The sequence below is a fragment of the Myzus persicae genome, unplaced genomic scaffold (assembly GCF_001856785.1).
Source record: "Myzus persicae strain clone G006 unplaced genomic scaffold, MPER_G0061.0, whole genome shotgun sequence".
NCBI lineage: Eukaryota > Metazoa > Arthropoda > Insecta > Hemiptera > Aphididae > Myzus > Myzus persicae.
In genome coordinates, this window is record NW_019103963.1 from 54,817 (window position 1) to 198,995 (window position 144,179).

The 144,179-nt window shown below is 30.8% G+C and overlaps 9 protein-coding genes across 13 annotated transcripts in view; 5 read left to right on the forward strand and 4 right to left on the reverse strand.

The window, feature by feature from the left end:
• Window positions 1-35,746: 35,746 nt before the first annotated feature.
• LOC111036975 lies at window positions 35,747-36,637 on the reverse strand. Its single transcript, XM_022319311.1, has 2 exons — window positions 36,202-36,637; window positions 35,747-36,012 (listed from the first exon to the last, which is right to left on the reverse strand). Exons 1-2 carry the CDS (start codon window positions 36,635-36,637, stop codon window positions 35,747-35,749), a joined length of 702 nt encoding a protein of 233 aa, XP_022175003.1.
• A 14,779-nt stretch (window positions 36,638-51,416) lies between these two features.
• LOC111036969 (integrator complex subunit 7) lies at window positions 51,417-54,635 on the forward strand. The gene has a single exon (XM_022319300.1). It carries the CDS (start codon window positions 51,701-51,703, stop codon window positions 54,545-54,547), a length of 2,847 nt encoding a protein of 948 aa, XP_022174992.1. The 5' UTR covers window positions 51,417-51,700; the 3' UTR covers window positions 54,548-54,635.
• Window positions 54,561-59,524, reverse strand: LOC111036971 (tRNA (guanine(37)-N1)-methyltransferase-like). 3 transcript variants are annotated; one of them, XM_022319302.1, is made up of 7 exons: window positions 59,336-59,513; window positions 59,143-59,271; window positions 56,318-56,738; window positions 56,061-56,263; window positions 55,771-55,912; window positions 54,851-54,972; window positions 54,561-54,776 (listed from the first exon to the last, which is right to left on the reverse strand). In XM_022319302.1, exons 3-7 carry the CDS (start codon window positions 56,675-56,677, stop codon window positions 54,638-54,640), a joined length of 966 nt encoding a protein of 321 aa, XP_022174994.1. In that variant the 5' UTR covers window positions 56,678-56,738; window positions 59,143-59,271; window positions 59,336-59,513; the 3' UTR covers window positions 54,561-54,637. The 3 variants fall into 3 exon arrangements, with proteins under 3 accessions (XP_022174994.1, XP_022174995.1, XP_022174993.1); XM_022319303.1 differs by lacking the exon at window positions 59,336-59,513 and adding an exon at window positions 57,706-57,767 and having other exon boundaries at window positions 59,143-59,250; XM_022319301.1 differs by lacking the exons at window positions 54,561-54,776; window positions 54,851-54,972; window positions 55,771-55,912; window positions 56,061-56,263; window positions 56,318-56,738 and adding an exon at window positions 57,749-57,767 and having other exon boundaries at window positions 57,897-59,271; window positions 59,336-59,524.
• A 5,993-nt stretch (window positions 59,525-65,517) lies between these two features.
• On the forward strand, window positions 65,518-86,154 carry LOC111036967. The gene is made up of 6 exons (XM_022319298.1): window positions 65,518-66,063; window positions 79,474-79,641; window positions 83,263-83,475; window positions 83,966-84,156; window positions 84,483-85,087; window positions 85,770-86,154. Exons 1-6 carry the CDS (start codon window positions 65,950-65,952, stop codon window positions 85,838-85,840), a joined length of 1,362 nt encoding a protein of 453 aa, XP_022174990.1. The 5' UTR covers window positions 65,518-65,949; the 3' UTR covers window positions 85,841-86,154.
• Window positions 86,155-86,235: 81 nt separating this feature from the next.
• Window positions 86,236-96,449, reverse strand: LOC111036968. The gene is made up of 19 exons (XM_022319299.1): window positions 96,190-96,449; window positions 95,630-95,740; window positions 95,210-95,295; window positions 94,913-95,083; window positions 94,604-94,817; window positions 94,449-94,548; window positions 94,187-94,337; window positions 93,705-93,856; window positions 93,226-93,637; window positions 91,734-91,895; window positions 91,432-91,638; window positions 91,113-91,265; window positions 90,863-91,051; window positions 90,662-90,785; window positions 90,479-90,591; window positions 90,239-90,397; window positions 89,205-89,416; window positions 88,883-89,004; window positions 86,236-86,571 (listed from the first exon to the last, which is right to left on the reverse strand). The coding sequence occupies exons 2-18, from the start codon at window positions 95,712-95,714 to the stop codon at window positions 88,890-88,892; spliced, it is 2,805 nt and encodes a 934-aa protein (XP_022174991.1). The 5' UTR covers window positions 95,715-95,740; window positions 96,190-96,449; the 3' UTR covers window positions 86,236-86,571; window positions 88,883-88,889.
• On the forward strand, window positions 87,079-88,002 carry LOC111036976 (tigger transposable element-derived protein 4-like). The gene has a single exon (XM_022319312.1). It carries the CDS (start codon window positions 87,079-87,081, stop codon window positions 88,000-88,002), a length of 924 nt encoding a protein of 307 aa, XP_022175004.1.
• A 5,102-nt stretch (window positions 96,450-101,551) lies between the features above and the next one.
• On the forward strand, window positions 101,552-132,610 carry LOC111036974 (heparan sulfate 2-O-sulfotransferase pipe). Its single transcript, XM_022319310.1, has 9 exons — window positions 101,552-101,840; window positions 104,330-104,451; window positions 113,394-113,446; window positions 116,004-116,195; window positions 121,829-121,908; window positions 122,129-122,285; window positions 122,422-122,546; window positions 131,659-131,813; window positions 131,891-132,610. Exons 1-9 carry the CDS (start codon window positions 101,740-101,742, stop codon window positions 132,046-132,048), a joined length of 1,143 nt encoding a protein of 380 aa, XP_022175002.1. The 5' UTR covers window positions 101,552-101,739; the 3' UTR covers window positions 132,049-132,610.
• Window positions 132,611-135,603: 2,993 nt separating this feature from the next.
• On the reverse strand, window positions 135,604-141,669 carry LOC111036972 (zinc finger CCCH domain-containing protein 18). 3 transcript variants are annotated; one of them, XM_022319305.1, is made up of 14 exons: window positions 141,196-141,669; window positions 139,751-140,302; window positions 139,331-139,674; window positions 139,130-139,259; window positions 138,973-139,062; window positions 138,711-138,880; window positions 138,327-138,641; window positions 138,088-138,255; window positions 137,883-138,037; window positions 137,497-137,623; window positions 137,213-137,435; window positions 137,085-137,154; window positions 136,916-136,992; window positions 135,604-135,800 (listed from the first exon to the last, which is right to left on the reverse strand). In XM_022319305.1, exons 2-14 carry the CDS (start codon window positions 140,276-140,278, stop codon window positions 135,699-135,701), a joined length of 2,499 nt encoding a protein of 832 aa, XP_022174997.1. In that variant the 5' UTR covers window positions 140,279-140,302; window positions 141,196-141,669; the 3' UTR covers window positions 135,604-135,698. The 3 variants fall into 3 exon arrangements, with proteins under 3 accessions (XP_022174997.1, XP_022174998.1, XP_022174999.1); XM_022319306.1 differs by lacking the exon at window positions 141,196-141,669 and adding an exon at window positions 140,557-140,819; XM_022319307.1 differs by having other exon boundaries at window positions 135,605-135,800; window positions 137,883-138,025; window positions 141,196-141,668.
• Window positions 141,670-141,904: 235 nt separating this feature from the next.
• Window positions 141,905-144,179, forward strand: part of LOC111036973 (E3 SUMO-protein ligase PIAS2-like) — a 7,988-nt gene continuing 5,713 nt past the window's right edge. The window contains exon 1 of the mRNA XM_022319308.1: window positions 141,905-142,347. The gene's annotated coding sequence lies outside the window, so the exon portion shown is untranslated. The remainder of the gene's footprint in view (window positions 142,348-144,179) is intronic.

Sequence of the window (144,179 nt, forward strand, 5' to 3'; positions counted from 1 at the left end):
CAGACGTCAAATTCACTGCATCATTCGCTGTTTCGCAGTCCGATGAGTCACGGTTGACAAGAGGACTGGCCTGCAGTTACGAGCTCAGACACACATTAGTGAGAGAGGGGGGGAGTAAATCTAGAAATTATGAGTGATGTCTCTAAATTACCTACCAACCAAAAAATACCACGTCAAAATAATTTTGGCAGAGGGCTGGTATCACCAAATCCCCTTAAAATCAGTACACCACTATTATATATTATGTCCGCTGTCCGCTGTGTGGCTACAATCGACCGATACATACACGCATTGTTTTGAGTTTGAAAAATGAAGACTTTCTTAGAAAAAAAATTGTCGAAAATTGTCGAAGTATTATTCTCTTGTTGAAAAACCTTAAGAGGAAAATAGGAACACAAAAAGCGTTAGGTCGTCGTAACCTTATGTTGACTAATTATCAGTGTTAGTAGAGTCTCGAACGATTCGCATAAGAGATTGAAAGCGATGATTTCCTGTTCAACGCACACGCGACACGCAAAAAAAGTAATTTAGTTGTGTTTTATTTCTAACACATGGGTACCAGAGGCGATAATCATTTTGAAAACAATTTAATTTTGTCGTCAAGTCTATTCGAGATCGAAATACTCACATTTTCAATATCACTGTCCTAAAATCTAAATCCTATAAAAAAACTCGTATTAAAAAAGTAGATGAATCAAAAAGTCTGGGATATATCAATTTTTGGATAAAAAATAGAAAACATGGGAAAGTCGATATGTCAAGAATCAAGACAATTATTGATGTTTGAAACTTGAAACATCTGAATTGTTTTATTGAGCATAAGTTCAGTTAGACAAAGAAGGAAAATTTTCAACCGTTGCTACCCTTAACATCGATGAAAATGGATGCCGACCCCTAAATATTTTTTTGGAAAATTGCGCAACTCGTATCTGCAGCAGACAAAAAAGTCCTGAAATTTCGGTCGGTGCTGGCCCCCGGAATCGCGTAGATACGGATCATATAGTATAACTCGAAGGTGGCAGTCGACAGCTGCAACAGGGATCCTGCACCACGGCCAAAACGGTCGTTTCGGGTGGCGATTTTCTTGTTTCCTTCGACGTTCGCATAACAAATATACTATAATGATATACCTACACGTAACAAGTACGCTATACATAACACCAGTGGACAATATGATATTATTATTGTTGTTGTTGTCGATGGCTTTTTTTTCTTGTCCAGAACTTACGCAACACTCTCCGTTTCACAACGTGCCCCACGCCCCCTCTACAACATAGTATAGGTAAAGAGACGCTGCGGAATATGGCGAAATATTAACGTATATAGGTAGTCGTATTTTTTCGTTTGTCCGTTATAAGTTACAATATATAACACTATAGTATTATTATAATTTACGTGCTACACGGATGGATATTATTATTACGATCGGGCCTCTGCAGGGCGATTTCGGCAACTTGACGGCGGCGATATGTGAAGTGGTGTAGCGGCGGCAATACTGTACCTACTTATACGGCGCTCGAACCGGTAACGACGAGCATCATTCGTACAGTAACAACATGGTGCTCGAATTATAATAATTATGTTATCATCGTGGTTATACACACACACACACACACACACACACACGCACCCAAGCGCGTACAGTTTAATAATATGCTCGAGTTTATACGGGATGATCCTTTTTACTGATGGCTAAACTTATTTTTACTGTTATTACAAAAAAAAAACCGTTTTCGTATTATAGGTGAAGCATTTTTCTATAACATTTTTTTCTACCTTTTTTCTTTTTTTCTTTTTTTTTTTTTTTTTTTTAATTTGCGCATTCATTACCTATAGCTTTAGCTTGAATTAAAGAACAAAGAATTCAATTATAAACTCTTAACTATCATTTTTTTTGCATACTTTGATTGTTAGGTCTTTAGGTTTATTTTAACAATTTTGGCCGATTACCCTTTTTTACACACAAATTATGAATCTCTTTTTCACACCAGCTGTACTTACTACTGTATATTATTATACAAGTAACTGTGTTTTTTTGTAATTTTCAAACACTATAAAACACCTGCTTCAGATTATTTAAACCTTTGTTGTAATGATATATTTTGAAAACGTTAAATGCATATTCCAGAACATTTGTTGGAAATATTTGTACATTTCAAACGCATTTTTAAGGCTATACCTACTTTTATACCCAGTGCAATTAATTAACACCTCTATTTATAAACTCAAACACATTTTAAAATTTAAAAAAAAAGATCCTTAATATTTTTTACGTGGTCAGATTATTAGAAGTGTTACACAAAAAATATTTATACTTGGAAAAACAGTGTGGTGGACCATCCTGTACCTATATATTGTTACGTCTGTGTTACCGTATAGCGTGTACGCATGAAAACAAAACCAACCGATAGAGACACGCGATGGGTTTTTGGGGGCTGGCACACGAATTTGTGGACCGAAACTGGTAAATTCGCTGGTTTTGACCGATGGCGATATAAACCGCATGTACGTGGTAGTCGTGTAGTCGTGCAGTTGTTTTACGGAGCGAGTGTAAACGTGAGAGGAACAATATTATTATCTTCGCCTTTGTCAACGGGATATTTTCTTGTTATTGGCACGCACCGGGACTGCTGCTGCGAATTCCAATACCCTTGGGTCTTCGACATTCTACCTACCCTCATTAACTGTGAAATCCGCGAATTCCCACAATTTCAATATCGCACCAGGGATCGAAAATTGCAGACTTTATAATAGTGGAACATCTCGAGATAACTGAAAAATATTCGATCATATTTTATTCTTATTAATTATTTTTCCAAAAACATCGGGACATTTTATCAACATAACATGTTCTAATTCGTTATAATTTTATGCATGGCATAGATAATTATAACTCATAACGATTTCGGGAACACCATATTATGACGTTTTGCGATCTAGTGAATAAAATAATATTATACTCGTAAATGGAGCACGCTCGCTAACGGTAAGCTTCAGACGCCCGAAGTACTATTATGTTTTGGAGGCACTCCTGCTATTATGTATATCTTGAGCTAAGCATCTAAAAGATATCCAAATACTTGGTTTAATGTAGCGAATATCACCATATTGAATTTATAGCTTAAAAAAAAATATGACTCGTTTATACTGTATAGTCATCATAGGTACAAGTAGAGACGAAACGACTGATGGACAGATCTTATTAATTTCCTAGTACCTAATTGCCTCCGGAACCCGGAAATGGGTTGATATTAAATAATGAAAACAAATTGTAAATTTTTTTTTCTCAAATTAAGTTACGTAATAAAGTAATAACAAATGTTTTCTTTGATATCAAGTATACCTATCTATATACTATGTAGAAAATTGGTCGAGAAATAATTGAATCAAAATTATGTAATTTTTTTATACATTTTCTTCCGTATCACTCGCGAAAAATGAATTTTGCCTATTTTTTGTCCATACATATTTGCTACTTTAAAGAAATACAATTATTGAATGTTTCGCTTTATTATTTTACTATAACAAATCTTTGTTCGTGCAATACTCGTTGTACACTGCAGTTGTTACAAACAAAACATACATATTAGAAATATTATATAATTATTAAAGATTTTGCAATGTTTACAATAAAAGAAAGTCAACAGTTTAACTCACAAACACAAATATACTATAGTTCTACAAGCATTAAAAGAATCCGTGGGGGGGATAGAAATTAATGACACGTGGAACCATGATTTTGCCTTCCCATATTTATCAATTTAATCTTTAAATAACAACAATACCTCGCCCATAAAGCGTTTATATACGACACGAATTTATGTGAAAACAAAAAGGTTCCCATAAATAAACGAGTCCAACTGAATTTCATTCACAAGAACATTAAAAGTCCACGGTGACAGAGGCCAGTGATGCTAATTAGGATGTTGTAATACTGAGTACAATTTTAATTCAACAAAATTATGTTAATTAATAACGCCTTGTTAACAAAAAAAAAATTAAAATACTATTAAAAAGTTAATCTTTGAATGAAAATGTTTGAACAATAATAGACCACAGTAAAGTTTGGCAACAGTCCAATAATGTGTAAACCTACACTTGTCTTTATTGATTATATATCAACCAGCAAGCCAAAATGCTTTACCACCCAACTCGTTGTCAATATTCAATTTCCTATTATTATTATTTTCTGTTTCCCTTCAATAATATTATAAACAATTGCTCAAACTTATTTTTACTACAGAATGTAGTATTATAATGATGATCATGAATGACGATTATTTTTCTTTACATTTATTTAAAGTTTAGACAGTGCTAGTGGACATGATACATTATAATATAATAAATGTATTTACATTTTACATGATATTTAGGTAATTAAATTGTTTTTTATAATTACATTATTTAATATCCGTTGGTACACATAATTTTTAATTAACTTTACATGTTTTTAATATGTTCAAAAACTTGAAAATATTATTTTACTGGGCTTTAACATTTAATAATAGTATAAAAAGTTAAAATATTGTCCTTTATACCATAATAATTAATGACAATGAGTTGGCTATTACCGATCAATAACGATACTAATTGTGGTCAATATTTTGAATTACACAGTGTTTAGTTGATATTTATTGATTTTATACACAATAATCATTATAAGTTGTGGCTTCATTTAAAATCTGTTCTTCTAAAACGTTTTCGTAATATTATATAATATGATAGGACCGCGCCGCCGCCGTATAACAATATAACGCGTCCCATCTAAATACCTAATGATAACTTAAAACAAAAGAATATGAAACTTGTTATTGCATTTACGAGTTCGGAGATAGCGGTGCCAATTATTCAAGAGAGAAATTGTTAAAAAAAATTTTTTTCCAGAGCTATCGAAAAAGATACGGGACGGTTCGTTAAGCTTAGCCCCCGCAATGCTATTATAGATATGGCGGAGATAAGGAGAGTCTTTAGTAAAAAAGGGGTTTTTTTCGCGTCTGAGGCGATCGAATTTTTTTATATCCGACGCGTAAATCTGCCGGTCGCTAAGAATTCGAAAAATTACTAGTAAAAAGATTCAAAACAAAAAAAAAAGAAAGACAACCACACCGAATAACCGTCGGCCATACAGCCAATGGTACATTCGTTCGTCTTGGACACTTATTTTTTTTTCACCTCCACAATACCGCATTCCGGTAGCTGCAAATGGAATCGGACTGGTGCATTTTAGTGTCACCAGTCGTCATAGTTTTTTTTCGTCTACTCAGCCTTTTGATAGACACGCTATTCATATTATTATATTGCACATTAAACACTATAATAATATTATTAATAAATATTGCCATTGTACAAGCGTACCGTGGAAACTGAATAGCGCATAGAGTTGCTCTAAAAAATCTAATTTTTTTTTTGTTGCCCTTCACGAACGCCACGTATCCTGAAGTTTGCCCACAGATATTTTATGCGATTACAATATTATAATAATTTACGGCCATTTAACTTACGCGTTTGGTACGAGAACTACCCATTTCTAATCATCGTCATTATTATGTCGTTGCACGAGAATGAAAAAAGACAAAATCGTATCTCGCGATCGAAATTCAAATTTCGACGGTGGCAATAATAGTATTATTATTATTGTCTCCACCTACCGCGTTTCGATGGGTTTTGTATCTCCATCGTCTTTTCCAAAGTCGACAGCTGACGACACTAACGAATTTGATGCCATCCATCCGATCGACTTATGGAGAGGACGTGTACATCCAATTTCCTCCAAAATCCCAACGCCACGTGCCAGTTTACAATAGGAGATAAGGAACGATTCCTGTATTTTCCTCCGAATGGTTGTTGGTCCAATATAAACGTTCAATTATTATGAAGAAAAAAAATCTAATAAATAATGTGCCCGTAAGACGACGACGTACAAGTTTATCGGAGAAAATACCGAATTCGAATTAATATTTATTGAACGTGGTTTAGCCGCGGGAAACCAATGAATAACGTTGACGAGAACTGCAGAGCATATAATAATGATAATAATAATTTATCGTGATATAATTTTATTGCTAAACAATGTATTATTATTGTTATTATTATTATGACTGGCGACCAATATCGTAAATCGATTCCAACTCGTGTATATATTATTATTTCTATATAGTTTCCATGTCGTAATCGATCCTTATCGAAAATTAGGAGGTCCGATGTCTATTATAGTTTTATCGAATCTATTTGTTTTTCTTATTTTTTATTTTGCACCAATAATAATCATATTTTATAGAAGTTATACAGGTATCAATGATGTGGTCACATGGGCGCACTATACGACTACGGTGTGTATTTAAATCGTTATCGAACATATAGGTATGCTGGCGTGTGAGAATTTTTTTTCAGCGCCGATACCTATTATAATATTCTCCTCACATACCCGGTAAAAGGCAAACAACGCGTCTATAATTAATGTTCAGTAGTTTTTATTTAATTAAAAATACTTTTTTCGTCTTTGTCGAATTTTAAAACATTAGGTAATTACCTAACTTTTATACATATAAGTAGGTACCAAACCATACACGTGGTAAATATGATGTCGGTCAAACAATCTAATCACGATACGACTAAAAGTCGGGTAAGTGGTTAATGTCGTGTATAAAATACTTTTAAGTATATAAAACATCATATTTATGTTCAGAAAAAAGAGCTCCCCACATTGGACTTTCAAAATAGAATTAACTCCATTTGCTCGTGCTTAGTTTGTGTTGAGCTATGCTGAACCCCTTCTCAAGTTATCCAATTTTGAATTTTCAAAGTGGGGGGAGGAAATGGACCACCCCGGGAGGTTTTAAAATACAATAATGACCCAGTGTTATATGGTTCGATATTGGAACTTTCAAACTTTGCCGTTGCTCCGGATTTATAATAATTTGTGAAATAATTTATTATTATACGATAATATAAACTCAATTATACTAATATTGACAAATCGAATAACAACGTTGTTATATTTACTCTCTCGAAAATATACATTATTTATTATGTTCGGGACGGTGTAATAATATAATATTACAAATTATTAAACAATGTTTATAATATTATGGTATCTATACATTATAATGTATTATTATTGTGCGGAGGGTATTTATTATTTTAGACACCTATGAGCAGAGGAGGGTGGGTACCTACTATTTATTGAGCTGACGTAAAACCAGAAAACATGCGTTTAATTTTTTTTTATTGATTTTTCTTATAAATCAAATAGTACTTAATCAGACGTCACTGCAAACAACGTATGGTGTTTGTCATTATTTGTTATTCGTTAACAAATGTAAGTTGTAATCGATTCGAGGCTCATCGCAACTCAGTATCGTTTGTTATGAGCTAGAGGGGGAAACGGGAAATTACAATATATTTTACGCCCGTTATTGTACTATTTTTGTAGTTTGGCGTTTTTTTTCATCTTTTCTCGAATAATACAGAGGCAATAAATAAAACCAATTGTGCATTTGTGCTACTCGAATTATTATACGCGATTCGTGGAAACGTATAAGTAACCATATGTGGTTGCCGGATAATACCAATAACAACAATAATAATGGTAATAATAATAATAATAATAATAATAAAAAATGTTTTCCGTATTATATTGTACTACGAAAAATATTGTGCCATCCGGACACTCCCTCCGGACTTTGTTCGTTGGGTAACGTCAGCCGTCATTACGGCGACGGGTGCGATATAATATGTTCACCTTTTAACATTTGCATACGGCGTATAGCGTGTATGCCCCATCAATGCAGGCACGTAATGAATCAAAAATTATACTCAAAGACACACGCGCCGCCACAGCGCCTACCCGGTCATTTGATAATATTATACAAAGCACATTGAATGAAATCAACAACGTCACGACCCCAACACGATAATAATAATATATTACAATATTATAACACACTCGTGTGTCCGGGACGTCCGCGACCAAACTGCAGCTGAACGATGTTTGCGAAACGCTGGCACAGTATATAAATAATAAATTATAATATAATGGCACATATTTATTAAATTCGTCGTGCTCTAAACATAAACGTAATAACGAATCATTGATTACAATACTATGTTTATCCCGGAAAACGATTCTACGGACAAACCAAATAAAATAATATCATATAATTATTTTTTTGTTATTAATTTCTGACATTGAAACGTATAGTTATCAGGAATTGAATTTGTTTTTTTTTTAATAACAGTAAAATTGTATAATACCTATACAAAATAAAAAAATTAATTTTAAGATTTTTGTCAACGGGAAATTGAAACTGATATTAAAAATGTACTGTGTCAAAAGATTGCTCGAATAGCGATTAGTGTGACAGATATGATATGACAGAATACCTATATACATAATAATAATATTATGATATTAAATTTTAGACTTTGGTAAAATAAAAACTAATTTAATATTTTTAATATTTTTTCGGAAGTCTTATCGTTAAATAATAATTTTACTTACCATTTTATCTCGTTTGTATACACCAACCGATCTTTGGAGGCTTATAATTATTATGGCTGACGATTTTTTTTTCAATTAATATGTTTTAAAATTAAAATATTTAATTTGCTTTATGCATAATTTAAAAAAATGTACATAAATACCCCATCGGTATGTACGGACACGTGTACCTACTCAAAAATATTTAGAGGGTCCTGTTGCGAGACGCCAGAGCAAAGACGTTAAAGTGCCAAATATTGTGAAGGTATCGTCGACTGGTTGAACTCATTATAATATTATTATCATTATTAATAGACTGCTGTAGAATAATTTGTGTAAATTAATTAGCAAATAATTTAGACATCAAAACGCATAAGAATATTATGACAGACGAGGGGGCGTCTATACTGACTGCGTAATTTTTAATTGTTTGAATAAAATATTATTTCCTTATCAACTGTTATAACTTCGTAAAGCAACTCGTCTGCAAAAACGTGTGTTTAAAACAGTTCACATACTATTAATTGTTCAGATGGAATAAGATTATTATAATACAATTAAATAATATTTTTCGTGCTTTTAAGCGTCTCTATTTAATCGTATAATAATAATATTATACTTAATACGTATTATTATTTAAAACCTAAGTATATAATATTTAGTCCACCTCAATAGAACACATTAATAACGTTTATTTTAATAGTATTCGAGAACGATTGCGAATCGTATAGTAATAATATTAACATGCCGACAACGTATGCAAATTATATATTTACTCAAAAGGATTTCATTTAGAGGGGTTAAGTCGATTTACTACGGAGTTTAATCACAATAATAATAATTATGATTGTACAAATACCTGTGCGATCATACAAAACCGATTAAACCAAAGAACTTTGAGTATCATCATTCCAAAATAAATTAATATTCAATGGTATTTACGATTATGGTAAGCGATGGGTTCATGATAAAAGGATTTCATTCGACAATTTAATATTATTTTTCTTTATTTAACGTAATCTCGAAATTATACTACAGACTGCAGCAGTAAACGAATTTAATGAAATAATAATATGATATTAATAGTATCGATTTTGAGAATAAAAACAAAGATATTACTATTTCGGCATGAATGTATTATAACTTTGATGCAATGATGCATAAAACCTACTTATCATATCCTTAAAATAAATTGAAATCAATTATTTTTGCTGGAGACGCAGATAATATACATATAATTTCATAATATTATTACCAATACTTTTCACAATTTAATTTAACGTAATCGTTTGTTACGATAAAATCGTTTTTATTTTTTAATGGGTTGACAATTTTTTCAGCCCATACCCATTATAACTATTAAGTTTATGTTATTTAATTTGTATTTACTTCGGACATAATATAAACGCACAAAATAGGTACTTATATAGAGTCAAAAAAGCATAACCAGTACTATTACAAATTATAATACTTGAAGCTGATTTAAGTTTAAAAAAATAGTAATAATAATAATATTGCACGTATGACCAAATAGGAATATTTTAAATTTTAATTATATATTTTAAGTTCTTAAAAATTAAACTTGAATTAAAAGTAGCCGCATATTGTATAAGGCATTTTGTTTTAAATTAGTATTAACCAACACAACCATTGTAATAACAGAAAATAACATATTTAAATTTTGAAATTATGATAATATGTACCTATAATGTACGAACATGCAATGTTGTTGCCTAGTTGGATCTAAAATAATAATAAGCTGCTGAAAATGCAATTAATTTTGCGAACAAATTTAATGAAATAAATATAATACTTGTTTTTCATGTATAATTACGTGTGCACATTTTATGGTCACTATTTTGTTTTGCGCATAAAATAAAAAGAAATAAATAACATTATTTTTATCAAACATTTTGCAAAATAATTCAATTGTGTTGATTACGATTTGTTTAAAAACCACTCATATGCACGATAAATGTATATAAATTATACAATACAAGGTCTAATTACATAGTTGATAAGTGAACGTTAAATTTTTTTCAAAACTTTTTCTCCCATAATTACCTAGTTTGTAGAACTTAATAACATACCTGGTATACATATTTGTATTGATTTAATTATGTTGAACCATTCGTTTTTCTTAATCTTCGAATTGGCGATTGAGGCACAAACATTGATATTAGTGTCGCCGACAACTTACATACTTGAGATTCAATGTTTAATATGTGAAGGTAGATACGAGGTACAGGTACCTATATATTATTTTATACTTTCATTTAATTAGGTACGCTTAATACATTGATGCATACGATAATAGTTATTTCCAAGACCATTATTAATTAGAACTATAATTTTGAAGTGAAACTTCTTTCACAGATTAAATAATCTATGATTATTTAGTCTTTACGGAGGGAACAACGCCGAACATTTTGTAACGAAATAATATTATGCTTGAGGTCCATTGCTCGGCACACGAAATTTTCAGTTGTGCCAACCAAATGTAAAGAATAATTTTATTTTTCTCAAAATGGTCACTCTAAGATAATTCGATTTGATCGCTTTAAATCATAGACATATTATATAAACAATATTGTTAATGTCTATGCTTTTAATATGTATTATTATCAATTAATATATTTAATAATTATTATTGTGAAATAAGGAAGAGTGGAAGACAGAGGATCGTTCTAACACGTCATACCACGTCATACTGTAAGTTAATTCAATTTTATACACATACATGTAAAAGCCCTAAAAATACGGAAGAAGTTTCACTGTTTACATACTCGTTTTATTATGTATACATGTAACTATAAAAACACACAAGTAGCATAGTGTTTGTTTATTATACCTACCGGAAAACCAAGTTTTTAATACACATATTTCAAACCCAAGAATTTATTTTCCTTTGATTATTTTATCTTCAAACTAGACGAATGTGAAACAAAAATCATTATCAAGACATATTTATCAAAGATGACGATAATGAAATAAATAAATATTCCATCATAGTTTTCTGACAATATATCAACTGAACAATATTATAAAGCTCGTGTTTATAAAATATGGTAGGTGGACCTAAGTCTTTAAAACATTTCATATTATGGATGAAATTAAGTGTGAAAAAAAATTCTTTCCTAATCTAAGGAAAAAGTTGATATTATGTTTATGTAGTGTTTTAAAGTATATTTTTCGTTGTAGTTAGTTGTAGTGGAGTAATTGTATCGTTGTTGATATAATACACCTATCGAATCCACATCCCCCCTCTTGACAGGTAGGTGATCGGGCAGTTGTATAGTAGAATAGTAAAATGGCAATTAAAATTGTATTTTCAAATTTTATAAAATTTCAGATAATTTTAAAAACCGGCACCTGATCCAACTATATACATAATTATTTATAACGCAGTATACCTATTACCTACATATTTTTAAGTAAATAACATAAATGTAGGTAAGTACATTATACTAGTATTTTAGATATAAGGATATAACAATTATTATGTGTACCTAAAGTTGAATTCCTTTTTATTTTAATCCTTAATAAAATACATTTCGTTAAGCTTTATACGCCTATAAAAATGCGTAGTTGAAGAAGTTAGCCGTTTTTGAAATCCTATTACCAAGTATACCTACGACCACATCGTAGGTATACAATCAAATATAAATTATTACATTACGTAAGTATTATATTCGTGATTTATAAGACGACATTGGCGTTTATCGATGCGTAATAGTTGTCGTTGTTTATATTTTTATAACAGTATACTATTTCAATGCACGTACACAGTATTATAGTATTAATATACCTTATAACTAGGGCTCGGATTTATATGTAAATACATATTTTTACTGTGACTTGATAAATTAATTTAGGTAAATGATAAATTCGTTTCAAGGGATTTCCAATAAAATGAACTATATTTTATTTTACATATTTTTACATAATTTACCATAAGTACATGTTTTTACATATTTCTCAATAATTCCATTTTTCCTACATATTTCGACAATTTGTTCATTTACGATTTATTATTTATTAATACAGACTTGCCCATGTTTCCAAAAATACAAAATAATACCAATTTTTAAACTTAATCTAATCTACTGTCGATATATGTTTGATATTTATGACCTCATAAAGATAACTTCAGACATAGTCAACATGCAATATTGTCCTATAACATCAGTCGAAGTTGAGAGATCTTTCAGTCGATATAAATCAATTTTACGACATAATCGGCGATCTTTCGAATTCGAAAATTTAAAAATGCATGTCATTATTAATTGTAACCATAATAATTAGATAGTTAGATAAATATTTTTTTTATTACATTTCATTTTAATTAATAATAATATTATTTTTTTTTTTTTTTGATAATACATATTATAAATTTTTTAGCACATATTTTTGTTGTATAAATACATACTTTGGTTTAATAAATCCGAGCCCTACTTATAACACTAAGTATAAGGTGGATAGTAAGCTTTTTGATCTAGCGTTTAAGTCACTAATTCGTCAATGTTCTATCCTGCTGGCTCACGAGAGATCAATACACAATATACTGTTTCAATTATAATTAATTGTATTATACCGATCGATTGTCTAACCTTTTAAATAGTATAATGATGAACCAAAAAAAAAAAAAGATACTACGAGTAAAAGTGATTTTTGCATAATATTTCGTATAATAGTATTGTAATATTATGTATCGTCAGGTACATGAGAATTACCAAATATGTTAACATTAATTAATAAAACAGAGACTATTCTATCAGTATTTTATTTAATTTCAAAGTAGGCTATTAACCACGATCATCAAAGCCTTTACAGATAACAATAATAAACAAAATAAGAATATCGAATATTTTATGTTTTAAATTATATTAAACCATCTCGTTTTAGTTCAATTTCGAACAACCCCTTCATAATATTATTATCATTGATTTTAAATTGTTGTGTTCCGTTAAATAAGGAATGATGGTGTAAATACATATTATAACGTTATTTTTCGAAAAACTCTAAAACATGTACAAACAAATAAAATATAATATAATCAAATGACTCATCGTTGTTTACACCTATATTTATAATCAATCACTTTATACCCAATGATTACGGATTCTTCTTTTTATGGATTTAAAGAAGTTACAAATACACCTGTACCTATATATTATACGGCTGTACCATTCAGACGATTTTACCGAATTCATTCAACACTCCGTTTACAATAAACCATCTGTAGGTGTATATAATAACAATTTAACCCTATCCTGACAGTCGAGTATTTTTTAGGAACATGTAACATTTTTATCCAATTATATCATTTTCTTGCTCTTCAGTTCTATTTTATTTCCGTAATTCAAATTAATGGACAAAACACGTTTTTTAATGCTGGTTTTGTCTTGCTGTGTTTCAGAAATAATCATCAGGTACCTACCAGCTATTTGTTCACAATAATTTTGGTATATATAATGGCATAAATAATAGTTAATCTTCTATAATGTAAAATTCACATTTTACTCGTTCAAATATTCAAGTTATATAATTGCATACCTATGCGTAATAGATCATAGAAATTTATTCATCACGAGTTGTAAAACGATTTACATATTAATGAAAATACTCGTACTACCTTAAAGTTTGAAGAACAGTGGTAATGGGTTCATGGTATAAATAGATAATAGACTAAACAAATTAACTACTTGTTTGTTTTAAGAAAATGCGTAGACTTATATTGAAATCTCGTGAATATATGTACTAGGGACACATAACTTGTATTATTAAGTAACTTTTTCCTTGATTAATTTTTCACCCGGTTATTTTTTTTTGTTTTTCAGGATTTTATTTTTTATTATTAGGGGATTCATTTAAATATACCTATACATTGCGATTGAAAATAATACATTATTTTAATTTGTTGTCACAAACTTTGATTCGCCAAAGATCAATCAAAAATATTTCAATATAATATATTATCATGTTATCCCCCCGAATGTTGTTCAGTCGTTGACTTTTAATTATAATTAATTGACAACTTCTGCAGTCTACTATATTGAAATATCGATCAAATACCGGCTTCATCACATCAAATATTTAATCTGTTTTAAGTACTCGCGTTAAATATTGCTTCAATCAGAAGCGCGTGTAATTATTATAGTAAAACGTCGAGAAAATCGTTAAGCAATGCACAGAAGACGGCGGCGTGGTCCTTTATAAATTATGCGTGCCTGGCTAAGGAAACTACTGACGCGGAAACTCGAATTTGCATCGGACGTTGACAGACTATTATATTTTGTCGTTATAATGAATCTATAATATAATGTTGTATTAATAAAGTATGCGGATCGACGGTGCACAACGCAAGCCCAAGACGCTAGACGAAAGCGACTGGTAAGGCGCCACCAACCATTACGACGTCCGAACACGGGGATCCAGACAACACGTGGTGGTAGGGGAGGGTGAGGCGGGTGTCAGAATAATGTCTCCAGCGCCCCGAACTTAACAGTCCTGTAACTTATTATTATAGTATACAGCTTTTAGGCGCAAAGGACAAAGTTTTCCATACAAATCGGTCCGAATGTGTAGTTTAGGTACAACCGGTCGAATTTTTTACTCCACGAGGATATATGAGCTCTCAATTCCACGACGTCGCGTCATTCGTTCGTGATTTCAGAGACAGCTGACATATTTGACACATGCGGTTGAACAAGCGCGTTTTCCGGACGTCGAAACACCACATACATATAGGTGGGCTGCAGCCCGCTCGTGTTCGTGTGTGGGTCGTGGGTGGTTTATTATATTTTATTTCGATTTTTCGACAAAGAACGTGTACTCTATAGTTGTAGGTGAAATATCGTGTGTGTTTGCGAGCGCTTGTGTGTGCGTGTCTGTGTGCATACGAGTCGGAGCCAAGACAAACATGTTAACAAATTAAACAACTACCGGACGTCGTCGTAAAGAGCCGTCCTGAACAAATACAACATCGATTTATGCGTGTGTATGTTCTTTTTTTTTCCATATTTTTTCCCCCCTCTCGACGGCGACCGCGGTTATCCCTTTGTAGGTCGCCCGTACACGCCGAATATTCGGTTTCAAAGCAAATTGACGAAGAGCAAAAACAACAGAAATACACTGCACTGCCGACACACAATAGCCGGGACGACTACAACTATTATCGTACACAATGGGAAGGTGCCTGACACTGTAGCAGCAGAGCATCGCCAACGGAGCACTATGTATTTTATTCGATACATAATATAATAATATTGTGTGCGCAGCGCCGCAATTACAAATGGGTACAGGTACAATACGTCTTTTCTCGCCCACGCGCCCGAAAAAAAAAAATACATTCGTCGTCCGATCTGTCGAGGGCCCCTTTGGTTCAGTGTAAACAGACGTGACTCACGCGTTGTTCGTGTGTATTTTGTATTTTGATTTCGTCTCTCACTGCACCGACGACGAAGACGACCATACGACCTATACGACGGCGGCTGCCACGACGTACACAGATTCGGTGTACCCGTAAGTCATGCTGTTGTAACATTATTATTTAGGACGTGCATGCTTTTAAAATGGTAGGCACACACGTCGTGTATGGTTGTTGACTATAATAGGTACTTCGACCGACGTGGTTATAGAAGGCTGTGGGTATATAGCTCTGGTCGGGTGGCGCGAACGGTTTATTGGCGCAAACACAATAATATTACTGTGCCTGCGTCTATGCGTTATTATTGCGATTTTATATTTCACACCGATTTATGTGATATCGACGTAGTACTTGATAATCAGACATATAATATAGCTATACAGAACAATAATATTATTCATATTATATATCACGGCAGTTTTTCGATGCTCGATATCGACATCGGCCATGCGACCGCGGACTACAGTATTGTGTTTTTTTAGCCGGAAAATACGACGAAATTGCACATACGACGGGTTGTTGAGACGAATGCTATTCTGACACGGAAAATAAGCGCGTTTATGAATGGGAGATTGACAAAAAACTATGAACAGAGACGATCGTCGTAGTTGGTTGTGTATACAGAAAACGATGGTGTTGAGAAAAGAACGTTTTAAAAAAATATAATATACATGTCATTAGGTAATAAATTGTTGTTGTATTAATACATCTACATATACACTCTACAGTCCAGACTATACTGACTTGAGTTAAGTGTTTGTTGTCTATTTTAAAAAAATGTGTTTACCTATTTGCACTATAACCACGATGTATTGAACGTATCGTACTCATCTTGATTTTAAAATGTTTTCAAATGGTTAATTCAGTATTATTATTATTTCGATTATTGTTACACATAATATGTTTTATATTCTACTCATAAATATATAAATAACGTACAGTATTGATACAATTCCACATAATTTAATACAAAATGGTAGTTTATTTAACCCACCCTAAATATAATATCAGTTTCGACTTCCATATAAGTGCAGTAATACTTTGATGTTGTGAACGAAATAAACATAAACAATTATTTATAAATATTTGGTTTATCGGATAGTTTGTTGTATGCTTTTATCGTTTGAGAAAATATTTCAAAATAATATGATGCTCGAATTCAATAGACCGAATTTGGTAACTTCTTGCTCTGTGATCATTCCGCAGTCTCTGAACCCAACGAGACAAAGATAAATAAAAAGTCATATTCATTCTTTTTTGAAGAGACAAAAAAAACGAAGATTTATTATTATAATCATATTTGTGATGTGTTATTATAAACAAAATAATAATGATATGTTAATAAGTTTGCGTATGGGCAGCGTGTACATTTAATTGCCAATAGCTAACGCCTTGATACGATGACGGGTCTTCGTGTATAATGTGTTCGGGAAATTTAAACGTTTAGACAATTCTACGTGTTTTTACTTCGTTTGTTTAAAACCACTCGTCTGTGGTTGGTGAACTTCTTGGACGTAAATAATTCGTTAAACATTAAGTGAATAGTGTGTTGAAAGGTCACGTGGGATCCTAGTATAATATGTATATAATATTATACTGCATGGTATTTATCCAAAAATAATTTATTCCATTTTATTTGACGCTTGTTAAAAAAAAAACAATGTGAAATAATAATAATTGTGAGTACGAATTTGGACAGGGAAAATAATTGGTTTTGTGTAAATTACAGTTTTATACCAAAGTCGAATTTGAATATTATTACAAATGTGTGGATTTAGAAAACGATTCGAGATTATACGATTTTTTTTCTCCAATAAACGATACACGTCCTGTCTTTGGAACTATCGTCATGTCAAATAAATACTATGTATTATATTTCGCTGTCCGAACTCCGAACAATGATGATGTACAAGGCGATGAAAAAAAGTCTAATTAAAAAAAATATATATTATTAAATCTTCTGTCATTCGAACGGTGACATGATTGGCCGGATATGTGTGTATTTTTTTTTTTTATCATTATCATTACTCGTCTATCAACGAGACAGAGTTGACGGGTTCCGACGAAATCTCATGAGTCGTCCAAATATTTAATTATAATATAAGCGAAACGTATAATGTTTCGACACATGACTGGAATAAAGAATGGGGCCAAAAAGCAAGTCGTTTAAATTTTTCGTCGAATTTCATTTAAATTATTTCCAATGTCATATTGTTTACTGCTTAAAAGCGATCAAGAAAAAATACGAGTAAAATCCAGTTGTTATTTATTTGATGTGTTCTTGAAGATTCTAATCGTTATATAGGTATACGATTGCGATTACATATATTATTATAATACTTGCGTGGGCCAAATAGATTAATTTATTGATCGAAAAAAAAACGAATTTTAATTTCAACGTAACTATATTGACAAGAAAATATTTAAGCACCTCGTAAAACCAACGGATTTATTATGTCTCTTTTTTATTGAACTCACCTCGGCAACCTAAAATTGTCTAAAATACCGATAAAACCAATATCATAAATTGATAAACGGGTTAGGAATCGTATTTGTATGACATCTTATGTAAAACAGAAAAAACGATGAGACAAAAATCATACGATACTGTAAAGATGTTCAAGACAGACTAAAAAAATAAAAATAAAAATTTGTTGAACTGACCAATAAAACCCCTCATAGCAGCAGAACCATAGCAGACACTTATGAAGTACATCTGACAAATTTGTTGGTAGCTATTGTCGGACATTGTTGGATTACAACCCCAGACTTTGTCATGGAAATTTGATACATTTTCGCGCGCGTACCATATTATATATTACTGAGTTAAAAGTGTGCGACCGAATAATATAATACGTATACAGTCGTAAAATTTCGTAGGTATTCATAAAACACGTGTAGATGAATAATAACATAGATCATCGATTTCCGGATCCAATTAATCATTGTTACGTGTGTATAGAGTAACACTACGAAATGGTGTCTAAACACGAAAATATTTCGTGAAACCAGTTTCGTTATTTTAGAGTAATCTATGTAGACGGATTTTTCTTTATTTGTACGAATTATACCATACCGTACATAATAAAACATTCAAAACAATGTCCGACGGAACAACGTAAACCGTAGACCTATAATTCACCACCGAGTCTCGTGTAAAAAATCGTTAGGATAGAATTTATTAGGGAACATATAAAGCCAATGATTTAACGCTAATTTAAAAAAACAACAGTCGTAAATCATAATCATCGATTCGTAGTATAATTACTGCCGTTGAGAAAAACCTACCTGTAATTTATTCCGTCGGGATTTAATATATATATTATTCAAGTTTTCCATAAGTAAGCGATGACCTTTCGAGTTCTGCAGTAAGTCTGGATGAAAAAACGGGCACTATCTGTGCTTTTCGACTTGATTGTATAACTTGTAAGCTTGGGTTTTATCCTTACGTCGAAAGAGGAAATAAAAATAACATATTTCGCGTTATCATGTCCACATATATTTTTGACTATTTTTTTTTTGTCCGATCGACGGATGACTATTTCTCGCGCACACATATAATATACCAGCGGTGACGTTTTCCACGAAGCGACGGTTTTGGTGATTTAAAATTGTATTCGTTCGATTTATTTAACAGTCGTTCGCGAGACGAACATTTTTCATATATACGATGTGTGTGCACACACGATTTTAGGACCCTTGTCACAAAAATAATATTAAAAACGATCGTCTGAGAGCGACGTGAAACAAAAATATGGTCGAAAGTCTCTCGAGAAAACAAGGGATTTGGTTTACAGCTAGTCGTCTTTTTTCATATCGAACGCGCGTGTTATCATTAATAAAGTATAAGCCTACATATGAGTAGGCTACTCATCATGACAGTATTCGGCTGTCGATAGGACAATGGAAACTAATATTATTTCGTGGTTGGACTTTATCGATTTAGTACGGAACACAAAGTTTCAGTATAATTTACTACAATTATATAGAACTATGAAAGAACTTAGCCATACTGCTATGATTTTATCAAATATGAAGTAGGTGCTTATAAAAATAGAATGACTTTTATTCCATACGCACTATTATATCACATCTTGTTATGTATTAACTGTTAATACTAATTTGTTGCAGACATAATGGCAATCTGTATTTGATGTCTGTATAAAACTTACAGTACTTACATTATTTTGTATACAGGCGGGTATACTTACTTGTAGGTATAGGTATAGTGAAATGGTTTTAAAAAAACTATAAAATCGATTTCAGTTGTAATACACTGTTATGTTTTGTATTACTCATAATTTCCTGTAGAAGGGTTGGCCGAACGGAACTGTAATAATGGAACAGCCGGTAACCCTTTGGCACAGTGTGATAACTTTAAAAATAATATTGTTCAAAAAAATATACACACTAATGGTATGTATTATAGTAAAAAAATGAATTATTATAAATGAAGAAACTTAGCAACATATCATGCGTGAATATTTTAATATGGACACCAATTATTATTAAATAGGTAGTATAATATCCTGCAGTGGGTAGTGGAAAAACACGTGTTATTCTATGTATAATAGTTACCCGCTGAGAGGAACACACCATTGCTGACCGTAATCATTTATTTGTTAATTCTAGCTATATATTGCACGTCGCATCACCGCTAAGTCGAAGGGAGATATAAATTTGAAATTTGAAACGATATAAAATAGTGAAAACTGTACGTGTTTTGAGCGCAACATATCAACTCTGGATAACATCGATGAATAAATACACGATATAAAAGTAGGTAGGCATTACATTAATGATAATAATAATTAAAATTATTATAATATTTCGTTCGCTGATTTCGCGATTTATCGTACGAGATGGTACGATTTCGAGTACACTTTTATAATAATGGAAAATGGTTGTAATTTACTGCGAACCACGTGAACAAACAATGTTATAGCTATATTTGATTATGATTGAGGACTTACTTGTTTCGAATATTAGAGTACATTTTAATGTTTCGTTAACATCTTTTTTTTGTGTGTGTATTGTATTGTAGGTCGTTTGTTTTAAAATATAATAAAATTATATTGTTCTAAACTTAAAACTTTAATAATAAAGGCGGAAGTAAAATATGTACATATAGTATTCCCTTGCACAACATAAAACGTTGATCATTTATATTCGTTCGATCTAAAAAAAAAAAAAACTATGCACATCAGTTATCATTATATTAAAATATATTTTGTTTTCGTAACTACTGTAAAAAAAATCGTTGATATTAAACAGACAGACTCTAAAAGGACGCCACATTAAAAATTCTCATAACTCGTTTAAAAATTCAATTGTTGACCTTGGAGAAAACCAACTATACATACTATGCCTACTACCATTGAGTATAGATATTAATTAATATCGCTTTCATAACCATGCAGGTGCAAATAGCATTTGAGATTTTTTTTTTGGGGGGGGGGCTAAGCCCCCAAAACTCCTATCTTATTTACTTATATAGTATATACAGTTATATTTGCCCATAAACAGGGTAAGATGATCTCCAAATGCTACTTCTTAGGTTACAGAATAAAGATGGACATGCGAGTTGACCCGTTCAATACACAAAGTATAATTCTATACAATAACACGGTTATAAGTTATAACTTATTAATTGCAGTATTGACATAATAATATAATAACACGTGCACTATGGTGTTAGAAGGCGTTCATCAGAATAAGTGAGACTTCAAGACAATACGTTCAAAGTGGACTGCGGAGACGATAGACGCATAACCTACTATATTTACAGGTCTTAATGGATTTTTAGTAGACGACGAACCGTTTTTTTTATGAATATTTTAGTGCGCAGTGTAATGCAGTACGAACGTCTACCTAATATTCAAACGAATTTCGGCGACATTATTTTATTTTTTAAGCGGCTTGTGAAAAATTCGGTTTTTGATTGTTCGTTAATAACGCTCTCTCTCGCACACCCATAAACATAACATTATAAAGATTATAAAAAACGCCCACGTTGCAGTCGGCAGACGAAAAATAACGCATGTGGTCCCACAGTGGTACACCCGAGCGATTCGACCATAACACACACAATGTGACTGCAGAACAGTACCTACAACAATGTAATGTAATCGTTGCCAAGAAATGTTGTCGGCGGACAACACGCCTGCGATTAATAATTACCACAGTAGATTTATTAACATTAATAATAACATTTGGAATGTGCTAAGAAGTGACCAAAACGTTTCCTTTAACGTCGTGTTGCATATGTGTAATAATATATGTATAATAGTATGTGTTTCTGACCATATACCATACGAATAATAAATAATAATAGTAATAGTTACACATTGGTAAAAATCCATAAACTAAATTCTGAATTACTATAATATATCGTAAACGTAGTCCGTACACGTATTTATATAATACTCTTGTAGAACTGACTAGCATTTGATTAGTTATAATTTATAACAAACAATAAAATATGTAACTATTAATTACTATAGCTTAAAGCCAATATACGAAGAAAGATATAGACTTGACAAAGTTAAACGGAAGCTGATTAATATTTTTTAATCAGCACCCGAATCAAACGTCACACAGTGCAACTTTCAAATAATTTTTTTTTTTAAATATCCTAACCTTTTTTTTAAAAGCATCCCACTACTATTCCTTCTTACTGTATATTCACTGGCTTTCCTTAGTGGCTTAAGGAACTCCACTTGAGTGTCAACTAAATCATCGTTAAATCAAGGAATATTTATTTTTATATATTTTACTATTTTAAATCATTGTATAGACTATAGAGTCAAGTGATTAAACAAAAATAGTTAGTTAACTCATTGTTTTAACTACAGGTAGGTATTATGTATTAAGTATTATGTTCAAAATTCAAAATATTTTTTTAACGTATTTTATTCCTATAAAAAAAATACTTTTTATTTACAATAATATTTTTTGCCATTTTTTTAGAAGTGTTTACAATATTATACACATTTTAAATCAAGCAGGTATCAACAACTTAAATAATATTATGTTTAGATATATTAAATTATACAATATTATGTTGGCGCTAATTTCAAACTGTCCCGAAGAAAAGTACCATTCGTTTATAATATTTAAAGCAAAACTAAAAAGTATTTCAAATACTTTATTTGGAATACTATTTTTATGAATTATTCGAGTCTGCTTGTAAGCAAAATATAAAGAAGGCAGTAACGCCATTTTGTATAGTGTTTACGATTTTCTACAACGATAACGGTCGGTCGGTCGTATAATAATTGGAAGACAACCATAATTTCCTGAAGTATTAATTATTTTTGGTCACGTGTGCATTCCAAATTATCAAACTTTTTTCTCCTGGACTGTATAATTTAATAATATTAGATATTATATTTGATATCATGTAGGTATACCTGCGTATATTATATACACCAATACTTTAGTTGTTATTACGGTTGGTTATTATACTCCATTGTGCGTTTCGAACCACCTGTCTTACCCGGTTGGTCGGCTGTTAAGTTCCGGTCCCCGGGGTGCTGGCTTTGATATTGATGTGATGCGACGACGAGTCACAGCCGAAAACAGTTTCGTCGACCCTCGGCCTACAATAATTTTCTCGAATACTAACGAAAATTTATTGTTCAACCGATAAATTATGTTTTAAACAATCTCTCCAATTATGATTTATGAATGGCCCGTAAATTAATTTTTTTTAATTTCTACCGAAAATTGTTTATGTAAATAGTAGTTATCGGCGGCCGGACGTAATTTTGATACTCAATATAAACTGATCATCGGACAACCCATTTGAACACGCCTAGCCGAATGTTATTATCCTTTATCGTTTTTTTTAAATTAGATAATATTTTATACTTTGTTTTAATATTGTATCGATGAGTAAACGCTGCATTATACCTACATTATTTAGTAAAACCAACAAATATATTCACTTTTAGTTTTAGGATAAATAATATTATTTTAAAATAATATGTTGTACCGAAGTCGTGGTTAGGTTAGGTTAATTTAATGTTGGACACATATACTTATGTAAATTACATTTATTTCATATGTATAAAATAATAATAATCGACTATTACGTCACACGTTATTATTGTAATTGCGCATCTAAATTTGATTAAAATATTTATGTAAAGATGTATGTCAATTTGAATTTTTTAAATATATTTTTTTTTAATTAATGAATATTGTGATTTGATGCCACACTGTCACATCATAATTTTTATGATAAATTAGATTCACTGAAATATCATTATTCATTAAGTATGACAGAATTCTTCCAAAAAAGTTTTAATTATAAAACACTATTATTAATAGATTTCAACGCAACCGATAAATAATGTTATTTTATGTTATGTTTCAGACCACTGCTCCAACCAACCCATTCACATTGTGTTTAGAATTTTATCGGGCACGAAGACGATCGAGGCGTTTATATTATATTCAACATTTTTAATCATTTTAATACCTCGTTCGTACATGTAAGTGAAAATAAAATATGTAACTTTACTGCTAGCGGCGACTCGTCGATTCACTTCGCGTTTACTTTAAATGTAAAATATAAACGTATGAAAATAATTCTTCGTTTCCATTTATATGGCCCATAAAACTGTTTTGGGAAAGACAGTTATTTTTCCGTACGCCTGCCAGTTACTGCCTACTCTCTATAACGTATACCTACCAAATGTTCCAGGCAAATGTATTACAATGCACTTGTATTTAAATTTACTGCAAAGCATATCCGATATTTCGGAGACCGGAACTCTGAACTTCTGCTTGCCGCAGGAAACCCCACGTTCATCCGCGTCCTTCTTAACCACATCCTCCGTATATTCCCTAACCATAACTGCAGTGTATGTAATATCCTCTTACGCACACACACTCACACTCGGCACTCAATACTTCATTCGCATAGCAATATTGTTATCTAACCCTGCCTTAATCCTGCGATAGGTGGCATTTTATTTCATTTTTATACTAATACTACCGCCGTATACATAGGTGCGCAAGCGCAACTGACACTGTTTTATTTTATTCCGGATTGCGAATATTATATAATATTATAATATCACATGTAGGAACCCTGTACGCTGCACGCCACGGTGTCAGATGTCCAATTGAAGTTTAATTAAAGCGTATATAACACAAGGTCATATTATTATTATCCGAGGCATTGATTTATGTCGGGCTCGCGAAGGTTTATTAGCAGCTGGTAATAATTTAGTGTCACCGAGAAACTTTTAATTCGTTTTCAAGAGGCAAAAGTTGCCTTAATGAACGCAGTCTCGAATTCCCCCAAAGAAATTTAAAACTTTTTGATCGATCTTTGTTCGGTAAATTATTATTCTTCCTCCCCGTCGCTCCAACCTTTCCACCACCCCACATCTAACCACACTGTATCGCAATCGGCTGAGGTTTTTTTTTTTTTACCACGAAATGTGCATGCCGAAAAGTAAATGTCTTATCTTTTTTTGTTTCATTTTCAAAAAACGTCCCATAACTCTTTATCAGCAACCCTTTTTGTCTTCGGTAGGCATGCCGTTTCCCCTACGACAATATTTATAGCGTCCCCCTCACCGCCACACAATATATGTATATATACCTATTTCGCATCCGATCTTGTTCCATTTCCGAACTTTAATAATGAATCTACAGAATATAAATTCGTCTCCGCCGTGGTTAGATACTGTTTAAAGTTCAGAAAGTCAGCACATTGAAATCGAAAGTGCTGCAGAACTATAAAACAACATCAACCGTATCTGTAATAATAATATCGTTGAACGTTGAACGACTCGCAATACAAGAATAATATGATTTATATGATTTTCAACTTCAATTTGTTCTACCTATTGAATATACTTAATATTATTAAAAAAATATAGTAGAGTTGTAGTCAAAAGAGTTATATTATTTTTTGACGTTGTCAAAGTAGGTATAGGAACATTAGGAACAAGTTATATTAAAATGTATAGGTACATAGCCCACAATCCGCTTAAATAAAGTTTACGATGCTCATTTTCAGTTATTAATTTATTAAAAAATGTTTACAGTTATGAGTTATTTCATACTAATTGAAGAAAAAATACTTTTACTATTTTAAAAGAGTCCACTGAAAACCACTACAATAATATTAAATAAAATATTTATTGGTACCTAGTGAAATCAAAATTTTAAAAGATATTTGCTCTTACATGATAATAATATTAATATTATAATATTTTTTTTGTACCTACATATCATTTAGATTCCGAGATGATAATATTTTGAAATTCCTAATCTTTTAGATTTATCTACAAAGAAGACAAATTAATAATAACATCTGTAATATAATAGATGCCGTCCGTGGTTAATTCGATTCGAGCAGTAGATGAAATAAAAATTTGTTTCAGTAACATAATTATTAAACAATCTCCTGACTGTTGTGATTAATAAATACCTACACATTATAATATTATTATTAATTTGTGTGGTGTGCACGAGGAGCTGGAGAGAGGACTGTTTAGTTTATTTATTTTTTTGTGACTATCGCACACTGACACCCTACGGGGATGTGGAAATTAATGTACGTAGTCTAAATAAATTAGCATTTTCGACAAAGTAGTTTTATACACTTTGTATATAAAATAAAATACGTGTTTGTTATCTCCCGTTAAATCACAAACACACTACGTTATTAAATCAATGCAAGGTGTTGGGAACGGTTGTTACTTTACCAAAATGCAGTCAATGACAATTTATATTGACCGTCACCACAGGTAGGTAGGTATATAGGTACTATTAAAGTTATCGTTCGGGTGAATTATTGTTACGTAGACATTAATAGCAGCTCACTGCTCGGTAATGATAACTGGAGATTACTATTTTTTTTTCAAAAATTCTTGTTTTATTCAACGGTTCCGGCTTATTGGCTGTTGAGCTATGCATACGGAAATAGGCCACCTCTCGGGATTCGACTTCTAATCATTAACTTACTCTTATCGAGGGTAATAAAACAATGATAAGAGAAATTGGTATAGATCGGTCTCCAGAGACAAACCCCAAAACAATCAACTGAGCGATTAGAGGAGAACATTTCACTCCTACAAACTACCTTGTATACCTACGTATAAATGAAGCTTATTATAAATTCCCTTTGAATAATACAAATTACAATATTATCATTGCAATACATTTCAAATGACATCAGATAAACATAACACCTACAGGGTGGTAGTATAGAACAGCACTACGGCATAATATTAGGAGTTACCGGTTTTTTCCATAATATCATACTCAAAGTACGCATAAAGCACTGGTATAAATGCATTATAAATTTACCCATATTATATGTAAGCGTTCACTTATATTACTTAACCAATCATTTTTTTGAACACAACCATGTTTGCTGAATGCAGACATTTAAAATATTTTTTATGAAGAAAAATTGATACATCTATTTTAAATTTTAATAAAAACAATATTCAATGATGTAACCTATCTTCTTTCACTGTGGAATAAAAAATGTATATTTGAAATTGATTTTGTGTTGTATTATAGATAATGACTAATAATACATGAAACTAGATTTATTTTTAAAGAGTTGCATTTAAATATTTGACACTAGATATTATTTACAAGAGTATTGTCTTTTCTATGAAATAAATTTTCAATAAAAATGTTACTTTTTGGCCGTATGTCATTTTAATTCAATTTTTAGTTTAAACTATTATACCCATAGACATGCAATTTACAATTATTAGTAAAAATAAAAGGTATGTAGGAACACAACAATATTGTTAACTGTTTGTGTGATATGAAATTGGTCAATTATTAATTTGAATGAAATATCAAAATTATGCATTATAAATATCTGTAATTTAATTTTGATTTGAAAAGCGTTCATTTTTTTAAAGGCATTACAAAACATTAATGGACTTAAATAAAAACGTATTTAACATAAGATACATACAAATAAAATCAGTTATACTTCTGTTTTTTTATTAGAAGTATTTTGAAATTGGTCTGCAGACTGCAACGATATGATAATTTTGTCAGTCAGTAGTAATATATTTTAGATAATATAACGTTAACTATTAAATATTATGTATATGCATAAGCAAGAACGTTGCCAAATATTTTAATATATAAATCAAAGCCCTCCGGACAAGCTGCAGCACACGTCTTAATAAACATTGGTACTTTTTAACAGACGTTTAATTTAAGTGTAAAAATACGTTGTGACTTTTTCGTAAATAAAAACAAATTATTATTTGAAGTATATTATTTTTATTAAGATTCCGGAGGCCTTTAGGCTGATATATATAATATTTTATTGGTACGATAATTTATATACATATAGATTAACCGCCGTAACTAAAATATTTTACTCAAGAATTCGGTTCGCAGTTGAGAATCAGAGCCCAAAACCTCAAGCCACGCGTATAGGAATTTTAATTATTAATATATTTTTTTCTTAAAGAGCAGGAGGTGTAAAAAATATTCATGATAATATTATAATAACTTCAGAGTGAAAAACGTAACGTCGTAGAAGTACCTGCAATATAAATTTGGCTGAAAGTAACGCTATATTTTAGTCGGTACGTGTTAATTGAACACCTCCATTAATTTGCGTCTATACGACTGTACCTATACAATATAATATAATAATAATACGTCACTAACAATATTATTATTATAACGCTGCAGTCATATCGATATTTCGAATGAAACCACTCCTCCTCGAATAGAAGAGAAACTATGGACTATAATGGCGCCATAATACATGGGTACATATTATTGTACGTGTATAATGAGTCTATACATAAAATATTTATTTACATATGTATATCTGCAAATTACACTTGCCTCCGAGTATATCTCCTTCATTTCAACAACTTTTGGTATTATAAATAATAATGTAGATGTATATGTAAAATCATATTTATTTTTCTATATATAAATATATATATATATATTATATATATGATATGTATATATCATTTGGCTCATAGCCTGTTTCATGGATTTCCTTTAACTGTAGGTATATATGTATTACAGATACACGTGTACATATATTATATAGTATATACAATAAAATATAATATATACTAGCTGCATAGTTATTGCAGTTGGCGCCGAAACTGGGTGGTTGGTGTCATCCCAGATATACGCCTTAGCGCGCTGTCGCTCCGTCAAACTATACAAAACTTTTATTGTATGCGGGAACAACGGATTATCTTACTTTGAGTTGGACACATTTTCGATGGCAGCTTTGCCCGATAGACAACGCAACGCCATTCAAATGCATTATTCAATTGAAATGTTCAACCAAACAATGTGGACGTCACATTTTGTGTGCCGGATTGTTTTTTTTTTTTTTAACTAATTGTTCATAAACTTAACTTTCTGTAAATGCCTATATGCTTTCAAAGCGGTTTAAGGTACCTAAAATGTTGCAAATATAGTAATAGACAAAATATTTTTTGGAATTCAATTTTAAAATGTTTCCTAATAATCATATTATATTAAAAGTTCGAGAATTTATCATCTAATTCGTCATATTCTGTTTTTTTCAACCAACTATTACAAAAAAAAAAAATTTCACATAAATACACTCGCTTCAGGTTTATTGGGTTTATATTTTGTACAAATTATAATTAATAACGGCTTGCTGGTATTTATCCATATTAGTAATATTAGTTATAGTTATATTATTATACGTTTTGAACAAAAAGTAAATAAATAAAAACAATAAAAATCTATACATTTTTGAATTTTTCGTTATTAATTATATTAAACATTTACATGTTTCTAGCTTTAAAGCTTATTATATCTAAAACAACAGCTTTTTACCAACGATCACTTCACAGGAAACCGTATAAATCTTTAAGGAGAACCGCTGGTGCAAAATCAGGGAATATCCATTTCCACCTTACAGACACACTGCACGAAAGACAACCATCATATTATAGGATTTGCGGACCAGGACTGTCGGACCAATACGCCGAGCCTGCAGAGGAGTTCTAGTTGGGCGGCGGCGACAACGGTGCAGTGCACTACAATGTGCTGCCGAATTCGGTTCAGCCGGCAGTACCCTCTGTTGCTCAACGGTGACGAATATGGAATGCAGCAGAAGCAGCGATTGCAGGAGCAGGATCAGGATCAGTTATAGAGGACAATCAGCCTTTGCCGAAGGACCGCAATTGCCGGAATTACTATACCCGCGTTCACGTGTTCGTTCGGTTGGTATACGCAATCCGCGGCCTGAACGTTTGGACTGGAAAGCTTGATTGCAGACCGACGTGTGCCCTGTGCGCCGGGCACGGAGATGGTAACTGCAGGAGGAACTTTGGACTTCATGGTGAAACTGGTAAAAGGATAATGAGCTTGGCAGTGGACGTTCTAAGAAGAGATACACGAATTCAATAATTCTGGATAGGTTTGGATTTGTTGGCAGAGAAAACTTTCGGTTATAATCGTATGCTTAAATTATGAAACAAAATTAACAATTTTGATTTTTTTCACGATTCTTCATATTATGGTTTATAATAAGTTGTAACACTCTTAGTTCATAATAATGTATACTTATAACTTACTTAATTTGATATTCTATATATCAGGTATATATTAGATTGAAGTTTGACAAAATTGTTTGTCGCTCTTCTTAGTGAACTGATTTCCACGTTGCTTGCTTCTTACCCCCTTATCAGTTTCACCATCACTTCCGTTAGTTCCTCCGTGATCAAGTCACCATCTCCGGTTCACTCGGGTATACGTACCTCGATCTGCCTGGCTTTCTCGTTCACTTTTCCCGACCGCTTGCCAACCGCAGAACGAACACGAGCGGGCAGCAATTCAATTACATAATGATATGCTCCCGGTGGTCCTTCGGCGGTGGCTGATCTCCAAACTCTACTGACCCTGATCCTTTTTGCTGCAAGTGCCGCTGCATGCCATATTCTATATATTCATCGCCGTCGAGCTCAGCCTCCAGCTTCACCGGCTGACTAGGTTTCGGCCGCATCACTGTAGTACACCCCGCCAAGCCACCGTCGCAAAGGCCCAACGAGAACGTGGCTCGGTTACCTCAAAGGTCCACGTCCTCCCCCGGCATCAACTAAATGGCATCCAGATCCGACATCCCTCTAGTCCTCTAATCATCTCGTTGTCCTTCGCTTGCAGTATGTCTATTTAAGTACCACTCCAGTTCCACTGAATGGACGTTCCCTAGTGGTCTAAAACACGACCAGCGTTTCTCCTTAACTTTGTCCGATTTTGATTTGATTGTAGTAGGTGTAAATAATTAGTTTTAAAAACTTTAATGTGAATAAAAAATCTCGTTACTATGGTCCAAGATATTGAATATATAATGTTATGACGTTATTTATCAATTTATCGTATTATTTCATTGTTAGCATACAAACGGACAATTATAACCAGATGCATAAGCTGCTGCAGTTTATTTATATCACATTAATGTTATACCTATACCTTATAAGGTTTAAGTTTTAACTAAAATCTGTAGATAATTAACATTGTAATAATGAACAATAGATATAGTTTATGGATATGAGCTCAACTAAGAAGGCTGGAGTAATGAAGTGACATCCCCCTAAAAAAAAAATTACTCACTGAAATCAAATAGTATTAAGCTAAAATTAATAAATAAAAATAAATGGGTAAGTAGATGTCGGTCAGCTATACAGTAGGTTACAAGTGGGTCACTGTAATGGATGGCGTTAAATTATTTGAATTCAAGGTTAGGTTAGTATACAAACAATGATGATTTTGAGTGAAGATGGTCTGTTAGCCTATAATATTACTTAGTAAAACTAACAAATTGAAAATTAAATGTTTGTAAACAGCTCAAAACGATATGATGTTGAAGTAAATCGAAGCACTTTTACTGTCCTACAACTGGTGAAAGACACAAAAATAAAAATTAAATTTAAAAAAAACACACATGTAAAATCAATACATTCATCACCCTTATAAGAATCTAAAAGAAACAGAATTATAAAAACTATAAAATTTCATGAAAAAATAAAGTATTTATTTTAAACGATACTCAGTGTAAAAAATCACCTCAATACGTGTACGATTTTGTATAGACAGTTCATATTTTAGGAACTTAAAATGATTTTTCAAGAGCCAAGATTTAAAAATGATTTCAAATTATTATATAGTCGGATATACTAAAAATTTAATATGTAGTAATATTTATTTATTTATTTTTATTTAAATTAATATCGAAAGATTACTGGGCCTCACTGAGGAAAACTCGTGTGGAGGCCCATGAGTTATCTTAGATTACAAATAATTCTTATTGTTTTAAGGTACATGTTACATTTTTAAAAAACAAATAAGCAGTTTTTCATAAATAAATCACATAAATAATTCTAGTAACTATTATAAGCGTTAAATTAGTATGTTACATACAATTTTATGTTTTACACACATATTCATATCGTAGCCAGTGGTTAATTTTTTTTTTGAATATGGGTAGCGGTAAATTAACCATATCATTGGGCATTAAGTTAGCTATCTGCGTTCCCAAAAAATAGTAAACTTTTCGGCAACTAGTTTTTGAGGGCCAATCTAGGGAAAATTTACTATCTGCATATCTGGTGTTGACCCCATGGTTTATAGAATCTAACTGATTGTGTTTTTTCAGATATATGGTGATTGTTTTTAGGTATAAGAGTTCTATATTGAGGACATTAAAGTCTTCGTAAAGCTTTTCGGTTGGATATCTCCAATTTTTTTTGTTTGCGACCCTGAGTATAGTGTTTTGGCATTTTTGGAGCGGTAGAAGGGCGTTGTTGTAGGCACCACCCCATCCGATTATGCCATACGATATTATTGACTCGAATAGTGTTAGGTATATAGTTCTGATGTCTTTGAAAGGCAATATTTCACGTAATTCTTTCATTATGTATATCATTTTTTTTAGTTTATTTGTGACAGAAGTAATCTGGTTTATCCATTTCATATCAGAGCACATTTCTATGCCTAAATATTTACAGTTTTTGACAATACTAACCGAGTTACAGTCACAGCTTTTCAATGTATTACAGTTGGATTCGTGGATTTTTATATTGTGTATGGGTGGTAAAGTTTGTTCAGACAGTGAGTGGAGTAAGATGGTTGATTTATTGAGATTTAGAAATAAACTGTTATCGCTCAACCAATTATGGATAGATTTAAGATCGACTTCAATGTTTTGGCATACTTCACTCCAAGAACTACCAATACAGATCAGTACGGTGTCGTCTGCATAACACACTGTTTTACTATTTAACTTAAGTAATTTTATATCGTTTAAGTGGATGTTAAAGAGAACCGGAGATAGTGTAGTACCTTGAGGTACTCCGCATTTTATAATATTTTCACTAGAGATAGTACTGTTTATTTTTACCCTCTGTATTCTGTTTTCTAGATAAGATTTAATGAGAGACAAGGCCGATCCAGTTATGCCTATATTCTGTATTTTACTTAGAAGTTTATTGTGATCCACTGTATCGAAGGCTTTAGCCAGATCTAAATAAATTGTAGCACATTTTTTTCCTTCATCGAGTGCAGTATAGATAAGTTTTGTGACATTCGTTAATGCTTGGTCCGTGCTTCTATTGGGTCTAAAACCGAATTGACATTCAAAAAGAAGATTGTTTGATTCTAAGAAAGATATAAGTTTTTTTTTTATGATTTTTTCAAATGTTTTAGCTATGTTTGAAATAACTGATATCGGACGAAAGTTTTCTAGAGCTGAGATAGGACCTTTCTTATGTGTGGGGGTTATTATAGCTACTTTAAAGGCATCTGGTACTTTATTTTGTGATATGCATAGATTAAAAATATGACTTAATGGTTTACAAAATGTTAAACTATGTTTTTTTAGTAAATCGGAGGGTATCTTATCAAGACCGGGTGAAGATCCGTTTTTTAATTTAGAGATAGCTTCAAAAATTTCAGTATGAGTGATTAGGTCGAATTTATTAAAGTATACCTTGTTTTGCAAATTATAGTCGAAGTTTGTAGTGTAATTGTAGGTATTTTTACGGTTTTTTAGTGACGTAATTAAATCGGTAGCTACATTTGTAAAATATTTATTAAATTTTTCAGCCAAAATATATTCGGGGTTTTCATCAGTATAATCATTTATGTTTTTACAGTTATTTAATAATTCTTTAAAGTTACTTGATTTCTTATTTTTTGCTAAGATATTATTAATAGTCTGCCATTTAAGTTTTGTGTTATTTCCAGATTTTAGTAATTCTGCTTTGTAGTAAAGGATCTTTGCAGTTTTTATTATTTTTGTAATTTTGTTTCTAAATTTTACGTAGTAATCTTTTAAATTTAAATTAAGGGGGTGTTTCTTAACTTGTAAATGGAGACGGTCTCTTTGTCTTATTGAGTTAATTATCGCGGTAGTGGCCCATGGTTTCAATTTTTTGGTTTTTGAGGAGATAGATATTTCAGCTGAGGCCTGGTTTTTTAGGTTATTTAAAGTGCTAGTGAAATATTGAGTGGCTTTATTTACATCAGTGAATTCAAGTATTTCTGACCAATTGTGGTTTACAATTGAGTTTGATAGTTTTTGATTATCAGTTTTTAATATTTTAAGTGGATTTGGCATATTATTTCTTTTATCTAATATATTGCCTAAACTAAGTATTGTCGGGTAGTGGTCTGTAATGTTAGAGAGTACAATTATTGGTATTATGTTAGCATGGGACTTTGTTTTAATAAAAATATGATCTATACAGGTATTTGAAATTGGTCTGGTGATGGTATTGATAAGCGATGCAAACCCGAACTGTGCCATTACCAGTAGGTACTCTTCTCGTATTTTAGAATGTTTGATCAAATCAATATTTAAGTCACCTAAAAACATTTTGTAACTAGCTGTTTTTAAAGTGGAATTTAAAAGTATTATATCATTAAGCTCGAGTAAAGTTACGTCTGTATTACTATTGGGTGATCTATAAATCGCGTAAATCAAAAAGTCAATTTTTGACATCTTAAAAGAAATCTCTAGGGCTGTTAATACTTGTGTATTGGTTTCGGTAACAATGATATCGCTTAATGTGTCCTTTAAGTAGACTACAACACCATCATTTTGATTTTTATTGTTTGTGGTGGAGTATGTTGTATAACCGTTTATTGCGAAATTATTAATTGATATGTTATCTAAACCTAGCCATGCTTCAGTTAAAACAATCACTTCAAATTTGGTTTCAATGTTATCAAGAATAATGCATAGTTCATCAAAGTGTTTTTTAATACTACAGATATTTGTTGTCAATATATTGAGTGAGTTTTGTTTGTATACTAAGGTATCTAGATTATCAAAAGAGCAGTTAACCGAGTTCACGGTATTTACGTTTTCATGTAAAAATGCGTGAATAGTATTATCATTCATTATAATAATATGGTGTAGGGTATAATATACAATTTGTTATTTATAACGTAAAACTGATCGTAGAGCCAATTAGTGTTATGGAAACGCAGATAGCGATATCGTTCGAATAAAGATTTGAGAGAAAGTAATATAAGCTGGCTAAATGTGCTTTGTAATTCTGGGATCGATATGAGTATGGTGTTAACAGATAAATCCATTAAGGCTAGTAATAAATAATAATAATTGATAGATTGTATAACATTAAAATAGTGATTATAAAAGGTTTGAAAACGGTAATATAGATAGGTAATTGAGTGAGATAATAGCAAATTATATGATATGTAATGACTAAAGAGTATAAGAGTTACAATTTGAGGAGAAGGATATATAATATAGTAAAATAGTAAGAAATATGTAAGATTAATATTTACAAATTTTTGTTTTAGGAGTTTAAATTTTCATATTGTCCTTTGATGTTTTGAATTGTGTCCTCGCTGTCGACACGTATAATCTTATCTGTTTCGTTTTTGCGTAAGAAGATTATGGCGTTTTTTGTCCATGCAAATTGAAAGTTTAGCTGTTTTTTTAGGTCTCTGGCTTCTTTGAATAATTTATTTCCCTTGGTTGTTAAGTTTTCTCTAATATATATAGGTACATCCGGTTGGATGTCAATAAATTTACTAGAGAAATTCCTAAATATTTGTCGAGCTTTGAGAAAATCAATTTTAACTTGGTGGTTACTAAAGCTGACTAGGATTCTTCTAGGGTGCGTATTATTATGGTTAAAACCAACTCTATGACAATCATTAATCATAGAGTCATTTATGTTTACATTTAGCTGTTTACCAATATTTTTAATAAGTATTGAGCAGTTTTCATTTTTATTTTCGGGAATACCATCAATGATAATGTCGTTGGCGATTTGGCGACGTTCTATGGATTCAATCTGTTTTTCCAATTGAGATATGTGTGTCTTCAGTGCTTGGTTTTCTGTGATAATTTTATCAATAGCGTTGAATTTAGTATTCAGAATTTCAAAATTTTTGGCTGTATCGTCCTTGTGATTTTGAAAGCAATCTCTGAGTTGTAAAATAATTTCTTTGATCTCAAGTAGTTCGTTACTTTCTAGGTTTGTTGAATTTTCGAGTCTAAGAGAGGCTCTTTTGGCGCTAGCGCATTTGCTGCATCGCCATATGTTATTGGCTTCTTTTAAGTAGTCGATATCCTCTTTAGTGAGTTGTTGGCATTTTGCGTGCCATGTTAAGTCACAATCAATGCATTTTATGGAGCATGCTTTAGTAATATTAACGGAACATTTATTGCATACGGGCATCTTAAATAGACGGAAAAAGAATAAAAAGAAATATAAAGTACGCAAAAACAAATTATATATCGATATACACTGGAATATAGGTAATAAATATAGAAATAGCGATAAGCGACCGACGAAAAATGCAATACGACCGTACAGGTCAACGTACAGCAGATAACTAATATACAATATGTTTATAAAAATAGATTTCAATATTAAATTTAAAATAATTGCATTATGATTTTTCAGATACATTTTTTAAATATTTTCATTTTATTAAAACACATTGTTGTAAGTCAATATAATTCTCACTTTGATGAAACATTGTCTTTTTTTATTATGTTCGTAGTGTTTCATTGAAACAAAAAATGAACGATTTGAATTTGAATCAAGCTTTACAAATATGTTATTAAAATGCTTGAAAATAAATAAAATAAATGAACTGTTCCACAAAAAATACCATTATAAATCTATTTTAATTTAAATGTTCATTTATATTATGATATTACTATATTGGTACATAATATTACGTGGCCAGTTATTTAAATAATATATTGTATTTAGATGGAAAAACAATTTTTCAACTCGTCTTGCAGAACATAACATGTGTCATCTTGATAGACGATAGTAAAATATGGATTCACGCGCGCGTGTATGGATATTATAATATATTTTTTGTCTCGCATTCGTCCGACGTAAGTTATTTGTTTTTGACGTTTGACTAAGGGTCAACGGATAACCGTTCGTATTTAATCACGTATCGATTAAAGTGTTGTGGTCTGAAAAAACCCAATGGTATAAGAAAGCCCGAAACGTTCCAAGGCCATTTTATATACTCGTAATATTAATAATCAAAATAATATAATATACAATAATATATAAGAATATTATATAGCGAGGTCGGTGTGAGATGTCGTCTCGATGGTCTTCCAGGACGACGGACACAACAAGGCAAACCCGAAAGAGTGTTCGGTATTAAAATATAATATTATAACGCTGTACGTGTATGCATCTATATAATATACATATAGTGTTTCCATAAAAAAATAATTCGATTCGGGAAAAGAGACAGTGACAGGGACAAAGAGAGACAGAGAGTGATAACCTACACACGCGAGTCCGAGTGCGGACGGTGTTGGAGTGAAGTCAGAGTAAAAGAGAAAAGGATAATTCTGCAGGAGAGCCGTGCTCGTGGATAGGTGAGCGGTGAGGGGTTGATGGCCTAGTGGGACGGGGCTGAAGAGAGGGCGACCGGTCGACCGTTTTTGTCGGCTGCAGACGGGTTTCCGAATAGCCACGTAATTAATTTTGACAATGTGACAAAACACCAGAAGTACCTTCTTATTAAGATTCCTTTCACACTAAAATACCTCTCTATATAATATAATATTATTATTATACGTCTATACCCACTTTGCCCTTCTCTCGCCACCATCGTTTCCAACTGGTTTGCGGGGCGCGCGGCGATGACAGTAGTCATAACGATTTCGGGAAAAGTGACCCACGACGACGATGGTGTGGCCATATAAATAAAAAAAAATAAGAAAATAATAATAATTATTATAAAGCTTTATTATAATAATAATTTTATATACAAAATCATTATAGCCAGTGACTGTCCGACCGAACTACACGCTGTAGTAATCGAATATATTAAAATAATATAATATATTAATGAAACATCCCCTCCCTTCGGCTAATCTCGTGTTATCTCAAGCGCGTGTTTCGTATTAAACGCCACATATAATACGATCCATCTATATTTCAATTAATTTCTCGAAAGAAAAAAAAATATATAAACACAGGTACCTCGTTAAGATTAAACGAAAGTATTATTCGATTTTTAAGTGTCCGATAACGCGTTGTGTTATAGTGTAAACTCGAAGACGTTTTTATTTAATTTAAAACTAGTACATATATGCATTTATTATAAATATATATATATACATATATATACATATATATACATATATATATATATACTATAACATTTATATATATCTACTTAATGCATACTCGATACTTCGAAGGGAATAAATATTTTTTGTGTGTGGTTTTAAATAAGATAATCTGCACTGGTCGTACGATAAGATAGAGACACGAAATATTAATTTCGTCCGAATCTCAAGATTCGTATTATTATTATATTATATACGTCAAGTCTTTGCCCACCCAGCTCTGCAGCTGTATTGCATACATATTTATATGCGTATAACCTATATAGGTGGATGACCACAAACGATTTAAATGTGTTATAAAGTAGGTAATTCAATTTAATAAAAGTATACATATATCAGCTGTACATCGTGATACATAATTATATCAAAATATATTCGAAGCGATATTATAAACATAATTATTATTATTTGGCATATTATTCAAAAAACATTTTCAAGTGCTTTTAAAAATAACACATAAAAAAATGTTATGTTATTTTAAGAAACGGTTTTTTATTTAACAATTTCACACAAAGTTATAAAATTATCGAACTTTGGAAACACAATCACCATTGTTTCAGCTACCTAGTGAAAAAAATTTAAAAATAATTGAGTGTCAATTTTTCTAAATATAGCGCATTGGGAATTAAATATTATTAATATTTAGAAAAATATGGGTGTCGTTTATATCGAAAATTACATGGGAAACGATTAAAGGATAATATTATAATAATTATATTATTATTTGCCGTTTAAGTCAAATAATAATATTATAATAACTATATTATTATTTGTCAAATATTTTCGCTGTACAATTAGAATGTTTTCTTACACGAAATGTACCTACGTCTTAACTATAGATTGGATATAAAGGTGTTTAAAGAGCAAAAAAAATAGATAAGTATGATTGTTTATATGAATGAAATGAATGCAATTTATAAGTGATGAATAATTTTAATTATAAACAAATAAACGGTGAGTTGATAGAGATTTCTTTTGTATTATTTATTCTTTTTATAATTTCCTCTAGGTAAATACTATACATAAACATTATATATTTATCATTATCATTATCAAGTTAAATTTTATTTTACTAGGTAACATTTTCGTTTTTATTATTTTCAGCATTTACTATTTCATAATAATGATGTCTCGTCGCTATTGTGTAGGAGTAGAGTTTTAATAAGATTCAAGCTTTATAAAATATTTAAAAAATAATAATAATAATAATAATACATTTCGTTTTGAAATAAACGTGACAATAATAACAGCGGTGCGGTGGTGGGAAATGTGACTTAAGGCTAACAACTAGACGAAACAACTTAAATCGGAGTCTGAATTGTTAAATTTTACGACCGATTTCGTTATTTTTTTCTTTAAATGTTCTATCCCCTTTCGACTAATTAAATGTTCACACGTCGGTTTCGCTAAAATCCACCACATTAAATCTGTACTCGGCGGCGGCGACGACATTTGCGTTCGCCACTCATGTGTATATAAAACTGCCGAATTTCGATATAATATAATAACATTATAATGATATGCAGATGACACCAAAAATCTAAATCTTTAGATAGAGATATCGAACCGTGGTACCTACTCGCGAGTATTTGTTTATTCATCAACACTATGTGCACGCATGCGTATGAAAAAGCACAGGCCACAAACTAAACGTGTGAATAATATATTATTATAAAACGCATATATATATATATAAATTATATATGTATGTGTATTGTGTATGTGTGTGTGTCTGTGTGCCTGTGTATCGGTGGGTGCATGTAAATTTACACAGATCTGGAAAAAAAATACCGAAATTCGTTTCTTATGCAAATAAGACAGCAGTCTTTGCGCTTATGTAAGACAAACGCAACGCGACTGACGCCAAATAATAATATACGCATCAACCGTGAAATACAATTTGTCGACTTGTTCGAACAGCGGGCCGAATTAAAATTGTTTTATAGTATTATGATATTATCACACCAGCAGTCGGCAGCAGATAAGAGCAACACGAAAATCCAAAAAACCGAACACAATTTGTAGAAAAAAATGACCTCGTGATGACTGGTCCTGCAGCATGTGCCAATACTTTACCGTACGCCCAATAAACGAATACATACTTATACAGTCATATATTGGAAGGCATGTACGGGACTTGTGGGTATAATATGTACATAATCTCAAATATAAATTAATCCCGGAATCACCTGCCAAACGTGCAAACACAATCAATTATTTTGGACTCAAAATTATTTAACTTGTAAAACTGGTAACGTTGATACCTATACCTATATACTCGATTTAATCTTAAAAATGTATTTAAATGTATATAATTACGACCGTGTGGTGTGTACACATTTTTATCAGATACATCAACAATATGTACCTACACATTATACACGTAGTGCTCAATATTGTTTATAATATGATAAATCAAACATGATGTATTGTACACAATCATGAATACACCTGGTGTGTAATTTTTTTTTAATGTTGTAATATAATATCGTTTTACGTATAATATAGGTATTCAATTTTTGTAAAATGATAATTTATATCGACTAGAAGACATAAGTCAGTTCAATTTTTCTATAATATAATAGTATTATATAGTGGTATTAAAAAAAAATTATAAACGTGACTTTTTGCTGTTAAATAATAAAACTTAAACAATTATTATTTATTTATGGTAAAATATTCTTCAATCTCCAATAATAAATAATAATATTTTAAGTATCAAATTGCCCCAAAACTGCGCTATGAAGTATTTAACACTTAAAATATATAAACTATAGATGGAAAGTCAACTCCGGTGGCCGGTTTATATTAATCGATACGTTACACCGTCTGCTACAATTTGGTTTAAGTACCCGGGGTAAATAGTATATACACCATCATAATGAAAATTTAAAATTGTGTTATTGGAGTATTGGACAAGTAAGGTTGAGCTATCACAGCTTTGATAGAATATAGTAGAATGCACACTCGAGCAATATGAAAAGACCTGTCAGTACAATCAAACATTTCAAGATTTTTAAATTAGATTTGCAGGTGAAATATCTAATGGAAAGAACAGAGAAATGAGAGAGAAATGGATAATTTAATTCTCTGTATAGGAGTACTAGAAAATCTCGTTAACCTAACCAACTAACGTGATTAACGCGTATTTTCAAAATGAGCAAAGGTGCATTTGTTTTTTTTCTCAAGAATTACAAAGGAGATGATAAAAACCAACACTATAAGACATCGGCGTAATACGTTTTACCCGATGCTCTAATTCCTGAAAGTAATAAAATCACATAAATTGCATCATATCATTCATTCATAAAATCTTAAACAAACAATTGATCATTTTACTTGAAATAACGGTATAAGAAATAATGAATTTCGATTTAAAGCTTTCAAGAGCGCAAAACTGATTTTATAACTGTAAAACAGTAAAAACGTTCCATTCTAATTGTAATAATTGGATATGCAGTAATATGAATATTAATATTTACATCAACCCAATCATATTGTTATATTCTTCTCGATGGTTTTTTTTTTTTATTGAAACGACACTAATACTTAATAATAATTTTATTGAACAGTTTGGATGAGTGGGTTAGTAGCACGCCATGACCCACACCTTTCGCGATACAGCTTCGAAAGGAAAATAAAAAAAAAAATTCTTACAACAGAAAAACCTCAAGTCCACGACGATGAGTGGCGATTAAAATATATTATATTATAGTTTAAAAGCCGCGTGAGGTACAGGAAGTGCTTGGAAAAAAAAACAAATTTAAAACGCCGCTCGAAAACCGGCCTTGTCATGTGTGCGCGTACGTGACAAATGAAGTAATTTTGTGGATGCTCTATTTTTTTTCCTAGGAGAAAAATCATTCCCATTAAAGATGTTCATCATTTATCAAACACAGTTTTGCCCGAGGTGGTACTCCCGGGGTGAGGGAAGGAATCTCATCGCGGTGTCCAATTATTATTATATCGTAAACGCTCGCTTACTACCGCCGTCGGGGCGAAGGTTAATTAGGACCCGCCGAAACTCTCAATAATGATATAATATAAATTATAGAATAATAAAAACGCGTATGACCCTGCACATATCGTAATAGTTGAATGGAATAGGTACACCTCGAGAATATTGTTATATTAATAGTACGTTGTTCTCGACCGATCACTGTACAATATTATATCACCTATTACTATCAGTATATACGTTCGGTGGCAATGGCCAACTGTGCGTGGGTGTGGTTGCAAGGGGTGTGTGGTGGGTTGGGTGGTTCGGGGTGGTCGAGTCGATATATTATTATTATGAAGATCGACGGCGATGATGATGATGATATGATGAAACCTAACCTAACCTATAGCCTTATTATTATTGCCGTGAACGTTATTTCCAAAAAAGCCGAACTGCGCGTGACCGTCGCAACGAAAAACGGTACATCGGTAGATCAGGCCACCGGTCCCGTCTCTCGTGCCCATACCTGTACAGCATATTTTTTAAATGTTTAATATTCTTACGTATTATTTTAAACGATCGGCACCCTTCGTCGTCGATTTACGACGCGAGCCCATTATTCATAATAATATTATTATTACACAATATATTATTATATAGTAGCCACGGTGTGTACAACTGCTGTGTACAATATAATATGAAACGACGTCGGCCGCGCCGCATCTTATAACTCGCAGTAGTCGGACCGGAGTGGTAAGACGGTGCCGAGGGGGGCAGTGGCAGCGGCGGCGCGGCGTCGGTGGCGCGGCGTCGGTGGCGGCAACGTCATCGGTTTGAAGAAAATTAATATAATAATATAATATTGTGTTACAAACATTTACGGCCGTATTACTATTTAATAATACATTATTATAAATTATAATATTATACACATTTACTACGATGATGCGCGCACTCGAATGAATCCATCAAAGTCTAAAATCCAATATAGCTTATTATTGTCTCTTCGGTGTTTTTAAGACTTATTATATTATATGGAACTACTGTAATGTTTCTTATGCTCTGTTTGACATTCGTCGTCGTCGTTGTATCACTATTTAAAAGTTTCCGATTAACGGGTCTAGACTTGACAGTATAATCGTGTGAAATGGAAAATTGAATTGAAATGTATTTAGGTATTATTACTTTTAATAAATGTTAACTACAGACTAGAATTTTACGCATCTATAACAGTCTGAAATTAATGGACTTCAGACTTGTAAAGTGAAAATACTGATGGCAAATATGTAAAAATATTTAAGACGATTTTCGTTGACAAATTATTCCTCCCATCCATTCGAAATATTAAAGTGCAAAAAATGAATTTCACTAAAACATCGTCTGAAAACTTATAGGTGCGAATGCAGTCATGACAGGAATACAAAAATGTTTGTGGTTTGACAAGATAATTGAGTTGTCAGATATGAAATTTTAGTATTGGTCTATGTCAAACTTTTACCCCAAACAATGAGTATTTATGCTTCTTAGAGCTTCTTATAGAATCGTGTTGACATAAGCTCAAATTAGATGTGTTGCAGCGTTCAAGGGAAGAAAATTTAAATATATTACTCTAGAAGCAATTTGAAGCCAGAAAAAAAAGTATGAAACAGTCATGAATAATATGATTATAGATAACAGATTAAGAAAGTTGTAAAAAGAATGATAATTTTGTTCGTAAATAAATACAAGGTTTATCAATAAGAAATTAAATACCTACTGATATTGTGCTCCTTTGATGCAAATCAAGATGCATATACTCGTATTTTAACATACATGTATACACTTTAAACCGTAAACAGAAAAAAATAGTATTTGACATTCAATTTCGATTATATAAGATCGCATATTCGCATCAAAGACAACACACGAATTGGTGAATACAATTTTGTATAATATTGAAGTGGATCAATTTTTTTTCAAAGATGCCTTATCTTGAAAGAAAATACTAAATATAATATTATGTTATCGAGTTTGTTTGATCTGTGTACAATGTTAAGTCGATAAGTAAATGTGAAAACTTTTAAAATTGAATTTTACGTTATTACATTTTTAGTTATTACCAAGGTTATTACTGACCACTGATTACTGCAGATATTACATACATACATTAATACTAATATTATAAACACATATATATATATTATAATGTATAGTAAACTTTTCGTTATTTCTATAAAAAAACAATCAAAATGTCTATGATATAATATTATTGAATTTGGTATAATTTATCATTTCAACTGTAGATTTTCTTATGTATAGTAAAAAAATTAATTTAAAATATAGATTACACATTACATTAACCAATACAAATGTACAAATGTTTGATTTTAAGATAAGACTTAATGTATTTTCTTAATTGGTATAAATTAATTAAAATGGGTTGAATACGAAGCGTGCGTTTGTCCATATACCAATATAAAGTATAGATCCGAGATATTGCAAGAGACTACTCCCACAAAGTGTATTTCAATTTCTAATCGTATTCGACTTGAAAACATGTAAAATCGTACCGAATTCAAAGTTATCAAAATAGAAATCAACGCGCGTAACATGTCTTCTTCATTAAACTAAGTGCGCCCTATAGCGCGCTTTAAAGCGATGCAATCATTTGCTCTGCAAAAAAACAAAGCACATATAGACGGCGTCCACCTTCGTCTTTTCAAATCGAACCTTTTTAATCATACCACCGACACTCGGCTCCCGGTTAAATCAATTTATTATGAAGTAAAAATATTTACTATATATTAATGAAATCGGTGCAATATAATACATGCGTAGTAGGTATATGACGAGTATTATGAATGTGAGTCGATTAGAACTGAAAATTATTGTTTGTTCGTAGGAAAAATAAAGTATTAAACCAAGAAATGTCTCAAATCACATGCAGAACTGCATTTATGTGCAATTATAATTTAAAGTAATCGTATCACTGTAACACTGTATCAATATATTATTATTATTATTATATATGACGTCTACACTCTGTGAAACAAATAACTCATTTCACACGAATATAGACACGAGAACATAACAGTAGTAGTAATAATAATAATATAAGTACACAACAATACCGTGTCAACCAATTACATCACAGTAAGTATATCTTATCTCACAATATTCCTTTCCGAAAAATTCCCTCATTTGTCTGTTAAGTGAGATTGGTGTCAGTGGCACGACCTCTTTAATCTTAGCTAAAATCCTATCTCATTACACATCATAGACGCTCAAGTTCGAAAACATACATTATATATATAATACTATGTCTTATCTATGTAAGGTTGGCACACATCGTTAGGCGGTCGCGTGGGTGCAGGATACTGCTGCAACAGCTCGTATAATACTATGAAGATTTAATAAATAAATAAATTACACCGTTTAAAATGTTGAGTTTATTGTTACTTATAACAATAGACAGGTAGTTGAAATGATTAAAAATATTGAATTATAATAATATGATGTACATGTTTGTATCCCCGAAGCCTGTAACTCGGATATGGTTTTACGTAATTATTGTTTCTATACGAGTTTATCGTTTAACCGACAGAAACTATTGTGCACATAATGAACTATATGCTACGTTTACCCATAACATTTTGATCGCTCACCCACTTACTGTTTAAAAATATATTTAATTTGTTTTTTAATCGCACGTTTTTACCTACACCAAACCCCTTGTTATAATATTATTTAAACACTTTAAATACAAATATTTACTGCGTTTCCATTAGATCCTGTGTGATTGATGATTACACATCATTATTATATTACACAAACCCGGTGCGATGCTATAAATGTGTTCGCTTTTCTCAAACTATCTTTGACAATTAACTTCTAAGAAACTCAAACAGCTGAAGGAAGTATGTTCGGGGATGTATATATTACGTTTGTCATCGGTATCGTCTCGTTCAGTTCCTAATGAAGATACTGGCGCCAAGTTTTCGGATAATTAAAGAGGAACCGTCTTATTAGTAATTTAGTGTAGTGAAAATAACATTTAATTTCGGCTATGTTCTCGAATTTCGACTGACGAATGGTTATTAAATGTTATTACTATTTAAAATACGAATTTACTTACTCGATCCCGGTGGCATGCAGGATGGAGAATACAAAGTTGGTTTACATTTTCACGAAATCGGTCCACACATTTTATACACAGGAATTTTTACCATACGGTATTATACAATACAGAGAGGGTTAAATCTTAGTTCATACATCGTGTAAATCTAATAATATAATAAACGCCATTACCAAGTAGAAGTTTTGTATGTACGCGATTGTAGGTTAGGTTTTTGATAATATCCTTAAAATAAACAATTTGAACTCTAAAATTAAAATAATTGATAATTTTTAATCTAATTCCATCGCCAGTAGATGCATCTAACTACATAGCAATTCTTTTAACAGATTAATTATCTCAAAAAGTACGAAATATTTATTTTTTAAGATAACCTAACCTTGAAGAGATACATTTATTTTTACTATTTTGTAGGTATTTAAATTTTTGAACGACAACGTGCACGTTTTTATTTTCATATTCCGAAGCAGAATATTTTTCTGAGAATTTCAATTTCATAAAAATCGAATGTGTTTACCATTAAAATAATCACCTTTTACCATTATATACTTACATTGCGCGTGTAATGTAAAGATTGACAACATGTCGACATGTAACTATATGATAGGTATTATTAGTGTATAATGCTGCAAACTCATATTTGCGTATAATATTATATTGTGTATGTAAACTTTATTATGTAGAAAAAAAAAATATGTATAATACACACTCGTTTAAATCCGGAATATCATATTCTGTTGGCGCGTTACATTACATATTTTTTCGTAAAATATTATATTAATTCAATTCGTGTGCTGCGGCAGGTGTATCATCATGATCGCATACCCGTTGAAGGATATAAACGTGTATGGCATAATATATTATTATAACAATAAATCGTTCCTGTATAATATATGAAATAAATACTGCATCATTTCTACGACGCCGAAGAACAAATGGCTCATATGTACGGCACTGCAGTGGTATGATGTGATGTGTGCACAATTGTTTGTTTCGTGTATATAATATCGTTATATTATCATTATTATTATAAAATTATTATGTATTGAAATTAAATCCGTTTCGACAGCGAAGTGTTCGCGGAAAAAAACGAAAAATCGTTTGCCGTACAAACATTGACGTCTGTATTAATCGAACAAAACGAGACAAAACCACTCGCGCGACCTGCGTCACACTCCCACGCTCAATGTTTTACGCGTTAAACAATGGCCGCCATGTTAACGACGCTGCCGACAACATAATATTATTATATCTCGAAATTCGCATCTGCAGTAAGACTGAAAAAACCGATTTCGACTTTTTATAAAGTCGTCATCGTCGTCGACAAGTATAATACCTATGATGTCCACAGTACCTACCGTTCAAACTGAAAAGTTCAAGTTCATCACGTTTTAACTTTTAGTAGGTTATTTTAGTAATACGACAACAACAGTATGTCAGTATAATCATAAACACCGCAATATTATTAGGGAATGCGGATTGAAATGTCCGGAGATATACGAGAAAAATGCCTCAACGATTCAATATTATGTGCACTTGTGATATTAAAAAGCTCAAAAAGCGTGCTCAAAACTATTGCTCAAACTGTTAACTTAAAATAATTTTAAAAAAATATATTCTCATACCGAACAATTGTAATATTAAACATGGGTGGATAGGCCAATTTTGGCATACCGGGAAATTTTAAAAAGGGGCTCCCCACATACGAAAAAAAAATTTCAAATTATTTCTATCGTAAGTAATTGCATTTTATTTAAGGGCCCCAAGGGCATGGCTAACGGGCTTTAGCCCCCCCCCCCCAAATGGCTAGCCCCAAAACATATTTTATTAGGTTTATTGACAATTGACATTTGACTTTAAATTATTGTAAAAAAAAATATCAACTATCGAAATTTAAACATTAGGGTATAACATAATGTCATAATATTATATTATATTTATACCTGTCATTCCGGGCCCCGGGAGAGACCTCTGTTGTTTATTATTATCGTCGCGATGTCGTTAGTTGAAACTGTGTACTGTGTAGGATACCGGAAACGTCTAGATTATACATTTTTATCGATACAATTTAGTTTATCTCAAACCGCTATGCTTCATATTCACAGAGAAATCGATGTTCAAACTTCAGAAGTACTCTTAATAATGGGGAGCAAAGGACAAGGGGTCTCAACTTTATAAGATTGTAAACAAGCTTTAAGATTTCTGTACATATTTCAAAATAAATATTACCTATTAATATTCAAATTTTTTGAATTTACTCCCCCCCCCAAAAAAAAAAAAAAAAATTCTGGGTGCGCCCCTCAAGGGGCACCATTACCGAAATACGAAGGGGGGGCCCACCGGGAAATGCCCGGTTTCCCGGTAGGCCTATCCGCCCATGATAATATTTTAGGATATGAGTTTGAGTTAAGTACAATATATGAAGTACGATGCTAAAGTTGTACACTAAGTGAAAAATAAAAATGTTTAACAAACGAAAGCATCAAATATCAATATATTATTCTACACATATTAGTGTGTATCAATATAATAATAATGTTTCGGAGAACAAGCGGACCCGAAATCCGAACGCCGGGGCCGTTAAGAGCGAAGATCTTTGGTACGTTTGTTCTTTGGTCTTACTTGTTGGCTAAAGGCTAGTAACAGACGACGTTGTACCCGTCGTCTGGGGAATATTTGAATTTTTCGGTGACTGTTAAAGACAAGATTGTTTTTTTTTTTTTCAAACAATTAACAATTTCGTCTCCTACTGAGGAGGATTACTGGTTCTGCTAGTATACCGAAGAAACATGGCCACCAATATCGAATCAATAGCAACTTGTCGTCGATTTGATGATCATATGAATTATAATGGAACTAGTAGAAGATACGACAGAGATTGAGACCGAAGGGAAATGAGTTGACGACGTCGTAGACGCCCTTTTAGGCGGAATGGTCAAAACGGTGTGCGACGAAGCGGAGGAACACCAGACAAGATGGCGGCGATATAGGGGATTGGTACGTGAAAGAGCACTTTACAGTGTACGGCGGTAAGTCACCCGAACACGTTCAGCGGCCGCACGATGATGCGCGACGGTGTTCACTAGACTATCTGGTGGCTTGGCGCGGGCTCGGCTGCTTCGGTCGTCCTAGGAGCGATGGACGACGATGACGACATGGCGGCTAGTAGTACCGGCGTGGTTAACGATGCCGCCCCTGCGGCATGTCCGACGACGGCGGCGTACGCGAATATGACTATAGTGACAGCGGCGGACACTGCTGAGCACGACGCGTGAGCGATAGAGCCGAGGTAGGAACACGGACGTCACTGTATTAGTGTATTGCCGAGACCCGCGGAAACTGATTAGGTACGTTTCAGTGCACGGCGGTACGCGACTCTTGGGCTACCAAGAAAACCACGGAAGGTATCAGGACCGCGGAGCATTGCAGTACGGTCCATGATATAATAAACTTTTAAAAGTTTATTATATCATGGTACGGTCCACCGATTCTCCCCCTTTTGCCAAGTGGTAACTGCAGGTAATTCCATCCGTAGAATAAAGAGTCGTCGCCTATTCCTATTAGCACTGATGTCTGATAGCAGCCTTCCCTCGGTCATGTGTTTTTCTTGTTTCCGTCGTCGTTGTCACAACAGCCGTCTCCAGCCGTGTCCGTCGAGGTAAGTCTAGCTCCCCTTGCCTGCACCCTCGAGCAAATGCGCCAGTGACTGCACTCGTCCGCTCGCGGTATAAGCCCGTATAGAGGTGACCTGCAGGCTGCAGTGGCCTTTGTGGGCATTCCCCTAGCTTACGGTGCATAGAAAAGATATTACGGTGTCTTGTCTGGTGATTTTTTTTTGAGTGAAACTTATGAAGGCGAGGTAGCGTTTTTGTCGGATTCATTGACTTAGCTTTTGCGACCAAAAAGCGTCACGGGCGTGGCTTAGGTACTCGACCCAATCAGACGATCGGATTTTGCCGGGTACAGTCGCCGTGTTCCTCCTAACGCAGTGAATATACCGCGGTTCTGGTGAATTGTGCGAACTGACCGGCCGAATAAAACGTCACTGTTAAGATGTTCGGTGTTTACCCCAAAATGTAATTATGTAACTAATTTTTAAAGAAAACCGGACCACAAAATCCGGTCGTCTGTTTGGACCCTTTAACTTGTAAGGATTCTTTGGCGATGAATAATAAAATGTGTCTTGTCTTTGGTTAATAATAGTAACAAATTAATTTCAATTGAAAATTTTATTTTTTTTATTTTTACATTACTAACTTCGGTAATATTTGATAGCCATGAACATATTTTTGTAAAGAAGTTTCACTACATCCGTGCGTACTCCCAGTAATCATAGCAGTATAGCACGTATAATCTACGTATAAAATGAGTACATTTTTGGTGAACATATGTACGTAGTTAATATTCGTACAAAATCGGTATCTTTAATATACTTTAAAATTTGATTATTTTACGTTTAATCGACGTTTACGGAAACTCGTATATTTTCCGTAATAAATGTACGTTTCTTTAACGTTGGTCATATGTTGATTATAGGTTTGTCGAACTTATGAGGAAGTTTATACATACTTTTTTTATTTGTAGGTTTATTTTATGTTTAAAGTACTCACCAGTACTTACACTCGTATATTTTCAGTAACAAATATTATACGTTAGTTTAAGTTCATGGCCCGATCATAGATATATACACGTTATATATATATATATATTATATAACAAATTGTATATATCTATGGGTCCGATACCCGGCCGTTTATGTTTACAACTATCAATTATCGACACAAACTTCATATTTGTGTTATCACTTATCAGATAACTTTTATTATTATTATTATTTACATTTTATTGTTTATGTTAATACGAGTGTTAATATTAATAATTATTCAAGCGAACGCTGCGAACTAATGGCGAGACAACTGACAATTTACGATACTGAATACAATTGTTGATCGGGATATAATATACTATAGTCATAATCTTAAAACAAGTAGAGAAGACGTTCTCAATTTTTGTGAAATTCCAGTGCATTGTTAAGTGGTTAGTTAAAATTGTATACAACACGCCATTTGGAGATGCCGGCTCTTCGGAGTGCCATTTGTGAAACCCTCCTGGGAGAACCTGATCAAGATGCCAATTCTGCTTTGATCGAACTCGATAAAGGCTTACGGTCCAGTCGTGTTGGCGAACAATGCGAGGCCATTGTACGCTTTCCTCGACTAATTGAAAAATATCCTTTTCCGATTCTTATTAATTCGTCGTTCTTGAAGCTTGCCGATGTTTTTCGTCTCGGCAATAATTTCCTTCGACTTTGGGTCTTACGGGTTTGTCAGCAAACGGAAAAGCACATTGACAAAATTTTAAATATTGACGAGTTTGTTCGTAGAATTTATAGTGTAATTCACTCCAACGACCCTGTTGCTAGAGGGTTGACTTTACGTACATTGGGCAGTGTTGCACGAATTATTCCAGAAAGAGGACAAGTGCATCACAGTATACGTACAAGTTTAGATTCTCACAATGCTGTCGAAGTAGAGTCGGCAATTTATGCAGCAGCACAATTTGCAGCACAATCAAAATCATTTGCTGTAAGTATGTGCAGTAAAATTTCAAATATGATTAGAGGTATTTCAACTGATGTTGTTATGAAACTTGAACTAATTCCCATTTTAAAACATATGCATCACGACACAACTACTGCGACAATGGTTAGAACACTTTGTACTGATTTGCTAGAGAAATATCCAGCTCAAGATTTTGTTCTCGTTACATTGAAGACCCTCAATCAATTAGCTTTGTCCATTTTGGTTGATGTACCTAAACAAATAGAATTGCTTTTGAAATTTTTGATTGAAGATAAACGACCTTTAGTTTGCAAGTGTGCTATATCTGGTCTTTATCAGATTGCCAAAGAAGGTGCACATTTTTGGTCTGAACAAACCATTAACAACTTGGTCAGTTTTTGTGAGAGCTTAAATGTTGACAATAGCTTAAAAGCAGATGCTATAAGTGTATTCGTACCATTAACAAAATCTCCAGCCATATGCCAGTTTCATTACAGTACAGACAGTCTACTTGTGAAAATGTGTATTGCTGAATCGAGTTCAATGCATCAGTCAGTCGCTGGAAATGCAGTTAAAGTATTGACAAACATAGCATGTTATTGTTTTGAAGAAGATATTATGTCGGAAAATGATGCCAATATATTGAAGGTTTGTATACAAAGCTATCTTTTATCTGTACTATCAGCTGGACCACAACAGATCAACAGTTTTAGAATTTTAAGCAATTCAGATCAAACCCTCATTAATAGTATTTTAAAAACGGATAACATTGATGAGCCAATGGATGTTGATGGTGCCACTCCTGAAAACTTTGATAAAGAATCAAACTATCTTCGTGATGGTTTACGGTCGTCTGTTATGCTATGCAAGGCAAATAAAAGTTTGATCCCAGATTTTGTTTCACTTGTTGTTAAACCATTGCAACAAGATGGATCTGAATTAAATCCATTGATATATGAAGCTATTGCTGCTTTTGGTGGCATATTACCTGGTACTTTATTACCATTTCTTCCAGTTTTTATAAGACAATTGACAAATTTAAATAAAAATAAAAATCATGAGTCTATAGCTACAAAGGTTTTGTTATGTACTGTTATTTTCCAAACTGTTGCTGGTTATGGTGAATATGATGATGTGAAACAAGTAATTAATGATGTAATAAAAAATACCGACCTATGGACCAACTATAAAATTGGTCGAGCAGCTGTTAGGTATGGTCATTTTTATATAAGTTCCAGAATTTTTGGTAGCCTAAATAATCGTGTTGGTTCAGAACAAATGCATTTTTGGTTAGCTGCATTAGAAACCATTAGTACAGCAGAATCTCAACTAACTGCAAATCCTTCAAATTTATTAGGTAACTTAGGTCAATCAATATCTACTTACTACAGAGCAATTGCTGCATTAAAAGCTGCATCATTAATGCTTATTTTCCAAACAGAATACACACGTTTGCGTTGTGAATTATTGCAATGCTTCATGCGTTTATTGTCTACATGCAACAGTTTTTGCACTACTCCACCTCCAGCTATTGCTTCAGCAATTGTGCAAGCTACTAGAGATGAAATGCAAAGTTATGGGCATATTACAAATCAATTGAGAAAGAGAGCAAAGGAGTTTAAAGGATGCGCAGATTTATATTGGAGATTATACCAATCAGCATTTGATGCTGATCCTAATACGTTATATCACTTACAACTTTTACAGCATTTATGTTTGTTGATGGCTCATAACATTGAATCTGTAGCAGTTCCAAATAAATGTGATAGTCCAGTCTTAGATTCTGAATTGGAAAAAGAAGGCTCCTTAGAGATACAATTGATTGTCAAATGTAGACAAGAGCTCTTAGAAATAATGAGTATGGTAAAAGAAAAAGCAATTACTCATAAACATATACGATCCCTTAAAAAACAAGCTTCCCTCTTGGTAACTACACCTATGTGTTTTCCACGTTATTTTTTCCAAACTTTACAATCTACTACAATTACATTGGCTGTATCACCTCAGCCTAGAGTTAATGGTGAACCAATTACAGTAAATATGGGGAGTAATTTTGTAGTTAAAGTTGAAGGAGTTGTACAACATGGAACAAAAGCTAAATTCCGCAAAGTTGATGGAATTCAATTAACAATTACATCACAATTAGTGACGAGAAATCATGATACTAGATCAACTGAAGGAAATTTGATGTTAACACAAACAGTAAAACCACATAAGGACTTCTTTGCTTCAGAATTTTGTCTGAGTTTCAACCAAGGAAGTCAACATCAAGTACATATTGAAGCAGCTCTGATTGATGATACTGCATCTGTTTGGCAAATTGGAGTGCGTAACACATTAACTATAAAGTGTCATTAATGAAAAAACAAAATTTTTGTTATAATTTTATTTTTTTTAAGCTAATTGTACACCTTTGCCTAATTTAATAAATGTAATACTTCTAAGATATTACAATCTATTTTCTCGTTCTGAATTGCTATCTTGAAGCAAAAATGCTGGCCAATATTTAACTTCCCCAGTATTTTCATCTATATATTTTAAATTTGGATTAGGGTGACTTTTTGACTTGTTACCAAGAGATGTATATCTATAAAATAAAATGTATTTGTACTTTGGAGTTATATTATTATTTTTATTAAAATTGATTTTGAAGTCGCTTACCCTTTATCATACAAGCTACAATATGGTATAGAAAATTGTCTCAAAAATGACCAAATATTATTATAATTCCAGTGCAATAAAGGTTGTACTCGCACTAATATAGGCCAGCCTGGATCAGTTTTCTAAAACAATAATATATTATGTACGATTTGTAGTGTATGAAATATATTATATTAATAGAGTAGCAGAATAATTTTGTCTAAATAATGTTTAGTAGTAGAATGGCAATTGATTAAAATTGGATGGATTGGATTCAGAACATAAGTGTCCATATTATTGATTACAAATCCAAAGCTAAATTTAATTTTCATCAATAAAAGATCCACATTGCATATTTTATTTTTTGTTTCTTTCAAATAATATTTGACACAAAATGAAGCAAATAAAGATAAACGTGCAATGAATGATAACTTTTTTTATCATATGATACTGAAGTGTATATCTGCTAAAATATATGGAATAGACCATAAATTAAAAAATGTTTTATACTTAGTATAAATTTATTTCAACTGATCGCAGAAAAAAAATATACAAATAGTATTCAGTAATACACCAGTAATTAAATACCTTACAATACTGGTTTTTAAATGCATTTAGGTAACACTAAAATACTATTTAATAATTATTCACAAAAGTAATCAAAACTCAATAACTACCTACATGTATTTACAAATATTGTTATTTAATTAAATACTTTAAAATCGTATTAAATAATAACCCCTCCTATTTTTAACATGAATTTATTATTGCCTAAAATTGTGTTAGTTTCATAGTAATAAAAAATAATTATAAACATGAAATGTATTTTAGTTTTAATTAAAATATTTTCTTACCTTTAAAATAATAAACTAGTTTAATATTTTTAAAAAAAGTATAGTAATTTTTTTTTTTTAATATTTAATAAATCATTTTTATTTTACTTGAAAGAACTGAAGTTGTGTAGAACCCGCATCAGATTGTCTTGTACCTATGATAGAAGCAGTAAATTGAGGATTCTCCTTCAAAAATTCATTAAGCCCAGATTTAAGTTCACCTTTGATTACTGTTAAATCTAAATTAAACCTAAAAAGAATTATCAAAACAATATAATACGTAAATTATATTACTTAATAATCAAAAACAATGATTTTTTTCTGAATTGATATATTTTATTTTATTGAACTATTATTGTTATTAAAGTAATTTTTTCTCTAACTTATGATATATGCACCTGTTTACTGTAGATTGTACATATTCTTCTTCTTCAGAAAATTGGTCATCTGATTGAAAATAAACAGCTTTGATTTGTCCATCGAATTTTAATTCTTCAAGCACAGCTTGAAATAAGTATAGTAAAACGACGCAATCTTTTCCACCGTTAAAGCTCAAAAATATATTTTTAAATGTAAATTTGTCAATACTTTCTTTAATTACCTATAAATATAGTTTATTTATATTTCATACTAAATTAATAATATAACCAGGTACCTGTATTGCCTCGAAAATACACCGACCAAGAGGTAAATGTGTATGTGTTTGAAACCTCCTAATATCTTCAAAATTTACTGAATTTACTGTATAATGTGGGTATACAAGTGTATTATCTGGTAATTTACCAACTAAAAACCGTTCAAACTGATTGATAACATTTTCATTATTACAATAGATTCCGAAAGAATCTATATAGACAATACATTCTAATGTATCACAGCTATTTGTTTTCAATATTTCATCCTTTATTACTTTTAAAGTTTTGATGATTAAATCTTTGCGATTGGAATTAAAATAAATAATTCGTTTAAACACATATTTGAATACAGGGTCAGGTGTAGTTTCCATTATTGTCATCTTTTCATGTACATTTTAAATTGAGTTTTGATAGTTCTTCAACATGCAACAATTTTTAGTTCTATAAATAAATATATATATATATATTAATAAATTATATTGTTATTCTATAAGTACTAATAAAAATATTTTATATTTTATCATAATTATGCACGTTTAAATATTTTGAATTTAAGTTGTTATTAATGATTAATACCTTTGTTTGACAAAAAAAATAGTATTAATTGTATTCAGTCAGGTTAGGGACTTCAGCATTAGCTTATTTCTTTTGGCTTGACATAAAATCTAGCAGTGTTATGGAAATGTATGTAGTCCTTCTATGATTTTAACCATGCAATTTAAAAGTGCTTATTTTTAATTAACACGTTAGCTGTGTATCATATTTAAGTACACTTGTCATAACATTGAAAAAATAAGATTTTATTTTTAAAAAATTTAAATATTAATATACACTGTACAACTTACATACAATCAAACTACTCAATTTATGTTATTTCCTATAATTAATACCTATAGGAGACAAATAAGGAATCTGCAGTAAACACTAAACGTGTTAAGAGTTTCTAAGTTTTTATTATTTTTTTCCTAATTTGAGAGCTATTTTGATACCTATTTTGGTTTTTTTAGTGATAGAAATGTATTATCAGCACAAATGCATAGTATTTTATACAATAAGAGGAAAAATATAGTTTTAAAGGGATGAGCCTATTTTTTGGTTTGAGGGGAGTGGAATATAATATATTATTGCTTATTTTAATGTTTTATAACTGCTTCATGCTTGTAATGAAAATTTAAGTTATTTTTATAGTTATATGTGGTTTAAGTTCGATATCCGATTCATGAAAAATAATGATTACAATGGATGATGACAAATAAAAAAAATAATAAATCTTATTAAAGATATAATTTAAAATTCCATACGGAACATAAGGTAATTTAACTATTTCAAATATTACTAAAATAAAACACATGCATAACTAAATTTAACTTAATAGTTAAATGTAAATGAGTATATTAAAACTATTTACCTACTAATTTAAAGGTAAAAAAAACTTGCTTTGGCACACAACTGACTTAGAACTCAGTAAAACTAAAGTAAAATAAATTAAGTGTGTTTATAAAATATAAGTTAAAAAAATACAACAATATTATTATTTGATGAAAAATTATATTTTATTTTTAATATTAGATATTATTAAATATTTAGTATTAAAATTACACATTTTATGAATCATCTTTGCACTTTTTGACACCATGTTCAATTTTAATTTCATTTAATTTTCTTTTTTTAATACTTTCAGATTTACACAATATGTCTTTCCTCATTTGAAATGTAATTCGAACCATTTCCTTATTGGGTGCTACATTTCTGACTCTTATAATTTCTTGAACATCATCATCTTCGATATTACTAAAATATTCTTCCATTATTGATTTTAAGCCTTCTTCATAATTTTTATCGGTTTTTACAAAAGTATAAACATGTAAAATTGGTAGAGAATGATCAGATATTTCTTCCCATTCAAATAAATTATTAAAATACTTAACAAAGTCAACAGCAATTGCTGGCAAATTCATTGTCACGTGTACATTATTTTCTGAAGTGATTTTCTTTGACCACGAAATGTAATGTGTCCTCAAATCTTCTTGAATAAATTTACTTCCATCTTTATTGATGATTGTTAAAAGTTCATCTTTAATGCGATTCTTTTTTTTATTTATTTCTAACCATTTACAACTATTAGGATTCAAATCATTGGCTAATACTATACACCCTAATTTTGCAGCTGGTACAGAAAATGGTCCTATTCCAGCAAACACATCATACAAAACATCACCTGATTTAAGTTTTTGTAAAATACGTTCATGTTCAGTGCATAATCTTGGATTCCAATAAACTTCTGAAAAATCTAGGTCAAATAAGCATTTATTTTCTTTAACTGTGGTTTTTAAATCAGATGAACCATAAATAATTTCATATTCAAAGTTTCTGTATACATTATTTATATTATCAATTTTGTTCACAACACTTTTACACCCTTTAAGTTTGTCATTAAGTACTCGTCCAATAATATCCTTATAATCCAACAATTCTGGCTTGAGATTCACATGTACAATTGATCCGATTGCCGAATAACTTGATAGCATGGATTTTTCGGGGAGAACTGCTTTGAGAATTTCATCGTGGTTCCAATTATTATAACCCACCTCAATCTGTATATATTTCAAATTTTCAGCAGAAACAAAGGTTAAGTTAAGATCTTCAACCGAAGAAAATTTGGCTGGATCAAGATAAAAAACACATTCAGAGTCATTAGAGTCACTACGAATTGGCTTGAAGTTGTTTAATTTAATAATATAGTTTTTTAGCACTTTATTAGCACTTTCAACATAATTTTTATTTATTACTATAACAGGTACAGTTACAGGTTTTGTGAATTTATCAATTTTAAAAACTGTCATACCTCGTACTTCATCTGGTGGCAATAATGCGTTCATGATAGTTTTGTTTGATTGAATATAGTTTCTTTTTTTGTAATGACGTAGTGATTGACGACAAATTAAATTCATCAAACTTAAATATCCAGTATTAGCTAGAGTAAAAAAAATGCATTAAAAAAAAATATACATATATACCTACTAAAAATTATTTCTTACATCATCAACTATGTGCACAAAACGTGGGATACATAATATGTTTATTAAATTTGGCAAAATAGATTTAGTAATAAATAATATAAACTAATTACGCATAAGCATACATTTTTGAAAAAATGTGTTGGTGAGTGGTGACTAGTCACTATATAGTGTGCCACTTCCACAATCTCACAAACCACATTGAGCATACAATCAGTTATCACTATTCACTTATCAGTCATCACGTTTGATCATACTGTATTACTGTATGATTCATACATATATATATATAAATAAATGTATTTATATATTTGACCTAAGCCCATCACACGTAATAGAATATTATAATCACGATAAAAAATCTTAAATCTTAAATCGTCGTCTCACGTGCGTACGAGTAATCGAATAATTAAAAAGCGCCCTCATTGTTGTTACACTTTTTATATACACTTATACTTATTGCTTGTCTAGTACTTAGTAGTATGAGGTAGGTAGGTCTATGTACAGAGTAATAATGTGAGTAGAATAGTGCATACCACTTTCACATACAAAAAAAAGTACCTACCTTTGTATTTTTAAACGGGTATCCACGCATATAATACAGAAGGCCCCAATATAAATATTATACAATTACGCATTATAACACTGTACAACCACCGATTAAATAAAACTAAAAAATTGTATTTAATCTGTGGTACAACCGCCAGCCTACTTTACACTGTATATTAGTCAAATTAATGTTTATATTACCTATTATTATTATTTATTTTTAAATTAAATTTTTTTTTATTTTTCGGGATTGGAGCCTCTGGATATAATATTGATGCGTGCCTATACCAGGAAAACCGATTTCCCTATGGGCCTATCCGCCCAAGAGTGTCTGGCAAGTCGGTCACCTCGAGTGAAAGTCGATTAACTTTCAACTTAGTCACCTATAGATGGCTAGGTACCTATATAGGAAGTCCGACTGAGCGGGATTAAAAACAACATGCTACAATGCTACTAATAAGGTAGGCAATGACACGACGATGAGCAGCTTCTGAGACAATTTGACTTCGTTGGGGAAAACGAGCGATGAGCGAGACCCTGCAAGACGTCCAGAAAAAATAAATGAGTAGGCGAAGAATGAGGTCGTAATGACATAATACCTATTGTATTTCTTTAAACGTCGTCTGAAATCTCGATACTTACTCGAGTTTAACAATTCTCTACAATATGACACTAATGTAGTAATATTATACAAATTTATATGTAAAAAACGTTCAGACCACATTTCACGAAAGTACTATTTTCTTAATTAAAATACGTTTCAATGTAGATTTTATTCGCGTGTAAAAGCGGAAATTCTATCCCACTAGAATTAGAAATTATGATTGACTACAACTAAAAACACGGCATAACTTACTATTTAATCTTAATGCAGATTTGAAATTTTCCTATTTTCTATTACTACTTGATATTAAAAATAAATGAACACCAGGTATAACAATATATAGTAATATACACACATATAATAGAAATAACTATAATAAGAAACGTACCCAATATCACCCTTGCCACCGATTCCGCATGAAGCCATGAAGGGGTTGACTTCAAACGACTGACTGTGTAAACTGTACACATTTGTGACAATGGCTACAAATTCTATAAGTTAGAAGTTCACGCCCACCCTTATATGATATCGAATATCGATGCAACACGATTGGGCATTTTTACCTCTTCGGTATTCAAAATCCACACAACGTTTGGACACTTGATATCCCTAAAAGGTAAACATATTGGTGTTTAGACATTAAAATAAAATAAGTATATAATTATTATGAGTGATTCATTTAACGTGTCTATGACACTCATTATTCATTAAATATTAATGTTTTTGAATATTTTTATTAAATAATAAAATTATTGAATTACGTCTTTGATAGGTAGATATATGGTCTGAGTGATATACTGACATCAATAGCTACCAATAACATACCTATACCATACCATACGCATCGTGGTAAGGTAGGTAGGTACGCGGTAACGTGGTTGATTTCAATAACTATGCATAATGCCCATGCTCTTAGATATACAAAAACTTGGTAATTTTTCGTATTTCATTCATATGGCAATTGTTGGTAGTACCTAATTACTATTATATAGGTATTATATAATAATAATTATTAATTACATTATATTGTGTAATTTGTATGAGTACTAGATACAGTAGGTACCTATGTGTACAAGTGTACCTGTATAAAGTAGGCAATATTTTCTCATGTTTTTAAACCCACTTCTTCCGCTTCTTGGAAAAAAAAAACTGGCTATATATATATTATACATATAGTATATAACATGTATTATGCTTGCAGTACGCGACTGGCTACACACATCATTAAAATAAAAGTTTTTTATAGGTATATAACCCTATAGTCATAACGAATATATTACAGTATTGTATCTACAGGAGAATACCTTGTTTGTGTAGACTGCAGGTCTAGTAGGTGCGAGGCGAATTGATGAAGATGTTTTATAAACTATAGTTGTTGTAGGTATAGGTTAAATAGAAAAGTATAATAATTACCCACACACATATCATGATCACAATAACGTATACATACTACACAGGTATATGTACAAAAAAAAAAATCGATTTACGGTAGGTATCATATTTCATTGTTTTATTCATTATTTATAGTTTGTATCTAGCCTGTAGCCATACTGTAGATTAGATCATATTACTATTCACCATGTAGCTGCAAATTATAAGCGTCGGTAAATATTATAGACACCTATAATCAGGCCCGGATTAACACTACCGTAGTCCCTAAACCCATGTGCTAATACGGTCCTGCAGTGATCAGTATTTAAATGATTAAGAAACCTAATGTTTGGGAGAGGTAGTGTTGAATCTCAGTGTTTGAAGCCTTTAAAAATGAAAATATTTGCAACATGAAAATCATCATGATATTTTACATTTTGAGCACCAATATTTGATCAGATTTGATTCATCTCGTGTGCAAGCGCAGGTGTAATGTCAATTAAAGTCGGTCTTTAGTTATAAGTGTTATAACTTATACGCAGTGCTGGAGAGTTGAAGCATTTGCTAATTATTATTTATTTTTGGCTCTAGCAGATAGTGCCATTGAAACTCATGTCAACATTATTATGTTGCAATTATCTCAAATATTACATTTGAAAATTCTGTTCTTTTTTTTGTACTTGAATTACTTTAAAAATGAGGGAAATATTTTATTCCCATGTTTTAAATTTATTGACCAGTTGTCCGAAACACATTATTATTAATTTATTAGGTATCATGTTTTGCGACAAAGTCAGTTTCCCACAAAACTCAGACGACATTTGAACGATACTTTAATACGTGACTCGCGCTGTAAATATTATCACATTTTCTTATTCTTATATCGGCTATAATATTATTGGAGTTGATTACCTACTTGAAATACAAATCAGCCGGACACGAGCCTTTTTTTCTGATTTTGTTTTTATATTTTATCTATTTTTAAATTTTTATACAGGTAACTTATATAATATGTCTTACAAAATAATGAGTGAAACGAAGTACAGGCGTATATTCCACATAAGTGTTGACCGTTAGACCTTTGTTTTATTTTAATAGATTTATAATTATCTATATATAATATATATATATACATATAGGTAAAAATAAAAAAAGATAATGTTTTTTTTTTTTTTTTTTTTTGAACTTAAGCTTCGGCAACTGAGGCCATTAGCTGTAGTAGGATTTGTATTGTAGTTTGTATTGTATATTTTTTGGAACGGTAGGGGGGAACACGTGTGTGTTTGTTTTTGGCAGAATTTCGAATGGGGCACCCGTAGGTTTCTGCCATGCCCCGGGGGTGGGGGATGGCAGCACTTGTTCTCCGGTCACCGCGACTTGTCCGGAGAAAAATGCCGCCCGGTAGCCGAGGATCGAACCGCGACCGGCTGCGTCGCAGCGGACGCGTCAGACCACTCGGTCACCTCATCCCCCAAGATAATGTTATATTAGTGTTAAAATCAATAATCAAAAATGAATGTGTGCCATGGAGACACCCAGGGTCTAAAAATTTAAAATGATGGGGGGAGAGAGATACATTATAATTTAGGTATAATTTAGGTACCGACATAAAAAATTAAGACGTATAAGATCTATTTATTGTATAAATAAATACTTAATATATATCATTTCAAAAGCGGGGTCTAAAGTACCATAGCCCCCCATGGATCAGTGCCTGGAGCACTGTATCTAGAGTGATCCATCTGGGTTGAAAAAATAATTTTAACCTCCCCCCCTGTTTGGGATTTAGATACACCACTGAATGATTTTTTAATTCTACGCTAGATACATATTTTTTTTTCCACAATGAACGATGGGGACGAGGGAAGAATAAATGCCAACTCCAGTTCCTCCCCTGGTTCTTGATAACAAGGAGAAAAAAAAAAGGTATATTTCTTATGTCATTTTCTTTTTTTATAAAAATGTGGTTTCTTTTTAGATAAATAATAAAATGGATAAATATTTCTTATTTAAATTTTAAAGTACATAGTTACTCATTATTTTGATTTATTTATAAGCTAGGATTAGGTATGAGAATTTCATATTTCATCAGTCATTACCACACCACGCACGTCGTACATACTAAAAAAACAAATCAGCTATGATGACAGTATTATATAAATTTTAATTATTTAATATATTATTCATATTATATTTAATACAATTGCAACAATAGAACATATATCTACCTACAAAATACTATTCGAACCTGTTATTTATCCTTAGATGATTACAACTAAACATTTAACATTTAAAAAAAGGAATTAAATACTACTGTAATTATGCAACTATTAAACAATTGTAATATCTATTAAATAGTAATTAGGTACTTATTTGTGTTATATAATTATGCTCAATGCACAGGCATTCATTTTTTTAACGACATCAAATTATGTAAAAAAAAAATTCTAAAAATTTTAAAGTTTTTGAAATAATGAGTGAATGGATACTTAAATGGAACACCCTATATTATAGGTATAACACTTATGAAAGTATAGATATGAGTATTTTGAGTCATTCAAAATGTAGTCTGTTTAACCATATTGATATTAAACTATATATTATAAGTTCACATAGTCGATTGATTGCATTTAAATTTGAAAACTATAGGTGCATTTAAATTGTTCAGTCTAATAATAATTATTACACTTACAATTGTAAATTAAACGAAAATAAATTTATAAAATTAAAAAATTCTACATCAAATACATATAGGCATTATACCTATATAGACCCCTTTAAGTCAGTTGTGCACTTGTGTCTATTATGATATGGTATCTATAAGGTTGATCGAAGCTTTCTGTACGCCTCCACAATATAATATATGATATCTGAACCTATAGTATATATAATATACAGCAGTGAGCAGCGTACAAGACGTTCACTTTCGTCGAGGTCTTCATAAATAACGTTATTATAGTTACAAACACAAGGTGACCCTAAATGTATTAACTATTACTATTGTATAGGCGTATTGTTTAGTATTAATAAGTACAATTATTCGTCTCTATAATACAACAAATGTTTAGTCGTTATTTCAACAAAACACGATTTTGTATGAATGTTAAAAAAGAAAACATTTAAAAACTAAAATATTTAGTATTTTTTTAGTTTCAAGTGTTTGGACCGTAGAGGGTATTTTATTTCCATAGTATATATAGGTGTATAGTATAGCAGTACGCGTTTTTTGTTACAGGAAATAAGTAGGTACAAGTCGTAACAGATTTGTGGGCATATTATATTATAGTGTAGTCCGACATCTGCGACATCATGACGTATCATTCCACTTTCCAGACGACTGCAGCGTGTTACGTTTTTTTCGCCAGAGAACCGGTGGAAAACAATGCGCACGCATAAGTCTGTCGCAACCGCAATACAATACCTACGACTATATTTAATTTGTGTACGCGTCTCTTACACGAATATTGTTATTTAGTAAAATACACTGCAATACGCATTATTATTATTATTATTATCATCATTGTTATCGTCGCGTGGGAGGTCACGAGCTCGAATCTCTCGCCGCGCCCTTCCCAAATCCCAAACACGCGTCGGTGGTGGAAATCCGCGTCCGCGTCCGCGTCCGCCCGCTCGGCGACCGAGGCAGCTGCGTTCGAGAAGAACAATATTATTATGTTTGGTATCACCGCGCCCGTTCGATCAGTCAGTCTGCAGTCAGAGTCCGGTCGCCGAACGCATTAGGCAATATACCTAGCTGGTATCCGCCGCAGACGTATAATATTACGTATATATCGTTGTCGATATATACATATAATATCATCAATATCCAAAGCTCTATATACGCACGCCGAGAGTCGATCGAGTCTGCCGAAATACAAGCGATCGGCCGTCAGTCGTCGGTGCACTGGGAATCGCGAGCGGACGTCATCGACACACGTCGCATAACATACCAAATACACGATAACTGCATCACGAGACACCGTCGTAGCACACCGTCAAGTCCGTGACGTACAACAAAGTCGTCCCCGCCCGGCGCAAAAATATTTGATAAGTTGTCGTGTATTACATATAAACGCGCGGACCGCCACAGCAGTCAGTCGTCGCACCAGACATGGACAAGCAACAGGAAGCCGCGGTCGCAGCAGCCGGTTCACCGTCCGAAGACAGCATCAGCATGAAAACGGAATATCCCACGCACGAGGTGTACGTCTCCGAACCACCACCGGTGAGTTGTAGACGGTTATTTATAGCACTGTACCCCTGTGTACACTGTATAGGTAGGCTTGCAGTATTAATAAAATGTCCAGAAAAAAATATTTCATCACGCCGACGGTCCACGATTTTCAATAGAATACCTTTGTTGTAAACGTCGATAATGAATGACGACGAAAATTTGACTTACCCACGAGGAGCAGTCGTATATAGTTCGACCAAAACCGTCCGTCCGCGTGCCGTGGCCGTCACACTCCACTTCGCGGTTCGCGAGAAAGTCGAAACGCTCGTGCCCGTCCTTTTCGGTAAGACCGCAAGCCGACCGGAAGCGTGTTTTGTTCCTTTGGATTTCGATCTTTCCTATTCGGCTGGTTGCGGATATAATAATAACTACTATCTTGCTGACCACTTCGAGATTACTAAATATTGTTGTATTTGCACATTTATACTTACACAATATGCGATACGATATTTTTAGCAACGTGCATATTTATATACATGGCATGACCCCAAGCGGGTGACTTCAACGGCTGAGTGCTGCCGTGTATGCGATTTTTCTCCGGATATCGGATCGCGAAAAATAAATCATAAAAAAGACTCATTTTAACCTTACAAGACCGTTCTGCTAGCAAAAAAAAAAACGCTTCCATAATATAAATTACAATTGTTGTCTTGTACTCTCTTTATACAATGTATAGGTAGATACTTCGAACTAGGCACCTTATTATATGGCTTAGTATACCTACCTATACCTGCAGCTGTACATTGTACATTATATTATTGTTATATTATATATGTGCAGCATAGGTATTACTATTTACTTTATGTTCTACGTTCACATTTTCGGTTTGGTTTTTTTTCACGTGAAACCTGTTGTCTGTGGGACAAACAATAGTCGGTAAAAATTAATCGCTTTTACTATAATATATTGTGTACACGAAATGAGAAAGAAAAACTATTTAAGCGTACAGTATATAGTAATAATAATATACGTGCGTACAGATCACGAGTGCAGTACAATAACAGCGATTGACACACGCGGCGCATGTTATTTTAATATAATATAAATTATAATCATTAATCATAATTCATAATTGTGATGCATGTTGCGAGTATTATAGGTACCTACTACCTATATTATATAAGCCGTCTTTAGCAGTAACCTATCATTCGTACAGGTAGCATATTTAAAAAAAGGGGATGTCGTCCGTGGTATCGTCTCTTGCGGGGCCGAATCTGAAAAAAAGACTATACCTACAATAATGATTTGTAATTATTAATAGTACATCCATCGTTGCTCGAGGGGCTTGTTCTCAACTATACATATATTGTTAGCACATCGTCGCCTAGCGCGTCTAAGAACGACGTTCTTATTATAATATCATCATTGTCGTCGGACGACGAATAATAAAAACAATAAATAAAAAATCTCAGTGCATATACTTATTGTGTATTTTGATTTTTGTACGGAGGTTGTTTTTGATGCTGTACTACCGCCGCTGGAGGGAATACAATATATATTATATATTGCTTCAATAATACACCAGTTGCATGTATACATATACAAAACACAAAGTAATGTAATCATAATAATAATAATATGTAAAAAGATGGTGTGTCGAGGACAACTGGGTATAACGACTGTAAACAATATGTAGTATAATTTATCCTTTCTCTTCAACTCTTGTGTTGGGCGCACAGACGTACATATATATTATTATAAACGCTTTACCTTGAGTTCAATTCTTACAATGCGCACGTTAATGGTCGTGTGAGTGTTTTGGATTCTATTTTTACAACAAATTACGATTTACTTTGTCCTATACGTAAAAAAATAATAAAAAACACTTAAAAAGAGCTTTTCATGCTTGACATACTGCAGTTAACTACGCCACCAACAAGGCCGTCGTGTGTAGCTATATATTATAATATATATTATATAATACACATAACACTACTATATGTCCATCCAATACGCCACGCCGGCGACGGGATAACAAAATATTTTTGTCGTTATCGCCGCTGACTTTTTGGGTTGACATGAGAGAACAACAAGTAGGTAGCCATTTTGTATACAGTTACTGCGCAATGAAGTTTGCAACTCTAACTGACACATTGCACTTGGATTGCTGAGTTCGTAAAATAGTATGTTGCGCAATTTGCGCCGTGTACATGTTTACATAGAAAAAATATAATAATTTTTATCATAAGATCCAAATGTGTATTTACTTGCACTGTGCCAAAAAAACATACCTATATGCTATAAAGACAAAAACTTGAAGGAAAATATGTAAATGCCGCGTTGTGTTGCATTAAGGTTAATGGTTTGTTGTTAAACCGGTTGTCGGATAAGGTCTTACGGGTAAAAAATAAATTCAACGAATCTTCTAGATTTTAGAGACGGTCTGGAAGATTTCCAGAATATATTTAGGTAGCAATAATATTATGCTACAGCTGTACAGGCACACACGGATCGTTATTCTGGATTTAGTAAAATGTATATTGTACAGTGTTGTATATTTTAATTCTTCCAAATAACGTTTAATGTTTATACATTTTGTAGGTACTTATATTTTTACTCAACTGATTATCATTTGTGCCAACGTATACATATATCTTTTTATAATGAGTCAATTTCGATTACGAGTCTGGTTTATGATTATGACGCTTACTCTTTATTATAATACGAATATTATACGATCATTATAATTCATTATATTGTGTACTTTCCAGTAGATTTTTAAGTGCACAAATTGCATATACGTGGTAAACACAGTTTCACTTGGGGTACAATAAATGTATATGTACATTGTACACTCACACGCACGCTTTCTCTTATGATACGACCCATTAAATGATTTATGAATTTGACGGTTTTTTTGCATGAGCTAAATGCCTTTAATGACGAATTTTCGCATTCACCTATAAACATCGCCGGACACTTTCCATTCCCATTAATACTCGACGTTTGAATGACATATTCTGAAAAATAATGCGGTCTATCTGCTGTCTGCACTCTGCACCGATATTAACGAAAAAGAAAAAGGGCTCATTACCCGCATTATGTTATTATTCGTATGTCTTTACTAATATGTTAACCACAGAGTTGATGATCATGCCACTCAATTATTTTTGGATTCTATAATTTACCAATACATTAGCAGTTAACAATTATATTCAACAAATGAAAAAAAGTCCAGAAAATAATAATTATTACTACATAGTTAAGCTGCATAATGAATTTAAATTTTCACTTCACCAGTTCACCCATATTTTGTTATTGAGAGAAAATCACATTTGTCTTCTATTCTATTATAACATCTGTTATATTCTAGTATATATAAAAACAATAAGTATGTTAAATTAGATAGAAAGTATGTTACACGATTTAAAAAAATATTCAAATACACCATATTATTCATATTTTTTCCTACAAAATTTTAATTTATGATTATTACTATTATGCAACCGACACTTGTGGGTTGCCGAGTGTATAAATTCATAAAATTAGAATATTTTTCTTCTTACGAATAATTATAGATTTTCACACACAAAAAAAGTATTAGACGATTATGTAATTTAATCTATAGTATATTATATAGTTGTTATTACTTGTTGCATTATATGCTCTCTAATGAACAACAATTGTTAAAAAATCTAATGAAATTCAATAACCGTGTCATTGATTAATTTGACTGACGAGTGACGACCACCCATTTTCAGAAATAAAGTAAAGTAATAACCATTTGCTAGTTCAAATTTTTATTCAGTTGTAGTAATAAGTATGGCAGTGTCTATGTATAAAGACATTCAGTAGGTGTGAATGATATGTATTTGTTCATAGTATTTATAGTATAATATATATATTTAATAAGTATATCTTTTATCATTTACAAACAAAATATTGCATGCAAATATACTGTAATATTTAATTGCAGTATTGAATTTGAAGATTAAGACAAATGTAGACATTTTTATGAATAATCGTTTATAGTAAAAATATCCATTATAATTTATAGTGAACATTCTATTCTTTTTCGTATTAAAATTACAACATGATAACATTGAAATGATAATGATTTTTTTTACGTCTTACTTCCTTATCATAAATGCATAACATATTAGGTATAACTGTGTAAGGAATAATATGGCTTATCTATTATGAAAATTCTTTGATAAAATACAAATAAACAGTTGATTTCATAATGCCCAGAATATCACGAATCTCGAATAAGTACAAATGGAATTGAAAAACATGTAAATATCAAATATACCGTAAGTCCGAAGAAAACTGAATACACCCTATTACTCAGTTACCTACATTACTCAGCAGGTACCCTATTTACATGTTTTAGAATTCTGTTTGTGTAAGATTGATGATCCAATAGTCTAGTTTCATGTCCCCCAATCGGAATTCAAAAATATGTTTACGACACTGAGTACATTGGGTAATATAATTATACAGTTACCCTGTTACCATTAAATGGTGAAAAAAGACAAAAAAAAAGTTTCTCCATAATTTAAATCGTTATCGAATTTTAATCAATTTAACTTACATAATAGTAATCAGATAATGGCACACGCTTAAAATTAAAATTAAGTAAATTTACACCTACATGGCTACATATAGGTATATTATATCCAGTGGCGCCCAGATAGGTTAGCAAGGGGTGCAACTGCATGTGCTCTCGTGGTGGGTGGGTGGGTGGGAGGGTAGGTAGGTATAGACGCCTATGGTTATAGGTACCTAGATAAAGTATAGGTTAACAATTAGTAACAGTTCAAAAGAACGTTTTTTTAAATAAAAAATGGGTGGGTGGGTGGGTCACTTTTGTTAGTTGCATGTGCTCTCAAAATACTTCTGTGCGCCACTGATTATATCTAAATACAATTCGAGTCTGTAGGCTATAATATGAATATGACACAGTGGTGTTAGTCCTGTTATATAAAAAAATATTTTAGTTTGCATTATAACTGAAATATACATATCTTTTTCAACAATAAACGCGTTAAATTATATATTATGTATGCAGCTTTACAGGTTCAAAGTATCGAGATATTATTGGTTAAATATAAACCTATATTCCCTTATCTACTCGAAACAATAACGAAGTTAAATGTAAATAATATATTTATATATTTGTACCTGTTACATATAATTTTTTTTTGACGTTGCGCTCCGATCGTGCGTTTAATTCGCCAAATTCGGGGCAAAATTAAAATGCAGTAAATTATAGGAAAAAAATGCACCCGTTCGAGTCAATAAGAATAAACGATTATTCTATACAGGTAGTCGAAATTGCATAACAAAATATACCTACTGTGCCTGCTATTATATACCGACTATCAAATTACACAACTGTATAAAAATAGGAACATATCACTTACACGCATTGCTTCATCACAATATTTTCATTCTGGCCCGAACCCCCGCCAGGTTCAATGAACCAAACGCTTTCTCCTTATCGAATGAATAATAAACACACACATTCACAAATATATCTATACATATCTATATACACACAGTATGTATACATAGGTACGCGTTTATAATATAAAACATATATCCATCGGCGTATATACACGGACAATGTGACAAAATGGTATATTATGACGATTATTGAATAATAAGTGGCGAAAACTGCCCATATAATTATATAGGTATAATAATAACAATAATATGTAATATGATTTTTTTTTCTCAATCGAGCCGAAATAAATATAATAGCTAACCATATAATAATAATAATAATAGTAATAATATGAAGGAAAAAAAATACCGACCGATATAAAGGTTTTTTTTTCCTGATTTGTGCCAAATGTTCTGCAACGCAATACTGTCGACCGTCGTCGTCGTACCGTTATAAAATAATATATAGTATAGACGTATTATTATCGGTACCCATTACCTCTATATAGGCAAGTACGAGCGCGTATAACCTATACAGATGTCGTGAACCGTACCTAATAATAATATTGGAACCTGCAACCATATCGAACATCGAGCGCTTACGATGAAACGATATTACGATATTTAACCAGCTATTTCATGTCCTTATTTGTGCAGCTCACTTTGTTCGAGTCGGAATCGGAAACTCCAATTACTATCGTACTTACCTACTTGTTCCGTATCTGCGTACGTAATAATATAATGAATAACGATATATCGTATTTTTTACTTACACAACAGAGGTAGGTTAATAGGTAGGACCTACGTTATTTTCCACCGGCGTTAATAATTCCTAAATTTTTTTTGTAAACTTATCTACTAATTAGGCATTCAACTGTACTGCAGTACTGCAGGTACGTATAACTGTAAATTCCCCTGGTCGACGTCCATCTCATATTCTCATCATAAGCCAACTGCAGCTGCGTAGAAGACGTTAAAACGTTAAATTAAATAATTAATGAACAATACACAATAAATGTTTTTATATATAGGTATACCTAGTTATTTTGTATTGTTAAAGCAGCCCAGAAGGGTATATACGAACGTAATAACGTGAAATTAGTACACTTTAATAGTATTATTGTGATTTGTGCGAAGAATGACTAGATATGAACTGCAGCGACTGCAGAGAGTTTACTGTTCGTGGTAACATTGAATCTTCACCTATTCTGAGAAAATCGAGTGTTTTATTTGAGAAAACAAAACACAATATCGTATGGTTTTATTTTTTTTCTTCATAATATCGATTTGTCTCCCATGATAATAATTTGTCTTGTGCAAAATTAAATACAACCCGTAAGTCGTTTATAAATACCGAAAAATCAATACAGTGTGAAACGAAATTCATTATAAGCGTCGATAATAACATAATAGGTACAATTTATATTATAATACATTACGTATAATTTTTTTTTTAACCGATTAATGCTCAAAACGTTTTCATGTTTCTGTTCATAATAATAATAATAGTAGTAATAATAATAATAAATAATAATCTATAGGTATACATACGCATAGTACACAAGTCGCGCATATTACAATATCACGTACGTAAATCATAAAAAATTGTATACGCTATTAAAATCGATTTCCGGGATCTGCCGCAGTGGCGCGTGTTGTATTCAACCATAATAATATAATATTAAAAACTATTCGTCATCACAGAAATGTTTTGAAACGAACAGATCGAGTGCAAAAACCGAAACATAAGGCATTAGTGTTTTACGCGTCAGTGTTATAATTGGGTTGATATAACGACACATATTATATTAATACAAGTGTAAAATAATTGCCTTGCTCTGTATACTTTTCGAAACTTTCTCCGACCGTAGCTGTTTATTGTTATTGTTGTTGTTGTTATCCCGCCGTGCCAAGAAGCTAAGGTTTGACCTTTGGTCGAGCATGATACATTATTATATACCTACACTAACACTATACTTACACCTACACCTACCTCATTTAAAGATTTTTTCTCATCTACTCGACACGTTCGGTCATAGCGTGGTCACACCGGTCACACCACTAACCACTTCATGACCAGTACCTATATATACATACCATCATGTATTCTTATTATCCACTGTGGATGGGTGACGCGTGTTTGGCGTATGCGATATATTTGTACATATATATAGTATGTATAATATGCGAATCATGATTATATTATTTATATTTTATATTTAGAATGTATAATAAATAACATTATAATGTGGTTTGGTGAAAACGTTTCTTCGTGACTCTGTTGTTAAGGATTTGGATATCGGAGTCTTAAATATTATAATTTTGTCCCCCTCGATAAGTATATGCGAATTTTATACTGTCCCAATTCTATCCAACTATGAACTACCGTTCAATTTGTTTTACCATAAAATAGGAAATCGATAATTTATTCGTCTCGGCGTGTTTGTATATATATATATATAGTTATAACCTACCTAGTACCTACTTATTATTATAATCAAACTTTTTATAGACTGATAAATAATTCCTGTTACGCGTCCGTCGTTTCCTCGCACTAAATAGTGATGATAAATTATACATTTTACTTTAGGTTTCAGAATATATAGGTAATAGGTTAGAACCAAGAGTTAATTTTAAGATCGTTTAAGAGAGTTTGTTTACTCCTGTATAGCGGTGCAATATTGTAACTGTACCAATCACAAAAACAAAAATTAAAAAAATAGAAATTTGTATTTCGTTAAAATTATTTTTCGTTTACATTTTTGAGTGGACTGTATAAGATTACACAGTAGTACATAAGTATACGGGTTTCTATAATCTATATATTTAGTAGGTGCAAGTTAGTACAAATATTACATACCTATACCTAAAAGTTTTTATCAGACGATATAGGTATGTCTTGGGTAGGTGGTACATTGTTGAAGCTGAAATCGTATCTCTGTTCCAACGCATACCAAATGTTTTTACAAAATTATAAACAAAGAAATATCTCCTTGATTAGTAGTCGGATTGGTCTTCTAAGTATGTATCTTGTGGTATACTTGTGGTGTATAGGTTTTAGCAATTTAGCCTAGGTTTAGGTGTTTCAACGATTTTATAACGAAGTTTTTATTACGATTATTTCTTAAGTTTTTGTATTGGTTAATTATCCATCTGACAGGTAGGACAATCCCGAGTCATTGTTCAGCATGGACCAAGTCAGTGGTATTCTTAGGCATGTGTCTTAGAGAATTTTCAATTTTTTAATTTTTTGTTGAGTTTGAGGAAGCGGTAGGCCATGCCTCATACTGCAGGGCACGTGGAAGTCAGTATTTACAACATTTTATCCGCAGGGTTGTGGTAATGAGGTGTAGTTTAATAGGGGGTTTAGGATTTTTACCCTAGTACATCATTGGATTCGATTTTGATTAATGTGCAATGTGCATTTTCCAAGTTAGATTTTCGTCTGGGTGTATGCCTAAATATTTCTCTGAGTCATATATCTTGAATATCTTGAAACCTATGTATACTGCAGTCATTATACCTAGGTATAGTACGAAAATATTGATTATTCTAAAAATATGACGTAGCTAAATTAGTTTCATGATACATCTGCTGAAGTATAGGACAAAAACAATTTCATTTAATTTCCATATTTTAATTAACTACATTAATTTTCTGCCACGTGATTATAATATATGAACAGTTTAATATCACATTATAATAATGCGATAAAAAGGAAAATGTAATTAACAACGTACAGACTTGCAGTACATTATTATTAATATAATGATGTGTATAATTAGTGCGGAGGATTTATACCTACGGATCGTAAACATTTTCATTTTCTAATTTCTGTTTGACACCGTACGTCACATTACTCATTATAATATGAATATCGTCAGGCGTAAAGCACCGGTACCTATAAATCGGGATAATATTATATACCGCAGCATAACATATAATAGTCGCATATTATATTTACGGGTGATGACGGTTCATACTGTCATAGGTCATAGCCGTGTATTTAATATTCCATCACGTTAAGAAAGTTAGTACCTACTTTTTTCATTCGTTATATTTTCTTATGGTATTTTGATTTATTATATTATTGTCAACATTGTGTGTTTTTGCATCAGCCACCTATATATAACGCGTACAGCTATAATTCATAGTAAATCACAATGGACGGACGGACTACAGTTGTAGATAACTTGTATACATGTACAATTGTTTAGACAAAAAATAATTAAAAAACATCTCTCATGATAGAAAGTAGCTTCCTCGTTAAGCCATCCGTTTTCTTTCTTCTTATTTTTCTGTTGGAATTCAATGGACATGTCTCATTAACACCCGCAGACATGACGGCTATTCATTGCCTACGCAATTATATGATAGATTTATGTAAATTATTGGCACGGAAAACATGATGAATTTGTTCGATTTTAACGCACTTTCCATAAAAATAAAAAATAAGATACAATAATAAGTTTGACAATTTGAAATAAAAGCAGTTTGCGTACATATTATAGAATTTCAATAAAAAGAAAACCTTAAGTTTTACTCACACACACACACACACACACACACACACACACACACACACTATCTATACCTACCAGTATAAGTGTTTTATATATTATAATATACATTATACACCCACCTCTTGGTACCTATAACCTCTCTACTTTGGTTATTTTCGCAAGTCATTTTCAAGTGCACCGGACGTCCTGTTTGCGAATTTACGTTTTAATATGGCGTACGTGTATAGTGTACCTACCTATAGGCTATATGTAACACATCGCGGTAGTTGTGTTTTCGACAGGAAGTGGAAGTCTATATATAATATTATAATATACAATCATAATTATAGCATAAACAATACAAAATAACATAATAAAAATGACAATACAAAATGTTCGTGCAGATAAACATGGATTAATCCTATATGGCTATGTATGATAACCAGGATCAAAGTATCAAAATATATAACTTTCATTTTAATCATAAACATTTGATTTATTACGTTCATCCTGCAGTATAGATTATCGGACATTTTAAAATAACATTTCCAATACGAGAAAATACTTTTCTCGTGAAACAGAAAGTCCAACGTGTGAATACTGCAGTAATACGATTACCAATATGCTTCCTATAATATACCGGAACACGCTGTGCGTACATACAATTTACTTACACCAGTACACCTATACCGGAGCGATAGATTCTTAACAAAAATACATGGCAATGATGTATTTTATTATTATCTTTTCGTGCACCGAACACTTTTCCGAATAAAAGTGGTACTCGATAAGTTTCACGTCTCGTTAGAAAATCGAGTGCCCGTGGTCGGTATTATGGTGACGAGATAATTTTTATGATTTTCTCGTATAGTACCCCATGTCCCCATACTATGTTATATTATACAATACCTACCTATATATACATAGAAGATCTGCTGTACGCGCAGTACGATTATATATATTTATATACTTATATATCGCGTTTATCAGTCCAAGAGACATGACTGCAATATTTTGAGGAAGAATCGTTTTCAATAACCAGATTTCCTTTGGTCCTCTGCGGACTGCTACAACTGCAGCAGTTGCGACTTTCAAATTCAATTCCACCTGCATACTATATCCTGCACCGAGCCGGTATGCTGCAAGTGCGGAACGCTAGATGAGCCTCGCAGACAACCAGCGTTCTTTACAGTTCGAATGTCGAATTGATTTTGATTTTATACCGTTAATAGCCGTCGTACACGGTGTCGCGCCGCAGAATGTCACAGCCTATACTGCAGTAAGTGTGCAGTCGTGCCATTAGCGATAATAATTGTCCGTCGGCGGCGTCGACGAACTGCACTTATTATCGGTAACGATATATATTTATAAAATTTTATTTCCTTCTATACAGTTTTCGTTATTTATTATAGATTATTTTATTGGACGTCCGTGACGGTACAACGGTAATCGAGAAAGTAATAGTTAGGTATAGGCAGGCATGCCCCACGCCGCACTCGCAGGAAAACCGCAATTACGACTTTTCTTCGCCGTGGAAACAACGCTCGTAATACATTTTCAATTGCCACGTATTTATGTATATATATATATATATATATATATATATATGTGTGTGTGTGTAATATGTATAGCTGGTAATAGGTATATTGTGGTTCGGTTCGGGGTTTCTTATTGCCGTCGTGGAACAAATAAATGCATTTCGTTCGGAATACTGGAGAACACGAATTGCCTATATACATTGTATTATATATAGGCACATCTACCTAGGTGGTATCTATATAGTTACGCGCACAACTCGACGACAACTGTTAATAATGGTTGAAAAAAAAAATAAAAAAATACATAATACCATTTAATTGTGGTCAGCGTGGCCGTGGCGACGGTCCAGTTAGGCGAACGTGATTATGTGTAATAGTATATTAAAACAACGAACGGAGCAGCGCGCGGTTTAACTTATCGTATTATTATAGTGGCTGAAAATAAAAAATGCAGTGTAATAATAATAAATTAAAGCATAAATCTATAAAGGTTAAAATATAGGTATTCAAAAACCGCGTGAAAGTCATATATATTATAAGAATGTCTCAAAACATATATTTTAAGAATAGCCAAACGATTTACCGTGGGTATATTATAGGCACCTATATTATAATACCTATACAGTATATATAGAAATATAATTTCTAGAAACGCATCTGTCTGCCTATACAATGTGTATGCTGCACGGAATAAATTCGAAAATATTTTTAAAATACTTTTATAGTTATATATATATTATATATGGCCACGAGCTACGATAGTCATGAAAACTCGTGATCGATCATCGTCACGAATTATAGGTAAGCGTATTTTTGTTGTAAGCCGGTGACTCGGAGGAATACATTTTATACATAGGTACCTACCTACACTAACCAAGGATGCTTTTGTATACAATATATTTGAAAATCGTGATCAGACGTTATGAGTATAAATAATATAATATAGCGTAAGTAAACCCCGCGTATACCATATTACTATTTACTGTACGTCTGTACCTATATATAGTATTGGATGGTACAGTACAATCGAGTAATAATAACACAATACAATATAGTATCTGGTGCGTTAATCTACCAGCTATTTCAACATCATAAAAATAAAATCATGTAAATCCGTGTGGCGTGCATCCATCTATTGGATTGTTCGGAGATCCTATTGTAATAATAATAACGATGGTACAAATTCTACCCATGGGTTGTGCACTCTTGTATTATTATTTGTGTTTGCTGGCGCGTTCTAAAACCTAGAAAAATAACAACAATATAAAAATAATATACATAATACATAACATATTCGGATATTCCGCCCCCACTTTGCAGGTCACAACTAACATGGCTTAGTTATTGTTATAATAATTTTAAATGATGGATGTTATAATTATATGCGCTTGTATGCGTAGGCGTCACTACTTCAAACTGTATTGTGTTTTAAAACCATCGTGGAGCTTGAAAATTACTTACGGAACACTGAAAAAATCTAGCAAGCAGCTATACCTGCAAACAATCAGAGCCTGTATTTAAAATAGCTTTCGCTGCCGAGGTACTCGAGGTTATGACAAACAGAAATATGTTGCGATTTGCGAGTTTTGACTATAAAAGGCACTATACCTAATCTATGACGAATTAACTGAAGTATACTTGTAACGTGGGCGTTCGGCACTTTTAAAATGGACTCAATTTCTGTAACTGTACGTTGATCAAAAACCCAATATAATACCACGTCCCTATAATATATAGCACGCACATTTTGTTTTCATTATCTTGCTACATACATAGGAATGTTTTATTTTTAAGTGACTAAGTACCTGTTTTTAAGGAGTCCTGCGGTATATATTACGCAGTATTTTAAAAGATGTTTATTATTGCACTTATATCAATAAGATAATTTTATATATAATTATTTACAAGCGCCAGCTAATAGGTACTATTATATTATGTTGTGCTATTATAAAGTTTCAATGTATATTTTATAGGCGTACAAACTCAAAACTCGACCGACTGCTGTCCAAATAGCGAGAATAGCAGCATTCACTGTGATCGCCTGCTCGTTCATACTTGGATCATTCATGCTAGCTGCCGCTTGGTTACAGGCGAACGCGTCCTGCTCGCAGTTAATGCACGCCGAAGCACTCCTCAGACAGGTAGACACAAAATAAATATATACCAACGAGTTCCTGCGATAATGTAATATCTTATGGTCTATACCCCAACCGTTAACCATAATGACTGTATAAAAAGACGAATATGAATAAATCACGATACTGTTATTGTTTCACATATTCGTAAGTATATTGAGTAAATTCTTTAAAATCTTATTATTATATACAAATCTCGGGAGAATTTCTATCGATTTTTGTTAACGGATAGTCATGGCATAGAATTATTGTTATATTGCCATTTGTCCGTATCTAAATCAAAATTATTTGTGCCATTTTTCATTGCTCATTAGATAGTCATTATTATCATTATAATTCGAATTGTTTATCATACATTATTATTGTCGTCTCGGTGGGTGTTTGAATCTTTCGGTCAAGTGTACGTACCTACAGTGGCGTACCCATGATATTTTAATTGGGGGGGGGGGGATAAACAAAGTAAATCAGAATTTGATATCCACCGCTACCTTATACTAGGTCGTTATTACTATCCCGTAACCATAATAACCTCTACAAATAATTAACACTGCTTACCTATATATACCTACTATTTTTTTTTTAATGCGTAAATAGTTCAAACTTATTCACAGTAAAAATGTAATTATTAATTTATAAAAAGTATGTTAATTGAGCATACCAAAAATGTGTATAGAACTCAAACAGCGCTGCATTAATATTCATATTATTACATTTAAATATTTTTTATACTGTAGCTATAGTAGTTAATAGTTTATACCTACTTTATATCTTTCTTCAAAATCGTATTAAAATTATTATGAGAACCTGCATGTGACCACTAATAAAGTAGCCTGTAGATAGGTCATACACAGTATTTTTTTTAAAGATTCATAATAATCTGATATGTGAGAAGTGAGAACATTAAAATGGATGTAATATCACTTTCTTTGTGTATCTACCTATATACCTGAAGTTTTTTTTGCTGGTTTGACGATGACAGTTTTCCGGATTATAGAATAGTTCAGCTTTCACTATGTAATATAATCCACGCACAACAACGGTGAAACGGTTTTTCTAGACTTATTTATTTGTTTTTTCTGTGTATCAATTATATATCCTGCAACGGTCAAATAATTCTTTGTTATGCTATGCATTTCGTCTGTAGATAATAATAACAAAAAAAAAAAATAGTCAATATTATATTAGGTATACAAACAAATAATCAACTTAAAAATATTTCCGCGTTCGAAAATTTACGAAAACGAATTGGGCAAGGGTCCATAACACACGCGCGGCCGATATATGGGTCAAGCGCGTACCAATAAGTTACACGCAAGGTATAAGGATTATTCGGTGTAACCGACCATTGAGCCCAGGAAACGAGTTGATTATGAAACATTGAAACCGTCGTACAGGCAGGCAAGACGTATCTATAATCTATATTACATATTGTTATTGTTCAATTCGATGACCGGCTCGGCGTATAATTTGTGCCTATACTATGCGACAATGTTCTGACGGTATAAAAATAGAACTCTATAGGTAATAAATAATAATAGTTTAATATTATAATAGTTGTATAATGAATGCGCTGCATAGATCTACGCAACTACCTGTGTATAATAGTAATACCTGCCTACCACATATTATAACTATACACAATAGTGTTATGTAATATATTTTTATATACAGCTATACATATATAGAATACGTGTACAGTAGGTAACTCAGGGGCGGACTGGGCCACTGTGCTACTGTGCAATTGCACAGTTCGCCGATGTCATTCTATGTCCCCGAGGCTGGTACAAAATAATCCACCTGAAGGTATAATATTATTATAGACGATTTTTTTTGGGACATCTACATATTTAGAACACCTTGGCAAATCGTAATGGACTAAGAAGAAATCCACTCTGTTCAACTTAACTTAAGATACTTTTAACTAGAGCCCGGATTTTAATGCATTATTTTTAGGGTAGTCCCCTGCAATGCTTTTCAGTACATAATCCGTTCCATACATAAGATGATTGAAACATAAACTTTTATTCATCGTTTTTGTAGCATTTTACTATAATTTTGTTAAATTTTAGTGTATATTTAGTATTTGCACATTATTTATTTAATTATACATATATTTTACGCCAATTGGAAATCAACAATAATTATATATTATATTATACATTTTTATATTCAACTTAATTAGTAATACAGAACATTTTGTTCTGACCATTTATCATATTTAGTGGCGCAACCGCGCAACTCTAAACATATGAGAGGGATGGCTGAAGTTCCTCTATATATTTTTAAAATGATTATAGTTAAAACTTTAAAAGTAATCCGATGGAGCTTTGCCCAAATCCTCCTCATCATTGTAAGACGTTTATGGCAGTGCTATCTAGCTAGGAAATTCAGTAACTTTGAGAGGGCAGTTCCTCAATGACTTCTTTAACTTGGAGTTCAAAATGATTTGGCGAGTGGCGACAGTAGATGGCGCTGCCGTTATCGGGTGGGTCGATTTAAAACTAAATAATAATACCGGCCAATACCGTTAGCGGCGATAGATTAAATTAAACCTCATTAAACCCAACTAAACCTAGCCAAACCCAACTCTAAACAGCGAGTGGCTGGTTCGGCTTGCGTTTCGTACACAGCTCGTGACGCCGACGGGAACGCATTGACAAGCCTCGCGGTGCGTCCCATAATGCATCAAGTATCGGTTACATATACAGGGAGGTTTTAGGGGATAAACCCCCTCCACCAACCGAAAATGTTTAGAATTTTGGAAATTGTATTTGTACAACATTTATTAATTGATGAGGTATAAAATACAATTTTTTGAAATTTTTTTATGAATCCCCCCTCCCCGAATTTATTTTTGTGTACCTACGTGCCATTATCATTATAGTAGGTACCTACTATTAACTATAATAGTAGGTATCTATGTATTTTAAAAAACAACACAAAACATTTTGTAAAATTTTAATACGATTGTTTATGTGAACTTTAGCAGTTTAGCCACGAGCCGTGGAAAACCAGATTAATAGAACTGAATTTTCATGTTTTGAGCATACATTTGAATTTATGACAGTAATTATTGTCCTATAATATACATTGTGATGAGAATGAAACAATATACTGATATAACACTTAAATACTTAATAGTTAATAGATAATTAAAGAAAATTAATTAATTTTTAAAATGTCATCGTGTACATAGGTAATATGGTTACCAATAATATAAACATTTGGTAAAAATACTAAGTATCTAGGACCTAGGCGTAGGTACCCTTCGTTATAGTTGAAACTATAATTTGTAACTTGTAAGTGTAGGTACCTATAAGGCTATAACCATTTCCTTACTTGAAATAAAAGTGTTTCTCTATGAAGTGCAAACGTCTGCAATGTAACAGGAATAAATAATGACTATTGTGGTATTATAAAGTATGTGGGCACCTAGGTGAAATAAATAATTATAATATATTATATTTAAAAATATTGGTTCACGTGCGTGTATACAAAGAATACTCATATATATTTATATAATTGATAAATATTATATTAAACTTTCACTCGTATGATCAGTGGCCACATAAGTAGTAAACATATAAAGTATGAATAATAAAATGTATATAATATTTATACTTAAAGAGTGAAGAAGCTGTAGACCGTCCACAGTATCAGGCACTGGTCGACCCTTTGCAATCAGACGAGACATCTGATTCGAAACAAGAGGAGCTTCTCGTACACCAGCAATCAACCAGGAATGCCGAGAATCCAACCACCGGTAATAATGATCAACAACCAGCTGCGCCAGTTCAAATTAAGCTGCCATTGGAATTAGATTTCGACGAAATCGTTGGTGTGAGTGTCTGTTTGTTTAGCGACAGTAGTGCAATAGGTACTACAATAGGTATACTTAGTAGATTGGCGAAATCAAGGGGGCTAAGCAACAATGTTCCTCAATATCCTTTAAATGTACGGCTGCCACCGACTCATAATTTTAACAATAAATTATAAAAATTTGGGGGCTTGCTTTTGCTGCATAATTAATTTAATTTCGATACATTCAATACATCTCTGAAAATATACGAGAAAAACAATACATTTTGAATAAAGATAACGTGAGCAATAAATTCAGAATGAAGACAATTTGAACATAAGACGATTATCAAATACAATTGTACACAACACATAATTTTAATTTTAATAAATGTATTTTTTATTACCATAGTTTATACAATTAATTAAATAAGTGGGAACTACATTTTTAACATTTTGGAACTATAACTAGCTGACCTTATGCTAGTCGTACCAATGAACGCTGTTCTAAAACAAATTTGTTTCACTAAAGGCTTTACTCGAGAAAAATCAACGTTCACGGATGAACTGTGTGATCGAGAAGAAACGCGCCGAGGAGGTCATGGACCACCAACCGAAAACGTTGCGTCTGCCATTCGGCGTGAACATTACCACTGATCCTCGTTTTGAGCATGTTACGGGTGAACGATTAAGTATCGTTTGCGAGAGTGGACACGACGAGAGGTATGAAATTATGATTATAAGTCCAGATTAATGGAATTAATTAATTACATTTTGACATATTCGTTTTAATATATGAATTTCTTACTTCTACCAACTTACTATTTAGGTAGTAATCATATAGCCGTATAGATATAGGTTTATAACCCAGCTATACGAATATTTAATTATAAGTATACCTAAATTAGTATTGTTTTGAAGCAATACTATAGGAGCGGTATAAGACATACATAGATGAATAAAACAACTAAAAAACATAATCTTTTCATATGAAACACTTTCAACTAAAACAAAAAAAAAAAGGCTAATAAATTTTAATCCCAATTCAGACGAGCTCCAAATCCAGTGGAACAAATGCAACAACAGCCATCTATGATGATGCCGATGCCAATGGGCGCTAACCCGATGACCCATTTACCGAGTATGATGGGACCACCTCCACCACCCCATCATATGCCACATCCTCACCATCATCAAGGTCAAAACGGACCAATCCCGTTGGCCTTGATTGCCAGAATTAACGCTGACATTGACAATCAGCTTCAAATGCAAGAGCAACAACAGATCGAAGAGCACATCATTCCCATCTTCCAACAGCTGTTACCCGAACTGAGACCAGCGTCCGATAACCACCACGAACACCAACAACACCATAAACAAGAAGCCGAGGACAGAGCCATGCCCAACAAAGTTCTATATCATCCAGCGATGGCTGAAGGAAGACCCATGTACACCGTTGCTATATCCGACAAGCCAAGCGGAGACGGTCCAATGATGCACCAAGCTATGCCTTCCGAATCTGTGCGCCAGAATGTGCCCATGTTCCAAAGGGTACCTATTCACGTGCCTATGTCCATGATGATGCCACCAGGTGCCGGACAATCGGTCCAACAAGAGCCAATCGACGAACCCAAACCAGATCTTCGTCCACACTGTAAGTACCTACCTATTGATAACTATAGGTGTACGATTTTTGTATTTTCTAGGCCCGTACGAAGTGTCATTTTATTATTTATTAAGAAGTAGTACGGAAAATAAACCTATATAGTTGAGTCTCGATAACTCAAATCTCAAGTTGAGAATAAAAATAAATCCAACTTATGTATTTTTCGAATCATATACCCCGAACAAAACTTAAAAACACTTAAGGGGCAAGAAAATAATTCGAGTTATTGAAACACGACTGTAGTTAGGTATTTAAATTACAATTATTTTAATTGATATGCCATTATTTTTCTTAGAAATCAAAAATAACTAACGTAGGTAGGTAAACCTAATACTTTTAATATGACAATTCATTTTAAACAGGAGGTAAATTAATATTAATATTGCATACATATTTCCGTTGTTGCAATATTGTAGAAATCATGTGAACTATTAGATTTTAAATAATAAAATACCATTATTATTAGGTCTTAGCTGGGAGATAAATGAAACACTTCAACAAATTGTAGTAACAATACATGGGTAGGTCGTAGGTTAGAAATTTTGAGACATCAATAATTTAAAATTGTTTAATTTTAACTTTAAGTTTCCTGTCTACCTACTTTTTAGTTTTATTTATTAAGATTTGAAGATTTTAATATATACTTACTAATTATATTTTTTAATTTTAGTTGTACACCCACGTTCAGTTGAGTCAGTTCAAGAGATCAACCAAAATGAAGAGATAGATTCTAGAAAATGAATTTTACAATTTGGCACACATTTAATTTTACATTAAAAAAAGAGTAAATCTTTTGTTAATGTCGGTAGATTCTTAAAATAAGCCCAAATTGACATTAGGATTACAAGAATCAAATAACAATTAAGCTTAAAGAATTTTTATGGATATTTGATATCAAGAAAACAGTGTATTTGGTATACATACAGTATATATATTTGATTTTTGTTTACAACATAGTATTTTAAGTTTTGTTAATGTTAATTGTGATAGATTAATAGATTATTATAACATTTATAGTTTTGCTTTCAAATAAAATCTATATTAAATTTTGTTAAAATATATTAATTTGAATAATTTAGAGTTTATAAAGTATTAAATCAAATTAATACTAACATGTAATTAATATATTATAATATATACATTTGTAGTTACATAAAACATTTTAGAGGAAGGATATAGAAACTACTTAATAAAAAATCATATAATGAATTATTTATACAATTAATAGGCGTTACGAGCTTCGGATAAATATCCGGCAAAAAGTTTTTTCTAGTATGTAATAAATTAGGGCATACATTAAGTTAGTTTTAATAACTAAAATTATTGAAATAAAACAATGTTTGATTATTAAACATTATCTACAGTACCCCCCCCCCCAAAAAAAAAACACACGGTGCATATCAAAATATATTTTCAATATTTGTTGACATGTTCTTATTTGAAGTCTCGTGCTAGTAATTTTATCAATGTTTCTGAAAAAAGGTAAAGAAAATGCTTTAAGTAATCATAAATTGAATTATTTAAATGTCACATCATTGGTGAAAACACGTACATTACTTTATATTTATTTAACAAAGTATTATTATTACCTCACAGTATATTAATAACAACTTATAATACAGTGAAAACTCTTTACAACGAAAAACTCTATGTAACGTAAACATTACATAATAATGGTTGGTTTGCTATATAACCCATTAGACAATTCATTCTCTATAACGTATTAGTCACTCTCAATAACGAAACAATATTTTATGTTTCATAATACAATTTACGTGTTATCGTATCTATTACATAATATATAAACTATAAAAATAATCGGCAATAATGCCGGCATTTCCAAGAACGATTACATTCTTTCATTATCTACTTTTAATATCGTTATTATCGATATTTAATAGGTACCATGTTCATTTTATTATCGACGTAATGTCTAACATTATTATACACATGACCACAGAAGTGCGCTAACATTCGTTATGGCAAGTAAAAGAAAAGCACTGTGTGTTGATCAAAAAGTCGCTTTAATACGTGCGATTGAAAAAGGTGAAAAAAAAAGTGATGTCGGGAAACGTTTTGGTTTTAGCCCATCTACTGTCGCTACTATCTGGAAGAATAAGGATAAAATATTGCATGCTGAAACAGAAGGAAGTTCTTGTAAAAAAATAAGGAAACCGAAATTTAAAGGCTTGGACCAGGCCATGTTAACGTGGTTCCATAAACAACGTTGTAATAATGTACCTATATCTGGGCCTGTTTTGAAAACTAAAGCTGAACATTTTGCTCAACAACTTGGTATTATAGATTTCAAGGCCTCGGAAGGATGGCTTGGAAAATTTAAACAACGTCACAATATTACCTATGGGAAAATAAGCGGAGAAGCACTAAATGTCGACTTGAATGTTACTAACAGCTGGTTAATTAATGTGTGGCCAAAATTGAATGAAAAGTACACTCCGGATAATATTTTTAATGCTGATGAGACAGGTATTTTTTACAAAATGACCCCAGATAAAACATTAAAATTCAAAGGGGAAAAATGCGTGGGAGGTAAACTTTCTAAAGAACGTATCACTGCCTTTGTAGCAGCCAATATGAGTGGCACTGAAAAAAGAAAGATTATGGTAATAGGCAAATCAAAAAACCCGCGATGTTTTAAAAATATTAAACGGTTGCCAGTCACTTATAAAGCAAATAACTCAGCGTGGATGACATCAATACTTTTTGAAGAAGAAATAAGAAAATGGGATGCAGAATTAAAAGGGCGAAAAGTTTTGTTACTCGTGAATAATTGTCCTGCTCATCCCAATCTATCTAATCTTATGAACATAGAGATGATATTTTTCCCAGCCTCCCAGCTAACACAACTAGTATCTTACAGCCGATGGACCAAAGTGTTATAAAAAGTTTGAAAGGCCACTATAGAAAGAAAATATTAATGGAAATTATCGAATCTGATGGCAATGCCTCTATCAATATGCTTGATGTGGTGAACTTCTTAAGTAAAGCCTGGGAAGAGGTAACAGCAGAAACTATACGGCATTCTTTTCGTAATGCTGGACTTCGAAGTTTTGCCAATGCTGAAGAAGAAACAAAACAATTTGAGAATGTAGATGATACACTGAGTGAGTGGATTACTCAGTTCAATACTCCGCATACTTTGACTCCTAAGGACCTACAAAACTATGTAGAAATAGACGAGAATCTAGTTACAACAATATCGTTAACTGATGAAGAAATCCTAAATGCAGTGACAAAAGGCGAGGAGGAGCAAAAGGAAGATGAAGAGGAAGCACAACCTGACGAAGTCGTAATACCAAGTATTCAACAAGCACTTGATGCGGCTAAATTATTAGAAAAGTACTTATTGTTTCATGAAGATGATCCAAAGTTATACCAAAACATGGGAGAAATTCATAGAAAAATACAAAAACAGTATTGGCAAAATAAAAAAGTCCAAACTAAGATGACAGACTATTTTAAATAAGGTTTAAAATATGTATAGTATAAAAATTAAATTATATTTAATAAGTATGTATAATAATAATAATAATTTAATACAATACGTAAATATATATAAAATAATGTAAAAATAATGATGTGTTTGATATATAATATTACATACCTTTATACATAAATAATTAAAATTTTGTTTTTTTTTAAACCCTTTCTATTACGAAAACTGTCTATAACGAAAGAAATCTCTTGGTCCCTTCAGATTCGTTATAAAGAGTTTTGACTGTACTACCAATACTAAAAATAAAAACTACATTTCAATCTTACCAAAAAATTAACTTTTTAGAGTTTCATACAATTCTGATAATTTATACAAATATCCAAGTACATATTCATTGTCGGAACTAATTAGTTCTTGTGTAGCAGGTTTACTAATAAAATTAGTAGCTCTAAACAAAATTTAAAAAACCATTTATGTAAATTGCAAAGAAAAATGTGTTTTTCACTATGGGTTTAAGAATATTTATATAGACATTTTTATTAAATTAAGTGCAAACTTTCTATCCAGACTTAATTTGACATTTAGAATATAATATAATCTTATGTTACTGCAAAGTGCGAATACAAGACAAATTAATATTTTACTTACAAACGTTGAGCATCATATGGGATTAAGGTATCGCACATAGATACAAGAATCCAAAAGAATTTTTTAAATGGATATTCAATGTAAGGGTTACTTAATGAATCACTCATCGCATATTGAATACCGTGTCGATGAATATTTGTTGATACTAGTCGTTTTCCTATTGGGTCCGTACACTGACATAAGATGCGTGTAATTATAGTAGCTACATCAGTCTAAAATTAAAATTTTAAATACCTATTTTGAAAGTTTTCTACACAGCAATGAATAAACACAAAGTTCATAGCATTAGGTACTTAATTATTATTACAGATAATATAGAATAGAATATATACACAGTGGTTCTTTTTAGACCTTGTAATAAATGTATACACACATGATCACATGGGCGAAACTAGACAATTTTATTAGGAAGGGCCAAATGTGAAAAAATTCTAATTACAAAGTAAGTTTTTTACTAAAATTTTAAATTGTTTTAAGTCAATTTATAATCATTTATGTATAATATATAATACATTATCTTTCAAAATACTTTTAATGAAATATAAGTACCAAAAAAAGGTAATATTTATGTATAAAATTCTTCCATACACATGTACCCCATTGAACTACTCTTAAGCTGCAGTCTGCAGGGTCGATTTTGATGAAATTAGTAGTGTGTTTGAGTGGGTCCCTGAGTGGTTTAAATTCACAATTGGACTCAATAAGTCTGACCCATTAAGGTGTTCAAACAAGGATTTTGTTTATAAATGGTTGCCATTAGTTACTCAGGTAGATTAAGTAAAAGAATGTATCAAATTATCACGTTTATGGTTTTGAATAAAGAAATGTATCTAATCAGAAATATGTGAATTGAATGCATATTTTTAGCTTAAATAGGTACTCAAAAACTACTCAACTAATTTTGTGAAAATTTCAAATTGTTCTTGGGGGCACCAGCAAACTTTATAGAGTAGTTTGAACCACATTTGAAAAAAGTAAGAATAAATTTGAAAGAAAAAACACAACATTTAAATATTAGAAATAAAACCACTTACTAAATCTTTTAATGTGTGGTTTTTGAAGTCTGATTTTTGCGAAATAATATTTTCATACATGTACACTAAGTATAAATTAATTGCATCGCTCAATTGACCTCCGGTTTCTTTTTTGCAAAAGAAATTAAAAACTGGTATAAGTGCATGTTCAATTGATTCCTTTAAAAAATAATTTACCAGTCATGAAAAGTTTGACTAATTTATTAAGATTATAAAATTATAGGGTAACTGTTTAGGTACCTTTTTTACAAACTGCAATAGTGTAATTAAATGATTCACTTCGATAAGACCATCCTGTATAAGTTGTATAAATACTTCTACAAGTCTTAAAGTACTTAAATCAATGTTATATTCTAAAATAAATTTTAAAAAAACCATTCAATAGGTTTAAAATCTTTGTTTCTTAAACCAAGAAATGCATACCACAGTTATTGAGCAAAAAAAATATGAACTCATTTAATCTCTTATTTTGGTCATCGTCAAGTATATAATAAGTTTTATCTATGTTAAATCTAATTCGTAATAAGTCATCAACAATTAAAAATGCCTGAAATCAATGAAAAAAATTACAAAAAGTTATATAAAAATAAAATATAATTTATAAAAAAAATAAAAATATCTTACAGTCTCACAGATGTTTAAAATTTGAGGGTCATATTTACTAGATGCATTTAACATGGCATTTAAAAAAGTAATATATGTATTTTCTACAATAATTTCAGACTGTTCAATAGAAAAATTATTTCGAAAATCTGTTGGTACTTTTAACATTTTTCTTCTGAATACTTCCATAAAAGCACTTAGAGCAAATTCCTAAACAATAATTTGATTTTAAGCCACACATTACATATTGCGTTTATTTCAAATATCGTACTGAAACAATTAAATTGCCTGGTGAGTTATTGTTTAGGTTAGGTATATAATAAGATAAATATTTCAATGGTTCCAAGTCATCAGGTATAAGGTTATATTTTGCTAGAGACCAAATTTTAATTAAAGCATTTTTTTGACTCAATTTGTTTGACGCCTGAAAAATGAATAGTCATTATAATATAATACATAACTTTTCATAGACTTAATTTTAGTTTTAAGTTAATTGCAATAATTTCAAAATTATATGTTATACAAATCTATATACATATTACCTGTTGGTATATGAAAATTATAATATATTTTATTTAAAATAAGATTACATTTTTAGTTGGATTTTCAATGTCAGCTTCTAAAATATTAATATTTGCTTGTGCGATATCTTTAATATATTTCACACACAAGCTTTGATCAGGACCTTTTAAATTTGAAGACATCATATTAATGCATTTAGAAATCATCTCTAAAACAGTAGGAATATTCCAAGTATGATAAAATAAAGATCCTTGTTCTAATATTTCAGGTATTATCTATATTCAAATTAAAAACATACAAAATAACTCTATTTATACATAGTTAGTAAGTTAATAAATAAATATATATATATTGTAAAGTATAATAATACCTTTCTATCTTGAAGTAATTTAAAATCGACAAACTGAAGTAAAATCCATAGCGAAAATGCATGTGTAGGTGTATTACATTCTTTAAGTTGATTTAGTAAATGCAACACAATATAAGTAGTATATTCTGTCTTTTTAATTGCATTAATATGTAACTGAATAGTCTAAAATAAAGTTATATACATCTATTATATTTTATCATGTGATAAATAGTGAAACTTCCATAAAACAAAATATTCTATTTAAACATAATACTTATGAGAACCGAATCAAATTTATTTAATACTATTCAGCAAAATTCTTTAAAATAAAAATTTTTTGTTGTCCATTTGTTGTAATATGGAAGTTTCACTGAACTTGTAAATCTTAAAAAAATTTAATTGTTTATATTAGTACAATAATACAAAAGTGCAACACTTCATCAATTTATTATTTAATAGGAACTAAACAGTCATAGTATTAAAATTTAAAATAGGTAATATAAATTATATAAGAAAATGAATAATTTTAATCAATTTGAACTTTGAAGTTATTTCTACTGTATAATTTATAAAAAAATTCACAATTTACTATCCAAATTAAACAACAGCCAACTTCATATGGTCTATAACAGGGGTGTCCAACCTTTTGTGAAGACTGGGCTACATCATGTAGGTAGAAATTGTTGTGGGCCACATACTTTTTTTTTTAATAATATAATATAATGATTAAATTATATTCCATAATACAACAATACATTTTTTTATAAATTTTACAATAGCAAATAATAAGCAGAAATATTTTTACAAGTATTAATTTTTAATTATCAATACACAGAAAAATATAATTATTTATAATAAAAAAAAGTTTTAGTTTAAAAAAGTTACAAGTCATTAATTTTATTTAATGTGAAATTTGAAATTGCTTTTTTTGTGAAAGTAATGAATTAATATCAGGATCGATTGAAGTTATGGCAATCCTTAAGCAATGGTAAAAATACAGACGTGTGCATCTTGCCGTGTGCCCTTACAGTTTATTTGATGTTTTATATTCTTAAAATAAATTTGTTCTCGTTATATTAATATATTAAATACAATTAATTCATGGTTTTTAAATTGAAGTGAGGGCCGCATCAAAATCTATCACGGGGTGCGGGTTGGACACCCCTGGTCTATAATCTAAAATATACACTTTAAAGTATAACAAAAAAGGTTTAACTTTCAATATATATATATACATATACAGACATTTTATTGTCCATGAAAAAATCTATTTAAATATAATTTTTAATTTATAATATATTAACATCAATTTAAATATTAATAATTAAATACATTTTTACATCATCTGTTTTTAGTTTTTTTTTTGTAACTAGTTGGAAGTTAGGTAATAATTATGAAATAAGTTTGAAAATTAAATCAAATTGAAAGATGTACATTTTTTCAATAAATAATCTAATTAATTATTAATGTTATTACATCTTATATAAATTATCAAATAAAAATCAGTACTTACATCATTTTGGTCTCCCATAAAAGCAATTTTCTGTTCAGGCTTAACACCGGTAATCAACCATTTAATAACATACATAAATAAAGTCATGAAACTATGTTTTTCTGTATCTTTAAGATCGTCTGATGTTAAAAATTGAGATATCAATTTAAAGTCTGTGAGTAAAGGGCATAAATCATTAATAGCATCTACAAAAAATGAGGCTGCAATCAATCTAATCTCCAATGGAACACCTTCCAAAATGACTATAAAAACTTTCAATTGTTCAAATGCATTTGGTTGAAAATTGACCATTTGGTTAACAAAATGTTTTGCAGCAACTCGGGCAATTTTATATTTTTCAGAAAAAACTAATTCTAATGCTATTGACTCAACCTTATTCATGTGATATTCTTCATCCTCTTCATCATCTATACTAAAAATAGTTTAAGAAAATATAATTATTCATCCCTAAAATATTATTTTATTTTAAGAATAAAAACCTTGGTAATATGGAATATAAATTTAATGCTGAAATTACCACTCCATCATTAGTTGATAAAAGTAGGTTAGCTAGAACGGAAACTATTTTTTTTATCAACATCTTTACTTTAGGAATATTACTGTGCATATTTAATAAAATATCATTAGCCATCTGAAAGTAATTTAGAAATATTACAACAAATTTAGGGGTTGATAATATACAATGGCGTGTTGCTTCATTATTAAGAGTTAACTGTATCTATCATAAAAGTACTTTAATGCAATATACTAAGCCTTTCCTTGCCCATTAACACAAGTTATGACTGTAAAGGCAAGTAAAACTTCTGAACGTGGAAAAAACTAATTCAATTTATAGTATTTAGGTTTGAAAAAAATATTAACTAATATTATAAAACCAATACTATTTAATTAATTCATTCAATTATATTAATATGTAATACAATTAATGGATAACTAATTAATAATAAAAAAATATATGTACTTTAAGAGCTGTAGTTTGTACACTTGCACTTTGATCTCCTAGAGCCCAATAAATATACATCCAAAAATCATTTATAAAGTTAATAAAATCAATATTTATCCAAAACGCTAGTTCTAGCAACACTTTTTCTCGTACAATGTAAAAAGTATCTCTGTAAAGTAAAAATCAAATTAATATTTTAAAATACATAAATGATTATAATAAATATGTAAAAGTGAATACATATAAACTCAATTATGAATACATAATGTGGTTAACTTACTTCCATCGTTTTATTAAAAACTCTGTATACAATATTTCAAGATCATTCTGTACCAGTTCTATATTATTTGATTGAACCAAACCAGTAACTATTTTCAAACCTAAATAAATATAATTATTTAAATAAAATATGGTTGTTAGCATATTTGGTCTTACCAAAACTTGTAGCAAGAAGTCTAGGTCCAACAAAATCAGATTGTGATATTCTAATAAGAATATCTCTTAAGAATGTAAAATAATTTTTATTAGCATGATTTTCCAAAAATAAGTAACTGTGATACTGAAAAATTGCAGTAAAAAGTTCTAAGGATTTATGGATCTCTATTGATTTTTTGATTTTTTCAGGAGAAATCAAAGAACCAATTTTTGCCTAAAAAATATAATCAGAATAATATAAAATTATGTTTGTACCTACTTAGAAACTAATAAATAATAGGCAATAGTTTTTAATTATAAATATCATACCAATGTTTCAAAACATTTATTAATTTTTGCAAAGATTAAAACAGAATTAAAGTTAATGAATGCATCTTCACAAACATCGACATCAAAACAATTAATAATAACAGCAAATAACTTGATTGTACCAGTTCTAGGATTTTCTTTAAATGTGTTCACCCAAATATTCACTATTACCTTATAAATTAAAAGTAAAGAAAATGTACAATAAACTGTATCAAAGTAAATTATATGCTTATATGTTGTATTAGAAATATATGCACTGCAAATGATTTCTCAACATTTTTAAAATTTGTATCTTACTTCTATTTCTGTACTGCTAGTAATGTTAGGATCGATTACAGTAAAAAAACTATTTTCAATTGAACCTCTTGTATTTATTGATGATACTGCAAATAAATTGTACTTTATTTACATAAATAATTTGAATTGGAAATACCTAAGTAGGTATTTATTATTGTTAATGTTATGAAAATTAAATATTGATATTAACTTTAATATTGTGTAAAAACTTCAGGGTACCTACAGTATTATATAAAAAACAATAGTACATTTTTATCTTTTTCAAAAAACAGTATAAGTAATAACTAATATTCAAGTATATTTATTTTTTACATAATGATCATTTTGAGTTTTAGAATTATTTTTGCACTTTGTATGCAATGGGCAATAGGTACTTTAAGATGTATTACAATTAAAATAGTTATACTTGTTTGAACTTACTACTAGAAGACAATGTTAAACTGGACGAAGGCAAACTACTGTTGGCACTTGATGATAGATTAGTTTCATTGCGTTCAGAACCCATCGCAATTGTCAGGTTTAATAAAACGTCTAAAATACAAATGTTTCTTACTTAAAACTTAAACAGAATACATAATACCATTGAGTATACATTGTTTATTTTTATATACTCAATGAGTTAAGGCGCTATTACACTGTGTCCGTATTCCGAGTAATAGTATGATCCGTATTAAGAATTTTGTTGTTATTCACCAAATTAGATAATGTTGTTTAGGTAATTTTCCATTTATCATTTTACTAGTTATTAATAACCACCTAACTAAGAGTGACATAACTTAAGAGTGAAATAGTTATCAACTATTTGCTATTTGGTAGGTATATATTGAGGTGAAGGGTAAACCACACAGTTTACGCGGAATACGGAGGTACCTAGTGAATTATAGAGACTTTGGCCTTTATAACAAAAAACAATTATGCGATATTCTATAAATCGTAAGTCCATATTATAGCGCATAATATTATACAGAGTATATACGTACCATGCGTACCGAGTAGGTACGATTTACAAATTAACGACACAACTCAAGAGTTCACGACACGAGTCACGAGCCCACGACACGGACCACAAAACCGTAGAATATAGTTATTATTAATTATGTTCAAATGTTCAATGACGCCAATGACAGTAGGTATGACAATTGATGGTTGAAAAAAGTAAAAACGCAAGTCGTGAAGACGAAAAAGTGAACTGTGAAGACATAATAATAATAAATACACAGCTATTAGCTATGACTATATTAGTAAACAGTAGATAATAATATGTAAGTTACCAACTGTTTATAGTCAGAGTTTACACTCGGTGGTCAGTACCACCACCACGGCTAGGATTTAAAATAATTGAATCATAAAAATACGTAACTCTGCAGACTGCAGTAGGCTGTAGGTATAGTAAGTACCTACTACCTACTTACCTACTCAGAACAGTCAGTGGGTAGGTATTTTATTATTCTATATTTTATTTTTCTATAAATTATATAAGTTTAAATGTATAATACACCAATACAATATTAATTCCTACTCCAATTAAAGTTTCTTCTTGAAGGTGGTTTTTAAAATTTGTTTAAAATTGCTCTCCCATACCAGGGAGGTATAGGGGCCTCCCTAACTAAACGCTGCCGCTATTTATTGTATTACTCTAAGCTTTCGTGTATACAATCAAGAATCAAGATGGTTATCGGACACAAAGGCCGATTCGTTGTGAATATAGACCGGGAGAGGCTCGATCAGTCGACTCACTTTTCAATTCTAATAAGCCCGACTTAATAATCACAAAATTCATGTTATAGACTAGAGTCTTAACACATCAGATGTTGTGTCCACATCCGTCAAAAATATCGTCGACATAGATTTGGTGCATTTGATTCAAAATTATAGTAGTCGTCCAATAATGCAGCAAGAATGCCTTGACCAGCTCAGCTCATCGACAGGCGTCTCGCGTCTCCATTGAAATTTAAAACAAGATAATTCTTTACAGTTTACATGAAAAGGTCAATGATCTCCATCACGCATTTGGAGATCAAACTGTTTGTAACAAACGGAAACCGCCTGGCACCTTTGACGCATCGTAAAGCCCACGTTGTCAGGTCGGGTGAATAATCTCTAGCATTATCAGTATGTCTAATACAGACTCGTCTTCAGATTTGAATTGGGTCTGTAACAAGTCTAAATTAACGGCAAAGACGGAATACTCCGAATTCGAATAAGCCAAACTAGAAACGCCAGTGACACGTACCTTATGACGGCTTATGTCATAGTGTGGATAGCCCTAATTTGAGAAACCACGGCAGAAGGTACGCCTTAACTTGGCACGCGTCACCAAACGCGTAATGCGGTCAATTTCTTTGTCATCGACCACGGCGGTGGACGAGGTACCAACGTTCCTATAAGTAGACTACGGCCGAACAGCACGACAGACGAAAGCGAAACGACACGGTATAGCGACCTGTATAAAATGTAGGTACTAACTATTTATGTTGTTGATAAAATGATAACTATAATAAGATCTCCGGCTAATGACTGAGGCTTGGTGCTTCAATAATGTTAACTCAGCATTTAACTACCTACTAATGACTGTTCATACCGCTTACGATAAAGTGTGCACCAAACACTACGCTGGCTGAACCTCCCTCCCCCAGGAGCTGAGGTTCCTAACCAAAAGTCAGAAATATAATATACTGATAAAACCCAACCACCGTTTTATTCCACAACTGACAAAGCGACCAACAGGGTCCATGGTGGGACAGAAGAACGACGACAAGGGCTCAGGCCTTAGGTGCTCTATGGCGAAACCACAATGGCCGAGAACACTATTTATAGAACGATATAGTCGTAACCAAGGTGAATATACACATATATATATATATATTGGTCGTTACTGAGGTGGGGGACTTCTAGAAGCATCAAAGTTGGTCCCACCTCACCAATATCGGTTACCAAACTCGGAGGGTGTGAAAATGGATCCATATGTACGAATAGAAATATCTAAATCAAAATTAGAACGAGGAGTTTTCGAATAATTTAACATTGTGTACTAAGGTGTAAAATTTAAATAACTGAGAAATTACTATTTCGAATTTTGAACTATATAGGTCGGTGAAAGTACACTAAACCTTTTAAAATAATTTAAAACTTAATACATTAGATTAAAAAGTGGGTGGTCTCTTATTGGTAAAGCACATTACACTCTTTAGGTAGTATGACAAATCTCAAAATTTTGATATAATGCAGTCTTAAAGTATATTTCAATTCATTTTTAAAAGGAGAAAACGGCGGGGATGAGTATGCATGGTACATTAATTTAAGTGAACAACTACTAAACTGGGTACGATGCGAGATGTGATGAATAGTTATGTTATGGGCTTCGTTCAAGACAAATTAAGAATAAACGTATAAAACCCATAATTTTTATACGGCGCATCAATATACAATCATTCTATCACTCCAGTGTTGTATTAGACAGTTACAGACTATTAAACTGTAACATACATTAAAACATAATACTTCAATATTTTTTATTGAGTACATATTCTTATTATTTTTTGTTATTGAGTCAACCATGCTTTAACATCTAAGTTCATTTACCTCTAATAGTTTAATAGTTACATATTGAATTTAATACTATGGGAATACATTATATTGAACAGCTGAGGGAGTTTGTGGGATATAGTATTATTATTTTTTAACAGTTATGTTATGATAATGTTATCACACCTACGTTTGTGAAGGATTATAGATATTTTTTGTAGTTTACATCGCGAAGTACTTGTTGCATCGTTGATGGGTTTCTGAGAATTTGTCTGGAGGTGTTGAATTTGGGGCATTCTAGTGTGATGTGTTGGATCATGGATGGTCAGTTGTTTGTCATTGGCCATTGCAGGGTTCGCAGATCGAGATATTATTACTTATTATGTATTAATTTAATACTACTTTATATTAAATATTATTATGTAATAATTATTATAATAATATTATTATGGTTGTCATTAGATATTCAAACGTAAATAACGATTTTTGTTATTTTGTTTATTATTTAAAGAATATTAATATAAGAAATTTGAAACATTGCACTAGGTATTACTTAAATAATAATTGTCTATTCTATTACGATAAAAATGTAAAAACACTTAGACTATAATTTCAATCTATATTTATAGGCATTACAATTGTTTTTGAGAGATATGCTTTTGGGCAGGGTACCAAAATAGTACCTTTATTTTTTTCTAACCAATTTTTATAAAACTCTGTCTATTGCTATAGAAACACAAATAAACAATACAATTAATTAATTACCTACGTAATTAATTATATTCCTAACAAATGTATCATGCCACTTGCACTATACCAAAAAACCTTTCTATTTCTGATTCCTTAGTTTCCCTTGTAGAGAAAACATATGTAGTAAAATGCTACTTATAATACATAGGTACAAAGTATGAACGACATTTTATCTATAATTTTTGATAATAAAATGTTCTGTTGTCATAAAGTTTGATAATGTAATAATAGGTTCATTATAAGTTTTACTTTTAGTAATTTAAGAATATTAAAAATACATTAACAAATTTTTTCTATAAGAGTTTGAATTTATAATATTTGAAGATATCTAGACAAAAAATAATGATCAATTATATTGTTGTAAATTGTAATCCCAGAAATATTAATCACAGAGACATCGTTTCAACGACTTGAATTTATGTTTCTAAAATTGGTCGGTAAAACTGGTCGGTGAACGACAAATGCATTATTATTTATTTATCAATTAATTGTTACTTGTTAGTTGTTAGGTTCCTACAAAGAACCAACTTTTATTCTATCGGTGATCGATCGTTTGTGATAAATAGGGACGAATTTTATCGGTAGCTGACTAAACACGTACTGAAAATTCGTTGGTTTAAACCAATGTAAATCAGGTGCGGGAAAATGAAGCATGTAAATAATATGGTGCAAACATCACGGTGCGTTTTTATTTCACACCGGTTTGAGCGATTGCATTTCTAGGTCGTGTGGCCCAACTTCAACTTCCCTGTTAAAGTTAACTAACTGTTAGTGGTTATTTATACATAAGTTCTTGTTTATTTTTTTTAAATAATTAAATCATACTTAATATTGTAAATACATTATTTTTACAACATTTCTTTACTAAAATTCTAGAAATCCCGACGTGTGTTATGTATATTATATACCTATTTATATTTAATTACTATTAATACAATGTTTATTGTTCATTATTATGCGTTTTAAATATTAATAAAAAAAAAAAAAATGAAAACGTAAATAATAGAGAAAGAATATGGTGTCCGATGTCGTGACGTGACCGATACGGTTTGCTTAAAATTATACGTAGGTATTTACTCAACTCATCTAAAGTGGCTTCTTTAAACCAGTCTTTCACGTCTGTAAATTCAATATTAATTTATCTAATATTCTTATTGTGCATACCGCATGGTACCTGTATTTCTTAATTAACAAAGGAGTAAAGTAGGTAACCGTCCTGTTGTACAGTTGTAAGTGTCGGGTGTACCTCATAATTGAGTCATATAGGCTATAAGCCACTGTAATGTACCTATGTGTTATTTTGAATTCAATTTTCAATAATTGCATACGAAAAACAATTCTAAAGAAAGACGATCTTTCAGCCTATATTATAATAAGAGTAATCTATATTACTATTTGTAATACGCTAATACAGTATACTTACCTATATATTGAATTATGTTTTTCCTAAAATATTGCATTTGAAAGCCCTCTTGAGTGGTAAATAATATTTTTAAATCACCACTTAACTAAAATCGTTAATCTTCGGCTAAAGCCTAAAAATATAAAATATAAAAGCATACATTGCTGTAAAATCAATATGTTCATCTCTCTGCTCAGAATCTTAAAAATGTTAATGATCAATTCAGCATTTTGGAAAATTTTATGAACAAAAAAAAATAACCTTATATTCATCCAAAATATTTTTATTTATCAGTTTTTATTAAAAATGTTGTAACTTTATCTATATGTATATTGTATCTATATGTATGTGTCTTATGTCCATTATTATTAATATTTATTATGCACTAATACATGATTGTATAAACTATAGTCTATACTCTATAGTAATAATTTCAAAAATGTCTGCTTCATAATAAGAGAATTTAACAATGAACCAATCGTGTGATGTACATGTATATATACATTTGTATTACGAGAATTATAATCGCATAATAAATAAAGTCCTTATAGATGACACAAATTTCGCTCTAGATCATACGCATAATGCCATAATACATGGTAAGTAGTTACTAGTTTGTTATGGAGTAGTGCGAGCTAATAGATCCAACGAGTTGCACGCTATGCTGGTTGTGAACAGTCGGATTGTAGACACCTTCACTAGTGGTGCAGTGTTTACGCGGTAACGGTCTTCATTTTATATTCCTCGCAAATAAGATTTATTTACGATTTTCGTATTTTTCATTATTTATTTTCTTCCACTTAGTGTATTTTATTTGTTTAATTTTAAATGTAAATTCTGGTCAGATATCACAATGACTTGTTCGGACAAGGGATATACTAGGATTAATATCCTTTCTACGTGTAGTAGATCGGTAGAAACTGCTAAACACAAACGAATTTTTATTTCAAAAAGGTAATAATAATTTTTAAATAGTTTTTTTTTAATTATATGAAAAGGTAGCATGTATAAAAATGTGTTTGTAAAAAATAATTAAACTAATAACAAGGAAAATGTATGTAAATTAATATAATTAGGGACCATTTTAATTAATGATACAGTTTTTTTAAATTTATTTATGACAGGATTTTTTTTTATTATTTTAATCCAAGCTTGAGAATATAGAAGAGAATAAAAAAATTAAAAAAAAAATTAGTATTGATTTAATTCATAAGTATTATAAGTAATACCAAAATTTTGAAAATAATAAATAAATAAATTTGCTATTATTGTATGAACGTTTAAGTTAGGTATAACGTTTAACTATCAAATCCAATCCACTTGTCGGTTTTCAACTATCCATGAATCGTGACCAAATGTATTAGAATGATCAGTTTGATAGACAATATTAATATCTATATTAAGTAATGAGTAAGTTCTATAGTTTTATTCAGTGTTTATTTTTTTTAATTTTCATGATTCTTGACAACATTATTATTTTGATTATTATTATTTATTCCATTATTATACCATAGCACATTATGGATTTAACGATTTATTATAATTTATTTATTAAACGACAATCAAGATTCAAGACAATATAATAAAGTAAACTGAAAATTGTGAACAGTTAATGTCTGTTGTAGGAATCTATTTTATACTCACATTTCTTACATAGACTTTTATTAGTATTAAGTTTTACAAGGATAAATGAAACAAGTTTTGAATACCTACCTACTATTTGTATTTTTAGAGTTTTATCACGCATTATGAGTTGTAAGCATTTTAAACTTAACTAAATTCTCCTAGAGTAAGTTCAAAACGGTATTTAAAGGATAATATTGGCTGAACTGCTTTAATCTTATCACTATTTTTAGACAAGGTTTATTTCATATTATAATTATTTTATTTATAAGAGTAACATTGGACATTTTTATGAGGAGGAAGCTTTATTTTATGTCAACGTTTCATTTACTTAACTTGTTAACCTGTGGTATCTATATTACAAAGTAATCACAGCTAAATGTTTATTTTATTATTTAAACCTCAATGGACGTAACTTGATAGAGTGTCTCCTTTGAAATAATATTCTGCCTATTTTCACTAAGCACACCCATCCCCATTTTCGCTTAATATAAACATTTATTCAAATTCGATTTTTGAAACGGTTAAGTAAAAATAAGGACCATACATATTTTTAAATAGATAGGTCGTAGGGATCTACTTAGATTTTCTATACCATTTATGAAATGTCCGGTGATAATACAATTATATTTTTTAATCAGAACCAACCTATTTTACTGTACATATTTTGGTTGATGATTTTTTTTGGAAATTTAGTATTTAGATGTATAAAATCAAAATTCGATTTAGTAATTATTAAAATCTAGATATTACGGGTAATATAGCGTCCTTAAAAATGTTTTTACAAAAGTATCAAATAGATATAATATTTCATCTAGTATTAGCTAATTAAACTTAGATAAATTTTACAAATTATAAAATGTTAACAGAATAATATTAAAAATTATAGTTTTAAAATCATTATATTTTCAAAACCTATTAATATGAACACAAGTTAAATAACTCAAAAGCTAATTTCTCGAATTTTGATTTAGATGCCTACATTAACATTTTTTTTTAAGTTACCACTCATCTCCTTAAAGGTTTACAGAAAAACTGAAATTCTTATTTGACATAAAAGTTAATAAGTTTAAAGTAGTCATATATTTCCATTACTCAATTGTTTAGATCCAAACTCCTATAAATCGAAAATGAGTATTTGATAATACGTTTCTAGTTATTACAAAATAATAAGGAAGCATTTCCCTATTTAACTTTAAGAGGGACGATGGCCTCTTCAACTCCTTCACCAGAAGTTTAGTTATCCCAATTGTTATTGTAAATTAATTTAAGAAAAATCAATATCTGGTTCATATATTTTGTTCAATGCTGTTGTAAAATTCTGCAATGATAAAATTAACTTTGCATTTTAATAAACAAAAAAAAGTGAAATGTCATCCAGTTATTATTGTTATCCTTAAAATATTATCTAATAGCATTGGCTCTTAATCACCTTTTTAACTGATTGTCCTATCTATGACAAAATAAGAATGATGTTCATATTTTCATAATATGATGTATATATATGTATTGTTTATTTTGAACAGAAATGTGTGTTCAAATAACATGTTATGTTAAGAAACATAGTAAGTATAAACATATTATATACCAGTTTCATTAATTTGTATTATTGATCATTGATGTCATGTTGAGAAATTATTACAAAAGGGATGAAGCAAGTTATAAGTTTAAGAATATTTTATGAATATGCTCTGTCACTTGCATGCTGGGTCATTTTTTTTGTTTGTTTTATTTAACCTTAGGTACTGTATTTTAACCATGAGTTTTGAGTTCGTAAACAACACAATACAGTGAACAATTCGATATATTTTTGTTTTCAGAACCAGCGAACTTGTGGCGCTAATGGCAATTTCGTCAACTTTATTTTTATTCTTGCACACCAGGGATCTACATACGCGACTTAGATCATTACAATCAGTTACAAATTCTGCATCAACATCAGGTAAATTGTAATTTTTGTAAAAAATAATTAAACTTTATAGGTATTTATCATTTAATAACTCACAAATCAAATACAATTATATTTAATTTGCATTCCTATGGTCGGTACCTCAATATTTTTTAGATTTAATTTTTATTTGAGTAGGTAATATATTTCTATATTCTTTAGATTAAACTAATATTTGAGTTACCTATTAGTCAATCCTTGATGTAAACAATTATACTTTAAACGTATAGAATAATAATATTTTTTTTTTGGAAATCACTTTTAAACTTGGCAGACGGTTTTATAAAAAATATAAAAAATAAACTCTGTATTTACTTATAAGCAAAGTTGTATTATTGCACACAATCCAGAAATCAATGAATTCGATCTGGTTACTGGTAAATTAAACAGCACAATCCATGTTGACCGTTTTAATGAATTAAGAATAAAAACTAAGCATTATTTTCAACAATTCCAGCTTATCAGATTTTATAAAATAATAAATAATAATTAATAGGGCTCGGATTTATATGTATTTATTTAACCAAAGTATGTATTTATACAACAAAAATATGTACATAAATATGTGCTAAAAAATGTATAATATATATTATCAAAAAACAAAATTATGTACATAAATATGTGCTAAAAAATTTATAATATGTATTGTCAAAAAAAAAAAATATTTTTATTAATTAAAATGAAATGTAATAAAAAAAAATATTTATCTAACTATCTAATTATTATGGTTACAATTAATAATAACATGCATTTTTAAATTTTCGAATTCGAAAGATCGCCGATTATGTCGTAAAATTGATTTATATCGACTGAAAGATCTCTCAACTTCGGCTGATGTTATAGGACTGTCAAAACTTGTCATTATCTTTATGAGGTCATAAATATCAAACATATATCGACAGTAGATTAGATTAAGTTTAAAAATTGGTATTATTTTGTACTTTTGGAAACATGGGCAAGTCTGTATTAATAAATAATAAATCGTAAATGAACAAATTATCGAAATATGTAGGAAAAATGGAATTATTGAGAAATATGTAAAAACATGTACTTATGGCAAAATATGTAAAAATATGTAAAATAAAATATAGTTCATTTTATTGGAAATCCCTTGAAACGAATTTATCACTTACCTAAATTAATTTATCAAGTCACAGTAAAAATATGTATTTACATATAAATCCGAGCCCTAATAATTAAAAATAGATATTTGTTGTAGGTATATGACTATTTAAGTATACAAATTAAAGTAGTTTAAAAGCTACAAATGAAGAAATTATTCTGAAATTATTATAATGGATACTACAAACAAGTTTATTTTTTAAACTCTTATGCAGTCTTACATTATACGTCTATACAATATATACGATTTAAAAAGTTTTTGTGAATTAAATTATAATACACCATCATTTTTACTAAATTATATTGTAAAATAAGTAATAACTTGTATGTACCTACGTGTTCAATTGAATGTAATAGTTACTAAACACTTTATAGGATTAACTGATTAAATCAGATTTCCGGTTTAAAACGACCAATAAATTGTGTAAAATCATGTCAATTACGGGAATTCAAAATTGTTAAAATGTCACTAATTTGTTTATTTTGAACCTTGCCGTGTAAAATGTACATTGTAAATATTTTGATAAATTTAAGAAAATATCTGTACAAAATAAAAATGAAATAAAAATATTGCGGCTTTGAAAATCTTATTAAATATTTATTTCAGAACGGGAAGTATTCCTAACCATAAGCTACTATATAGTCTCTTTTAATTAAGCTGTTAAATAGTCTTTTATATTTAAATTGTCATTAAAAATATTAATATATGTGTGTGTAAGTATAATGGGTAACAACGACAAATTCTTATAATAATAATTCAACTTAGGTACATAAATTCTTTACTTCAGACAATATTGTATTTTTATTTAAAGTCTATAGGTATAATATTATATCGTATAGATTATTAACAGTAAATATGTACGAGTTTAAACTTTGAAGGTACATTAATTTCATTTTTAATTCATAGTATTTTTTTTTTATTTTAAGCTTAAACATTTAAATATTTTTATTCTTGAATCAATATGACTAAAACGTGTTTACTATAAAAATAAGCATTTAAATACATTGGTCAATGTTTATTTTATTTAAAAATTGTTTATTACATTCTGCATACTTCCATAAAGTGCATTTTTCTAAATTTTAAATTAAACATATTTTCGTAATAAATTATTATAAATTATTTGTTGTCCGTGACAAACTTTTGTTCTCGTTTTTACTTTTGAGGTGGATACAATGACTCACGATTTATGTATAGAGTAGGTAAGTATATACAAAAAGACATTAAGCAATACGGCCACGTATGACGGACTAGCTTGACAAAAGATGACCGTTTTTGTTCTGTTTCCACTGGACGACTGACCATCATTAGTCGAGATCGTTGTTTTTAAAAGAAGTAATGTTACAAATATATATGTATGCACATCTTTATGGAACGGACACTATATGCCCCGTGCCCTACATTAAAACGACACGACATTTCATTATTTAAAAACTTTATTTTTGCTCCCGCCGACTATTCAAAACTGAGATTAAAAAACTAACTATACTTTCTCTTTGTAATCTTACCACGGGTGCAAGAATATAATAGTGTAATTAAAAATATAATAATAACTAATTGCTACAACTCTACAAGTGACTTTTTTTTGGGAAAAATTGTGTATTATTTTCACTATAATTTCACAAGTTACGTATACTTATTCTGTATTGTACTATTTGTACTTAAATTCAGTAACTTAACTTATAGGAAAATTCCAAAATCTCTGTTAAAAGATCAATGTAGGCTTACCGTTCCGTTGTACGATTTACGATTGCATGTGTGCAAAGTACGAATTTCACTGTTCACTCAAGTTCCATGATTTAAAATAATCTTGTTTTACCTACATCTTGAAGTACCTAGTTATCTAATTTTTATGTCACCGTAGAAGGTGTAATGGTTGAATTAATCATTACGTTTTACTATGGTTTTAAGTTTGGTGATAAATCAATATTTATTACTTATGTACAAAAATAGAATTTTTTACGATGTATAAATTAAAAATGTACCTACATTTTATTGGGTCTTTGGGTAAATGTTTTAGAAAAATTGAATACATAAACCTAATATAATTGTGAATATAGCCAGTATGTGGTAGGCATAAATATAATACATTATAATATATTATATGTGCACTATTGGAACTCATTTAGGTTTATAGATACTAAATTAGGTATATCGTATATGATATAAATGTATAGTGGTAAGTTGGTAGCTACCATATTAGGTACCTATTTAGCTGAATACATATTATGTACTATCTATGTATAAATACTACACTTTTCATCTTTAAAATCAGTAAAACTGCTTTTGTCTTCTACAGTACTGATATTGGTATAATTGCATTTTTAGAATGAGGTATCACATGTAGGTGCCTACCGCAGTACGAGTATAATGTACCTAACATATGTTTGGTTAATAACATAAATTTTATTTTAGATTCTGCAGTGAAAGCATATTCATTTTAAGTCATTCATTATTATGTTAATATATAATACGGATGAAAAATAAGCCGTGCTTTCATTTTGTAAAGTATTAACGCGAACCTTGTAAAAAATCGAACATATTTCCGAAAATTGTATAGAGAAAGTGAACAAATATTGCCATTGACCTTTACCTTTGACACGATAATGCCTCAAGGTAAAATTCAATATTCATATTATTGTATGTATTATAATATAATATTATTATATATTATTAACTTCAAATTAGGTAAACTTGACCAATGATGTATCGTGTATTGTGTAGACACATCTGATCTCAATAATGGACAGATGTCAGAGAAAACATGTTTTATAATTATATACGGATTCACTAATAATAATATTGTATACTCTACCATTATATTATCAAAATCAATTATATGGTATTTGATTAATCAAAACATGTAAATATAGACATTCATAGGAAAAAAAAATTATTTAGGAATATTCAATTTTATAAAACTAACGATTAACCTCCAAAAAATATGTAATGACTTCATTGTTTTTAAAAATAATTATAAACATATTTTAGTTTCTTATTTTCTAAAACCAATAGTGATATGAATACATAATATTATATACAACTAATTTAATAACCTTAAAAACAAAAATCAATTCGGCTTATATAAAAATATTGAGTATAAATTGAAAAGAAATTAATTTATTATAGGCAGGTACCTAATATTATTTTTTTAATGCTGCCATGCCTATAGTATTCTATACTATAATTAATTGAATGTTTAAACAAGGAAAACAAGACGTGTAATTTAATATTTAGTTTACATTTGTAAATCAAATTATTACTCATCTTATATATTATATTGTCCCAATAACATTTTATATATTTTTTTATAGTTGTATATTCAAGATTAAATCTAATGAAAGCATTTACATTCACTCTTTCTAAACTCAATGTAATGACCGTTTCGAAATAATAGCCCGGATTGTACACTTATATTGTATATACACAAATGTTTACAATATGTACATCGTTTCCTCTCTCTACCTATCTGAACTGAACCATTGAGTTGCTTACGTAGCCAAGTGGTCTACTCGAATTTGACGTTAAGATTATACCCACAACCTATTATGCTGTCATACCGTCACGTTTGAACAATACGATAGGCAGTAGTAGTACCGTGTTATATTTATTTACTACAAGAACATTATTAAAAAGTGTATTTGTTTTGAAGTCAAGAGAAAAATAAAATTGCAACATTATATTTCTATAAAGCATGCATGCCAATTGGTTAGAAATTTCAAATTAGAGATATATAAATAATTATAAATAGGTATACAGGTATACAACTATTGTTTTGAAGTACTCACTCACCTGGCTACCTACAAGTATTAGCTAAAGTATATTGTATACTGGTATATAGTTCTATATAGTGTATGTTACGATGGCTTGATGTATAATATATGAATATGACTATACCAAGATTTTCAAATTAAATAATGAAGGTACAATAAAAATTCTAAACTGTGTAGTATCTACTTACATTCTAAAATACTTGTTTAGTGTATTTTTATGTTACATACTTGTTTAGTAGGTATACCTACCTACCTACCTACTTATTTCTTCCGATATCAAACACTAGTACACTACAAACAATAATTTCCTCTTCAACAAATAGTTTTTTTGTAGCACGTATTAATACCTGTTTTGTCAAAGGCACTATTCTGATATTAAATATTTAAGTACTCAACTATTACGATCAAAGAATATAATTTTACGATTTCACCGACTTTCGTTGCACCGGTTTGCTTATCTTCAGATTGTAAAATCAGTTTTGGATTTGACTTATATTTCTATAAAATAATTACTATATTAACAATGTTTTTAATCTATGGTTGACGAATTCACAAGTAATTGATTTAAGTTATAACCTAAACGCATGCCTGCACCTAATATTATCGACTTGTCACTTGTTTAATTTTCAATGTGGGAAAAGATTAAATACTGAATTGAATAAAAAAAAAGTACACACAAGAAATGTGCAGTTCTAATCTGCTGTTAAGTACCTTTACTTAATATTTATATACATAACCTATATTGAAAAAGCAACAACGCTCCGTTTATAGTCATAATGTAAGCCTTATTATTGTACTTGTATATGAATTATTATAAAAATGAATGAGTCATTACAATTTACAAACGTTTGCGATTGAAATGTCTTTATAATTTTTATTTTTTGTTTATTTTTTATTGTTATAGTGTGAAATCAAAACATGTATTGTGTACAATTGATAGATTTTCTTTCAAGTTACATAGATATTGTAGTATATTATCTAATGATTGTGTGTATACAATATTACAATACACTAATACACTATATAGGTGTTTCGTGAACGCGTGTGGGTACTAGGTATCTATGTAATATCAGAATATCAATCGTATTGGAATTTACTGAGTTTTACTTTTTCGTAGGTACCTTCAAGTAAAATAATTGCTGTTCGATAAATTATAAAAGTTATACGTATTAAATTTAGATACATATTTTATTGTAAAATGATTGGAACTTGTGTATAAAGTTATGAAAAGTTTATAGAAAAGTTTGAACTACAAATATGTTTAATGTTTATAGTTTAGGTACTTAAACTAAAAAAATGAAAATGCATTTGTTTATTTTGTGTGTTGTAAATCAAAATAAAATATTTAGTCACCCTCCTTTCTTAGGTTCTTAAAAGTTAAATTATTTAATTCCATTAACTCTATTAATGATTTGATTCATGCATATATCATGAATCATAATAAATTAAATTCTACATATTATCATATCTTATTTTTGAAAGAAAAAAAAAACAAAAGTTTAGTTTCTAATACATTAGATTTTAATGATTTCCATGACAAATTATATTCATCCTTGATGTTTACAATTATATCTAGCTACTTATTGTTATGGTCAAATCATATACCTTCAAATTTGTATTTACAAATATCATATGAGAAATTAAATTGGCCGTAAAGAATACATAATTTCGTTAATAAGGGTACCTAACTAATTTTAATAATGAGTACAAAAACGTCAACTGTTGGTCACATTGTGTTTGGAAACTCCTTGTTTCATCTGACCTTTAAAATAAAGAATAATAAGTTTGGTGATATCTAATTTTTTGTCTAAGATTTAATTTATACTTTATAGTAGTTATTTTCAAATATATTCTCAATAATATGTCAGTTTTATAAATAATAATGTGCCTACATTGATACATGATTAATTGTTGATATTTTAGGCTCTAGACCAGGGGTGGCTCCTGAGACATGGTTGGGGGAGGGCTAAATCATAGTTTTCAGAAAACTGTTGATATTATACTAGGTTTTTTTGTAATTTTGTTTTTAACAATTTACAATTTTTTTCGAAATACGGGCTTGGAAGTTGATTATGGCCACTGGAGTCCTTCTTGGGACTATACTTTTATAGATATCAAGGTCGTACATATTATTATATTGTTTCAAACTTCAAAGAAATAAAATAAAATAAATCAATATGTTCTATTGATATTTCGTACATTTACTATATTTTATTAATAATTTATCATGATAATGCATAAAGTATATATATCATGATGCATTGAATATAATATAGCAGGAATCAGTAGTTATGCAATTATAGTTCACATTATGAATTACTATCTGAAAATTAATAATTACTTGGTAGGTATGTATCACTTTTAATCAAGTATTGAGTAACACAATGTACTATTGTAGGTATACAATACTATACATATTATAATTTATATAGGTATATTTTGTACATATAAATTATGATTTAGACGTAGTTATTGAAAATTATAATATTATAAAATACTTTAAGATATATAATATACATGTAATCTAGATATTTTGTTATCCTTAATATTTTTTTCCGATGGTATCGCAACTTGGGGATGAACAGTTTGCACAATACTTACCACCAAACTTCTAATTTCAATATTTAAATTATTGTAGTTATTATCACTTTACTTGTTCTATACAGTTAAAATATACCATTGGCATATTTTGTTTTATTTTTATAAGCACAATATTATTTAGTTTAAGTAGTAAAAGTGCTTACGTAGTACCTACGTATTTACCTACAAAAATATCTATCTTAATAAGAAACAAAAATAATTAACACTATATTATTATACCGATGTAGATGCTATATTACTTATACTATTATTACTATATACTGAATACAAACTTTTTGAAACAGTTACGTATGTAGGTATATACTTATGTTTATGAATCTAAAACGAACAATTGTTCTGATTCTCAAATCGAGAAAAAATCGACAGATTTTGAAGTAGACTTGTTATTATTTCTGCCACTATAGCGGTATTCCATATTATTAACTCAAATCGGAATTTGATTTTATAGGTAGTCCATTCAAAGATATTTTACGGTTAACCTGAATCCGTTTAGATCCAAATATCCAATAAATACCGTAAAAATATTCTCATATAATTACTTTAATTTTTGAATAAGTACCCGGTCTTAAACGAAAATATTTTTTTGAATTTGTATTCTGTTGTCATTCCCCTGGAAACCAGCATTGGAGGCTTATAAAAAATGTGATGATATGTTATTTGAATTTAATTCAACTTAATTTTCGAGTCAAGTGTCACTATAATGGGTGACTTCTTAATCATGGAACCTCAAAGCTATTGTTTTTTTCTCTCTATATATACTTATCTTGATATATTTCCGAAAATGGACGTAAACAATTTAATAAATATGCGCTTGCAAATTTCAAATGATATAGCTTTGATAGGATTAGGTTAAGGCATACAATTTAATGTATTTTATATTAGGGATGATGAGTTCCTAGTTTCCTACCAATCCTACCTATGGGTAGTAGTGGTAGTACCCAGTGGTTATCAAATACATCATGGTTGGATGCGCCGACAATTTAATTACAGGTATCACGGTAATTGTCAATTTGGAACATTTATAGGCCGACGATTTTGTTGTTGTTCTTCTTATTCCTCTAACTAGTAGTGTGGAAAACACGTAATTCTATATAGACCTTAATAATTTTAATGTAGCACGAAGTTATGGTACATGTGTATGATATCTAGTTGTATACTAAATGAGAAAAATAGTAAAAAATAATATGCAATTGTTGTGGCAAAAATGAATTATATTATTATAATAGTAATATAACATTCGTACATCAATCTCAATTGTATGAATTTCACGGTTTCGTAAGAATTAAAATCAAATTCACGTATATAACGGGATGTTAAAATGTTTGGACTTATTTGTGGTGTACTCGTCGTATACATAAAACAGGAAAATAATAATATGCATTAGAAGTTGGTACGTGTTTCTAACAAAATAATATTAAATAAGTGTGTATTTTTTTTTCTAGGTGATTCTACTGCAATGGAGAACGATATTGATAATTTCATCCAACATGACCAGGTAAAAATGTGTCTCGATAATATATAGAGGTCATTATAGTATATTATATTTTATAGGTGAAGAAGTATATTAAAATAATTACTGACGGTTATTTATCCAAATTTATGTAAAAATAGTACAACACAGTCAAAAGTTTAAAATTAAAATTGAAAACCCGGAAGAGGCTTCTTCTAAAACGTACCCAGTCCAAAATCTAGACGTACTTAATTAACGAATAAATACCTATGTACACCTTAAACCTAATCGTTATTAAACGTATGGATAAATTGTCTAATCATTCATAAAATACATTTATCTTGTATGTACGTTAGCAAACTAATTTCTACACTGTATTCATGAATAAAAGTAAAGTTGATGGTATTAGTGCTTATAACTTATAACTTTCTAAATGTCACAATGAATCAGCAGTAGATTATACGAATTGATTTGGTTTTAAATTTTAACCAAAGCATTTTATGTTTTACTCCTGATGTTTCTTCTTTATTTTAAATTGTATGTCTTAAACCATAATAAATTGTTTAACATTATACAAGCCATCAATTAAACTTAACTACATTTTCTACAATTGTTCAATACTTTTATTTGTAAATCTTAACATAGGTAGTTCTAATTTATATATCTGTTACAGTGTAAGATCACTGTATCACTATAATATCAGCAATAAATTATAAAATAAAGCAGTGTCCTTCGGACAAATAATATTATATTATCTTTCTTTCTTGGACTTTTGATAGTGTCAGTCGTGAGACAAGTAGAAACTTTTTAGACATACTGTTTTCTAACTTTTTTGCTTTCGACTTATTATTAAATCATTCCTCAATAATAGACGATTTGATATGTCTCACCCAGCCAGGGTGTTTCGAGGAAGTATCTAGTTCTCATACAGTCATATGCTTTATATGCGACACGCACACGATTTTACGCATTTTACGATATTGGCAACACGGTGATTTTCGCCTCAAACAATGACCTCCTGTAAAATCATTGAAACAATTTAATCACACTTAAGCCAAACTGCTGCGTGGGAAATAAATAAGGACAAATCCACTCAAATGATTTCCCCCTTCAGGAATCGTATAGGTAATGAATGTCCACCTGTTCAACAAAATAACAACTCCACTCGCCAATTAAATCATTAACGAAAGGCTTAGGTATAACCCCTGACAAAAGATTAACTTGGTCTCACCTTTCAAAAAAACTAATACGTAATCAAGTGAATACTCACATTCACCTGTACATCGGTCCGTCTTGAGACTTAAAATTAGCTTAATATACAAATCCATAATCAGTCATTCTGTTTGGGCGTACGAGGATCAAATATTATGTGTATCTGTCAAACCTTGGACATCATATTATTATATATGTCATAGCTTTCTAAACAATTATCTATTAAGACTTATTATTATTACGAGTATTTCATATGTGTAACAATAATGTCTTTGTTCGAATCCCTTCACTTATACTACTTCAGCAAATTAACCAGAAAAAGCTCATTATTAATATTTCACATAGAGCCGTTCACATAATTAATAAATACATACCTAATATAATATATTAAGTATCTCCTATCCAATTACTCACCAAGATATTTTCTGCTATTTCTAAAAATGAGTTCATAAGCTAATTTATAAACAAAATCTTTGTTTGATACCTACTGACAGTGTATACGGTTGCGGTATATATGGTTTCCTTTCAAACAACTCGTCATTTACATTTTTAATTATTACATATTATACTATTACTACTTACAGTTAATATTTTGACAGTATTTTTATTTTAAAATCTTTAAACGACCGTTAGGTACCTACTCATTATAACTCCAAACAGTTCTAATAGTAATATAAATTAATAATAACTTATAATTAATTTATTATGTTAGTTCCTATTTTTTGTGTAATCATGCAGTTGCAAAAAAAATGTTTTTGTGAAACTTAAATTAATCAATAGTCAAGTACCCAAAGAGAAAATTTAAAGAAATCTTGCTTTTTCTACTAGAAAAAAAAACAATATTTTTACGGAAATGAACAAGAACAAGACTAGTATAAATGAAGCAAACTCGTCTCTGTCTAAAACACATTCAATTATTGACTGCTGTAAAAAATACACCGTGAAAATGATGAATTGATTTTAGTAAAATTACTGAACATTCAGTACTTTCGTTCATTTTTTTTTTATGTTTTGTTATTGTACCTCCGCAAACCTATTCATTAAACTAAATTTCTATTATAAAGTTATTGAGGCAAAAAATATTAATTAAATATCTACCCATTATAAACATGTAATTTGCATTTTAAGCTTGTCGTGGTCAAGCTTTATAATTTGAAACTGTATAAAAATGTTAATGATATTTACTGTGAATTTCTTCATTGGAGTCTACATTAATTTATGTAGATTGTAGGTATACATCAAATATTGTATATATTTTGTATAGATTATGAACTGAACAGTCAATTTATACAATTTATAATGTGTAATATGCATAGACATTTTTTTCAAACAATTTTTCTTTTATTAGTCTTATATAAAATGCATGCTATAATAATATCTGTTTGTTCAGAAGTTGGAAGCATATTCTTTGAATAACACTGGTCATGCAAAAAAAGAGTTAATATTTTTCAACCGAGTGCCTAAAGTGGGCAGTCAGACGTTCATGGAGATATTGCGCTTGCTGTCTCTGAGAAATCAGTTTGTATTCTACCAAGATCATGTGCAAAGGGTCGAAACCATTCGACTGGCTGAAACTGAACAGGTGAATATGGTTCTCACGCACCCTACATGCGTATAATATATAAATGTAATAATAATAATAATATAATAAACGTTGGTGTTTATAAAAATGACACGAAAATTATGAAATTCCCTTTTATAATATTAACTGGGGCACAACGTTGACTACGAAAAATCGTGACTAATTCTGTTTTAATTACTGCATCCTCTGAAAAAAATGTGTACACGATACTTTTGTATTCTTATAAAAGAATTCTATTTATTATTTGTATTATTCATTGTTTCATTCAGAACATGTAAATACCTACTATTATATTATATCATTCAATTATATTTATTTCGATACGTGTAATAAAAATGATAAATGGAGCAGATACCTTCATTATATTAATATTATAAAATCAGTATACGGCTGTACGCCTATATTTATGCGTAAACATATTAAGGTTATTACTTATACATTATAAGGTTATAAAAAAAATGTTTTTATTTTGTAATTGTGCATTGAGTACACTATCACGTAAACGGAAATTTAAATGAAAATAATAATTAAATAGATTAATAAAAATAAGAATTGTAGTTTAAAAACATTCTATCTTTGAATAATGAATAATGATTAGGTGTCTACTCATTCAATTATGAATAATTTAAAATTAATAAAAACTATTAAAATAATATGCTTGCTAAATGCTGGCGTGTGTCCAGGCGTGATAAAGGTTTGTTTACAATACATAAATTATAATATATATTGATATCTAGAAAAAAACGTATGTATTTTATTAAATATAATATAGACTATAGAGTATAAATTATATAAGTAATACACTACTTATGTAGTTATGTATTTGATAGTTAATACATATTATATACATATATGATATATATATATATTTATTTATACTAGTACAAAAAGAAAATAAATAACCAAATTATCATAAACATAACCCAATTAAAATAAGATAAACTTTTAATTTTAATTATTGTTCTTGATGTTTGTCTGTACATGTTGAACACTATGCTAAGCGCTATTTTAGTCAAACGTTTTATTATTGTGACTTGTTATATTAAAGTACTCTAGTTACCGGTATTGCAACAAACAGTTAACATCAATTTCTAAAGATAAAACAAATTTTAAAATTTAAAACTCGAAAGATCCATTTGGAGAAAAATATTCCGTCGTATATACATGCCACAATTTTAATTAATAATTACAATTCCTACATCAAATATGAGATATTTATACCATGATACACTTTGAAATGAACTCTCATGAACTACCCCCAAAAAATAATGTGTTGTACTTTAAGTATAAAGGCAATTAAAATAATGTGTATATTTCTAACATTTTTGTGTCTTGTACCCATGTAAGAATTAAGAACTAAAAAGTAATCATTCACAATTTCCCAACATAAAATACAAAATTCTCATTAAATAAAATTTAATTACACATTATCTACTACTTACTACCTACACTGGGTATTGTTGAAATGATTATTGTAGAAATTAGATTTAATTACTGTGCATAATTTGAACACGTAACGTGGCCATAGTATAATACTTTTATGTATTTCATTTTATTTGGTAGATGTACTTACTTACCAGTTACCACAGTCCACATTCAACATAGATTTACATATTTAATATCTTCTTTAAACATTCAAATATTTAGAGAGGAAAATTCTAGTTTAGAAGTTTAAATGCCTAAACGGTTTATAAAATTATACTAAAACTGTATTCTAATTAAGTACCAGAGGTGTATATAGATTCCGTATAATATACGTGTATGAGTATTATGAGAATTCATAACTTGTTATTGTAGTTGAATAGAAAATATTTTATTGTTCAATTGAACAACAATTGTAGGTACTTATAGGTGCCGACGAAATATTATTACGAAAATTACAGTGAACTGCGTTTAAAAATAACCTTATAAAAATATAACCAATTTCAATGTTACGAACGGTTAGTCGGTTATTGTTTCGATGATGCGGTACACTGGCACACTGCAGATTTGTCATCTTTGCTATTATAGCCTATCTTACGCGAGTGACATAACTAATTCACGTTCCGCATAATCAAAATTGTTGGTTCTAGGTTAATAGCAAGGTAAATTGACCTTTTTATCTAATTTACAGCTGACGACTGTAAATATTTTCTGTGATATACTGTCGTTTTATTCGATACCTAAAATTCAAAGAAAAATATTTAAGATTTACGATACAATTTAAAATATTTTTACCTCTGTCAAAAGTTAAGGATCGTTTAAATCTGAAGATAGATTATAACACAGATTACAGGTAATTTTCTTATTTATAAACTCTTTAATTGGTCAATTTATTCGAATATTAACCTAGAACCCATCTAACCTAACCAGTAACCACCCACTACTCTTATTTTGGTTGTGCGGAATGTGAATGTATGTCTCATAAATATATAAAAGTATTATGATGTACAAAAGAACAAATCAGTGTAAAAGCGTCCTCTTTACCCGACTGGCATCTCTATAATCATAATATATTATAGGCAGGTCGTAGGTAGGTACGTAAAATAGGTATTTTCTGACTGCACGTCTGCACATTTTAGTGGCCACCTACTGCCTATTTTCAGGATGGAATATGATTATTTTTGTATAGTTTCACTTAGTGTTATAGTAATATAATATAAGCGATATTATCGATGTGCATATACCGGTCATGGTTTAGTCTTCCAAATTTCGTGTGACAAAATGGTGGGGACCGAGTAGGAACCAACTAATCCCCACCATTACAAAAATTGTGTTAACACAAGTTGGATGTTATCCAAAACTAGTGGTTTTTTTATTATTTATTAATGCCAAGCATTATAGTTTTATTAGCAAATAACATAATTTTATGACATAACGGCGTATTATTTCGATTTGTGGAGGAGGTCTAAATCGAGTTCTGCGTGTTCTGATGCCCAATTTAATTTACACTACAAGTGCACAATAAAATGTATATAACTAAGTATCCTTTTATACAAAGGTTTTTAGCCTGGCATTAACTTAATATTAGAAAAGGGAATATAAATCTAAATATACTATTTACAAGTATTGACATGTCTTAGAGAATTTATAATTTATGGCTTAAGTTTATATTCTGGAAAAATGTAATGATTGATGTTCGTTGAGTGCTTAGTGAAGTATTCAAGTGTGATGAGAGGTTTGTTGAGGATTTTGCGGGCTTGAGTGAATTTTTTCGATAACGATGTGTTCTATTGCCAGTGTACCATTGCATGTATCACATACTGCAGGTACTGGTTCCTTTCCGATGGTATACGTATGAGTTAAATTTGAGTGACCTATTTTAGCCAAAGAAATAATTATCTGCTCTCTTCTTTTAATGCGAGGAGGGCATTTTAATATTCAATTTTACACTTCTAAGTTTATGGAGACGGGTAAGTTTAACCAGCATTTCTGCCGTTTTTCCATCCATAATGTGCTGTGTATGTGATGTTGAAAGTTTCGGATGAGGTTAGAAGATTAATTTTTGTGGTGAGAGGTGACGTATAGTGGCTTCGTGAGCCGACTTGTCTGCTTTCTCATTTCCGGGTATTCCAACATGTGAGGAAACCCAGATAATTTTTATATTTTATGATTTAATTTTAAGCTTTTCAATTGGAATTGTAAGGTTTTAATTTATGGATCGGAGTTCTTATTTTGTAAGTTGTAATCATTATATATATTTTTCTATCGTTCTTATATCACGAAGATTGTCAGGTGTACATATTGTATATATTTGATTCTTGTTGTGCCAATTTGTGGAGTAAACTACATGATATACTATATTGTTTTTTTATAAGTTTTTAGGTTTTTTGATTTTTGTTTAGAATTACTTTTACAACATATTTAAGTATGTTCTATATCAACTCTTAAATTTAATGTTCATAACTATTTTTATTGTTTTGTTCTCACATTATATGATGTACAAATTGAATATTTAGAATTTTTTGATTAGAGAACTATAACCCGCAATAGTCTTGTAAGTACCATAATATATTATAAACATTAATGTCAAAGAATAAAATATAATAAGTAAGTTTTAAACTTATCTTTTTAGGTTTTTAGAACAATGTTCAGTGTTTTTTTCAGTATTTTTTTCTAGATTTGTAATGTTTTTTAAATTATTTTAAATGTTTTTCAAGTCTAAATAGCTAAAAAATCCTGAATGCCTATAAATTATAATATTATAAACAAACACAATATGATTTATTAGCCAATTCTAAATAGCATTGTAAAATGTGTGTTCTTTAAGTCATTGGACATAATAAATGCACATAAGTAAATAAGCGAAATATTGACTTCGTGCCTGCTTCAATCATTACTTTGAAACTTTAATAGGTTAAAGTAATGTGTGTTTGATTTAAAGTTTTCATGTTTGGTATTTTGGTTAGTTAGGCTGCAGAAAAAATCTCAATGTACATTAAAATTAAACACGTATTTACAAATGAGTTTAAATAATTTGTTTGAAATCTATACATTCAGTAAATAATGTACGAGTATAATTATTAAATTAATTCTTATTATAATAATAGCCTACGCTATCAGATAATTAATCAACTATAAATTATAATGATTTTAAATTACCTATACGATACCTAGTAGTTGAGGATCTTGATTTCTTGCATTCATATGCAGATGTATTATTATCGATATATCGTAGGTACTGTTCTATGCGATCGCGATTAAACGAAAGTCATACACTTAATACTTAAGCATAGTCATTTTTGTTTTGTTTTTTTAAATTTTTTTTTTTACCACGTATTCTGTATAATTGCTTCTACACAGGTCTATTGTCCATTGTTTTTGTCGACGAATTTTACGATTCGGTACATGACAACCCTCGAAGTGAAACGCATCATGGAGTAATTTGTGCAGGTTTTTAATCAATTTATTGTTTTCACGGATTTATAATGTCGTATTCCAATCGTATTTTAACTTTTTCGATTCTTATTTTACGTATAAGCTTAACTCGGTTACCCGTTTACGTACAAAATTACACATTGATACCCAAAATTTATAATTTTTCAATAATATTTGATGATTGGTAATAAATAATTTTAAGTATCTTTAAAAAATGCAACAAAATTAATAATTTAGATTGAAAAAATTATTGAAATTGTGGTAACAAAATATACAATAACTAATGCGATATATAAATTATATTACAATGTTTTTATTGTATTTATACTTTTCTAAAATCAAATAGACGTATTCACATCGAGAAGAGCTAAAATAGTAAAATGTACCTAGAGAAGAAAGTTGAAAACGTTGTGTATAATGATTGACAGGAATGAAAAAACCTGCCATTTAAATTTTAAATGAGCATACTGTGTATACTAACAAGACATTTGTTACTTTTCATCGCTGAATATATTGTAATTACAATAATGTTTGACAGCTTTTTACTTGAGTATATGTGTAATATATATTAAAAGTTAGTTATAGTAAAGCAATTATAATAAATGCAGTATAGTTTTAAAAATTATAAGTTATAATATATTCTAACGTATTAACGTATAAACGTATCATTTTAATAATTTATTGCTCCCGGTTCGGCTGCCTCTCCAATTTATATTATATAATCTATCGTGTTTTATGACTGAAAATATTATATTATTTTTAATATTTGCTTTCAGCTTCGAGTGGCTTCCATGGTGTCAAAGTACGACACGCCGTCGGTGTTCATAAAACACATATCGTTCGTCAACTTTACCAAGTAATAATATTATGGATACCTATGGCTATGTGTATAAACTATGTCCATACTATAATGACGGCACGTGTGAAGAGAGAAAGATGGAGAGAGTGAGAGAGAGAGAGAGAGAGAGTGAGAGGGGGGAGCGATGGAGAGTTCAACGCATTTCTTATATGTACACGTCTTTTACGTTTTTAAAATAAATATTTTTTTTTTATTGTGTTGCAATACGAATATATAGATTTTACCTGCCTGAACCCATCTACATAAACCTGGTGAGGGACCCCGTGGAACGGGTAATCTCGTGGTACTACTACATTAGAGCACCATGGTACTACGTGGAGAGGAAGCACGCGTTTCCCGACACGCCGTTGCCGGATCCGAATTGGTTGAAAAAAGTAAAAAAAATATACCGTTATTTTACGGCACATGCATATTAAATTTCTAACCGATTGCCGATTGGACGCGTGAATGCGTGATTGTCAAACGACGATGAGTTGATTTTGTTTATTATTTTTTTTTTCATGTTTATAGGACTTCGAGACTTGTGTTCTTCGCGGCGATCGAGAGTGCAGGTACACGCAAGGAGAGAAACGCGAAGGGATCAGTGACCACAGGCGACAGACGATGTTCTTTTGCGGACACGACGAGGAATGCACGTGAGTACACGCTATTTCTGCAGGTATACTTAACTTACATAATTATGTATTTCTGCCATATACATTATAAATGCGTAATGGAGGACAGGGTACGTCACCTACTTGACCTACTGCCATTGGCATTTTTTCCGACCGTAAATGAAATGACAAATATATTTATATGTACCAAGTACCAACACATTAAAAAAATATTAATAACCGTCAGATTAAAATAGTTGTATGGTTTTAATATTTGAAGTGCATATTACAAGTAGGTACCTCTATATGTTGTATGGTGACATCGTGTGATACATTTTAACATGAGTGGCGGTTATTTTAATGAGATATTTATAGGTGCAGTGTATATTATGTGCAGAGCGATGAATGTATTGATTTTACAATGTTGTGTAATTTTTTTTTTATATATTTCTTGAGGAAAGTAAAAATGATTTGATACTTAATACTTCAGTGTCTTGTCTGGTAAGAAAGGCTATCTGGTTGTTACTTTTGGGGTCAAAAATAAAAAATTCTTAGAATTTTTCAACCACGTCGGAGAAAATCAAAAAAAAAAACTGAGATTTTTCCTCAAAATCCCTTTTTAACAAAATCAGTTAATTTTTAAATTTCTAAACATAAATGTAGAACACCTTCGACCCCTGTTGCGTCTATTCGTTCGTAAGTTACTATAAGGTACATATTTAATTTGTTGTGTGGTACCTACATAGGTAGTTACTAATTGCGATTTTCGATATCACGAAAATGTAAAAACTATTTTGTAGTTAAAAGTCTATAAAGTATTCAATTTTTAGAGCTACGGGTCGAAAATGTAAAAAAAAGTTTCTCATAAGTTTTTGAGTGTTTTTCTATATCTTTAACAAAAAAAATCACAGGAACGTCACATTTATTTTTTATGAGCTTTTGAAGTTCAATTTGTACGGCATTTACCTAAAAGCTAACGTTTTCTCATCAAACGATTTACTTGTCTTGTTGTAATTCAAAAAACGAATAACTGTAGATACGAGTACTTGACATTTCCGCTAGATACTTATTTTTCATTTTCTATTGATGATACCGTTTTCCAAATATTGAATCTTCAGCTCTATTTATTAAAAATATTTTTCAAATTATTCTATAGTTTAATATACTTATAAAACGTTCAAATCAAGTTAAGAATTGAAGATTTATAACGGAGTTTCCCATGAGTTGTTAATAATATAACAACAAATCTAAAAAAACATAGGTACAATATGTAAACACAGTTTTTTCAATAGATATTAAAAGTTCAAATTTGAACCAAACGAGATATTAAACTAAGAATAAAAATGTTATTTATTTTATAGTAATTTAAAAATGATATTCCTGAGTACATGAAACTTTTAAAGAATATTATTTTATTTTATGTACTATATAGTATTATATTATATCGGTACAACTAGTGTTGAAATGTTGTATGGGTGCTAATAACATCTTAAATAATGTAACTGTTTTAGGAGCCTTTTATTTCGGGTAATACAATTTTCATGTGTAATCACTGTAGGTGATTATGTAAGTATGTATACATGTTAAACAGCTACATTCAATTATTTTTAATTTAAAAAAAATATTTAACGTTATCCAGAGGACACCTGCACGATGTTCCCGATGTTCCCCATTTTACTTCCCAATACAATTTATTAGTGTTTCAAATAATACTATATATGTTATTGTAAAAAGTTAATTATTTAAAAAAATTGTTTCATGGTTATTCTACCTAGTTTAAAAATCATTAATTTATTAGTATTTCGCTATTTTGTATTGTAATACTGTTTTGTGGAAACGCTTACAATTAAATCGGGTCATGTTTACCATTAATTGTATAATTTCCTTTAATTACCGACCTATTTATTATCAATAGACTAAATTTCCGGACTAAGTAAAAATTTATTAGTTCCAACAATTACTTAATCCTCATACATTTTTTTCATTTAAAAAAAAAATATTTTGAATCAAAATAAATAAATTGGTTCAAAACTATTCGACACATATTCATATAAAAGAGTAAGTCGACCAAACTGAGCCTATTAATTAGGGTAATGCTACTGGACCGCGTCTTCAAATCCCATTACCTTTATCCGATGTATAAAAATGTAATATATTTTGCCGAACCGATTATTCCATGTATAGGAACTATGTGAACCGGTTAAAACAAACCCGTCACAAGTCCGATTTCTGATATCGCAGTCAAACGTTCAAAACATATCGAAGATTCACGTATACAGTGCATACGTATGCAAGTTATATAAATATATGAGACATGACACACATAGGGAGTCCCTAGCTCGGGACCGATCGGGGATGAAAGTGATTTAAAAACACATATTATGATAGTTTTATATGTTTGACTCAACAGTTAAATAAATACACACCTACAAAGGGAACCGAATTTTCAATATTATATCTAAATAAAGGGGGAAAGTAGGTAACCGCACTGGTGCATACAGTAGGAGTCCAGTGTAACTCGTCATTGAGTAGGTCACTGTATATAATGGATGTGTTAAATTTGAATTCAATGATAAATCGTTTCATACAAAAAACGATTCTGAGCGAAGGCGGACTGTCAGCCTATTATCATATTATATTGATATTAATTATTGAAATAGCATAAAACTATTAAAACTGATTTGAATGTTTGAAAATATCATTATTGTGTACATAAAATATAATAATATACCTACATAAGAGTTTAAAATTCCCAAGTTAATATTTTAAATTTCAACAAAATAACTAAAATTTTTATTCTCCGTTTAAATATAGAATTTCATCAAATTTTGAACTTCGAAAAATCAAGTGGATGAACACTTTGTATTATATTTTTAAACCTTAACTATAAAAATTGAATAATTTATGTCTCGATAAAATTTTAACTCTACGAACGAATTTGCAAATTTTATTGATTTTGAAGTAGGTAAGTACCTCTAACTTTGAATGCTTATAAGAAAATGTTCGATCTAAGACATGTTGTCAACATTTTAACTTAAATGATTGTAAAACAAAAACATACCAATTTATTTTTAATATTTTTCAACCGATATTGTAACAATATATCAGGAGCCTTGTACTAAATGTTCAAGCTTTTTGACCAAACAAATACAATTTTATCGACATTTATAGAAAAAAAAACTAAAAACAAATTAAAATTAAAAATGTACGTGAACAACTCAAAAGGAATCAAAATATTTTGAAAATGTTGTCAAGTATATGAATTGATAAAATAAATATATGGTGTAAATTTCAAGTATCTACAGTTATTTGTTTTTGAGTTACAAAAAAATAAAAAAATCGCTACCTGAGAAATCTAGAGAATATCCAATGTAAAAATTTCAACTTCAATGTTATATTTTCAAATTAAAATTTAATTTGACTTTCCGGTAGATTTTTTTTTTTTGATAAAGGTAGACAAACTTACAAGGTTACATTTACAAGTTTTTTGACAGACCAAAAAATTTTTTATCAACATTAGTGTAAAAAAAAAACAAATAATAATCGAAAATTTCATATGCTTATAAATAGTTCATCACGAGTCAAATTTATATGGTGCGTAGAAAATGCTAATTTAAATATCCAATGAAAATTAAATGTATTTATGGTAATTTTTATTAGAGTTACACTAAAATCCAAAATCGATTTTTCGAAATTAGTTTTGCGTGAAAATTCCCGTTTTTCTAATTTTTTGTTTGTTTTTCCTGCGCGCTTTTGAAATCTATTTGGAATTTTAATTTCGATCTTCCGAAACACCAACTAGATTAACTGTTCTACCAGATAAGTGGCTGTTGAAGCACTTTTGATGCCCCAACCCGTGATGACGGACACAAAAATAAAAAATAAAATAAAAAAACACACATTATTGTAAAATCAATACATTCATTTCTCAGCTCAGGATCTAAAATCAAGTATTTCTAATTGAACTAATCGAATTAACAATCGTTTATTTTAATAGGTAGGTACCTATAATAATGATAACATCACACGGTTAGTTATTTATTTATAATATCAATAAAGCACATACTGCAAAAGCTGTAAAAAAAATTCACAATTCCATAAGCGCCATTCTACGTCTTCGTGTAAAATTAAGAGTTCCTCGATGTTTTCATCATATTTCACTTCCTATGAAACTAAGCTAGGTCCTGTTTTTCAAAAAAAATTATCAACATTGAATGTCGATTGAATGTTTGAATCATACATGTCACTCTTGAGTTAAGTTAAATTTTGATGTGTATTGTGTGTTGGTATAGTTGCGGTACCTACACCGTATTAATATTGTATTCTATTTTCTATTCATTTGGCTATCGGTTTTATGTATTAAATTATAATCGTATACCTCAATCATAATATCTTATGAGGTTCGGTTCAAAATTCGTGTGGCACGGACATTATCGCGATTATAATGAAATAATTCTTTGTTGGTACGATTTATTATTATAACTATATTACGACGCAATTATTATTATCGTACGCCGACGCGACGTCCGCCAAACAGCGACAGGGTGTTTAATATTTTTGCGCCAATGCATAAAAAATTGTACCTATATACCGATGGCGGATAACCTTAATATCGCGGCCCGCAGTCGACTGCACGATCCCGGAGCACACGCACTATCGGTTTGCTACGTATATTATTATACTTATACTCGAGTTACAACTCTAATAACTAAAAAGCAATAACTTACTCGTATACTGTACACCTGGTAAACGGTAATGTACTATTATGGACTAATATAATATGGTCGAGTGTATGACACGCCATAATATGATTTATATTATTATTATAATGTATAGGTATAGGTACCGAAGATATTATACTATTACTCTCTCCGCCAAAACTTTCTAGTGTTTTTTATTTTTTTTTTTCGCACACGATTTTTGATAAATGCCCCTCGATACAAAACGATTGTGACGGATGATGCTCGCCAGATAGATACCTGTGTATACGTATTAACTATTTAGTATTTAAGATACGTTTAACGTACTATGTATATACTGCAGTCTATAGACTATAATTACGCCTAATACCTTTGCAGCTAAAAGGATATTATTTTAAAGGGTTACACTATAATTATCGTGAAATGTATAAGCTGGTTTTGAAATATTTATTTTAGAGAATTTAAATTTTAAAGACACTAAGTACAAATCAATATTTTCATAAATAGAATTGTAATTTTTTTTACTATTTTTTTAACAAACGTTTTATTATTCGAATGACAGCGTGCATTTTAAATGCTGTCACACGACTGAGCGGAGCAATGTATGTATTGGTTTTACAATATTACATTTATTTGATTGTACAAAAAATGTTCTGACCATAGACTTCGATAGAGGTGTTTTTGTAAAAAAAAATTGGATCTAACTGATGCTTTAGGAAAGTCGAAATTGAAAATTTTCAGATTTTTTTTAAATAATAGGAAAAACTAAAAATAAATTCGAACATTTGTTAAAATATTGATATTATTAATAGTATTGTGATTACATAATAATTAGACAGTCTCCGTTCAGAATTTTTTTCCATCTCATAGTTTATTGACTTATAGTTTAACATAACCATTACAGTTACCCTTTGGACATCTACTGTACAGCAGAGCGGTACCCATTTGATCACATTTTTTTGTATACCATATTATTATAATCTAAGGATCGTAAAACGAAGAACAAAAATATTTAACCTAGAGCTAGGTACCTAAATGTAATTTTTTTAAATTTATCTATAGGTTATTAAAATCCTGACCATGGTTATGAGTACTAACTTTAATTTAGGTATATCTATTTAACTTTGAAATTCGACTTTTATGTATTTAAATGCGGGGAAATATATTTTGCTTGGGAATATGAAAATAAAAATATAATATGCATTGTTATTGAATACAGAAAAAAAAATCTTAAAAACAGTTATTAGTGTGAAATAAAATATATTTTTCAAAAATGTTGTTTTGTTATAACTTCAAATGTTGTAAAAAAAATATTTCCAAAAACGTTAATACTTTTCGAGAAAATGAGTTATTTCTTACTGGTTATATCTTTAATAGTCACATAAAAAATTAATATTGTCTGTGTTATAATCTGTAGATACTTGCTACATATTTACGATGTAATGTTCGATGCATTAATAACCAATTTATTCGAACTGCTGGGTACTAATAATATAATGATTAGTAATAAATAATAATAATGATATGACGTCCAGACGTTCAGAGCGCTTAGACGTTCGGCGAACTTGTCACGGCAGTCTCTGGTCGGACTATTATTATTATGCTTTTTTTATAATATGAAACGCATAAGTACAACGTATCTTTTTTATTACCTAGTCTATAGCTGGCTACATAAGAATATAAGATTATACATTACAGTCATTGTGCATCAGAGTATAAGACATTATTGGGCCTTCCGCGGCGAAATCGCTCAGTTACAACCGGAAAAACGATACACGAAGAGAATTTGCAATCATTTCAGAAAAATTTTGACCGGCTATTTTTTTTTTTTTTTTGCATACCCGTCGTTTGTTTAAGTAATTACAGGATTTTGGGCCAAAATTCGAGTAAAAATTTAAAATTTAAAATTAAATCAAAATATACTCCGGAGTACAGTTTTGGTTTTTAGAGTTTTGTGTATAGGTACTTATAATCTATTCCAAATATTTTTTTTCGGTAGTTGATCACATAAATAGGTCATGTTTATCACACAAAACGTATGTATACGTTTGTCGTCGTCGTAAGAAAGGTACCAAAACATTTTTTCTCGAACTGAACTGCGTACAATATTAATTGTATATACAGCTCGCACTTATACCACGCATTGTCTATACATGTTTAAGCACCCAAATCCTATATAAGACGTGTTAACTTTAACGTGTTTTCACTTCTGAAGTTTCAACTGTTTTAAGTTTTTAAACATTTCGTCAAGTGCAACGTGTTGGTCGTTGTTTTAAAACACAACGGTTTAACGTTTAAAAGTGGGTTCAGTTTATCCATACCTACACTCCGATGTACGTACCTATTCTGAACTACAACAAATGTGCATTATGTTTTTATTTATTCAGACGTGCATTCGGAATACGAAAAATGGATAGGTGGGATAGGTGTAGCTCTGCAGCAACACTCCACCCACCCACATTTTCTTAGTAATTTGGCCTTAGACATTTACTACGCGGGTTCGTTATGGGCACATAATGGAAGGTATATACCGTAAACACGTCTTATTTACTTCAAAGATATTCTTCATCGGTATAGGTGTAGGGAATTTATAGAACATATAGATGACGTATTGTCAATATTATATACGCCGCATACGCGCGAGTTCAATATACGACAATAGCAGTACGCATAATATATTTTTACTATATTAAATTTGTGTATTATTATTATTCCATTTTACAAATCCGTTATAACACCTATCGCGTAGATAAAACGACAATAGCTCAAACATACCAATAATAGCTATGTATATATATAGGTGTACAGTGTACATTACATATTCACATCTTCAGAACGTTTACGTTCATCACAACAAATAAGCATATTATAATGTATATTGGCACAGGCACACGCATAAATAATATGTTATCCTATACGCAGATTATATCGTTGCCATCAGTGATGCCGCAGGATTTTGGACTCACCACAGTGAGACTATAACTAAATTTTATAACGATGATCTACTTAATTATTGAAAGCTGTAAATTATTTTAGTATTTGTTTATTATTTTAACATTATTAGGTAATTTTAAAACATTTCTATCTCAGTACCTACATGTTTAAATGACTTATAGGTCATCAAGTTCTGGACTTTATTTAATATTAATAATTAATATAGGCATAGTGAAGTCCGTCCATAAGGTTACCATACCCACTACGAGGCCCATTTCCAAATTCTGTGCACCCCGCTCTACAGTTAAGTTATACAATATTTTAAAGTGTAAACATTTCTTTTAAAATACATATTTTTATGGTTCTATCGTATTATGCAATATGTTTTGTATTAGCGGAAAGAGTCCTCCGTCCAGTGGTGGCGCCAGGAATTTTATCTTGGGGGAGCTCATCGGTAACCTTTGAAAATTTTGTAGGGCCAAAAAAAGTCCCAATCCGTGGTCTTTTTCAAAATCATAGGCTCAGTATAGGGTAAAATATTGAATAAATTTTTTTTTTAAATTTGTAGTCAGCATTATTGTAGTTATCACTAAATAAATCTTAAATAAAAATATAATATATGCTGGAAAAAAGCAACTAATTCCAAAATCCTAGCGAAAACGACTGTAATCTACATTCTACGGAATACGAATTTCATTTCAATCGTTGAATTGCAATGATACGGTGTCATAGATAGGCTACTCAATGTACGCCACTGTCGTCTTTTCGTTTTCCCGTTTTCGCTATCTATGGGACAATAAAGAAAAACGGATTTCGGTACCGTGGTTCGTGAACCTTCGTATTATTATTAATATTATACGATTTTAATGCATAAAATAAATGTTTTTGATAATTATTATAATAAAACAGGTAGGGTTCCGAATGTTCCGATCATCGTGATCAGGTTCTCAAACTTTTTTTCCGATGTGTATTATTAATCTGTCGCGTAAAAGCGTACCACATACCTACAACCTACTATGTCTAAAAATAGAACTATTCAAAATTGTAAAACATTTCTTTCAAATAATAAAGCAGTAAATTACTATAGTACAATCATTTATTAATAAAAATGTATTAGTTTTAATTAATTAAATACTTCGATAAGAAATAAAAAATTGTATTTTATTATTGAAATTATGTACATTTTACTTACGTGCGCGGTGTCCACGATGTGGTTTATTGATGTATCTTCCGTTATACTGGATACAAATATAATGATGTACGTCGTAAACTGTATAGAATAGTACTATTTTCAGTACAATTATTTTCAATTTATTTATATTTATCTACCTATTAACCAATGTTCAAACACAATTAAAAATATTCATTGTTTTACTCTCCGCTCTACCACTTCGTAGCCTTTCGAGTAGGTACTCTGAACAGTCGAACAGTTCGTTTTTTTGAACACCATGTCAGATAAAAACTTTAAAATCCGTTATTTTAATGTTGTTGTTATTATTTTTTATTTTTTCATACGATAGTCCGTTCAACTCGGAAGGAGCTTTGGAAAGAGCAAAACGTTCTGTGGAACAGCAGTATGCGGTGGTCGGCGTATTAGAAGATTTCAACGTCACCCTAACAGTGTTCGAACATTACATACCGAGATTCTTCAAAGGAGCGTCCAAAGTGTACTATGGTAATTCACCGATATTGAATATTAAAAAAAATCTAAAAAAAACATGTTCGTCTTAACACCGTCGATATCGTTAACAGGAGACATGGGCCTGCACAAGATCAATCACAATGCGTTCAAGCCGTTGGTCAGCGAAGCCGTAAAGGACATAGTGAGGAAGAATTTTACCAGAGAAATAGAATTCTACCAATTCTGCCGGCAGCGGCTGTACAGACAGAGACTAGCGTTAAATTTGTAACACAGCGAAATACATCTTCTCTGAACGTCGACAAAAAGTTCCTCGTATGCTTAATAATATACGTAAACCTCGTAACGTTTAAACTCTCGGGTATCGAGCATATTTTATTGTTTTTCATTGCACAACATTAGAAATTATAAGATTATATTTGTCAGTTTTACCACTTAACGGTTATATGTTGTACGTTTAAATAATTCAACATTTCAATTTGCTAACGTAACATCAACAACAACAATTAAAACAGAATAAATTTAAGTTCAACTTATTATATTAAGTCCCGTATAAGTATTCTAGTTTTAGCAATATAAAATAATATATAGTAATACATAATACTGTAGGTATTTATTGTTTTTATCGATTATTAAACATTTAAAGTTTAAATATAATATCCGTACCCGTCCGTATCCTTATAAGTTATATTATGCTTGACTGCACAGACATTTGTTGTGCTTATTTATGTGTACCAATTTATGAAATATTAATTTGTAACTATGTGCTACAATAAATAATTGTAAATAACATACTATACTATTACAAGATAATTAAAGATGAATGAATTTCATCATATTATACATTTTTTATTTTTATTTTATTTACCTACTACAGTCTACTGGTTACTTTTCATATTTTTTTTAACTTTTAAGAATATATAACATGGAGCTGGGAATAGTTTTTTGACTTCGAACAGTAATCCGTGGTGCAAAACGGTAAAATGTACTATATCTAAAAAGTAAGCAAAATATCATAGAGCAGTACTTTATGGTTTCCAGAGCCAAACATGAAACAGATGAATGCTTTGGACGAACCCCAAACTGGAAATCTGGTAGGTACTATTTTATTAGAATTAAGTATAAGTAGAACTGCCACCCACCGGCCACCACATGGTACCAGAGTGATTGGCTCTTAGTAGGTATATTATACCCAAAGGCTAAGAGATTGCTTATCTGTTAGATGAGTTCCGGGCAGCATGGCAATTTCGACTTGATTTCCGTTTAAAGATTATATTGTAGTTCATTCATGTTATTAAATATACAGTTGGCATTTTTGTGACTTGTGGAATATACATATTTCTGCAAAAAGAGCATTATGATCACTTCCACAATCCATATCCAGAACCAGAAGTTTTCACATTCCTAGTTAATGATCTATTGATCTCCACCTGTTAATCCTGTATCCTCCTGAAGTTGCTTGGAGTTTTACCTAGAATATTCAGTTATTATATTATGTAGGCATTATGTCCTATCGGATATCACTAAGTGATTTATATTATGTTTATATACAATACTAGTACCACTACATTTATTGATTCCATTTAATTGTGTAAAATACTAAAAAAGCCTGTTTCCTTGCAGTGTATCTCTGATAATCTATAAAAATAATTATTAATTGCAATATTGTTGACATTATTTTCTACTATCCCAAAATGTCCTGGTCTCCGATACTTCAACAAGCAAGATTTTTAATATCTTATTAGGTTGTGTGTATGCAGTATTTTTATATTTAATATAATTTTCAAATTAATTTGACTTGTTTTGAACTGTTTATGGACATTTTCATTTTTAAATTTGTATAGTTTGTTTTTCTATAAATGTTAATAAAATATTATTCGTTGGGTCAAAAAAGTGAAGAATGTAATACACGGCTCCTGATATATTGTTATACGATTTTTTTCACGAGCATTTAAAGTTCAGATTTGGATAAAATGTATTAAGAGACCTGCTCCTGCGTCTTTATTAAGGGACAACATTTAGGCAATATGCAATTGCATTGCCGTTGGCATTAGTAATAGTCGTAAATGATGATTAGTACGTGTTGTACGCATACACAGGCAACGGTACCGATGATCACAAATTGATTTTTTGCTCAAAACACGCTTTACAGGGAAAACTCTCACGTATTGTAAACTGGTATAAATTTGATTGAATTTTTTTTGTTAGTTAAAAGATAATTTTCTACTGAGGGCATTGAACTTCGATTTTCATAATAAAAATAAGAATAGATTATGAAAATAAGTCGTATTAAAAATTCTATCATATAGTTTAAAATTAGGACTTTGCAAATCCAAGTACATGGCGCTCTGTAAGAAGTGTTTCTCTTTAAAAAAAAAAATTGTCGAAATCGGATCGTTCTACGAGGCGTGAGTTTTTCATGTAAGGTTTTCAACAAAAAAACAGGTCACGTGCAGGCCCCTTAAATTCAAAATTTCTAAACTGTATATTAGTTAAAAATGTTTAAAACGTTTAACTTTTATGGCTAAGGACTGAATATTTAAGACAAAGTTCCATGTAAGTTGTTCATTCTGTAACCAAAAAATGTATACAGATAGTTTTTTGGTGTAGTTATTTAAGTTCAAATTTGGACGAAATTACAAATTAAATAATGAAGAATGACGATTTTATTCATATAGTTGTAATTTAAAAATATTTTTCTTGGGTTCTTGACACTTTTTAAGTATGCTATTATTCACAAACATGGTAATATTAATTTAACCTACCAGTTAATGGCCATCATAGTAATTATAACAATATTATTATAATATAATATTATTTTTTTTAATTGACTATAATTATGTCAGTTAATATATTAAATTACAGAAAGTTTGCGACCCACAAGTATTTTTAAAATTAATGATTGTTCATTGCCGAAATTGCAGCAATAACCGCTGGACAAGGAATACAATTAGTATTGAATATCACTTTGCACGGCGTTGTAGACCACTCAATCAACTGCCGTCCAATCGCTTTCCCGGTAATGTAACTTTCGTGACGGTATAAAAAACGAAATTAGGTACTGTTGTCACTATCAACCATTAACAATTCTTCATACATGGATATTAAAATATTATTATTATTAATATTGTAATAATATTCAAATGAAACAAAAAATTATCTAAATCAATATTACCGGTTGTATTAATATTGTACTGGTATGGTTTGGTTATCTGTAGTGTAACCAATTAAACACTTGGGTAGACTTTAAATTCGGTTTAATTATTCATTTTGTATTTTTACATCAAAGTCCATTCAAACCTTTAGGCTTTAGAAAAGCAAAACGTAACAAAAAGAGATACATCTTTTCTGAACATCATTAACAAGTTCATCCCATACTTCGCGTGTTACAAAATTATTTTTGTTTGTTACACAATATTAGACATTTTATGATATATTTCAGTTTCACCACTTAACAGTTATGTTGTACAATTAAATAATTCAACATTTCAATTTGTCAATATAAGACCAACAATAATTATAAAACAAAATACATTTAAGATAAATATTATATTAAGTCGAGTATATATTCTAATTTTAGAATTAAAAATTTTAAAACTTTGATTCTCTGATTGAACTCAAATTAATAATATGAAGAAGTGCATTTGGAATGTAAGCTCGACTTAAAACGCACAAATCATGGATTCTTTAAAATTTTTTTTAATTATATCATTAATATTGTCATATATATTTATATATAAAAAATTGACAATCTCACATACAATATAATTTAAGATTAAAATATTTTGTTTTTCAAATTATATGCATATGAGATAAAAATCATTTAATGTTAAAATACTAATGTACTTAAAACTATATACATAATATAGAATTATCAACTATTACGTCGAGAATTAATATCATTTAAATAAATTAAATTATTCACAATGCTACTTTGGACTTTTTCCGGGCAATGGCATCTTCTACGGCTTTTAGTTGTTTTAATAACTCTTCTCGTCTTGATGGTGCTGCTCCTCCTTTCTTCTGTTAAAAAAATATATCTTTTGATTTATTTGCATTCATTAATTACAATAATTAATAATAGAGCATCATGCATTTGTAGACATAAAAAAGTATCACGATATACCATTAGTTTGCGAAAAAAAAAATGAAAATATGCAAATCAATTTTATAAATAGGTAATATTTAACGAAAAAACATGTATACAATAAATAAACTGTTTATATAGTAATATTAATTTATTAGGAATACAAATAATTAAAATTAGTTCAATTACGTACTTATTGCAAAACAAATATTTTTTTTTTTAGTAAAATTCGCTTAACCCTTCGACAAGCGGACTTCTAATAAGATCCAAACTATTACAATTCATAAGGATTACGGACAAAAATCAAAATATTTTAAAGGAAAAAATGTACAATTGGATAAAAATCCGTGTTTTAATTATTGTTAATAGCTAAGAAACATATTATTTTTTAAATTATTAAGAATGATGATGTATTTGTTTTCTAAGATTTTTCATAGATAATATTTCCAGAACATTCAGAAAATAACCAACACTATGGTCACTAAATGGAGTTAGTGGTGGCCTGTCATGAGAAAACAGTTCACCCCATGTGGAGATGCACTAAAAAAAAATCACTATACTAGATCTAGACTTTAAATGGACTCCAAACTCTCATGTGTTGACTACATCTTATACATTAATAACTTGAACAATTGGATTAACAGAGAACCAGTTTTGTGTTGTTATTTTTAATATTTATAACCTACTACCAAACTTAGAGGTACAAAAATTTAATAGGGTGATAGGGAAACTAATAGGATTTTATTAATAATACATACATGGCAATGTTAAGACTGTTTTAAATTTTATTTTTAGTACTTATTAAAACATTACTATCAATAAGAAAGCAAGTATTTGAGCAACTGTTTAAAATGTTGCAATGTACATGTTAATTGTTATAAATTTTAAAGCCAGTCATAAACATTTTAAAATTGTAATATTTAGTAATTTTTTTTAAAATTAAAATATCAATAAGCCTAGATACCATACACACTCAGGAACAGCGTTCTATTAAATATTTTATGTGGTAGCATAAAAAAATAGTATTTTTTACTCTATGGGTAGCACTTACTCTTGGAGGAGACGAACTTTTAGTATCATCATTATCAGATTCCAATGATCTCTTTTTTCCTTGAGAAGCTGATTTTTCTAAAAAAATAAAATAGGCATAATATAGCTCATGATATAAAAATTAAATACTATTGAATGAGAACTATTAATATAAATTTTATAAATTCAACCTTTTTTAACTGGAGGAACAGTTGGAGCTCCCATTTTCTTCTTATTTAATTTAATTTGTGCTTTTTGCATCTAAACAAAATTAGTTATTAAGTAAATATTAAAAATTAACTAAGTTTGTTATGCATACTTTTTTTTTAAGCAATTTGTTGGGAGATAATCCTAGTTTTTTTTGTTTCGGACTTCCTCCTTCAGATGAAGATTCTGAACCACTTGAATCAGAAGATTCTGAAGAACCTGATCCAGATACTGATTCACTGCTTGATGAAGATGAAGAGGTATGAGTAGTAGCCGGAGACTTAACTCCGCTTGGTTTATTTGGAAACCTAGGTGGCATTGGCATTTGTCTAGCTCTAAAAAATTGTTTCGTATAATATTTTACAACAATAATATGCAATAAAAATATGGACTTACCTTTGTACAGGTTGAATAGAAGATGGTGTATTTGTAGGGGAAACAGACCACCTATTAGTTGGCACTGGGGGATTCATTGATCGACTCATTGGTTTTTTGTCAAATGCATCTGGAGAAGGATTTCTCTCTAAAAATATGTAAAAATTAGTGGTATGCATACAATCGTTACATAATGTAATATTCATTTAAATTGAATTCAATCATTTTAAATAAATATGAAGGCAGTAGTCAACAATTATTTTTGGAAGATTTTATCAACTATAGATAAACTTTTGTTACATAATAGACAAAAAATATGAAATGAATGTGATAAACATATGATGTTATCAGCTAACTCAGAATTTAAGCAAGTAAACCTTTTTAAAGAATAACTAAATAATAATTACCTGGCTTTCTATTTGTTTTGCGGCCAGGGGATGTTTTAAATGACAATGGAGGTGCTTTCTTTCTATTTTTAGTAACTGAATTAGATCTACCTCTTGAACGACTACGTGAGGTATAACTTGAGTTGCTTGAACTACTGCTGGACCTGTGAACATTACTGAGATGTATGATGTAATTTAGTAGATAAAATATAAAATTATTTAGTACCTGGATGACGAGAACGAAGAATGAGAAGAATAAGACTTTTTTCTTCCTCTAAGTTTAGATCGGCCTCCAGGTGATTTAGATCTCATCCATGGATCAGACCAATCATCTCCTCTACGTGGTCGACTTGATGACCTATCTCTTCTATTACGATGACCAGAAGGTTGGGGGCTACATACAATTAACATAATATTGGGAATTAAATAACAATTAATTTAAAATCTAAAAATTGAATATCATACCTGTAAGATTTTTCAGAGCGCTGCATAATTACTTCTCTGTTAGGAGGATACTTAGGAGGCAAGCCTCGATGATGAGGTTTTAAACCTGGATGATAGTAGGGTTCAGGGGGTGGATATGGATAATATGGATTCCTCCGAGGGGGGGCATGAAAATCTATTGGATGCCCAGGAGGAAAATGTGGTAGAGGACGACCATGATGAGGAGGCCAAAATTCTGGTCGGTGGTGGTAAAAATCTACTTGTGGTGGCATAAATTCATCCACGTAAGCATCTGGAAGAGGACCCCTATGGTGCCGAGTTTCTAAATCAGGTTTACTATAAAAATGTAAATAATACAATTAAAATATGATAACTAGTTTAATAACATTTTTCTTTTGTACTAACAATCTTTCAATAGGAGGGCTTAGTGCAGGTGAAGCAGTTGGACTAGTTGGACGCTGCTGGGCATAGTAATCATTTTCTTTTTCTACTTCTTCTTGATTTGATGTTAAGTTCATTTTTTTTTCTTCAAAGTCAATATCAGTTTCTTTTTTTTTATTAGACTTTTTAAGAATCTAATATTATGTAATAGAAATATTGATAACAAATTAATAAAGAATTATTTTACAGTTTGAAATTTACAATTAATGTAAGTAATACACTTTACCTCTTTAGCTTGACGTAATCCTCTTTCCCAAGCAGTTTCTACAGGAGGTATGTCATCTTTTTTTATTGGTGCAATCGGACCTCCAGGAATCTAATCAATATAACTCCCTTATGTCGATATTATAGTTTAAAAGAGATTAACTAAAAACAATATTTACCAAAGTTCTTTCATGTGTTCGATAAGAATCATTTGGATAAAATGATGGTAGGCCACCAGGTGGTGGTATTGGGCGTACCATTTCAAACATTGAATAATTGCCTTTGTCCGCAACACCCGGATGCAAAAATCTAAAAAATCATTATTGATAAATTCCTTTAGGTCTTAAAACATTTTTACCGGATCGGTAATCATTACTCACCGACAGCTTGCACCCCATGTGCATTGTCCTCTAGAGTAAAACCGACATATCGGCCTGGGTTCTGTCTCTTCTGGCCGATGTTCACCTTCATCAGAAACTTCACCCTCTTCAAGTTCCTCAGGTTCTTTTTCTTCTTCAACCTCAGTCTCGTCTTTAACTGGTTTTGGCTCATCGCATTCACCATCTTCCCCATCTTCAGCTTCAAAGTCTAAAGGCTCTTCAGGATCATTAACTACATTAGGCTCAGTCTTAGCATCCATATTGTTATGACCGTTAATTGGAATAACTATTTCTTTCGGAGGAGAAGGAGTGTCATTATCACTTTTCCATTCTTTTGCACTTTTCTGTAAAAAAAATAAAAAAACATTATACTGTTAAGTATTTATCATCTGAGTTAAATTTTGAAAATAATTTGTTTACTTGGGAGGCATTATCATCATTTATATTGTCCATTGAGTCTTCGTCAGAAACATCCGATAAATAATTATCGTGAGGTTCCTTAGTTTCTTTATCGGATTCATTGCTTCTTGACGAAACTTTGGATGATGGTCGAGAATGGCTATTTCTGTCTGGAGAACCAGCTGTAGAAGATATACGACTCGATGAACTAGATTCAGAACTTGGGCTTTGTGGATCATCATTTTGTTGATGTTCAGGGCTACAGGGTTCGGCAACAGGACTTTTAGATTTAGATGATGAACTATCAGGTGACTGAGGATCATCATCATCATCGTCATCATCATTGTCCTGTTCTGGACTTTGGATTCCATTATCTATGCTTTGAGACCCAGACGTATTATTGTCGGGGCTCTGTGGGGCCGAATTATGACTGGATGCTGAAGGCGAACCGCTGACAGATTGCTCTCTAGTAACATTGTCTGGTGATGCAGATCGGCTTGAGTTATTTGATTGAGAGTCATCAGAATTTGAAGAATTGTCTGATTCCATTTGTGCACGTTAAATACACAACTCCTAAGCATACATAATTTCTATTAGAAAATTCCATGTTTAAAATGATTAATATTATTAAGTTCAGGATAAGAAGCATGAATAGGTGAAATTTGTCTAAAAATATAATCCTGAACTTGTAATGAATCCTTTGAAATATAACATTGAAAAAGTTCAAATAAAATTATGAAATTTATAAGTATTAAATCAGTAGAACGACCATTTATCCTGTAAAAGCCCAGCCCGCCCAAAGATCGCTGTTTTCTGGTAGATCTTACCTTCCATCGCAGAGAGCATATCGAGGTGCCGAAATATAAAACGGGAACACACTTTTTGTCGAGAAATACATAACTTTAATACTTGGAACAAGTTTACGGAAGATAGAGCAACACACGATCGACGAGACTTTCACGACACAAACTAACTGATTTAAGTAAAAATAAAAACGGATATCCGGTATATCTAAATGTACTCTCGGCTTGAATTAAGTTTAAAAAAGTCGTCGATTTAAGAAATACTCTTATTTTTTTTTCGCTGAAAACTAATTGAAGAAAGAAGAAGATAAAATGCACAAATAAATTATTCATATTATTATTATTGTTATCATAATGGTTCATAATATATTGTTATGATACATATTTCGACATCATTTTATTATTATAATTATTATAACCGTCGTCAAAAGACAATAATAATTAATAACAACGATAACGAAATGACAAAACACACACGCAAGACGCAACACGACGACGACTGGCGGCGAATCGTGCGTGCCACAAGCACGGTGTATACGGACACGATTGCCGGTGTGTCCGCGTTGTCGTCATTTACCTCATAATAATAATATATTAAAATAAAAATATGTTTTTAAAAATAAGTCAGTCACCCGGTGCCAGCACGGACGCCGGTTCTCTCACCTCTTGGGTACGATTCTTGACGGTGTCTGATTGACCGTGGCCGGGCCGGACTCTGGCAGTTAGGCGGTGGCGGCGGAGAGTAGGGCACTGGAGGCCCGTTGCTCACTCGCGACACGGGGTTTGGGCTAAAAACATGGGTCACAGTGCGATGGCGTTGTTCTGAGACCGCCCGATGACGATGGTCGGTGGGAGCCCTCGGAAACTGAGTGCGTAGCGTGCTGTAAGGCTAAAACGACAGGCCCGACAAATCGCAGCAAAATCGGAGATCAAAATGGCCGCGCGTTCAGATCGGTGCGGCAACTTGGATAATGGCTATTCGCTACTGTTGCTGTTGTTTGCGGTACCGGCGGCGGCTACGGTAGGTCCGGTTGCGCTGCGTTCGTCGTCGTCGTCGTCGTCGCCGTCGTCGAACTATTTTGTAGGTGTAATCGACTGTGGAGTGCGGATGCCTCGGCGAAGTGACGGACGTCGAGCGAGCAGATCGGCGACGCTCAGCAGTGCATGCACTGGCCGCGGCGATGCATTACCGTGGTGCACTGTAATATTATTGCTCGTCGTCAGGGGGAAAGGTGCGGTCGGCTGATGCTCCAGATCGTTCGGTCGTGGAATTGTCATACGTTTCACGGGGTGCGAGGCTACACTGAATTTTACCTCCATAGATGCATGGCACTCCTCCATGATTGCTCAGATAATATTAATAGCGTCCCTGCGTCCAACGATTAAATACTCTAAATAGTGATAACTGATTCAATTTTCACACAAAGCGTCCCTCCCTGCCTCTCGTAGTCATAGCCCGTGGCGTCCATTTAATCTTAATTTACAACTGTATTTAAGTATTTTCTTGTAGACTTGTGGCGACTGGTGAATGGTTTACGATTGTTGTTCATCACCTCTACGTGGACGTGATTTTCACTAAAACTTCGGCGATCCACATCAATATACCACCAGCAGTAACTGCTTTCCGTGCTCCATATTTTGTGTATGTACTACGCCAAAATCAAAGTCTTCATCATCATCAGTAGTGATTAGTGAAGCGGCATGGCCACATGGTAGTCGGCTCGACGTGTTAATGTTCCGACCACTGTCAATACGACTGATCAAATTAATTTTGACCTTCAGATCAATTTCAAGAAAAAATAAATATTATTGCAGGTAATTGTTGTTTAATACTTTATAAATATTTAAATATTATTCTTGGAATCATAATAAGGCATGTTCCGTTTAATACCAATGCTTATTTTTCAATTTTCACTTTGTTAAACATAAGCATAGAACACCTTTTATCGCCGTTGTGTCTGTCGGTTAGTTAGGTACCAGTACTTAGTTACAATTGTTGATATTAAAATACTATTCAATAAATTAGATCATAGTTTTATATTAGCACATAAAACTAATTCAATGTTTATATTATTGTACAATTTAAAAACATTATTATTGTTCTAACATAGGTAGATATGTTTTTTTGATGGGTACAAGTTTTCAATTCTGACCGATTTCGCGTTTTAGTCTTAGGTTGCCCCTAACAACCGTTAAATAATCTAACTACGTTACCAAAGCAACCTCATCAATACAATTTTTTCAAGACATTAAATTGTGAGTTAGTACTATTGTATTAAAAGGACCAGCAAAATCATATCTACGAATTATTGTATTTCCATGCAGCAGAGAAAATATAAAAATAATTTTCCGGCAGGGCCTAGGTTGCTCCCTAGTAATCGATGCATAATATAATAACTTTACCATATAAATTATGCACAAGGATGTTTTATTTAATCACAATGTTATTTCTTTAAACTTGTGCTAAAGTAGTTATCAATAAAACTCATCTTTATAAATATATTATTTGAAATTTGTAATTATGACTTCTAATTCTGAACGCCATAGCCAATCATCGAGAATTCGAAGCAAGTTATTTTCGGTATGCCTCTCAACCATTGTCAACATTTGGTGCAGAAAAGTATGCGATATTTAAATCTTATTGTCAAACTATGGAGGTGAATGAACGTAAACGGACACGCCGAAGCTGCTCGACAGAAATATTTTTATTTATATTAGTATAATAGTGTCAACACGCCTGGTATTTTTACAATGTTTTTACAATTATAAATTAATTAATTAAAGTTTACAATGAGTTAATGGATACAATTTTAGCTTAATTTAGATAGTCCTCCGTGGCTTTAGTCTGCGGTTTTTAGTTATTTTCCCAATGTTGAAGTGAAGGGCGCTATTTTTTTTAGTTTCGTATGAAATTTTTTAAATTGTTCAATTATCCATGTGTTTATGTAAGGTATTCCAGTGTTGTGGAGTTGTGTTCCGCATGAACCATGGGGCTTTAAGAGCTATTCTGAGAAATTTATTTTGTGTATCGTTTGTAGTTTTTTAATTTTTGTTTGGGATGCAGCTGCCCATATCGGGCATGCATATGTACATATGTAATTAAAGGTCTTATTATTGATGTGTATATTAGAAGTGAGCATTTAATTTGAAACGTTGAGCTGTAATTTATTAGGGGGTATAAGATTTTCAATCATGTATCTCAACGCAAGCAGCGTTTCTCAACCAGGGGGTCGTGACCCCCAGTAAGGGGGGTCGCAAACACCTTGACTTGGGTTCGCTTAGGTCAAAAATAATAATAATAAAATTATCCTGATAAGGATATACATAGATATGGTATTTATAAATTGATATTTAAAATGTTATATTTCGTTTGGTTAATGATAGGATATTCTTATTGTTCAAATTTTTACCTAATATAGATGGAGAGGGGGTTGCGAAATGATTGACCATATTTGTTGGGAGTTTTAGTTTTGTTAATTTGGACATGAGACCTTGGTGCCAGACCTTGTCGAAGGCCTGTGCGACGTCAAGAAAGGCAGTGGTTGTGTATTTTTTATTTTCAAATCCATCTACTATTATTTCTGAGATTCGCTGAAGTTGATGACATGTGGAGTGGTGAGGTTTGAAGCCGGATTGGTGATGTGGAA

Coding starts and splice junctions, on each gene's coding strand:
- LOC111036967 (XM_022319298.1), top strand. CDS start 65,950: ATGGACAAGCAACAGGAAGCCGCGGTCGCAGCAGCCGGTTCACCGTCC. Junction 66,064..79,473: donor ACGTCTCCGAACCACCACCG/GTGAGTTGTAGA, acceptor TATATTTTATAG/GCGTACAAACTCAAAACTCG. Junction 83,476..83,965: donor ATTTCGACGAAATCGTTGGT/GTGAGTGTCTGT, acceptor GTTTCACTAAAG/GCTTTACTCGAGAAAAATCA.
- LOC111036969 (XM_022319300.1), top strand. CDS start 51,701: ATGCCGGCTCTTCGGAGTGCCATTTGTGAAACCCTCCTGGGAGAACCT.
- LOC111036968 (XM_022319299.1), bottom strand. CDS start 95,714: ATGGGTTCTGAACGCAATGAAACTAATCTATCATCAAGTGCCAACAGT. Junction 93,857..94,186: donor TACAAACTACAGCTCTTAAA/GTACATATATTT, acceptor AATTACTTTCAG/ATGGCTAATGATATTTTATT. Junction 91,052..91,112: donor CAGGCAATTTAATTGTTTCA/GTACGATATTTG, acceptor ATTATTGTTTAG/GAATTTGCTCTAAGTGCTTT.
- LOC111036975 (XM_022319311.1), bottom strand. CDS start 36,637: ATGCCCGTATGCAATAAATGTTCCGTTAATATTACTAAAGCATGCTCC. Junction 36,013..36,201: donor CAACGACATTATCATTGATG/GTATTCCCGAAA, acceptor ATTTTCTCAAAG/CTCGACAAATATTTAGGAAT.
- LOC111036974 (XM_022319310.1), top strand. CDS start 101,740: ATGACTTGTTCGGACAAGGGATATACTAGGATTAATATCCTTTCTACG. Junction 104,452..113,393: donor AAATTCTGCATCAACATCAG/GTAAATTGTAAT, acceptor TTTTTTTTCTAG/GTGATTCTACTGCAATGGAG. Junction 113,447..116,003: donor ATTTCATCCAACATGACCAG/GTAAAAATGTGT, acceptor CTGTTTGTTCAG/AAGTTGGAAGCATATTCTTT.
- LOC111036976 (XM_022319312.1), top strand. CDS start 87,079: ATGGCAAGTAAAAGAAAAGCACTGTGTGTTGATCAAAAAGTCGCTTTA.
- LOC111036972 (XM_022319305.1), bottom strand. CDS start 140,278: ATGGAATCAGACAATTCTTCAAATTCTGATGACTCTCAATCAAATAAC. Junction 139,063..139,129: donor GAACACATGAAAGAACTTTG/GTAAATATTGTT, acceptor TATATTGATTAG/ATTCCTGGAGGTCCGATTGC. Junction 138,642..138,710: donor AGCCCTCCTATTGAAAGATT/GTTAGTACAAAA, acceptor ACATTTTTATAG/TAAACCTGATTTAGAAACTC.
- LOC111036971 (XM_022319301.1), bottom strand. CDS start 59,248: ATGAATTTAATTTGTCGTCAATCACTACGTCATTACAAAAAAAGAAAC.